At 41.6% G+C, this 144,179-nt stretch overlaps 4 protein-coding genes and 1 long non-coding RNA gene across 16 annotated transcripts in view; 2 read left to right on the top strand and 3 right to left on the bottom strand.

The window, feature by feature from the left end:
- The window catches only part of rufy2 (RUN and FYVE domain containing 2), an 18,113-nt gene extending 7,337 nt beyond the window's left edge, over nt 1-10,776 (bottom strand). For 2 of the 8 annotated variants that reach the window (XM_046354298.1, XM_046354299.1), the window contains exons 1-6: nt 8,084-8,615; nt 5,625-5,798; nt 1,493-1,610; nt 1,059-1,160; nt 658-781; nt 307-371 (exon numbers count right to left, since the gene is read on the bottom strand). In XM_046354298.1, coding sequence (XP_046210254.1) covers nt 307-371; nt 658-781; nt 1,059-1,160; nt 1,493-1,610; nt 5,625-5,798; nt 8,084-8,354 — 854 coding nt within the window. In that variant the 5' untranslated portion in view covers nt 8,355-8,615. Of the gene's footprint in view, nt 1-306; nt 372-657; nt 782-1,058; nt 1,161-1,492; nt 1,611-5,624; nt 5,799-8,083; nt 8,618-9,070; nt 9,197-10,263 lie in introns of those variants that run through there. The other 6 variants (XM_046354300.1, XM_046354301.1, XM_046354302.1 and 3 more) reach the window with 6 other exon arrangements.
- Nucleotides 10,777-42,026: 31,250 nt separating this feature from the next.
- On the bottom strand, nt 42,027-89,191 carry tspan15 (tetraspanin 15). Its single transcript, XM_046354296.1, has 8 exons — nt 89,008-89,191; nt 71,706-71,891; nt 67,617-67,691; nt 55,081-55,176; nt 52,029-52,145; nt 48,310-48,360; nt 47,956-48,072; nt 42,027-43,412 (listed from the first exon to the last, which is right to left on the bottom strand). The coding sequence occupies exons 1-8, from the start codon at nt 89,089-89,091 to the stop codon at nt 43,239-43,241; spliced, it is 900 nt and encodes a 299-aa protein (XP_046210252.1). The 5' UTR covers nt 89,092-89,191; the 3' UTR covers nt 42,027-43,238.
- On the top strand, nt 89,026-91,469 carry LOC124038433. The gene is made up of 3 exons (XR_006839352.1): nt 89,026-89,260; nt 90,133-90,242; nt 91,306-91,469. It is a non-coding gene; the product is annotated as an uncharacterized LOC124038433 (long non-coding RNA).
- A 677-nt stretch (nt 91,470-92,146) lies between these two features.
- tacr2 (tachykinin receptor 2) lies at nt 92,147-96,477 on the top strand. Its single transcript, XM_046354295.1, has 5 exons — nt 92,147-93,249; nt 94,378-94,572; nt 94,768-94,918; nt 95,184-95,380; nt 95,580-96,477. The coding sequence occupies exons 1-5, from the start codon at nt 92,852-92,854 to the stop codon at nt 95,776-95,778; spliced, it is 1,140 nt and encodes a 379-aa protein (XP_046210251.1). The 5' UTR covers nt 92,147-92,851; the 3' UTR covers nt 95,779-96,477.
- A 1,077-nt stretch (nt 96,478-97,554) lies between these two features.
- Nucleotides 97,555-138,951, bottom strand: hk1 (hexokinase 1). 5 transcript variants are annotated; one of them, XM_046354289.1, is made up of 19 exons: nt 138,660-138,951; nt 126,291-126,453; nt 107,356-107,504; nt 107,080-107,199; nt 106,508-106,603; nt 106,038-106,137; nt 104,526-104,709; nt 104,218-104,373; nt 103,821-104,054; nt 103,204-103,508; nt 102,468-102,616; nt 102,118-102,237; nt 101,236-101,331; nt 100,833-100,932; nt 99,774-99,957; nt 99,486-99,641; nt 99,148-99,381; nt 98,728-98,869; nt 97,555-98,614 (listed from the first exon to the last, which is right to left on the bottom strand). In XM_046354289.1, the coding sequence occupies exons 1-18, from the start codon at nt 138,720-138,722 to the stop codon at nt 98,728-98,730; spliced, it is 2,751 nt and encodes a 916-aa protein (XP_046210245.1). In that variant the 5' UTR covers nt 138,723-138,951; the 3' UTR covers nt 97,555-98,614. The 5 variants fall into 5 exon arrangements, with proteins under 5 accessions (XP_046210245.1, XP_046210244.1, XP_046210247.1 ...); XM_046354288.1 differs by having other exon boundaries at nt 97,555-98,869; XM_046354291.1 differs by lacking the exons at nt 106,038-106,137; nt 106,508-106,603; nt 107,080-107,199; ... (1 more) ...; nt 126,291-126,453; nt 138,660-138,951 and adding an exon at nt 105,154-106,015 and having other exon boundaries at nt 97,555-98,869.
- Between the last annotated feature and the right edge of the window lie 5,228 nt (nt 138,952-144,179).

Below are 144,179 nucleotides of genomic sequence, written 5' to 3'. Positions count from 1 at the left end.
AATCTGTAAATTAGTCAACATTTATGTTCAAATGTTTCAAGCATACTATTATCCTTCTCAGCTTATCCAAGACAAATAAAGTATAGTAGTAGATGTTTTAATGGGTATATTCCATCTCATTAAAGCAGTGATTGAGATATATATATATATATATATATATATATATATACACACACACACACATTTTAACGTTGTGTCTTTAGATTTGGGGCAGGGTAGCCAGAAATTCTACATGGGGAAAAATGAAGTCCCCATTGAAAAATGTTGAATACCACTGCATTAAAGTAACAAGAGTATCTACTTTACCTTTCTCCACTTCTGTAGTCATCAATGTCATTTTTCAAGTACATTGAGAAGTCAATGACCCCAACCTAAGAAATGTTAAACACCATTATTTAGAAATGTCTGCATAGACTGTGACCAGTATATTCCTTCTCAAGTTGGGCTGAGATAATTAGACTATAAAATGTCCACAACTACAATCTGAGCTGATTAGAAGCACAGCTGAACAGTTTGCACTGTGACAGTTCTTCCAGATACTAGTCTGTTGGGATGAGACAAGTAAATCTCCATGAGGTGAAAGGAACGCCAATCCTCTGTCAGCAAGTAGGACCCTGAATAACAGTGTCCACTCACTTGCCTAATTTAAAGGCTCACCTGTGTATCCAGGTCCTCGCCCTTGACACACAGGTTGGCATCGATCACATTGAGTCCCACCAGAAGGCCAACGATGACAGCACCCTCCTCCTCTACCATCACAGCAGAGATGTCATAGAAATCACTGTGGGTACACACAAAGAAACATATTCCACATTAAATTGTGAAAACAAATATAATTACTGTTTATACTAACCGTATATCTTTATAGAAAATGGCATGAGACTTTGACACCTCCTTTACCCATCTGAAGGTATTAGCGTCTAGCCTGCTGAGAGGCAGATGGTGAACCACTACTGAGGAGCCTCCCCTGTCTGCCTGCCCAAGGTGTGTGATTGGAGGTGAAACAGTGTGTGAGAAAAACAGTGTGAGTGAATTGAGACTGGAGGTACTTCCAGTACCTCAGCAGGTCCTTTCTGGTGATCAGAAGGCGGAGGTAATCAGCCAGCCTCTTCTGCATCAGGGCCAGACGCAGCCAGGCCCGAGCTCTGCCCAGTGGAGTCCTACAACAACAGAGCACAAACTGCAACTATTAGTCCAACAATCCATAGTCATATTATATCCCTATTTACATTCCAAGTGAAGAGGGCTCAATTCAATCCGTAGGGCTGAAGATCAGCGTTGTAGCACAATTGACATTTAAATTCAGAGTTCCCGTGTCAGCAGCGACTGCATTCACATTAAATGCTGCATCTGTCATTTCAGCATTCACATTAAATGCTGCACCTGTCATTTCAATCGGAAATTACCTTTACATTTCAAACACGCTATAGTGCTGAACTTCGGTGAGGCAGATTGAATCAAGCCCTTAATCAAAATGTGTGTGTGTGTGTACTTTAGTCCTGGTAGGTCCCTGACGCTGGCTGCAATCTCTCCTGCCTCAGGACACAACTTCTCCACCATCTCCAGAGGACCCCACAGTGACTTGTTGTATCCAAGAAAGGACTTCTTCACTAGGGTTGCAAAAACAAACATTGATCCTTATGCCATGGGTAATGTTACACAACACTGTCGAGAAATTGTGTCTTTGCAACCTTAACTATCAAATAATGCATGGGAAAGGGGAGATTGCATATTTGTATATCCAGCAGGTCCCGCCAAGGGCTGGCATTGGGGATTATGCAGTTGTTAGCTGCGTGTGAGTATGTGATTATGTATGAATGAATGTATGTGTGTATGTGATTGTGTGTGTGTGTGTGTGTGTGTGTGTGATTATGTGTGTGTGTGATTATGTGTGTGTGTGTGTGATTATGCATATATGTGTGTTTGTGATTATGCGTGTATAGCTAGCTGTGTGTGATTATGTATGTTTGTGTGATTATGTATGTATGTGTGCAGCTAGCTGTGTGTGTGTGTGTGTGTGTGTGTGTGTGATTATGTGTGTGTGTGTGTGTGTGTGTGTGTAGCTAGCTGTGTGTGATTATGTGTGTGTGTGTGTGTGTGTGTGTGTGTGTGTGTGTAAGAAGCTGTGTGATTATGTGTGATTGTGTGTGTGTGTGTGTGTGTGTGTAGCTAGTTATTTTTGATTATGTGCGTGTGTGTGTGTAGCTAGCCCGTTGTGTGTGTGTGTGAGATGTGTGTGTAGCTAGCTATGTGTGATTATATAGATATGCATGTATTAGAGGTCGACCGATTGTGATTTTTCAACGCCGATACAGATTATTGGAGGACCAAAAAAGCCGATACCGATTAAATCGGCAGATTGTTTTTTTTACAATGCATTTGTAATAATGACAATTACAAGAATTCCGAATTAACACTTATTTTAACTTAATATAATACATCAATAAAATCAATTTAGCCTCAAGTAGATAATGAAACATGTTCAATTTGGTTTAAATAATGCAAAAACAAAGTGTTGGAGAAGATCGTAAAAGTGCAATTTGTGCTATGTAAGAAAGCTAACGTTTCAGTTCCTTGCTCAGAACATGAGAACATATGAAAGCTGGTGGTTCCTTTTAATATGGGTCTTCAATATTCCCAGGTAAGAAGTTTTAGGTTGTAGTTATTATAGGACTATTTCCCTCAATGCCATTTGTATTTCATTAACCTTTGACTATTGGATGTTCTTATAGGCACATTAGTATTGATAGTGTAACAGTATAGCCTCCGTCCCTCTCCTCGCTCCTCCCTGGACTTGAACCAGCAACACAAGGACAACAGCCACCACATCGAAGCAGCATTACCCATGCAGAGCAAGGGAAACAACCATCCCAAGGCTCAGAGTGAGTGAAGTTTGAAATGCTATTAGCGCACGCTAACTAGCCAGCCATTTCACTTCGGTCACACCAGCCTCATCTCGGGAGTTGATAGGTTTGAAGTCATAAACAGCACAATGCTTGACGCACAATGAAGAGCTGCTGGCAAAACGCACGAAAGTGATGTTTTAATGAATGTTTACGCGCCTGCTTCTGCCTACCACCGCTCAGTCAGATACTTAGATACTTGTATGCTTGTATGCTCAGTCAGATTATATGCAACACAGGACACGCTAGATAATATCTAGTAATAACATCAATCATGTGTAGTTAACTAGTGATTATGATTGATTGTTTTTATAAGATAAGTTTAATGCTAGCTAGCAACTTACCTTGGCTTACTGCATTTGCGTAAAAGACAGTCTCCTTGTGGAGTGCAAGGAGAGAGAGGCAGGTCGTTATTGCGTTGGACTATTTAACTGTAAGGTTGCAAGATTGGATCCCCGAGCTGACAATGTGAAAATCTGTCTTTCTGTCCCTGAACGAGGCAGTTAACCCACCGTTCCTAGGCCGTCATTGAAAATAAGAATGTGTTCTTAACTGACTTGCCTAGTTAAATAAAGATTAAATAAAGGTGCAAAATAATAAAAAGTCAAATCAGCGCCCAAAAATACAGATTTCCGATTGTTATGAACACTTGAAATCGGCCCTAATTAATCGGTCGATCTCTCTGTGTGTGTGTAGCTAGCTGTGTGTGATGGTGTGTAGCTAGCTATGTGTGATTATGTATGTATGTAAGCATGTATGTATGTACAGTGGGGCAAAACAAGTATTTAGTCAGCCACCAATTGTGCAAATTCTCCCACTTAAAAAGATGAGAGAGGCCTGTACATTTTCATCATAGGTACACTTCAACTATGACAGACAAAATTAGAAGAAAAAAAATCCAGAAAATCACATTGTAGGATTTTTAAAGAATTTATTTGCAAATTATGGTGGAAAATAAGTATTTGGTCAATAACAAAAGTTTCTCAATACTTTGTTATATACCCTTTGTTGGCAATGACAGAGGTCAAACATTTTCTGTAAGTCTTCACAAGGTTTTCACACACTGTTGCTGGTATTTTGGCCCATTCTTCCATGCAGATCTCCTCTAGAGCAGTGATGTTTTGGGGCTGTTGCTGGGCAACACGGACTTTCAACTCCCTCCAAAGATTTTCTATGGGGTTGAGATCTGGAGACTGGCTAGGCGAATTCAGGACCTTGAAATGCTTCTTACGAAGCCACTCCTTCGTTGCCCGGGTGGTGTGTTTGGGATCATTGTCATGCTGAAAGACCCAGCCACGTTTCATCTTCAATGCCCTTGCTGATGGAAGGGGGTTTTCACTCAAAATCTCACGATACATGGCCCCATTCATTCTTTCTTTTACACTGATCAGTCATCCTGGTACCTTTGCAGAAAAACAGCCTCAAAGCATGATGTTTCCACCCCCATGCTTCACAGTAGGTATGGTGTTCTTTGGATGCAACTCGCATTCTTTGTCCTCCAAACACAACGAGTTGAGTTTTTACCAAAAAGTTATATTTTGGTTTCATCTGACCATATGACATTCTCCCAATCTTCTTCTGGATCATCCAAATGCTCTCTAGCAAACTTCAGACGGGCCTGGACATGTACTGGCTAAAGCAGGGGGACACGTCTGGCACTGCAGGATTTGAGTCCCTGGCGGCGTAGTGTGTTACTGGTAGGCTTTGTTACTTTGGTCCCAACTAATAATAATAATAATAATAATATATGCCATTTAGCAGACGCTTTTATCCAAAGCGACTTACAGTCATGTGTGCATACATTCTACGTATGGGTGGTCCCGGGAATCGAACCCACTACCCTGGCGTTACAAGCGCCATGCTCTACCAACTGAGCTACAGAAGGACCATAACCACAACTCTCTTCAGGGTCCCCCCGTGTGGTTTTGGGATTTTTGCTCACCGTTCTTGTGATCATTTTGACCCCATGGGGTGAGATCTTGCATGGAGCCCCAGATCGAGGGAGATTATCAGTGATCTTGTATGTCTTCCATTTCCTAATAATTGCCCCACAGTTGATTTCTTCAAACCAAGCTGCTTATCTATTGCAGATTCAGTCTTCCCAGCCTGGTACAGGTCTCTATATTTTGTTTCTGGTTTCCTTTGACAGCTCTTTGGTCTTGGCCATAGTGGAGTTTGGAGTGTGACTGTTTGAGGTTGTGGACAGGTGTCTTTTTATACTGATAACAAGTTCAAACAGGTGCCATTAATACAGGTAACGAGTGGAGAACAGAGGAGCCTCTTAAAGAAGAAGTTACAGGTCTGCGAGAGCCAGAAATCCTGCTTGTTGGTAGGTGACCAAATACTTATTTTCCACCATAATTTGCAAATAAATTCATTTAAAAATCCTACAATGTGATTTTCTGGATTTTTTTCAAATTTTGTCTGTCATAGTTGAAGTGTACCTATGATGAAAATGTACAGGCCTCTCATCTTTTTAAGTGGAAGAACTTGCACAATTGGTAGCTGACTAAATACTTTTTTGCCCCACTGTGTGTGAGTGTGTGTGTGTGTGTGTGTGGCTAGCTGTGTGTGCAATTGTGTGTAGCTAGCTGTATGTATTGATTATATAACAAACATAAATTATTATGCAATGAAAACATGTCCATAAGCTGATACTGTCACCATTATGAATAGGATTCAACTAGTTCTGCACTATCGTAACAATGAGTGAGTGAATACCTTTGAGGCCATGTTTGAGGCAGTGCTCCATGACAACAAAGAACTGCTGGAGTGGAGGGTAGTCGGAGTCCAGGGTGCGTCCAAAACTGAGGGCCGACTCGATCAGGCCTTTGATGCTGAGCTTGGCCATGTTCAGCAGGTTAGTTCTCTCCATCGACATAGGGTCCCGCAGAGCTAGAGAGGGAAGGAAACAGACCCACAATAGGGAGCGGTCAATTCAAACTACCTATAGTATGTCAACAAAGAGCCATGCGATTATGTTTTTCATAGTAGTGCACACATACATACAGCAAATATTGACATCTATAGTGCCCATCTTACAGTATTTCAACAAATAGTCATGGATACATCTCACATTTCATAATTGCCTACAACATGTGTTGTACAGACATGATACTGTATGTAGGCACAAAATTGGATTTAATCTTGGCCAATAAATAATATTTTCTGATCGATCAAACCAGAAGAAAAACATTGATCAGAAACAGTTTTGCACTGGCCTCTAGCTGGAAATATATGCAGGGTCCACAGAGATCCTATTAAATTACTTCTTACATTTCTAATATGAGTTCTAATATTTAATTCACTAGGCAAGTCAGATAAGAACAAATTCTTATTTACAATGACGGCCTACCCCGGCCAAACCCGGACGACGCTGGGCCAATTGCACCGCCCTACAGGACTCCCAATCACGGCCGGATGTGATACAGCCTGGATTCGAACCAGGACGCCTCTTGCACTGAGATGCAGTGCCTTAGACCGCTGCGCCATGCTTTGGGCAGTATCTTCTGCGTTTTTGAAAGGCCAGCAAGATATGGCAGCAGGCCTACAGTTTCAGAGTCTAGGTCTCAGTGATGAACTAGTGCTCTATAACAGGGGTATGCAGTACCCCCCCCCCCCCCGGTGTTTTTATGAATATTGCTCGCAACAATAGAATACTTGTATTTTTATTAACATACCAGCAGTAGAATATATTTCTAATGAAGTCAGCTTTATTTTTCAACTCCTAATATTGAGCAAATTATACTCACTGGAGTATCTGACAGCACTCGCAAACAGGCTACCATTACGACAAATGCCGCTGGCTGCTGGTAAGCTTTCTGGAATTGGACATAACATTTTTGCCAACACATGGCTAACCTTTGTTTAACCAGTTACTCTTAGCGAAACTGTGTTTGGAGTTAGCCTATTAGCTAGAAAGGTCTGTTAGAATTTACACTTCCTGTTCCAATTATAATGTGGGGTGGTCAAAATAATAAAAAACTATCTACCAAATCTATTTACTTTAAAATATTGAGTACTTCTCCTTTCCATTATCATTAACATGATAAGACATGTTAATTAATTGTTTTGCTAACATATGATGAGTCCTTGGGTCGCAGGTTTGCCTGGGAGGGGGTCCCTGGGCAAGATAAGATTAAAGACCCCTGCACAATAACCTATCCTCAATCAAATCAGCACTCTCCCCATGTTGACAGAGCGAGCCACTGACAATAGGATAACATTTATGCAAATATTCAGACACATGGTAGAGCATGGTGCTTGCAACGCCTGTGTATGTCGCTCTGGATAAGAGCTCTGCTAAATGATCAAAATGTAAATTGGGCAAATGATGGCATTGAGTATGTTGCTATTCTGTTTCAGATCATAGTCAGTATGCTGTCATTCTGTCGCAACACTTCATGTGTGAGAGATCTATCCTTGCATTACAGGCCCAGTAATTCCAACTTCATACGAGATGCAGCGTGCCTGCATCACCCATAGTAACCGCAGCAAGCATCACATCTGGATCACGCTATGAGCCCGACCAGAGAGCACGAGACCTTGAAAATAAGTCCTTTCAATGTCTTTTGCTCATAGGGCGGTGTGTGGTTTCGAACCAGCTATTGGTCTGTAGAAAAACCACATTATCACCAGAAGGTTATCACAATTTAACAATATTTCGGTCCGCTATCACACACTATTGTGCCAGAACCCCCCACTAGCATCCCATTGAACTGTCCCTTATTGTGTACCGGAGTCCTAACTAGTTAGCTTCGCAGTCGTTAACATATCTACAAGAAAGCAGCGTTTTGGTGCATTACCGGCACCTACAGTAGTGTACAGGAGCAGCTCAGTCTCCCGCCTGTGTACAGCGTCCTTGCGTAAACATTTGCCAATATAAGTATAAAGAGGGGTTCCTGCAGATAAAGGAATGCCCACATGCAGGAACGCCCCGGAATGCGTGCCGCAATTACACCATTCTCCAAATAGTCAATGAATGAATATGACTTGATTCTGATGCACAAGCGGAAAAATATATGCATGCTGCTAAATTGATTGTATGTTGCACTAAATCAACAATGACCGACATATGTATTTGATACTGTAACATGGGAGCAGGCACACGATGACATGACAGCTTTGTTGATTTATGCAAAAATCAAGAACAACATGATGAACACATTACTCCAAATTACCTGGGACACTCCATTCGTTTACAAAAGATGTGGGTTCCGCTACCTTTGCCAGAACGTGACTGCTGCTTCCTGAAAAGGTCTCCGATGCTTTCCTGGCTAGGGCAAATATGGGCGCCTGCCATCTCCCATCCCCTGCCATCATGGTCGTGGTGCTAGCTTTTTCACCGGCCGATTTTTCTTCCTGTAACCTAAGGATTCCAAATACCTGAGACTTCTCCTTGTTGCTTTCTGCTTCAGCTAATGCAAGGTCTTGCTCTGCAGGTGTCGCCATCGTCGAAATATCATATGATTATGGACAATTCACCTGGCGACCATTGTTGCACAAATGTTTGGGATAACATTGCTAAATTATCCAATGCCAACACTTTAATGTACAACACATTTCGTCTACATTCTACGAGTGAAGTCCGCTTTCACAGTCATCAATAACAAATTATCCCTTATTCGGCGTAGTGTAGAGATTTGTTTACACCCTACTGAAGCTGAATCCCTCAAGTCCGTAGGGTGGTGTCAAAAACGCTCACAAAACAAAAGCACTACGTAATGGAGAGCCATACTTGGGATTCTGCTACCCTCTACTGCTGGCTGGAAGAACTCCAGTTGATTATACATATACATGTTTCAATTCTTTAAACTGAGTAAAATGTTAAATATGATTAATTAAATGTTAGTCAAATATATATTTTACTAGCCTAGCTCTGTACAGTGTTTACAGAAAATGGAAGTGATGATCAGCCATGTATATTTCTTGTCAACAAGTTAACAGAAATGTATAATCTTACTCATGAATTTAAAAATTAAGTCAGTAGATAAACGTGATGCATGTCCCTGTGAAGTTAAATCATCTGAAATTGATAGTTTAAATAATTCAATATAGTCTTTCAGTAGGATTCCAGTGTCTCTAAAATAAATTGTGTTGTAGCCAATTGTGTTGTGTTGTAGCCAATGTGATTGAGAAGAAAATATAGGTTATCTGCTTTTGTTTACCTTGACTGTTTGAAAGTCGCTCCATGCTCTCACTAGGAGTGATGCCCCAGCGATGTAAACTCTGAGGGGAATACATAGTGAAGATCACATCAGCCCAAGAAGATCCTGGACACACCAATATTTGTTCTGCGTTAAGAAAGGAGAGTAGTCAATGTGCTACACAATAGGAATGCCAACAGCAATTACCAATCATACAAAACCAACATTGCTAGGGTTATGAATTTGTGGATATTTTAAATGTGAAATTTACAGAATTAAAGGGGGGAAATCTCATTTATGTGCATGAGGGCCAACTGAAGGGAATACAGACAGTCAGTTTGCCATAAACCAACATATATAATAATGTGCACTTTATTGTCCTTAGTTTTGAACCTGGATCATAACACAGCAACTCATGAACCCATGGAGATTATAATTTGGTTTGTGTTATAAAGCAATACGATTATAACTGTTGTTCTTCGATACTGAACATTGTTCGACAGAACAGCCTTCTTATATTTTCAGAAGCAGGACTATGTGGAGTCCATTGACAGTGTCAGTCATGTTTCTGCTGTTCTCCTGCAGATTAGCCAGTCAGTGCTAACCTATCATATGACTAATTTCCTGCTGCACCCTCCCCTTCTGTGTCAATCCAACATGGCCTGAGATCCTGTATGTACTCTGCACTGTAACATCCTCCCTTCTGTGTCAGTCCAACATGGCCTGAGATCCTGTATGTACTCTGCACTGTAACATCCTCCCTTCTGTGTCAGTCCAACATGGCCTGAGATCCTGTATGTACTCTGCACTGTAACATCCTCCCTTCTGTGTCAGTCCAACATGGCCTGAGATCCTGTATGTACTCTGCACTGTAACATCCTCCCTTCTGTGTCAGTCCAACATGGCCTGAGATCCTGTATGTACTCTGCACTGTAACATCCTCCCTTCTGTGTCAGTCCAACATGGGCTGAGATCCTGTATGTACTCTGCACTGTAACATCCTCCCTTCTGTGTCAGTCCAACATGGCCTGAGATCCTGTATGTACTCTGCACTGTAACATCCTCCCTTCTGTGTTCTCTTGTAGAATGTACACTGGACATATACTAATTGACATTATACACGGTACTAAACTAACCGCTGCTGTCTGACTCTGCCAAATGGACCCCTGGATTCTACAGCATTACTAGAGTGACATAAAATTGTGACAACTTACCTCAGGCAGAGCAGCAACACACTATTTGTATTGGTTCAGCTGGGCTCAGACTGAATCGGTAACTCCAAACCTTCCCTGGCTGGGACGGAGGCCTGTTGGCTGTGCTGCGTTGGACCTTGGTACCGAGGGAGTCTAATCCCTCTGCAGTTACAGGCAGAGGAGTGGGGATGTCTCTCAGAGGAACCACTTGGAGCACATAATACACATACGGGTAGCAGAGTAGAGGGGTCGATGAGGGCGGGGGAGGAGTCTCCCACTGAGAAGGGGAAGACATAGTTTTGCTGAGGCGGACGAACACATTTACACAGACCAGCCAACCCCTGCCCTCTTGCAGTAATGCCGCGTTCAAAACAACAGGGAATTCAGAACTCGGAAATCTCCGACTTCAGTGCTTTCAAAATAACCGCGAACTCGAGAAAAAAAACGAGCGCCGACTGGGAAAAATCGTTTTGAACCGTCATCCAGCTCGAAATTCTAACTCGAAATAATCAGGCATCTTTCTAAAGCCCCAATTTTCGAACTGAAGATCACCGACGTCATGATTCGACCTCTTTTAACCCCCCTCCAGAGTTCCCATTAGTCTTGAAAGTATAAATTACAAAAACATTCAGGAAGTGGTTTAGTGAGCGACACCTCTGTTAGAATGCATTACTATTTAAATGCATGGAACATACACATATTAAGATGATAGTCACAAAAGAGATCACCCAATATGTATCAGTGACAAATTCTGTAAATATTAATATGGATATTAATTTCAAATAATTTAGTCATATATTTGTATTATGTAGAAGCACATTGTTTTATGACATACAACAAAGAACTGCCCTTTTACGTTCAAATGGTTATCCAACTGTCTGGAAAATACATCCCGTTCTGTGTTTGCAAACATTGCCACACGAGGGCGTTGCGCTCAAATGGATGGCAGAATAAGAGACAAAAAAATACTCTATTTACATGTTTCGTATGAGTGCATTTCACATTACTTTTGGATTATAATTCGATTTTAAGGCTCGTATGAATGTCCTGCTTAATATGTTTGTGTCATCATCGCAAATCAACTGCATTACACCATAATAAATTGAATGGGCGCTGATGGCGATGGCGTTCTTACTGCCCCCAAGAGTCGCTTGCATCTGTGTGTGACGACAGTGTGTCGTGTACTGGAAAAGGGGCTATGGTCCGATCAGTAAAAAGTTAATATATACTTTCCATTATGCTGTTCTATATTCTACCCAGGAGGTAGCAGTAGCTCCCAAGGTAAGAGTCATGGTACCAGCTCCTGCCTTCAGATTGAGAATCGGTCAAATTTGTGTTGATATAAGCAATGAGGGATCATAATGGCAATGTTTGACCAGGGATGGTGGAAAGAAAACAAAATAATTTGTGGTTCCTATTCAGTCAGCTGCCAGACAATAACATGATCACACATTCCAACTAATGCACCCTTCATAAACCAGTGTTTAAACATTTTATTTAATGCAATGTAAGTGCCCTTTTGTTTAAATAACTTTGACTCAATGTAATATCTGTCTAAAGTCACAGGTTCTAGGCCCATTTCAAATGGAATGTTCTAGGCAGATTAAAAAAACTAAAATTAAATTAATGTTAAAGGTTTGCAATAGGGATACAGTAAGAGTACACACAATGGCTTCAAATCAGCTACTCTGCTCACAGTTGTTGACCAAAACAGTAACAAACTGTCCTGATGAAAGACAAAACAATTAGCCACTGAACTTACATATTAAGTTAAAACGAATTTTAAAAATACACAATAGATAAATAATCACCTTAAGGGAGTGCACCAATCACACTGCTTGAACCCAAAAGAAAATCAACTAGGAACCAAAAGGAGATTATTGCAGTGGCCTTACAGAACAATACACATACTGAATATTGGTCGACTCAAATACTGATGGAAATTCACGAGACAAGACATTGAATTGGGTTTAGAATATTTGAGGGAATGGCAATTAGGATTCAGGAGGGGAATGGGAATGGACTGGATGAAGCAGAGGGCAGCAGATGAAAGATCCAGGTAGTGGACTGGGCAGGGGCGCAGCCATGGATGGGCCTGTGAGGGAATAGGCCCTCCCACTTGGGAGCCAGGCCCAGCTAATCAAAATGAGTTTTTCCCCTTAATTACAGACAGAAATATTCCTCCGTTTCATCAGCTGTTCAGGTGGCTGATCTCGGATAATCCCGCAGGTGAAGACGCCATATGTGGAGGTCCTGGGCTGGGACAGTAACACGTTGTATGCGGTTGTGAGGCCAGTTGGACATACTTCCAAGTTCTCTAAAACGATATTGGAGGTGGCTTATGGTAGAGAAATTAACATTAAATTCTCTGGCAACAGCTATGGTTGATATTCCTTCAGTCAGCATGCCAATTGCATGCACCCTCAACTTGGAGAAATCTGTGGCATTGTGACAAAACTGCACATTTTAGAGTGGCTTTTTATTGTCTCCAGCACAAGGAGCAACTGTGTAGTGATCATCCTGCAATGTTCAGTAATAGGGATGTAAACACATTTGTGCACAACATTTGAGAGAAATAAGATTTGTACATATGGAACATTTCTGTGATCTTTTATTTCAGTTAATGAAACATGGGCCCAACACTTTACATGTTGTGTTTATATTATTGTTCAGTATAGTTGAGGTAGTACATTTGTCATGTACTAATGACAGTGACAATTTCATTTTTTTCAAAAATTGAAGAACCAGGCTTAGCTGGGGAACCAATCCTCTTTTGACTGGTTCAAATAAAATCTAACTTTATTTGCCACATGCGCCGAATACAACAAGTGTAGACTTTACCGTGAAATGCTTTACTTACAAGCGCTTAACCAACATTGCAGTTCAAGAAGAAGAAAATATTTACCAAGTAGGCTAAAATAAAAAGTAACACAATAAGAATAACAATAACGAGGCTAAATACAGGGGGCACCGGTACCGAGGCAGTGTGCAGGGGTACAGGCTAGTTGAGGTAATCTGTACATGTAGGTGGGGGTGAAGTGACTATGCATATGTAACATGCATAGGGTTGTCAATGTAAATTGTCCAGTGGCGATTTTTGTGAATTGTTCAGCAGTCTAACGGCTTGGGGGTAGAAGCTGTTGAGGAGCCTTTTGGTCCTTGACTTGGCACTCCGGGACCGCTTACCGTGCGGTAGCGGAGAATACAGTCTATAACTTGGGTGACTGGGGTCTCTGACAATTGTATGGGCTTTCCTCTGACACCGCCTATTATATAGGTCCTGGATTGCAGGAAGCTTGGCCCCAGTTATGCACTGGGCCGTTCGCACTACCCTCTGTAGCGCCTTACGGTCAGATGCCGAGCAGTTGCCATACCAGGCAGTGATGCAATCGGTCAGGATACTCTCGATGGTGCAGTTGTAGAACCTTTTGAGGATCTGGGGGCCCATGCCAAATATTTTCAGTCTCCTGAGGGGGAAAAGGCTTTGTCGTGCCCTCTTCACGACTGTCTTGGTATGTTTGGACCATGATGGTTCTTTGGGGATGTTGACACCAAGGAACTTTAAACTCTCGACCCGCTCCACTACAGCCAAGTTGATGTTAATAGGGACCTGTTTGGCCCGCCTTTTCCTGTAGTCCACGATCAGCTCCTTTGTCTTGCTCACATTGATGGAGAGGTTGTTGTCCTGGCACCACACTGCCTGACCTCCTTCCTATAGGCCGTCTCATCGTTGTCAGTGATCAGGCCTACCACTGTTGTGTTGTCAGCAAACTTAATGATGGTGTTGGAGCCGTGTTTGGCCACACAGTCGTGGGTGAACAGGGAATACAAGAGTGGACTAAGTGCACACCCCTGAGGGGCCCCAGTGTTAAGGATCAGCATGGCGGACGTGTTGTCGCCTACCCTTACCACCTGGGGACAGCATTCTCACATAGGTGTTCCTTCTGTCCAGATGAGAAAGGTAAGTGTGGAGTGCGATTGCGATTGCATCATCTGGGGATCTATTGGGGCGGTATGCGATTTGGAGTGGATCTACGGTGTCCAGGGGATGCTGTTGAAATGAGCCATGACCAGCCTTTCAATGCACTTCATGGCTACCGACGATAATCATTTAGGCATGTTACCTTCGCTTCCTTGGCCACAGGGACTATGGTGGTCTGCTTGAAATGTGTAAGTATTGCAGACTCTGTCAGGGAGAAAATGCCAGTGAAGACACTTGACAGTTGGTCCGCGCATGCTTTGAGTACACGTCCTGGAAATCCCTCTCGCCCAGCGGCTTTGTGAATGTTGACCTGTTTAAAGGTTTTGTTCACATAGGCTACCGAGAGAGTTATCACACAGTCATCCAGAACAGCTGGTGCTCTCGTTCATGCTTCAGTGTTGCTTGCCTCGAAGCGAGCATAAAAGGCATTTAGCTCGTCTGGTAGGCTCGCGTCTCTGGGAAGCTCGCATCTGGGTTTCCATTTGTAGTCCGTAATAATTTTCAAGCACTGCCACATCCTACGAACCTCAGAGGCGGTCTAGTAGGACTCAATCTTAATCCTGTATTGACGCTTTGCTTGTTTTATGGTTCATCTGAGGGCATAGCGGGATATCTTATAAGCGTCCGGGTTAGTCTCCCGCTCCATGAAAGCGGCAGATCTAGCCTTTAGCTCAATGCAGATGTTGCCTGTAATCCATGGTTTCTGGTTAGGATATGTACAGTTGAAGTCAAAAGTTTACATACACTTAGGTTGGAGTCGTTAAAACTCGTATTTCAACCACTCCACAAATGTCTTGTTAACAAACTATAGTTTTGGCAAGTCGGTTAGGACATCTACTTTGTGCATGACACAAGTAATTTTTCCAACAATTGTTTACAGACAGATTATTTCACTTATCATTCACTGTATCACAATTCTAGTGGGTCAGAAGTTTACATACACTAAGTTGACTGTGCCTTTAAACAGCTTGGAAAATTCCAGAAAATTATGTCATGGCTGTAGAAGCTTCTGATAGGCTAATTGACATCATTTGAGTCAATTGAAGGTGTACCTGGGGATGTATTTCAAGGCCTACCTTCAAACTCAGTGCCTCTTTGCTTGACAATATGGGTAAATCAAAAGAAATCTGCCAAGACCCAAGAAAAAAAATTGTAGACCTTCACAAGTCTGGTTCATCCTTGGGAGCAATTTCCAAACGCCTGAAGGTACCACTTTCATGTGTACAAACAATAGTACGCAAGTATAAACACCATGGGACCACGCAGCCGTCATACCACTCAGGAAAGAGACGAGTTCAATCTCCTAGAGATGAATGTACTTTGGTGCGAAAAGTGCAAATCAATCCCAGAACAACAGCAAAGGACCTTGTGAAGATGCTGGAGGAAACAGGTACAAAAGTATCTATATCCACAGTACAACGAGTCCTATATTAACATAACCTGAAAGACCACTCAGCAAGGAAGAAGCCACTGCTCCAAAACCGCCATACAAAAAGCCAGACTATGGTTTGCAACTACACATGGGGACAAATATCATACTCTTTGGAGAAATGTCCTCTGGTCTGATGAAACAAAAATGGAACTGTTTGGCCATAATGACCATCGCTATGTTTAGAGGAAAAAGGGTGAGGCTTGCAAGCCGAAGAACACCATCCCAACCGTGAAGCACGGGGGTGACAGCATCATGTTGTGGGGATGCTTTGTTGCAGGAGGGACTGGTGCACTTCACAAAATAGATGGCATCATGAGGAAGAAAATATTATGTGAGTATATTTATGCAACATCTCAAGATATCAGTCAGGGAGTTAAAGCTTGGTCTGGTCGCAAATGGGTCTTCCAAATGGACAATGACCCCAAGCATACTTCCAAATTTGTGGCAAAATGGTTTAAGGACAACAAAGTCGAGAGATTGGAGTGGCCATCACGAAGCCCTGACCTCATTCCTACAGAATATTTGTGGGCAGAACTGAAAAAAAGTGTGCGAGCAAGGAGGCCTACAAACCTGACTCAGTTACACCAGCTGTGTCAGGAGGAATGGGCCAAAATTCACCCAATCTATTGTGGGAAGCTTGCAGAAGGCTTCCCGAAATGTTTGACCCAAGTTAAACAATTTAAAGGCAATGCTACAAAATACTAATTGAGTTTATGTAAATTCCTGACCCACTGGGAATGTGATGAAATAAATAAAAGCTAAACATTTCACATTCTTAAAATAAAGTGGTGATCCTAACTAATTTTTACCAGGATTAAATGTCAGGAATTGGGAAAAATTGAGTTGAAATGTATTTGGCTAAGGTGTATGTAAACTTCCGACTTCAACTGTACGTACAGTCACTGTGGGGACGACGTCGTCGAGGTACTTATTGACTGAGGTGGTGTATTCCTCAATGCCATTGGATGAATCCTGGAACATATTCCAGTCTGTGCTAGCAAAACAGTCCTGGAGTGTAGCATCCGCGTCATTTGATCACTTACGTATTGAGCGAAGCACTGGTACTTCCTGCTTCAGCTTTTGCTTGTAAGAAGGAATCAGGAGGATAGAATTGTGGTCAGATTTGCCAAATGGAGGGCGGGGGAGAGCTTTGTATGCATCTGTGTGTGGAGTAAAGGTGGTCTAGGATATTTTTTTCCCCTGGTTGCACATGTGACATGCTGGTAAAAAAAAATGTAAAACTGATTTAAGTTTGCCTGCATTAAAGTCCCCAGACACTAGGAGCATCACTTCTGTGTGAGCATTTTTTTCTTTGCTTATGGCTTTATAGAGTTGGTTGAGAGCAGTCTTAGTGACAGCTTTGCGGTGGTAAATAGAGACGGCTACGAATAATACAGATGAGAACTCTTGGTAGATAGTGTGGTCGACAGCTTATCAAAAGGTACCCTACCTCAGGCGAGGTTGGGTAGGATTCAGTGTGTGTAGGAGATGGTGTCCGTGAAATGAGGCAGGGACTGAAAGACTGCTTTTGTTAATTCAGGTTTTGAGAGATGAGCATGTTGATGTCAAAGTGGATGTAGGAATGATAGGTTTCAGAGGACCAGCATCTGAAGAGTTGTCTGGTGTGGTCTGGGATGCAGTGTCAAGATGCCATGGATGCTGTGCCGATGGGGAAGGAGCGTCCGGATAATTTGTCAGCAGGATAGCCGTACAGGGATATTTTAGTCTCAGATTGGGAATGGACCATTGGCGAGGCAACCATAGTCGGCGATGAATAGTGGATCAGATGGAGAGGCATGTTAAGTAGGTCAGTGGTTTGTTAAAGGCTGAGGGTAGCCAGAACAGGTGTGATTCTGCTAAACTGATCAGTTTGTGTTTCTTTATCGAGGATGATAATGTCTGACATGCTGAGACAAGGGATGTCAAGTGCATTCGGAAAGTATTCAGACTCCTTGACTTTTTCCATATTTTGGTACATTACAGCCTTATTCTAAAATGGATAAAATAAAAATCCTCAACCTACACAAAATACCTCAATATCTGACAAAGCGGAAATAGGTTTATAAATTTTAGCAAATTTATTACAAATAAACTGAAAAACCTTATTCACATTAGTCAGACCCTTTGCTATAAGACTTGAAATTGGGCCCAGGTGCATCCTGTTTCCATTGATCATCCTTCAGATGTTCTACAACTTGATTGGAGGACACCTGTGATAAATTCAATTGATTGGACATGATTTGGAAAGGCACATCAGTCTATATAAAAGTGGCCTCCATCATTCTTCAATGGAAGACATTTGGAACCACCAAGACTCTTCCTAGAGCTAGCCACTCGGCCAAAATGACCTATCGGGGGAGAAGGGCCTTGGTCAGGAAGGTGACCAAGAACCCCATGGTCACTCGGACAGTGTGCCAGAGTTCCTCTGTGGAAATGGGAGAATCTTCCAGAAGGACAACCATCTCTGCAGCACTCCATCAATCAGGCCTTTATGGTAAAATGGCCAGACAGAAGACAATCCTTAGTAAAAGGAACATGACACCCCACTTGGAGTTTTCCAAAAGGCACCTGAAGGACTCTCAGACCATGAGAAACCTGATTCTCTGGTCTGATGAAACCAGGTTAGAATTCTTTGGCCTGAATGCCAAGCGTCACATCTGGAGGAAACTTGGCACCATCCCTTGGCACCATGGTGAAGTGTGGTGGCAGCATCATGCTGTGGGGATGTTTGTCAGAGGCAGGGACTGGGAGACTCAGGATCGAGGATTGAGGGAAAGGTGAACGGAGCAAAATACAGAGAGATCCTTCATGAAAACTTGCTCCAGAGCGCCCAGGACCTCAGACTGGAGTGAAGGTTCACCTTCCAACAGGACAACAACCCTAAGCACACAGCCAACACAATGCAGGAGGGGTTTCTCGACAAGTCTCTGATTGTCCTTGAGTGGCGCAGCCAGAGCTTGGACTTGAACATCTCTGGAGAGACCTGAAAATAGCTGTGCAGCGACACTCCCCATCCAACCTGACAGAGCTTGAGATGATTTGCAGAGAAGAATGGGAGGAACACCCCAAATACAGGTGTGCCAAGCTTGTAGCGTCATACCCAAAAAGACTCAAGGCTGTAATCGCTGCCAAAGGTCCTTCAAAGTACTGAGTAAAAGTTTGAATGCTTATGTAAATGTGATATTTCCAGGGGGGTTTTGTGATAAATTTGCAGTAAAAAAACAACTGTTTTTGCATGGGGTATTGTGTGTAGATTGAGGGGGGGGGACTATTTAATCCATGGCTGTAACGTAACAAGATGTGGAAAAAGTCAAGGGGTCTGAACATGGTCCAAATGTTGGAAGATAAAGATTTCAACTCCAAACATAGCAGGAAGCAAAATTATGTCAATCCCAGTGTGGAGAGACTGCACTGGAGATATAACCTGGTCTCAGCATCTGGATGCAGGCAGACAGGAGTGTGGCCAGTAGTTGAAGACTAACAGAGGCAATTGGTTCACTAATCTAGGAGAGGGTCTCAGCTGGTAAGACTGGTAAGGCTGAACCCCTGCAAGAGCAGTTGGCTGAGCTAACGGGGATATGAGAGTTCATTGCTGGAAGGGATGGAAGATGAGACCATGTAGGTGTGGCAGTCACGGGACCAGCGGAACCGGAGGTGAAGAGAGAAGTAGTCACTGGCAGACAGAGGGCGTGAGCCGCCGCCGCTTGAGTGTCGAAGGCAAACGTAGTAACCGGGTTGTTGGAGCACGGGGACGCCGGCCGAAGGAAGGGGGGCAGAGTGGACCAGCAAGCAGAGGCAGTTCAGGGGATGCAACAGGTACCACTGGTGTCGAATAAAACTAGATTCAGGCAGGGTGGGTTGGACAACTTCAGTCTGAGGCTAGGTGAAAAGCCAGGTCCCGAGCTGGTTTGGGGGCCTGGGTCAAAGTCTTTGAGGCCTTATCTGAGACTTGGAGGCTGAGTTGTTGGTGTTGGAATGAATATGTGGCAGTGAAGGCACCAGGGGATATTGTCACAGTAGCCCTCAGGTGCATGGTGCCACCATGCAGTAGGTAACATGGGTGGGTGGGGAGGGTCCGGGGGGGGGGCAGCGATAGTCAACCGACCGGAGAGAGGGAAAAGTAGTTTAGAAGAAGGGGCACAAAGGAGAGGGTAAAATAACGAGAGAACAATAATGGCTGGACGGATGCCATGCAATGACATGAAGATGGCATTTCTAGAGTGAGAACGCCGGTCTGCAGGATGATAGGATGTGGCCAATATATGACGAATTTGCAACAACCTGATACTATGTGGCCTGCGATCACAGACTGTGGAACACATCACCTGGACAAGCTTAAGTTAATGGCATAATGAAGAGTGGCAAGCAGCTTTTATCAACTACTCAACGTGAATGGAAATGAGTACGGAATGTAATAAATGAAATACTGTAAGGGCGATGGTTGAATAACAGGGATTCGGAAGTGATGGTTGGCGGCATGGATAATCGGGAAATGTGCTTCAGACTGCAAGCTGAGAATGGGCTGCAGAGCTGGCCGGCTTGGCCGAGAGGGAATGTTGTGAAAGCAGGTAGCTTGCTGGTCCGAAATATGAGAGGAACAAGGGATGTAAAGAAGCTGAAAACAGCAATTGAAAATAAAACGGCAATTGATTTCAACAGCAAGGTTAAGAGACAAATAGAGTAGAGGTTACTGAACGAGATCTGACGGGTGCGAGATGCAACAACATATTAAACTTGCTCAGGTGGAATGTTAGTTTGATCAGGTTTAAGTAGGGTGGCAGTGGTGATAAAGGAGAGTGAGGACAGGTGTGGAGGCTGATTAGCAATGAGTTGTAGCTGATGCTTGTTGATGAGCTGCGTTCAAGGCTACTAGTTATTAAAGTGTTGCGAACAGGCGTGGAGGTTGAGCTTGTTTGGGATGCTCTGGATCGACGTGTACGACAGTGTGATCCAGTTCCCACCAATATCCAACAACTTCGCACAGCCATTGAAGAGGAGTGGGACAACATTCCAAAAAATACAAAAATATAAAAAATAAAAAGTAATACAAAAAAACACCCTTCCAACTAACCCTACACTCATTAAAAACCCACTACCCCATTTCAATACTTTGACCCTATGTGCTCCAGCACCATGCTAATAGCCAGTCACCACTCAACACACAAACTATTCTGAAGTCAAATCTTGCATGCCCAAATACTTTTCTGCAGCTGCCACCACAACATCTATTTTCTGTGATTTACGTTCCATTTCTGTGGTACAGTTGATAACAATTGTTATGAATGCTAAGAAGCCAACCTTACTGAAGCAAATATCACTCGTTGGCCTATCCCTTTGTGCTGGCACAGATCTACTACTCACAGGGATCACCCTTCACCCATCCTCTTCTACTTTCTTCACTGCTTCAGCATACAGTGGTTCCTCCACTAAAAGTTTTGTGATTATCCTGCGGTACTTAGAGGTCATTTGTGGTTTAGTACTGTACCCTGCGTCGCCACTTCATTGCTCCAGACCAGCGCACGGGGGAGTTAGAGCACTGATTCTGCTTTTGGGTCCTACTGTGTCTCTAACTGACAATGAATGAGTGACATAAACAAACATAGAAACTGATAATTGTGCACGACTTCAGTATTACTTACTAAAACTGTTGTTACACTAAGGTTTTTATTATTTTATTTTGTTAGGATTATTTTGCTCTACTGTAGTCGTGTAGCCCACTCCCAACCGGTCACGTTGTACAGTGCCTGAGTGGCTCAACGGTTAATATCCATGTCGACCTTGACTAGGAGACCCATGAGATGACTGTAGGTTTTTGGTTTCCCTCCCTCTAAAAACATAAATAAATAATTATAAATGACAAACTGTCATAATTTACAAATTAGTAGCAACGTCTCAACCCATGTTCAAGAATGGCCTTTTTCTCGCTCATTTTATGTTATTTGAAAACAAAATAATCTCCAAAATATTGTTATTTTTTAAACAAAGTGATGATTATTATTATTATTAATTTAGAATATAAAATATATAAAAGCCCCTTGGATATTCTCACAGATATATTATTAACCCTGTTATTAGCAGGATAATATATATTGGTCATACTGGTCATGGTTCCCGAGTGGCGCACAATGGGATTGCCTTGCAGTTCTCCAGCTGTATCCACTGAATGAGTGCGAGGTTCAAGGCGAGGGCAGGGGGCACGGGATGGGCCGCAGAACCCACAGAAGACACACAGAACACCGACCTAGCCCATGGGGAAGGGAGGAGGAGGAGGAAGAGAGAGAAGGGAGAGGGGGAGTGGACCCCCACCCCGCCACACTGGGTAGCACAGAGCAACACTTTAAGGGGCATTGCACTAATAATGGCGCTGACTAGGGAAACGTTCCCGCTGTTCTTAGTGCCAGTCTGCACGTTCAAACTAAAACAATGTAACTAATAATGGCATCTATATCACATTTGGCCGTGATTGGGAGTCCCATAGGGCAGCTCACAATTGGCCCAGCATCTTCCGGGGTAGGCCGTCATTGTAAATAAGAATTTGTTCTTAACTGACTTCGATATACTGTAGGCAACATGAGTCTCACTAGTGTTGAGTAATGTGCTGTTAAAAGTGGTGTCGGTCTTATTTATTTAAAGAGCATATTGAAGTTAGAAGCAATAGGATTTGAAGCAAGAGCCTACAATTATTTTAGCACCGTTTCGCGCTGCTCTGAGACATGGGGACTGGTCTTGATAAATCAATGAGATTGTTATTTCTACTGAATCTCATATGACATGGGCCCATATGACATGGGATTCTTTAGCTAAATAGCAAGTACTGTAGCCTACACCCAACAGTCACGTTGTACAGTGCCATATTTTCCATTCCATCCTAACGAAACCCAGAGGGTTTTTTGTTTTTCTTGGAATAGAAACACCATAATATTAATAAAATTAATTAAGTATAATTTCTTCAAATCAGTCCCATATACTATGTTCTTACAAATAAAGGTTTTAAATTATCTACTACAGCAACTATTGAAGGCTATCAAATGCTTCTCAAAGATGCCATCTGGTGGTTAAACTATCACATGTTTAATGGTACCAGTCGTTGGCACTTATTAAATAACATGCCATAGAATTCTGTGGCACCACGCAAGCTGTGCTGCAGTATGCTGCAACTTTTAAAGGACGAACCACGACACCTTCTGCACTACTCTTGCTCTAGCCACCTCAACCTGCCCTTCTTGCACCGGACACTTCTGATCCCCAGCAACATGGGCACTCCTACAGTTGACACACACAACTTTATCCACTGAAACTACACAATCCTTTATCCAATGCCCTCCTGCACACTTTCCACATCTTGTAATCTCCCTCCTACAAACTGCTGCAACATGACTATAAACGGTGCAACTAAAACAGCGCAGTGGATTTGGCACAAAATCTCTAACAGGATAATTGATATATCCTAACATGACTTTGTCGGGTAAACTCTGACTCAAAACTCAAAAGGACTGACATTGATTGCTCTGTTTCACCATGCTCACCACCGTTCTGCGTCGCAACAAACACCGGGAATCTTCAACTTCAATTGCTCCTCCTCCACACTTAATGCTACCCCAGAAATCCTTCCTTTCAATGGTGCCCTGTTCCTAAGAGCAAAGTAAGAAATAGAACTCGAACCAAGTTGCGTGACACGGGGCGCCCGCTCCCTCTGATCATAAGAAACACAAACAAATATCCACTACAAATATCCACTACAATATCCACTACATTAAATAGTCCACTACATTTTTTTTCTTCAAAAATGTTACTCCTACTCGCCCTCATTCACCTCTATTTCACCTCCAGAACTCACTCTGTTTGCACTTGACACCAATCCCCTTCGACAACCCATCTCCATTTAATCGCCATCTTCCTCAAATTCAAATCCAACCTCTGCTTTCCTCATTCTCTTCAACCTCTTCTTCCTTTCCCCCCTCCATTGCTCCTCAGAAATCCACCTTTCTGTTTCCCTGCACCAAAAGGTAGGCAGGGAGCCTCCATTTGAGGACAGAGGTAATACAGTCACCTTGATAAGGGAATTTTAAAAAGTATTTGAATTGCACTCAGCTTTCCTATTATGCCTTGTCATCCTTTGACAAAATATAATACAAAATATGAGAGCAATTCAGACTGTTCAACCGTTGCCATGAAATGGCCCAGACTACTGGTAATAACACACTGCTAATAGTAATATTATTAATCACCACCATGCCCACAGAAACAAAACACTCAAAGTCTTTCTCCAGCAATACCATTGACAGTCATATATGCTATTGTTTTTATAGGCTTCAGGGTGACTCAAACAAAAGTATGCCATTGGTGAGACCCAGCTCAGTTGGTAGAGCATGGCGCTTGTAACGCCAGGGTAGTGGGTTCGATTCCCGGGACCACCCATACGTAGAATGTATGCACACATGACTGTAAGTCGCTTTGGATAAAAGCGTCCGCTAAATGGCATATATTATTATTTTATATTAATACATATAAGGAGCGAGATAATCTCTGTTAACTACCTGTTTGAGTATGTCAACGTAACCCACGGTCTCTTATTTTCCACCTACATCTCTGGTTGCAGCTTTACCCAGGGGTATGGGAGACTATATATTTACCTTTGCTATAAATGAGCTGTCACAGAAAATGTGTGGACAGGGCCAATCCAGTAATCTATTAGCACCTAAAAGGCCTCTGGGTGGTATTCTATTGCTGAAACCCATTGGAACACATTGCTAGCAAACATCTATTCTGTTGGCCAGTTAGTGTACTGTACAGTACAGTACAGTACAGTTTATTAGGATCCCCATTAGCTACCCCATTAGCTACTTCCTGGGTTCCACATAAAACGTACAAATACATGACAAAGTATAGAACAGCAATAGAACAACCTAAGATACTAATTTAAATAAAAAGTAAAATAGGAAATACATCAAAAGACAACAAAAATATTATTTACTATTTACACACTTCATATATACATGTTCATATTGTTATATACAGTACAGTTAAATTAGATCTTTAGAAAGAGGAGTGGCACTCTGATACAATATGTTTTTTTAATCTGTTTTTTTTTATAGCTAAATTTGCTTTTTTGCCTGAGTAACCTCTGGTGGCAGAGCATTCCATGATGACATGGCTCTATACATAACTAAGTGATGAATTACATATGTTTTTGGTTTGGGTACCGTGAAGCACATAGTGACGTGTCTGATGGGGTATGTACTGTATATCTGTTTGAAGTGTATGCAAATAGATTGTACAAGTGGTTAGGCATTTTCAACACACAAATGTTTCTTAAAAATACTAAAAGAGAAGCAGTCAATTTCTCCTCAACCATGAAAGTCTATCATGTACGATGTTGTTAGTTCTGTGTGTGTAGTTAAGGGCAAGGCGTGCTGCTTTGTTTTGATCCAGCTGCAGCTTTGCTAGGTCTTTCTTTGCTGCACCTGACCATATTACCAGACAGCAATCAAGATGGGACAAGATCAAAGCCTGAACAACTAGGACAGTTGATCTTTGTGTCAACATACATATATATATACACCTCTTCTCATCTTCGCAAAAACTGTCATTATGACCATGATAACTGATCATTCAATGCTACACCTAGGAGTTCAGCTTCTTCAACCTGTTCAGTGGTCACACCCTTTATGCACATATATTACTGCATATATATTATTATTATTTTTTTTTTTAGTTAACTAGGCAAGTGTCACGCCCTGGTCGTAGTATTTTGTGTTTTTCTTCATGTATTTGGTCAGGCCAGGGTGTGACATGGGTTTTTGTATGTGGTGTGTAGATAGTGGGATTGTAGCTTAGTGGGGTGTTCTAGGTTAGTCTATGGCTGTCTGAAGTGGTTCTCAATCAGAGGCAGGTGTTTATCGTTGTCTCTGATTGGGAACCATATTTAGGCAGCCATATTCTTTGGTTGTATTGTGGGTGATTGTCCTGAGTGTCTTGATGTCCTTGTGCTGTGTTAGTTGACACAAGTATAGGCTGTTTTTGCGTTTTTATTGTTTTTGTTGTTTGTGTTTATTCGTGTTTGCGTTTTGTTTAAATAAACATGGATCGCAATCGACACGCTGCAGTTTGGTCCGACTCTCCTTCACCATATGAAAACCGTGACAGCAAGTCAGTTAAGAACTAATTCTTATTTTTAATGATGGCCTAGGAACAGTGGGTTAACTGCCTTGTTCAGGGGCAGCACGACAGATTTTTACCTTGTCAGTGTAATGGGGCGGCAGGGTAGCCTAGTGGTTAGAGCGTTGTACTAGTAACCGGAAGGTTGTGAGTTCAAACCCCCGAGCTGACAAGGTACAAATCTGTCATTCTGCGCCTGAACAGGCAGTTAACCCACTGTTCCCAGGCCATCATTGAAAATAAGAATTTGTTCTTGACTTACTTGCCTGGTTAAATAAAGGTAAAATAAAAAATAAATCAAATGGATGTGAAATGGCTAGCTTAGTTAGCGGTGTGCGCTAAATAGCGTTTCAATTGGTGACGTCACTTGCTCTGAAACCTCGAAGTAGTAGTTCCCCTTGCTCTGCAAGGGCCGTGGCTTTTGTGGAGTGATGGGTAACGATGCTTCGTCGATGACTGTTGTTGATGTGTGCAGAGGGTCCCTGGTTCCCGCGAGGGGACGGTCTAAAGTTATACTGTTACATCAGCTCAGGGATTCGATCTTGCAACTTTTTGGTTACTAGTCCAATGCTCTAACCACTGCCGTTGAGGTTTAGGTGTAAGAGAATGCATTTAACCAAAACAATGCTTTTGGTTTTAGATGAATTAAGACCAGTTTTTTGTTACTTACCCATTCTGACACTGACTGTAACTCCTTGCTAAGAGTCTCAGGGATCTCACTGGCTGTAGGTACTCATGTGTAGAGTCTGCAATCATCAGCATACATAGAGTAGTCATTTTAGCTTCTTGTAAGACAAGTGACAAATCATTCGTAAAAATGAAGAGTAATGGCCCAAGGCAACTGCCCTGAGGTATACCGCACTATACATGTCTGATGTTATTGAAGCTTCCATTGAAGAATACTCTCTGAGTTCTATTGGATAAGTAACGCTCCAACCATGTGATGGCAGGTGATGCAAAGGCATAACAAGTTGGATTTTAAATTATACATTTTCCATCTTGTTGATAAGTGAAGTGGCATCACAGGCATGAGTAAGTCTTGAAGATGCTAACTTCTGTATGTCAATAACTATGTCTATGTATGGCACTGCTCATACAAGAAAACAGAAGAAGACTGGTGGTTGGTATTTAGCATGAGGTCTCAATTGGTTTAGTCATTTCATTTCTGAGCACGCTCCATTCTCTCTAAATATGCAAAGGTCACAGATGTAATTGGTCTTTAGATAGATAGACACATTTGGTGTTTATATTCAACATTGGTAATGCAGTGTTAAATCTGACATTTATCTTCTTTCAGGCATGATTATCTGTGTCAGACATCAAAACATTCCATATTTGTGGTGCTGATGCATTATATGAAAATGTTTAGATATTTGTAATCGAAATCAGTAGTATAACGCTACCCATAGATCACTTAATAAGATCATTAGTCAAACAAATACTCAATACAAATTCTGCTAATGTTTAACATTATATCCGCTAAGATGGCATCAGACAGATGTCAACTTGCCTTATGTATTTCAACCTGCAAGGATAGGTTTAATCATGGAAAAGTTGGCAGTACCCCTGCAGGCTAGTGGTCCATTATTAAGAATGCCTTAACATTTAATTAAGGCAATGTCCAACTATTTATAGATCACCATTATGTAAAAATGACTAATTTTTCTTCATCCCATCTCTTTTACAGATTACTGTTTTAAATGTCGACCACTTCGGTGCTAAAAAAGTAAACACAGGCTCTCATTAATTAATTACCATTTAAAAAAATTGTATTGTTGTACATAAAAGACTGTAAAAACACTAGCATATCAGCTCCAAGTGATTTTAATTTTGGAAATCTGTTCAAAAGTATTCCCACCCATAAGTATTCCCACCCATAACAGGTATATCTCACTGGTCACCCCCAAAACCAATTCTTCCTTTGGCTGCCTCTCCTTCCAGTTCTCTGCTGCCAATGACTGGAACGAACTGCAAAAATCACGAAAGCTGGAGACTCTTATCTCCTTCACTAGCTTTAAGGACCAGCTTTCAGTGCAGCTCACAGATCACTGCACCTGTACATAGACCATCTGTAAATAGCCCATCTAATCTACCTCATCCCCATACTGTATTTATTTATTTTTCTTGCTCCTTTGCACCCCAGTATCTCTACTTGCAGATTAATCTTCTGCACATTTAACCATTCCAGTGTTTAATTGCTATATTGTAATTCCTTCGCCACCATGGGCTATTTATTGCCTTACCTCCCTTATCCTACCTCATTTGCACATGCTGTATATATACTTTTCTACTGTATTATTGATTGATGTTTGTTTATTCCATGTGTAACTCTGTGTTGTTGTACAGTGGGGAGAACAAGTATTTGATACACTGCCGATTTTGCAGGTTTTCCTACTTACAAAGCATGTAGAGGTCTGTCATTTTTTAAATACACTTCAACTGTGAGAGACAGAATCTAAAACAAAAATCACATTGTATGATTTTTAAGTAATTAATTTGCATTTTATTGCATGACATAAGTATTTGATCACCTACCAACCAGTAAGAATTCTGGCTCTCACAGACCTGTTAGTTTTTTCTTTAAGAACCCCTCCTGTTCTCCACTCATTACCTGTATTAACTGCACCTGTTTGAACTTGTTACCTGTATAAGAGACACCTGTCCACACACAATCAACAGACTCCAACCTCTCCACAATGGCCTAGACCAGAGAGCTGTGTAAGGACATCAGGGTTAAAATTGTAGACCTGCACAAGGCTGGGATGGGCTACAGGACAACAGGCAAGCAGCTTGGTGAGAAGGCAACAACTGTTGGCGCAATTATTAGAAAATGGAAGAAGTTCAAGATGTCGGGCAATCACCCTCGGTCTGGGGTGGAAGATCTCATCTCGTGGGGCATCAATGATCATGAGGAATGTGAGGGATCAGCCCAGAACTACACGGCATGACCTGGTCAATGACCTGAAGAAGGCTGGGACCACAGTCTCAAAGAAAACCATGAGTAACACACTACCCCGTCATGGATTAAAATCCTGCAGCGCACGCAAGGTCTCCCTGCTCAAGCCAGCGCATGTCCAGGCCCGTCTGAAGTTTGCCAATAACCACTTGGATGATCCACAGGAGGAATGGAAGAAGATCGTGTGGTCTGATGAGACAAAAATAGAGCTTTTTGGTCTAAACTCCACTCGCCGTGTTTGGAGGAAGAAGAAATATGAGTACAACCCCAAGAACACCATACCAACTGTGAAGCATGGAGGTGGAAACATCATTCTTTGGGGATGCTTTTCTGCAAAGGGGACAGGACGACTGCGCCGTATTGAGGGGAGGATGGATGGGGCCATGTATCGTGAGATCTTGGCCAACAACCTCCTTCCCTCAGTAAGAGCATTGAAGATGGGTCGTGGCTGGATCTTCCAGCATGACAACGACCCGAAACACACAGCCAGGGCAACTAAGGAGTGGCTCCGTAAGAAGCATCTCAAGGTCCTGGAGTGGCCTAGCCAGTCTCCAGACCTGAACCCAATAGAAAATCTTTGGAGGGAGCTGAAAGTCCGTATTGCCCAGTGACAGCCCCGAAACCTAAAGGATCTGGAGAAGGTCTGTATGGGGGAGTGGGCCAAAATTCCCACTGCAGTGTGTGCAAACCTGGTCAAGAACTACAGGAAACGTATGATCTCTGTAATTGCAAACAAAGGTTTCTCTACCAAATATTAAGTTCTGCTTTTCTGATGTATCAAATACTTATGTCATGTAATAAAATGCAAATGAATTACTTAAAAATCATACAATGTGATTTTCTGGATTTTTGTTTTAGATTCCGTCTCTCACAGTTGAAGTGTACCTATGATAAAATTGACAGACCTCTACATGCTTTGTAAGTAGGAAAATCTGCAAAATCGGCAGTGTATCAAATCTCCCCACTGTATGTGTCGAACTGCTTTACTTTATCTTGGCAAGGTTGCAGTTGCAAATGAGAACTTGTTCTCAACTAGCCTACCTGGTTAAATAAAGGTGAAATAAAAATAGAGATATAGGCTATGTGATCGTATACAAATGTAAGCAAATTTAGAAATTATTATGTTTTAGTCCCATATTATATCTGTTTGGGATTCTTGTGGTCAATTTGCAGTCCAAAGATTGTATGTATTATGTTCTGGCCCCTGACCATCTGCTCAATAAAAAAATTGGTTGATCACTGGTCTAGACCCCCTGGAAGTCCTTAGGGTTAGGGTTGGGAGAGAACATTAGTTTGTCTTCAGGCTAGTGCAACAGACTAATCACACTAACAGAAAAAAATATAATGAAACGCTAACTGGTCCTACCACTCAAGGTTGTACATAAACAGTGCAAACACTGAAGTGTGTCCTTTTCCTGTTATCAGAGGAAAACATGAAAGCATGCCCATTCAGCTGATTGCATTCGCTCCTCCTCATTCTCTTACATAAATATTTTTGTTCTCCAGACCGGCAGAGAATTAGTATAGCAAAGAGGGTACTGGTGGGATTTTGTAAACTGCTGCTTTTTAATGAAAATGTAAGTAATTATATATATCAAATTTAATTTATTTATATAGCCCTTCGTACATCAGCTGATATCTCAAAGTGCTGTACAGAAACCCAGCCTAAAACCCCAAACAGCAAGCAATGCAGGTGTAGAAGCACGGTGGTTCAGAAAAACTCCCTAGAAAGGCCAAAACCTAGGAAGAAACCTAGAGAGGAACCAGGCTATGTGGGGTGGCCAGTCCTCTTCTGGCTGTGCCAGGTGGAGATTATAACAGAACATGGCCAAGATGTTCAAATGTTCATAAATGACCAGCATGGTCGAATAATAATAAGGCAGAACAGTTGAAACTGGAGTAGCAGCACGGCCAGGTGGACTGGGGACAGCAAGGGGTCATCATGTCAGGTAGTCCTGGGGCATGGTCCTAGGGCTCAGGTCCTCCGAGAGAGAGAAAGAAAGAGAGAATTAGAGAATGCACACTTAGATTCACACAGGACACCGAATAGGACAGGAGAAGTACTCCAGATATAACAAACTGAACCTACCCCCCCGACACAAACTACTGCAGCATAAATACTGGAGACTGAGACCTGAGTGGTTTATACATGACATGGTCCAAAATCAATGAGACACCAGATCACTGTATTAAACATGAATCAAATAAACAATTTCTCAGTATATTAACAAATACTTTATTGTCAGATAACATTTTTCATGCATTTCATTCACATACATTGATACATTTTAAAAAGGAAAGCTCATCAAGTTAGTTGTAAAACCATTTCATGATGGATGGAAGTTTGTGGTTACTACTGAAGTCCTGTTTTCAAGGTCATTCTCGTCTCGATTGTTGTCTGTTGCTGTTTTATTAAACAGCAAAATGCACACCCATGATTCTAATCTTACCACACGTGTCATGCCTCTTAATCTCCCAGTTCAAACAGTATGGTGCAACGACAACTAATTGTGAAGCAAACAGAAGTGCGTCACTCGGTTCTTGGCGTCCCAGGGTGACATTGGAACAGAGAGTGGAGTGACTCAAAACAGCAAAAACAGCAAGCTAGAATGAGGGCAGTGAGTGAATCCACATTACATTTTACGTTAGTCATTTATGTTTACATTCATCTTAAGGTAGCTGGGAAAGACAACCACATTTCACAGTCGTAGTCAAACGTTTCCTTAATAGAGCAGCTATCTTCAAAGTCTGTGCAGGGCAAGTACAGATGCTATTAACTATATGATTAATCCCAAATGCTGTTAATTAATGCGATTAATCACATCCTCTAGGCCAGTCGCATCGGACATAGCACTCTTGGAGAGAACCAGAGTTATTAAACCTGCAGGTAGGAGAGAGACATATCTCCTCAGTCCCCTCATGTCAGAAGATATGAAAGAGGCCCTTTGAGTGAGCTGCATCAGGAGGACCATTAGGTTGAAACGGGTGTTGACTAATATATTCTGCTGCATGTTGAGAGATGTTCGTTATGGAAATAGACACACTAGGAGAAGGGGATCCAGTTGACAGGCCTTGGTAATTACACTGAACAAAAATGTAACATTTTCAAAGATTTTACTGAGTTACAGTTCATATAAGGTTCATATAAGTTCCTATATTTTAGCTCAAACAACTACCTCTTTCCCTACTGTATTTAATTAATTAATTAATTTTGCTCCTTTGCACCCCATTATTTTTATTTCTACTTTGCACATTCTTCCATTGCAAATCTACCATTCCAGTGTTTTACTTGCTATATTGTATTTACTTTGCCACAATGGCCTTTTTTGCCTTTACCTCCCTTATCTCACCTCATTTGCTCACATCGTATATAGACTTGTTTATACTGTATTATTGACTGTATGTTTGTTTTACTCCATGTGTAACTCTGTGTCGTTGTATGTGTCGAACTGCTTTGTTTTATCTTGGCCAGGTCGCAATTGTAAATGAGAACTTGTTCTCAACTTGCCTACCTGGTTAAATAAAGGTGAAATAAAAAATAAATAAGGAAATCAGTCAATTGAAATAAATGCATTAGGCTCTAATCTATGGATTTCACATGACTGGGAATACAAATATGCATTTATTGACATATACCAAAATAAAAATGTCTCATGCACCGCGACATATCAGTTGATCAGGCTGTTGATTGTGGCCTGTAGAATGTTGTCCCACTCCTCTTCAATGGCTGTGCAAAGTTGCTGGATATTGGTGGGAACTGGAAGACGCTGTCATACACGCCGATCCAGAGCATCCCAAGCATACTCATTAGACATGTTGTCCATTGAGTATGTTTGGGATGCTCTGGATCGGTGTGTATGACAGAGTCTTCCAGTTCCCACCAATATCCAGCAACTTTGCATACTCAATGGACAACATGTCTAATGAGTATGCAGGCCACTGAGGTACAGGGACATTTTCATCTTCCAGGAATTGTGTACAGATTCTTGTTTCAGGCTGAAACATGAGGTGATGGCGGCAGATTAATAGAACGACAATGGGCCTCTGGATCTCGTCATGGTATCTCTGTACATTGAAATTGCTATCGATGAAAAGCAATTATGTTCGTTGTCCATAGCTTATGCCTGCCCATACCATAACCCCACCACCACCATGGAGCACTCTGTTCACAACGTTGACATCAGCAAACTGCTCGCCCAGACGACACCATACACGTGGTCTGAAGTTGTGAGGCCACACGTACTGATACATTCTCTAAAACGACGTTGGAGGTGGCTTATGGTAGATAAATTAACATTCAACTGTCTGGCAACAGCTCTGGTGGACATTCCTGCAGTCATCGTGTGAATTGTACGTTCCTTCAAAACTTGAGACATCTGTGACATTGTGTTGTGTGACAAAACTGCACATTTTAGAGTGACCTTTTATTGTCCCCAACACAAGGTGCACCTATGTAATGACCATGCTGTTTACTCAGCTTCATGATATGCCACGCCTGTCAGGTGGATAGATTATCCACATCATAGCACTGAGACGGAACTTGTGAAGGTGGTAAATGACATTTTAATGGCATCGGACTGAGGCTCTGCATCTGTCCTCGTGCTCCTAGACCTTAGTGCTGCTTTTGATACCATCGATCACCACATTCTTTTGGAGAGATTGGAAACCCAAATTGGTCTACACGGACATGTTCTGGCCTGGTTTAGATCTTATCTGTCGGAAAGATATCAGTTTGTCTCTGTGAATGGTTTGTCCTCTGACAAATCAACTGTAAATTTCGGTGTTCCTCAAGGTTCTGTTTTAGGACCACTATTGTTTTCACTATACATTTTACCTACATTTTACATTTTATTCGAAAACATAATGTTAACTTTCACTGCTATGCGGATGACACACAGCTGTACATTTCAATGAAACATGGTGAAGCCCCAAAATTGCCCTCGCTATATGCATGTGTTTCAGACATAAGGAAGTGGATGGCTGCAAACTTTCTACTATTAAACTCGGACAAAACAGAGATGCTTGTTCTAGGTCCCAAGAAACAAAGAGATCTTCTGTTGAATCTGACAATTAATTTTAATGGTTGTACAGTCGTCTCAAATAAAACTGTGAAGGACCTCGGCGTTACACTGGACCCTGATCTCTCTTTTGAAGAACATATCAAGACCATTTCTAGGACAGCTTTTTTCCATCTACGTAATATTGCAAAAATCAGAAACTTTCTGTCCAAAAATTATGCAGAAAAATTAATCCATGCTTTTGTCACTTCTAGGTTAGACTACTGCAATGCTCTACTTTCCGGCTACCCAGATAAAGCACTAAATAAACTTCAGTTAGTGCTAAATACGGCTGCTAGAATCCTGACTAGAACCAATTTTTTTAATCATATTACTCCTGTGCTAGCCTCTCTACACTGGCTTCCTGTCAAAGCAAGGGCTGATTTTAAGGTTTTACTGCTAACCTACAAAGCATTACATGGGCTTGCTCCTACCTATCTCTCTGATTTGGTCCTGCCGTACATACCTACACGTACGCTACGGTCACAAGACGCAGGCCTCCTAATTGTCCCTAGAATTTCTAAGCAAACAGCTGGAGGCAGGGCTTTCTCCTATAGAGCTCCATTTTTATGGACCGGTCTGCCTACCCATGTCAGAGACGCAAACTCGGTCTCAACCTTTAAGTCTTTACTGAAGACTCATCTCATCAGTGGGTCATATGATTGAGTGTAGTCTGGCCCAGGAGTGGGAAGGTGAACGGAAAGGCTCTGGAGCAACGAACCGCCCTTGCTGTCTCTGCCTGGCCGGTTCCCCTCTTTCCACTGGGATTCTCTGCCTCTAACCCTATTACAGGGGCTCAGAGTCACTGGCTTACTGGGGCTTTGCTGCTCCAGTTTCAACTGTTCTGCCTTGTTATTATTCGACCATGCTGGTCATTTATGAACATTTGAACATCTTGGCCATGTTCTGTTATAATCTCCACCCGGCACAGCCAGAAGAGGACTGGCCACCCCACATAGCCTGGTTCCTCTCTAGGTTTCTTCCTAGGTTTTGGCCTTTCTAGGGAGTTTTTCCTAGCCACCGTGCTTCTACACCTGCATTGCTTGCTGTTTGGGGTTTTAGGCTGGGTTTCTGTACAGCACTTTGAGATATCAGCTGATGTACGAAGGGCTATATAAATAAATTTGATTTGATTTGATTTGATTATTTTGGCAAAGGAGAAATGCTCACTAACAGGGATGTAAACATTTGTGTGCACAACATTTTAGAGAAATAAGCTTTTTGTGCGTGTAGAAAATTTGGAAGATCTTTTATTTCAGCTCATGAAACATGGGACCAACACTGTACACGTTCCGTATATATTTTGGTTCAGTGTTAAATGCCACAGAATATAGGACACAGGTTGGTAACCTTTTCAGAAGCATGGACTCACCCCGCCAGACAGAGTGCTCCATGGTGGTGGTGGGGTTATGGTATGGGCAGGGATAAGCGACCAGGTAGAACACTTTAAATGGAGGGCAGACAGATCAAAAATCTATTTGAAAATTGAAATGGCAGATTCAATGTGCACTTTCTCTTAATAACATATGTATCTTCTACAACAATCACATTTGGTAGCACTGTACTATTTTGGGCCTTGGACATACACAGACAAACTGAAGCAACCGAAGAAATCTGAAAAGGATCTCTTCGGAACCAGTGCTTAATGTCCTTGGATGTAAATTAACTGCTCTATGGAAATCAATTGTTAAGTTGCTTGAGTGTATGAGTGAGTAAACCAATCAGTTTTTCATCTATACATAGGCCAACTAATGCATCCTTTGTTGCTTTGCAGTAGCCATATCAACACCGCCACAGATTAGATGAAGATACCTCTTTTAGAATACATACACCATCAGACAAACATGACAAATGTGATGACTCCACCCAAACCCAACTGAGGGAAAAACACTGGCAGCTGCAACACCAGAAGCACCATAGTGTTATCATGAAATATGGTCCACTTCTGAGATAGGAAATATCACTTATTCATTTATATATATAATTTACATTATTTTTCAAAACTTGTCAGTAGTATGACACACACTGAATACTAATGTTAATATGTTAGACATCATCCTAAATGCTTTATGTCCTCTGAACACCCATCAGTGGTGGTGGGGATGAGGATCCTCTTGACAGTTATGATGAAGCAGAGTGGAATAGTGTTGGCTGAAATATATAGCCCAGTCCACTACTTACTAAGGGGGGGGTTGTGTTGGTTGCGTTAGCTTGTGTGTGTGGGGGGGGGGGGACAAGTGGAGCCCATTCCCCACTTTAAGAACCACTAAACTCTCCACTGGGCACATTTGAGTTGTCAACTAACCTTGATTAAATGTGAAATCAACAACAATTCACCATTTCATTGAATTTAGGTGAACAAAATTGGGTGAAAAACATAGGTGTTTCCCTTACGCTGAAGACTTTTTAAAAAATCTATCAGTTTACCACGTTGAATCAACATCATCAAATATATTTGTTTGTTAAAATGGCATGGAAACAACATTGATTTAACCAGTTTTTGCCCAGTGGGTCTCTATTAGTAATCTGGATGACACAGAGGCTGTATATGTATGAGTAAGTGTGTCATCCTTGCAGGATACCTCCTTGATTGGGGTGTAAACAACAACAACATATATTGTTTTTTGTGTCACAACAAAGGTTGGTTCTGTCCTGGGGGCACAGAGCACTATTTCTGAAATGAGCATCCAATTCCCAAGGAGTATCTCTTAAATGTGACAGCACAAAGATAGCTGAAGGGCCCAATTATTCCTCTGGATAGGTTTTTAGCTGTAGGCCAATTTCAGTGGCCAAAACTTAGCTGATTAGAATATAACCTCCTCAGATGCCCATTGTATAAAATCTAAAAGCTGAGGAATAATTTTTTGTATGTGAGAAATGTTGAATGTTTTGCTCTTAAAATTGCAGTGTTGATGGCAGGGCCAACGAATGAAAGGGTATAACACATTTGTACAAAGATTGCATTTCAGTTAAGGTTAGCATAAGTGTATCAAATCCCTTTTCGTAAATTACTTAACATACAGTGCTTTCGGAAAGTATTGTGACCTCTTGACTTTTTCCACATGTTCTTACATTACAGCCTTATTCTAAAATGGATTGTTTTTTTCCCCCTCATCAAGCTACACACAATACCTCATAATGACAAAGCAAGAGTTTTTTTTTAGAAATGTTTTCTAATTTATTACAAATAAAAACTGAAATATAACATTTACATAGGTATTCAGATCATTTACTCAGTACTTTGTTGAAGCACCTTTGGCAGGGATTACAGAATCAACTCCATTTGAGTGTGACACTACAAGCTTGGCACACCTGTATTTGGGGAGTTGATCCCATTCTTATCCGTAGATCCTCTCAAGCTATGTCAGGTCGGATGGGGAGCGTTGTGCACAGCTATTTTCAGGTCTCTCCAGATATGTTTGATTGGGTTCAAGTCTGGGATCTGGCTGGGCCACTCAAGGACATTCAGAGACTTGCCCGAAGCCACTCCTGCGTTGTCTTGGCTGTGTGCTTAGGGTCATTGTCCTGTTGGAAGGTAAACCTTCACCCCAGTCTGAGGTCCTGAACGCTCTGGAGCAGGTTTTCATCAGGGATCTCTCTGTACTTTGCTCCAATCCTGACTAGTCTCCCAGTCCCTGCTGCTGAAAAACATCCCCTCAGCATGATGCTGCCACCACCATGCTTCAACGTAGGGATGGTGCCAGGTTTCCTCCAGACATTACACTTGGCATTCAGGCCAAAGAGCTCAATCTTGGTTTCATCAGACCAGAGAATTTGGTTTCTCATGGTCTGAGAGTCATTAGGTGCCTTTTGGCAAACCCCAAGCGGGCTGTCATGTGCCATTTACTGAGGAGCGGCTTCCGTCTCGCCACTCTACCATAAAGGCCTGATTGGTGGAGTGCTGTAGAGATGGTTGTCCTTCTGGAAGGTTTTCCCATCTCCACAGAGGAACTCTAGAGCTCTGTCAGAGTGACCATCTGGTTCTTGGTCACCTCCCTGACCAAGGCCCTTCTCCGCTGATTGCCCAGTGTGGCCGGCTCTAGGAAGAGCCTTGGTGGTTCCAAACTTCTTCCATTGAAGAATGGAGGTCACTGTGTTCTTGGGGACCTTCAATACTGCAGAAATGTTTTGGTACCCTTCCCCAGATCTGTGCCTCGACACAATACTGTCTCGGAGCTCTACGGATAATTCCTTCGACCTCATGCTTTGGTTTTTGCTCTGACATGAACTGTCAACTGTGGGATATGATTCCATGTGTTATTTCATAGTTTTGATGTCTTCACTATTATTCTAGAATGTAGAAAATAGTAAAAATGAAGAAAACCCTTGAATGAGTAGGTGTGTCTAAACGTTTGACTGGTACTCTATACAAATAAGGTATATCTGGTTCATTTTCATCTTATTTGCTAAAAACAAATAAAAATGTTTCATTTCGTCATGATGGGGTATTGTGTGTAGATTGCTGAGGAAAATGTTTTACTTAAAAAGTTGTAGAATAAGTAACATAACAAAATATGGAAAAAGTCAAGGGGTCTGAATACTTTCTGAAGGCATTGTAAATATCAAGTGAAATGATACTGTTGTTAAGGAGTCAAGTGCTGAATAGTGCCTATAAAAGTAATTTGCAGGTATCATTCATGCATCATGTAGATGTTCTTATTTATACTTAGTGCTCCAGTGGGAAAATAGCCTTAACGGTACATAGCATTTTACCCCCAATGTTAAATGTAAGTGAAGGGTTAAAGCAAAGTGAAAAGGCAAGTGAGAGAGAGTGAGGGAACTGGAAATTCAAAACAAGCAGACGTGCTTTGATTTAGTGAGAGAGGGACACTGCAAGAATGTCAACACCTATAAAAAGGACAATGCTAACATGACGTCAGCTCAGTCCACAGGGTATACAGTGGGGAGAACAAGTATTTGATAACCTGCAAAATCAGCAGTGTTTCCTACTTACAAAGCATGTAGAGGTCTGTAAATTTTTCATCATTGATACACTTCAACTGTGAGAGACAGAATCTGAAACAAAAATCCAGAAAATCACATGATTTTAAAATAATTCATTTGCATTTTATTGCATGACATAAGTATTTGATCACCTACCAACCAGTAAGAATTCCGGCTCTCACAGACCTGTTAGTTTTCTTTAAGAAGCCCTCCTGTTCTCCACTCATTACCTGTATTAACTGCACCTGTTTGAACTCGTTACCTGTATAAAAGACACCTGTCCACACATTCAATCAAACAGACTCCAACCTCTCCACAATGTCCAAGACCAGAGAGCTGTGTAAGGACATCAGGAATCAAATTGTAGACCTGCACAAGGCTGGGATGGGCTACATGACAATAGGGAAGCAGCTTGGTGAGAAGGCAACAACGTTTGGAGCAATTATTAGAAAATTGAAGAACTTCAAGATGACGGTCAATCCCCCTCAGTCTGGGGCTCCATGCAAGATCTCACCTCATGGGGCATCAATGATCATGAGGAAGTTGAGGAATAAGCCCAGAACTACACGGCAGGACCTGGTCAATGACCTGAAGAGAGCTGGGAACACAGTCTCAAAGAAAACCATTAGTAACACACTACGCCGTCATGGATTAAAATCCTGCAGCTCACACAAGGTCCCCCTGCTCAAGCCAGCACATGTCCAAGCTCGTCTGAAGTTTGCCAATGACCATCTGGATGATCCAGAGGAGGAATGAGAGAAGGTTGTGTGGTCTGATGAGACAAAAATAGAGCTTTTTGGTCTAAACTCCACTCGCCGTGTTTGGAGGAAGAAGGATGAGTACAACCCCAAGAACACCATCCCAACCGTGAAGCATGGAGGTGGAAACATCATTTTTGGGGATGCTTTTCTCCAAAGGGACAGGACGACTGCACCGTATTGAGGGGTGGATGGATGGGGCCATGTATCGCGAGATCTTGGGAGGAGTGGGCCAAAATCCCTGCTGCAGTGTGTGCAAACCTGGTCAAGAACTACAGGAAATGTATGATCTCTATAATTGCAAAAAAAGGTTTCTGGTTTCAAATACTTATGTCATGCAATAAAATGCAAATGAATTTCTTAAAAATCATACAGTGATATTCTGGATTTTTGTTTTAGATTCCGTCTCTCAGTTGAAGTGTACTACCTATGATAAAAATGACAGACCTCTACATGCTTTGTAAGTAGGAACACCTGCAAAATTGGCAGTGTATCAAATACTTGTTCTCCCCACTGTATATACTATAAGACTCCAGCTTCAGAGATTTTTGCAATTTGTTCCAGTCATTGGCAGCAGAGAACTGAAAGGAAAGGAGGTCAAAGGAAGTGTTGGCTTTGGGGATGACCAGTGCAATATAACTGCTGGAGCGAGTGCTATGGGTGGGTGTTGCTATGGTGACCAGTGAGCTGAGATAAGGCGGGGCTTTACCTAGCAGACTTATAGATGCCCTGGAGCCAGTGGGTTTAGCAACGGATATGTAGTGAGGGCTAGCAAACGAGAGCATAAAGGTCGCAGTGGGTAGTATATGGGGCTTTGGTGGTAAAATGGATAGCACTGTGATAACTGAATGTAGTCTGAGTAGAGTGTTGGGGGCTATTTTGTAAATGACATCGCCGAAGTCAAGGATCGGTAGGATAGACAGTTTTATGAAGGTATGTTTTGCGGCATGAGTGAAGGAGGCTTTGTTGCGAAATAGAAAGCCGATTCTTGTTTTAATTTTTGATTGGAGATGCTTAATGTGAGTCTGGAAGGAGAGTTTACAGTCTTACCAGACACCTAGGTATTTGTAGTTGTCCACATATTCTGGATCAGAACTGTCCAGAGTAGTGATGCTAGTCGGGCGGGAGGGTGCAGAAAACATTCGGTTGAAGAACACGCACTTAGTTATACTAGCATTTAAAAGCAGTTGGAAGCCACAGCAGAAGGGTTGTAATTCCGTTGAAGCTCGTTTGGAGGTTTGTTAGCAGTGTCCAAAGAAGGGCCAGATGTATACAGAATGGTGTCATCTGCGTAGAGGTGGATCAGAGAATCACCAGAAGCAAGAGCGACAGTTTTATTTTTGTTTCATCAGACCAGAGGACGTTTCTTCATAAAAGTATGATGTTTGTCCCCATGTACAGTTACAAACCATAGTCTGGCTTTTGGATGGTGGTTTTAGAGCAGTGGCTTCTTCCTTGCGGAGCCGGCCTTTCAGGTTATGTCTTGTCTATGTCTTGTTTTACTGTGGATATAGATACTTTTGTACCTGTTTCCTCCAGCATCTTCACAAGGGCCTTTGCTGTTGTTCTGGGATTGATTTACACTTTTCGCACCAAAGTACATTCATCTCTAGGAGACAGAACGAGTCTCCATACTGAGCGGTATGACGGCTGTGGTCCCATGGTGATCATACTTACGTACTATTGTTTGTACAGATGAATGTGGCACCTTCAGGCGTTTGGAAATTGCTCCCAAGGATGAACCAGACTTGTGGAGGTCTACATTTTTTCCTGGGGTCTGATTTATTTTGATTTTCCCATGATATGAAGCAAAGATTTTGAAGGTAGGCCTTGAAATACATCCACAGGTACACCTTCAATTGACTCAAATGATGTCAATAAGCCTATCAGAAGCTTCTAAAGCCATGACATAATTTTCTGGAATTTTCCAAGTGGTTTAATTTCACAGTCAACTTAGTGTACGTAAACTTCTAACCCACTGGAATTGTGAATTATAAGTGAAATAATCTTTCTGTAAACAATTGCTGGAAAAATTACTTGTATCATGCACAAAGTCCTAACTGACTTGACAAAACTATAATTTGTAACAATAAATTTGTGGAGTGGTTGAAAAACGAGTTAATGACTCCAACTTAAGTGTATGTAAACTTCCGACATCAACTGTATAGATTTCTGGCGAAAAATTTCAGTATTTTCTCTTAAGGAAAACCAAAGGCATCATGGAAAAAATATGTTGGCTAGTAGACTAATATGGGTTTTGTATTAGAAATGTGTTTGAAAAGGTTGAAGAACGTAAAGTATGTTCATGATGACTAATGGGTTTGTAATGGGACAGAGAGAAAACTGAAGAATAACAATTACACAAATGGAGTATTTTGGGTGAACTAGGCTCCATGAAAGAATAAAATATTTACATCGTCACAGCCGGACACCCTCTGCATGCACATAAAAACCAGCAGGACAGGAAGAGCAACTATACTACAAAGGCTGCATAACATGACTGCAAACATGATTTATTAATTCACCAGATCACTCACTATATAAAATGTTCAAAAGTATTAGTGAGCTCACACACATAAAAAAACAGCTTAAAAGTACAAATAGTTTCATTTTGAAAAAGAAGACCAAAAGATTGACAAAAAGACAGCACCTTAAAAGTTGGTCAAATAAATAACCAGTAGATTTGACTTGAATTAATTTGATGTATTTTGAGCTGAAATGAGTTTGAAGATACGATTTTAAAAAAAGTTTGCCTTTCTATTGTGTGTGTGTGGATTTAAATATCTTTCTGTCTCAGGAGAACAACAATTTAGTTCATTGCCATGGACACAGGCTGCTGATGGAACTTCTGGTCGGAATAAGTATGTTAGCCGTTAAAGCTAGGCATGCAATCCCATACGATAACATTCTTTTAACAGTGATAACAATAATTGGCAGGAAGACCATTCACAGAATGCTGTTCTGGGAAGAGTATGAGTAATCATGAGAGCATAAGCACACATCCATCTTGAACACAGCTTATTGGACATATTGGAGGTAAATATCACTGACTGAGCAAAGTCATACATGTAGATTTCAAACCATTACACAGTACAACATCCTAATAACATGTGGGCAACTGACCATGTGCATGTTATACATGATTAACAACTTTGGTATTCCTAGCTCCTCAAATCAAGCCACATTGAGTGACTGACTAAACTTACCAAATTACATTTGTACTCACAAAACCATTAATGTGTTGAACCCATGACATTGCCAATGATTCTGAAAATAAATAATTGGATTAAGGTAAAATAACCTCCATAAACTTCCCCATAGAAAATATATCCCTTTGAAAAGCTAGAAATATACTTTACAGGACTGGCTAGAGCTACAATCTCCATAAATTAACATTCAAAAGCGTTCAATGTTTTGCTATGAATTAATAAAAAATAAATTTCACCAATGAGAAAAAAAGGCTATTCATAAAAGGCCATACACATTTCATACCTTTCCATCCTACTAAAACCTTCATAATTGAACCCCCGAAAAAAAATTTATCCCTGAATTAAACCAATTAAAAAGCATCTGAACAGCGTCGTAAAATCGGAGCTGATAGCTCCAGTATGTTGGAAGGCTGAGGCAGGCAGTGCATGGCTGTATTCTCTCTCTGAGCTCGCACAGGCACAGCAGTGTTTTAGGCTTATTAGATAAAAAGGAGGCACGCTCAGTCGATCTCTGGCATGCAAATGCAACATTTGGCCATTCTACCCTGCTTCTTGGTTGCCCTGAAGCCACTCCTGTCCACTGTGTCCAACAGTCCATCCTGGTAGTGACCAAACTCAGCGATGGCATCCTCCACCCGCGTGATGTAGAGCCAGCTAACGATCACGCCGAAGAACTGCAAACACAAGGAGATTCAGTGTTATGGATGGGACATATGGTCTTAAACTATGGGCTTGGTGGCAACTAGTTCAATGTATTGTAAGCAGATCGCATATTGGGGCACTTTGTATCTGCAGTCCATTACTGACCACTGCCTTTTAATAAATAATGTCACATCATTACATTCTGTCTTTGATATAAAACACTTTTCCAAAACATTTAAAAGAAAAGTCTGAAGCATGCCTTCTCAACCAACAGCACAAACCTGAAACAGACAAGAACTGCAATTGAATAAACAGGAAGCCGTAACTTTTGCTGATTCTAAAGCTCAAGCTATGTGCTCTTACCGTCAACAGCCCTAAATGTAAAAGTATCCATGTGGGTATATGGCATGTTAAAAGTATCCATGTGGGTATATGGCATGTTAAAAGTATCCATGTGGGTATATGGCATGTTAAAAGTATCCTTGTGGGTATATGGCATGTTAAAAGTATCCTTGTGGGTATATGGCATGTTAAAAGTATCCTTGTGGGTATATGGCATGTTAAAAGTATCCTTGTGGGTATATGGCATGTTAAAAGTATCCATGTGGGTATATGGCATGTTAAAAGTATCCTTGTGGGTATATGGCATGTTAAAAGTATCCATGTGGGTATATGGCATGTTAAAAGTATCCTTGTGGGTATATGGCATGTTAAAAGTATCCTTGTGGGTATATGGCATGTTAAAAGTATCCTTGTGGGTATATGGCATGTTAAAAGTATCCTTGTGGGTATATGGCATGTTAAAAGTATCCATGTGGGTATATGGCATGTTAAAAGTATCCATGTGGGTATATGGCATGTTAAAAGTATCCTTGTGGGTATATGGCATGTTAAAAGTATCCATGTGGGTATATGGCATGTTAAAAGTATCCTTGTGGGTATATGGCATGTTAAAAGTATCCTTGTGGGTATATGGCATGTTAAAAGTATCCATGTGGGTATATGGCATGTTAAAAGTATCCATGTGGGTATATGGCATGTTAAAAGTATCCATGTGGGTATATGGCATGTTAAAAGTATCCTTGTGGGTATATGGCATGTTAAAAGTATCCATGTGGGTATATGGCATGTTAAAAGTATCCATGTGGGTATATGGCATGTTAAAAGTATCCATGTGGGTATATGGCATGTTAAAAGTATCCTTGTGGGTATATGGCATGTTAAAAGTATCCTTGTGGGTATATGGCATGTTAAAAGTATCCTTGTGGGTATATGGCATGTTAAAAGTATCCATGTGGGTATATGGCATGTTAAAAGTATCCATGTGGGTATATGGCATCTTAAAAGTATTCAAGTGCTGTAGACGGCAAGTCAAGTCAGCTATGAAGTGACATTTTAGTTCCATAACTCGTTGACTGAGTGGTCTGAAACTCAGACATAACAGTCTACTCCAAAGTCACTGAACTGATGGCTAATCAAATCTAAGACTTAAATCAAATCAAAGAACTACTGACCACTTCTTCTACCTTGTCTCGATGGCCTGTTTCAAATGAAAGTCGGCCTCATTTTGTTAGACAGAGTCAGGAGTTATACAAGCTACGTGGGAGGTTTCTTCAAATAACTAGATAACACATCGAATGATTAATCTAAACAACAAATAAGCATTAATACCCTCAAATCAATAACCCATGGGAGAACCTTTGTGACCCATGTCCTTTCTACAACTCACTTTTGCCTTCACATAGCTTCAGGTGAGAGATCAATACAGAGGGATCAAGAAATCAATAGAGGGAGTAGACAATGGTCTAAATTATATATATAAAATGCCAGTCAGACGACAATCCTTTTGTTCTACTTTAGCCACATACTATGAAACACAGAAGCACAAAATCTGTCGAAGTCAATACCCTCCAAGTTGTGTTCCCTCCAATGCTCCATATTATTGGACAAATTGGGCACCAAACAGTACATCGAGTGTACAAAAAAATTAGGAACACCTGCTCTTTCCATGACAGACTGACCGACCAAGTGAATCCAAGTAAAAGCCATGATCCCTCGAGGTCACCTGTTAAATCCACTTCAAATCAGAGGAGACCGGTTAAAGAAGGATTTTTAAGCTTTGAGACAAATGAGACTTGGATTGTGTATATGTACCATTCAGAGGTTGAATGGGAAAGACAAAATATTTAAGTGCCTTTGAACGGGGTATAGTAGTCGGTGCCAGGCGCACCGGTTTGAGTGTCAAGAACTGCAAAGCTGCTGGGTTTTTCATGCTCAACAGTTTCCCATGTGTATCAAGAATGGTCCACCAACCAAAGGACATCCAGCCATCTTGACACAACTGTCGGAAGCATTGGAGTTAACATGGGCAAGCATCCCTATGGAACGCTTTCGACACCTTGTAGAGCCCATGCCTGGACGAATTGAGGCTGTTCTGAGGGCAAAAGGGAGTGCAACTCAATATTAGGAAGGTGTTCCTCATGTTTTGTACACAGTATATATAGAATAAATAAAGAATAAAAGCAAAGAGAAGATAATTAAAAGGAAAGTCCTACTTTCTGAATATATAATTGTAAAACATCTAATTTGGCAAGGTATGTAATCAGTAGTCAATAGGTGGACAAATTATTGAAGGGTAGGTGATTCGTCTGTGTCTGTCAAATTATTATGGGAGAAAAATCTATTGACTTGGTAATTTTGTGTGGTGTGACTATGTCAAAATAGCCTAGAATTGCAATCATTTGATTGAAAGGAGTCTTGAAAAGTCTTCAAAATCTTGCTCGATAAACTTATGTTATTTGTATTCATTGTTTTCAGAGAAACAGATTGCATTTGGACACATAGTTAACATGTGACATCATTGGCCCTTCACAGTAGACTTCAGTCTTATAAGCATAACTTTTTTTCTATAAGATACAAGTGGTAATAATGTTTATAATTGAACATAGCTAATTAACAGGAAATTATATGGAGCATGTAATGAACCAAGGCTCCTGGGACCATTATGGAACACGTTCACCAACTGCAAAAAAAAAAAAAAAAAACTTTCCGGATTTATAGTACCTAATTAATCCCAGTTATGGTAGAGGAGCATGGACGTTACAAACAACAAAGTCCTTTAGGTTACTTTACTCAAGGTCACACTTCAACAAAGAGGCTTCAACAGTGAACCTACATGGACAACACAATACATTTCCTCAATGTGTTCAGCCCAAGTCCGTTATTGAGAGGGTTCTTGCTCATGTCCTCCAACCTCACTTACTCCAAAATGGCCTCATGATTAGTTATCAGCTGTAAGTAATGCACTAATCTAGACTCACTGCTGTGCAAATACTGCTCTGTCTTGGCCCATCTATAGCAGAACCAGGTAAACAACATATATCAAAGTGCTGTCTCCATAGGGAAAGTCTGCGAATGGGGTGATGTGTCACATAAACCAAAATGCCTCATCTTTGCAGTGGAGAAGAATTTATAACTGGGAGGCCCATAAAGCATGCCAAACACACTCATATTCTGAATGGACCTACAGTACCAGTCAAAAGTTTGGACACACCTACTAATTCAAGGGTTTATATTTATTTATCATAATTCCATATGTGTCATTTCATAGTTTTGAGGTCTTCACTATTATTCTTCAATGTAGAAAACAGTAAAAATAAAGAAAAACCCTGGAATGAGTAGGTGTGTCCAAACTTTTGACTCGTACTGTAGGTCCAGGATTCAATCCAGTCGCTCTTTGGGCAGCTATGCACCTTTTAAGGGCAATGTTTTCCGCGTTTGTGGAGACCCCATTCATGGGGACATGGGCCTAGACATTTCATGGTGCTCTTGTGTACCTGTAGGTTTGTGTTGCATATAAACAACATAAACCCTTCTAAAAGATAAAGAGTAGTTAGGCAGCAGATGGGGACTTGGCTCACAGTAACGCAATTTACAATAACATTACTCATACCCTAAAAATTGATTTTGATTTTCCTACTGCAGATTGATAGTGGATTAAAGTTCCAGTTGACATATTGTGGTGATGATTAAACTTTCATTTGTGCCAAATATCTCCAAAAAAGCTCATAAGATCTGAGAAACTACTCACAGAATTTGAAGGTGTAAATTCAATTTTGCATATCTGTCCTGTTTTCCCGCTGTGCTTGATAAGATGGACATAGCATTTGAAACCAATGGAAAGTGTCCAATGTGTCAATCAATGATTAGTTTTGAGAGGCAGACATTATAAAGTGATAAGCAAATATTTGTAGGGGCTTCCACTGCAAGCTGTGACTGGGAAGCTGCATCACCCTCTCTAGCTAAAATATGAGACCATTTTAGAAGCTACATTTAAAAAAAATATGATTTAACAAGGGGGGAAAAAGGAAATAGCTCACAATATAACTGCATATTTTCTACCCCCCCCCCCCGAAAAGCAGTTTTTTAAACAATCATGTGGAAACCAGTACCTGTCTCCTGCTACAGCCATTAACCAAAGAGCTGTGCCCATAATATTTCTGTGTGAATCATTACTTGTGTATTGTTGGTGGACATCGGATGTCAGTCTGAAATGGCATGGTGGTTAACTCTTACCTGGGGGAATAAGATGCCAAGCAGCAAGCCAGCCATTATCTTATAGTTATCCATGAACCAGATGAAGACAGCATCAGTACAACCTCTGATGTAGATGACGTTCTGCAAGTCCAGCCTCTAAGCAAGAGGGATATACATTTAAAATGGCAGGCCTTTGTGCAAATCTGTATGACTGATGTGTGTGATATGATCTTTCATACATATGTGATAACAAATGTAAAAAATGAATGAGAAAATGAATGCACTGTCCCTCTGTATGACATCAGTAAACATCAATTTCCCATTTAGACTTTCACAATTCGAAATTGAGACCGTGAGACACACAGAGACAAGATTTTGTTCAGATAGTCTTACCTCTTTGTCAAGGACCTTATATCCACATAGTGTGTTGGTAACTTCATTAGGCTGAAAAGTAAGAACATAATACTAAGTAAAAGTGATAACAGATTTGAGCACATCACTAGCAAGTTACACAAGCATATTTGAAGTTAGGATACATCCCTTGAGGATTATTCAAATAATGAATCATAAATGAGGAATCTTCTCTACAATGTCCACCTGCTTTTCTACAATAGAAAAACAAAATAGCTTGTTTTGAAAGTACATGCATTTCTGTAGGCATGAAAAGTTGTGGAAAAGTTAATAAAATGTATAAACGTGGGAACCCTGTGATTGGTATCGTCTAAACTGGTTGTGGAAATATTAGATCTCATGTCAAAAAGGTTGGGCAACCCTGGTCTAGTTGAACTATTTTAGAGGTTTGGCCCTTGGCTAGTGATTGTGATGAGTGAGAGAGATCAAATCGGTCCCAACATTAGGGAATGAATATGTAGGCTAATATCCAGCCTAAGATCATGTTCAAAAGAGCAACCAATAAATATGTTAAAATGTGAAACATTAGCTAAGACTTCAATTAAAATATTACTAAGTAATGTGACCAAATGCTCCAAGTCTTATTGGAACAAGTTGACAAACATTGCTAAAATCCTAGCTTTGCCCCCCAGGATGTGCATTACTTATTAAGGAGCAAACAGTAGACAGTGATAACTGAGGGAAAACACACAACATGAATGACCCACACCAGGGAAATCTACTCGCTTCAGCTTGGGTGGTTCACAGCAGAGATGGAGTACTTTGTGGAAAACTGGTAAAAAGCTCTACAACTTATAAACCAAACAGACACCTAACTCTCTTTTCATAGACAAAATGATGCTGTAAGAAGCTGTCCATTCTATTTTACTTGAATTAATTCCACTTGAATGATAGAAGGTATACATTATTCAGTGTACTTTGACATAAATATCCCTGAGCAACTGTGCATGTTCAGAAAACAAAATGAGAAGTCTTTCAATCTTTTTGTTCAATAATGAGTTACCATAGGGGAGAACATGTGATATGGCCGTAAGACCATGGGCATTTTGACATGCATAAAAAAACGGAACCTCAGGAAAGTTGCAGAGTAGAGGCACTTTAAATATCAATAGAACTAAATTGTTTTAAACAAAAAGAGCTAAGACAGACATGTTCCAGATTGTTCTTCACTTCAGAGACTGGAATTTTAATTCGGAACAAACGATGCATTTTTTTGTTTCACCCTTTTATATGAAGCCTTGTGAGGTGTCAATATCTGGAGTTTAGAGATAAGATAATACATTCAGCCATGGGGATCCCTGAAGGTTATCTGCTTCTATATCTCAAATCCCAGCAACTATATGTTGAAAATCATGAGCTTGAAAGACAACATGCATCTCTCATTTTGACTTGCTATTTTTACCAATCAGGTTAAAACGTAATCTTTGAGACAGACAAAAGTTTTGCATGCCCATAATAAGATTAATAAATAGACAAAGATACTTTTTTACCTTGCCATTTAAAATCAGGATAGTATAATAGGATTCAGAGCCAGATCCTCCTACAGTGGCATGACAGCACGAGACCCCATCCCCAGCTGCCTGGAGGATGTTATCTTTGTACTTTTTAAGAACACAAAGTGGTTGTCAGTTCTGCTGAGTGACATCCTGTCTGACCAGCTGTGCTCTCAGAGAAAGGGGATCACATTCACAGAAAGAACTCACAAAGCATGGGGTCCCTGTCTCCCCTCTCGGAGGGCTGGAGCCCTTGGACCTTGCCTGAATAAAACCTGAGCTGATGATTCCTTGCCGTTCCTGTCCCAAGTCCACCTGTTTGAGTTGATGATCCTGTGCTGCTATTCCGACTGCAGCTGTGGACGCCTGATCTGACTTCCCCGGGCACGCTACATCATCCCGGAAGAGCATCCCAGAGTCACCTCTTCACCGTTGAAGTTGAGACTGGTGTTTTGTGGGCACTATTTAATGAAGCTGCCAGTTGAGGACTTGTGAGGCTTCTGTTTCTCAAACTAGACACGAATGTACTCGTCCTCTTGCTCAGTAGTGCACCGGGGCCTCCCACTCTTCTTTATATTCTGGTTATGGCCAGTTTGCTCTGTTCTGTGAAGGGAGTAGTACACAGCATTGTACAAGATGTTCAGTTTCTTGGCAATTTCTCAGAACAAGAATAGACTGACGAAGTTTCAGAAGAATGTTCTTTGTTTCTGGCCATTTTGAGCCTGTAATCAAACCCACAAATGCTGATGCTCCAGATACTCAAGTAGTCTAAAGAAGGCCGGTTTTATTGCTTCTTTAAATCAGCACAACAGTTTTCAGTTGTGCTAACATAATTGCAATAGGGTTTTCTAATTATCAATTAGCCTTTTAAAATGATACACTTGGATTAGCTAACACAACGTGCCATTGGAACACAGGAGTGATGGTTGTTGATAATAGGCCTCTGTACACCTACATAGATATTCCATTAAAAATCAGAAGTTTCAAGTTACAATAGTTATTTACAACATTAACAATGTCTACACTGTATTTCAGATCAATTTGATGTTATTTTAAAATGGGGAAAAAAGGCTTTTCTTTCAAAAACAATCATAGTCATAGTGTCAGTGTGGAGCACAGATATGAAAAAAAAACATTTTAAACACCATGCAACTTATTATTTGACTTAAGAACATTGATACTCCTGAACGTATTTAGGCTTGCCATAAGAGGTTGAATAATTATTGATTCAAGACATTTGAACATTTGAAAATGTCTAAAAACATAATTCAATTTTGACATTATGGGGCATTGTCTGTAGGCTAGTGACAAATCTATATGTATTCCATTTCAAATTCAGGCTGTAACATCAAAATCTTCAAATACCTATGTTATTGGTGTTTCTACTCCTACTGGTGTCACAATGTTATATAATTTGTTATTAAAAACTATTTTTAAAAAGGTAATTCAGTTACCATATTAATTGATTTAGAATGGGAAGAAAAAATGTTTTGTTCATTTTCCCCATAATGCGATGCCCAAATGCGACCGTAATTCAAGAACGACCCTACTGTTATATTTAGAGATCAGAACAACACGGAGGGGAACAAATATGGCATAGGAGGCATCTAGAGATGAACAAATCTGAGCTGTACTGATTAATAGTTTTCAACAAGTATGAAAACGTGTTAGGGGACATGAAGAGTGGTCTCTAATCAACCATTCTCTGCTGAAACACCACAATGCTAAACAGTTAAATTATGAGTGCAAATAACCCGAATTGGTTGTACATTTCCATGTTTCTTGCCAGACAAAAGTTTGAATGTGTGATCTTCCCAACCCGAGATTTGTTTAGTACAAAGACACTAAGAAAAAGACAAAAGTGGCATTTGGAGACAATGGTAGCCTCAAGGTTAGAGTCTCGGACCAATAAGAGGAAGGTTGTCAGTTTGAATCACAGGGCTGACACGTAAAAGCAGACTGGAGTGAACTGCAGCCATAGGGTTGCTGGCATCATTATTCCATATGCTTCCTACTGTCATTTTGAAAGAAACTGCTTCAGGGTCCCTGCTCTGCTGAGCTGACCCTGTGCTGCTCCCAGACTGTCATATGTGTGTGAGGTGTTGGGTTGGGTACTGTGACACCAAACAATGCGTTCAAATTGATTTAAATAAATATATATTATATTCTCATTTGCATCATGAGCTCTAATGGAAGAGCAGCACAGACCTTGTTTTCGAGGCAGCAGGTGTAAGGAACGCCACATGCCAGTGGTCCAGGAGCTGTACAGTTATGGTACATGTTCACTTCCCAGTCTTTGTACTCCTGCCCTCCACAACACTTGAACTGTAAAGAACAGACAACGATAAAGCACAGACAGACAAACATAGTTGTATTAATAAATCAAAAACAGTTCTAGAATGATATTCAACATTATGAAAAACCTTGGTTCCTCTTTAAAAACACACAACTTTAAAGGCTTACTTAAGCTGTCATAAACCCTTTATGCCTACAGAGATACACATTGTTTTAAGCAATTCATCCTATACAAGCTTTTTAACAAGTCCTTAAATCAGGCACACAATGTGGCATAACCCCTTTGTCAACCTCTAGCATACCATTTGCTTACATGATTTGTGAAGCATAGACTATGAATGCCTTATAAAGGGTTCATAAAGTTCATAAAATTGTGGATCGTTTGAGCTTCAAATACATTTTCTAACTCTTCTGTTCTGGTACAGAAATGTTGTTTACATGTTGAGCTTTTGTATTAGCATAAAACACAATTTAGGTTTAAAGGAAGTATTTTGCAAGGCTATAATTCAAAGGAGCTGAGCTATACACTGTGAACCTGCTTTGTCTTCAAAGCAAAGATCTGAAAAGGCTCTTAAAATGCCGAGAGCCATTGCTAGTATTTACTCCAATTACCTGGATAGGATTCTCTGAAAGTTTTAAGTACACTATTTCAGGAGCTATAGCATTATGGTTGTAAAAAATAATTTGGTAATTTAGAATCCTGTAAAGTTTCAGTAATAGGATAAATTAACACGATTTTTTAAAATTAAAAGTAATTTTTTGGGATAAATCAGGTATCTTTACCCATTAAATGTATTCCTGAAGAAAACTCACAAAACATTGATGTGATGATATATACACTGAACAAAAATATAAAACCACAACAATTTCAAAGATTTTACTGAGTTACAGTTCATTTATGGAAATCAGTGAATTTAAATAAATTCATTAGGCCCTAATCTATGGATTTCATGACTGGGCAGGGGCACAGCCATGGGTGGGCATAGGCCCACCCACTTGAGAGCCAGGTCCACCCACTGGGGAGCCAGGCCCAACCAATCAGAATATTTTCTTCCCCACAAAAGGGTTTAATTAAATACAGAAATACTCCTATTTCTCCAGCAGTCTGGGTGTCTGGTCTCAGACGATCCCGCAGGTGAAGAAGCCAGATGTTGAGGTCCAGGGCTGGCATGGTTACATGTGGTCTGTGGTTGTGAGGCTGGTTGGACATACTGACAAATTCTCTAAAACGACGTTGGAGGCGGCTTATGGTAGAGAAATTAACATAGAATTCTATGACATTCCTGTAGTCAGCATGTGAATTGTACACTCCCTCAAATGTGAATTGTACACTCCCTCAAAACTTGAGACATCTGTGGCATTGTGTTTGACAAAACTGCACATTTTAGAGTGGCCTTTTATTGTACCATGCACAAGGTACACCTGTGTAATGATCATGTGGTTTAATCAGCTTCTTGATATGCCACACCTGTCAGGTGGATGGATTATCTCGGCAAAGTACAAATGCTCACTAACCGGGATTTAAACACATTTCTGCCCAAAAATTGAGAGAAATAAGCTTTTTGTGCGGATGGAACATTTCTGAGATCTTTTATTTCAGCTCATGAAACATGGGACACTTTACATGTTGCATTAATATTTTTGTTCAGTATATAACTACTGAGTTGCAGTGGCACTGACATTATTGAGTTACAAGAACATGAGGGAGAGAGATCTTGTGTGTGCTTAGGGAGATTAGCAAGTAACCTTTCCTCCAGCAGCTCATACAAGCACTTTCTACCAATTCATGGTTCACCACAGAGACCAAGTAGTCCAGTTCAGATTTATCAGAGTAAGAACTAACCAAGCCAAAGCAACACTAGGCCTACTCTAGAGATCATCAAACAAATACTGGCCTGTGTTAAATGTCAGTTTTAAAAACACACAAAACCTAGAAGCCAAATATACAAGCCAGAAATCAGAGGCTTGAGATGTGTGCATCCATTTGAGTGCTATTAAAATATTTGTTATATTATATATTTGTTGTGAAATTGATAGGTTAGATTACTCGTTGGTTAGTACTGCATTGTCGGAACTTGAAGCACAAGCATTTCGCTACACTCGCATTAACATCTGCTAACCATGTGTATGTGACAAATAAAATTTGATGAGTAAAACACACAATTAAGTCTACATAAATGGCTAGAAAGCAACAAATTTGAAGTCCAGACCTAATCCCAGTTGAGATGTTGTGGCAGGACTTGAAACAAGCAGTTCATGCTTGAAAATCCACAAATGTCGCTGAGTTAAAGTAGTTCTTCATGCAAGAGTGAGCCAAAATTCCTCCACAACGATGTGAGAGACTGATCAACAACTACAGGAAGCATTTGGTTGCAGTTATTGCCGCTAAAGGTGACACAACCAGTTAGAGTGTAAGGGGGCAATTACTTTCACACACAGGGGCATTGGGTGTTGCCCAACTTTTTTTATAAAGTAAGTATGTAATTGTTGTGTTATTTGTTCACTCAGGTTCTCTTTATCTAATATTAGGTTTTGGTTAAGATATGATAACATTTAGTATTAAAAAAAATGTAAAAGTAAAAAATAATTAGATGGGGGGCAAATACTTTTTCACAGTATCCGGATTACTTTATATCATCAGTAGTCCTCCTGTGTAACAACTTATGGAAAAGCAGTATTGCTGGAGAAAATGGGTTCTCTGTAACAGATTTTGTCAAGTTTAGGGGTGAGAATGAGAACTCCAATGCTGCATTGACAGCATCCATCTCTCCCCCAGCCGGTAGGAACCTTCTAATTACAACAAACCACTTTTCCCTTTGTGACATAACCCCTCCCATTATGTCAAAGTGAATAATCACAAATTACATTTGTTCAAGAGCAATGAAAAACAAAGAATCGCAGACACAAAACCTGGCAAACAGTTAAAAAAGAATATCCATTATTTTTTTTCAAACTGAAATCTTACCTTTCTTTGAACAAAGTCCATGATGTTTTTGAAATCCAGATCATCATAGTAATTCACTATTCCTTTACGAATGTTTTTGTTTAAGAGGTCCACAGTCTATGGTGGTGGAAAAGAAAAAGAGGGTGAAATATATTAAGACTGTAGGATTGATAGTGTAGGGAGCTTTAAAACAATTGAGTACATTTTTGTTTATACATTTAATAAGGAATTCAATGCACCAACACTTGAAACTCTCCCTATATTGCTCCTGTCAATAAAAACTACTTTATTGTCCTAAATCCTGGCATAAGCAAATTCCTCAAGACACAAATAGCCATGTAACCTCTTTTTGACAGGATCATGTTCAGACTTGAAACATATCTGTATTGGACTAGGATTAGGATTAATTACAATTTCAAAATGGCATTTTTCTTGCTAACATATGATGGAAGGTCCCCGAGTCGCTGGTTTGCCTGGGAGGGGTCCCTGGGCAAGAAACGTTTGAAAATCCCTGCACAACCTAACAAATGGATTAACTTCACTAGGGTAGGGGGCAGAATTCGGAATTTCGGATGAAAAGCGTGCCCAAATTAAACTACCTGCTACTCAGGCCCAGAAGATAGGATATGCATATAATTAGTAGATTTGGATAGAAAACACTAAAGTTTCCAAAATTGTTAAATGTCTGAGGATAACAGAAATTATATGGTGGGCAAAAACCTGAGGAAAATCCAACCAGGAAGTACTATTACTTTAAAAGGCTGTTTTTCCATTGAAAGCCTATCCACCATACAAGACTTAGGACCCAGTTCACGGTCTCTATGGCTTCCTCTACGCGTGGCCAGTCTTTAGGCATTGTTTCAGGCTTTTACTCTGAAAAATGAGGGAGATACAGCGTTCTGGCCTTACAACGGCAGTCAATCACCCAAGCTAACGTTGGCTAGCTACTTCCAGACACAAATGAGACCACTGACCATTTTACTCGCCCTAGCAGAGCTGGTTAGGCAGTTTTCATGTTAACCAGAGCGTTGGTGACTAACTGTGCTGCTGGAAACAATTTAATTACGCTTTTTTGCAGACGTTTACTGACACCGGCCATATTCAATGAGTGTTGAGGGCTTGTAAACTCATTATTCTGTGTTCTGGTACACTCAGACGAGAGTGCTCTGAAATCGGAGTAGATAGCCAGAACGAATTTACGAAAGCACCCGAATGTCCATTGAGAACGCACACCGACGATACCATTTAGTTAAGCTAAGAATGACGGGAATAATCAAGTCAATAAACGTTGGGTAGTTAACCTATAGTAAATATACTGGCAAGTTTGATGTATAACTACTAACGTTAGGGAGATAGCATATCATTACAGCAGTATGTACCGGTATGTTAGCTGTGGTTCGTATGGACACCGTAGCTAACAAATTGTCAGCAAACATAACGTGTAAGGTAACTTATTTGAAAAGTCATTATTACATTGAGTAGCAAGCTACCACAAGGACACGCTCTATCGACACTGCGGCTTGAGCAGGCTTTTGGTGCACAGTCAATAGCGCGCTGGACTACGGGCAAGAAGGTTGAGTGTTCGAAACCTGCTCCCTGCTTGTTTCATTTGAAGTCGTACACAATTATCAGTTTATTATTTGGTTTATATTGCCCATTGTCAGTTAGAGACACATTAGTACACTGGGACCCAAAGCATAATCAGTGTTGTAACTACTCCTTGGTCGTTAGGGCAAATCTGGTCTGTGATAGTTTTTTTTTCCACACCTATTAGACTATTCTTTAGTAAAGGTTGAATAGTCTATTGTTCAGCTATTAGCCCCCCTCCCCAACTTGAAACAAATTGTTGTTACTCCCATCTCGTTCCTCGCCCTCTTCCACGCATCATTCTCGATTGTGGGCGTGCTGGCAGGATATGGCAGCACTTTCGGTTGTGCCTCAAGAATTCTGCATAGCAAGTTTGTATGAAGGTGTGGTTATTCACAGGCAAATTGTTATATGCTATGGAGGTACATTTTTTTGTTTGTTGCCGAGAGCAAAACTTTATTTTCAATCCAAAATAAAATAGTTCTGAAAGCGAAATCATTTTTTGCAATCAAATATTTTGTAATGGAGCACAAAACTTTATGGATTTTATTCCTCAAAAATATTTTGAGAACAAAAAAATGTATTTGAAAACAAAACTCGCATTCAACCACCCTCCATTTTGGCCATTTTTTGAGTGTCAGTTTGGCTACAACAAATACCGTTCAGCCTTTCCTTCCGACACAAAGGAAGTCATAGCGGACAACTATGAAGGACTGTGTGATGATGGCATCTCAGGTAAGCAGCACTGGCCGTTCTTCCGTCCAACTTCTATATAGGTAGTAGTTACCTCCAGTGTCAGTTCATAACATTCTACCATCCATCCAGTAGAATGATAAATCATGCAATTATTATTCTAAAGCTAACCAAAAGCATTTAGCTATGAACGCCTGTTCTTGCCATTTCCAGGGGAATTCATCTAACTTTCTTTCATGGCAACTCTTAAGTAGGCCATGTCCTATTTGTTTCATAGTCAATATATAATCATATTTCATGACAGTGTAACAGTTAGCTTTTTTTACAGAAGGATGAAAGAACATAATATGGTCTGTCAGGGAATGCTATTCTGATATGTCAGATGAAGGGTTAGGCCAGAATGTCAGGGCCATTAACTTTTGGGACAGGGGGGGGCAGTATTGAGTAGCTTGGATAAAAAGGTGCCCAGAGTAAACTGCCTGCTACTGAGGCCTAAAAGCTAGAATATGCATATAATGCTAGAATATGCATATAATTAGTAGATTTGGATAGAAAACTCTGACATTTCTAAAACTGTTTGAATTATGTCTGAGTATAACAGAACTCATATGGCAGGCAAAAACCTGAGAAACATTGAAACATTGAAGATATGATAAAAACATCCTAAAGATTGATTCTATACTTTGTTTGACATGTTTCTACGAACTGTAATATGGCTTTCTGTCTGAACTGTCGCCTAGACCTGCCGGGGCCTCCTGAGTTTGGATTTGTGTACTAAACGCGCATACAAAAAGGAGATATTTGGACATATATGATGGACTTTATCGAACAAAACAAACATTTGTGGAACTGGGATTCCTGGGAGTGCATTCTGATGAAGATCATCAAAGGTAAGTGAGTATTTCTAATGCCATTTCTGACTTCTGTTGACTCCACAACATGGCGGGTATCTGCATGGCTTGTTTTTGTGTCTGAGCGCCATAATCAGATTATTGCATGGTTTGCTTTTTCCGTAATGTTTTTTGGAAATGTGACACAGCGGTTGCATTAAGAAGAAGTGGATCTAAAATTCCAAGCATAACACTTGTATATTTTAGCAATGTTTATTAGGAGTATTTCTGTAAATTGATGTGGCTCTCTGCAAAATCACCAGATGTTTTGGAACTACTGAACATAACACGCCAATGTAAACTGAGATTTTTGGATATAAATATCAACTTTATCGAACAAAACATACATGTATTGTGTAACATGAAGTCCTATGAGTGTCATGTGATGAAGATCAAAGGTTAGTGATTAATTTTATCTCCATTTCTGCTTTTTGTGACTGCCAGTCCCGTACCTGACTAGAATATACAGTTGAAGTCGGAAGTTTACATACACCTTAGTCAAATACATTTAAACTCAGTTATTCACATTCCTGACATTTAATCCAAGTATTAATTCCCTGTTTTAAATTAGGATCACCACAATATTTTAAGAGTGTGAAATGTCAGAATAATAGTTGAGAGAATGATTTATTTCAGCTTTTATTTCTTTCATCAAATTCCCAGTGGGTCAGACGTTTATATACACTCAATTAGTATTTGGTAGCATTGCCTTTAAATTGTCTTACTTGGGTCAAATGTTTTGGGTAGCCTTCCACAAGCTTCCCACTATAAGTTGGGTGAATTTTGGCCCATTCCTCCTGACAGAGCTGGTGTAACTGAGTTGGGTCTGTAGGCCTCCTTGCTCGCAAACACATTTTCAGTTCTGCCCACACATTTCCTATAGGATTGAGGTCAGGCTTTTCTGATGGTCACTCAAATACCTTGACTTTGTTGTCCATAGAACATTTTGCCACATTTTTGGAAGTATGCTTGGGGTCCTTGTCCATTTCGAAGACCCATTTGCGACCATGCTTTATCTTCCTGACTGATGTCTAGAGATGCTGCTTCTATATATCCATGTAATTTTCCTACCTCATGATGACATCTATTGTGTGAAGTGCACCAGTCTCTCCTGCAGCAAAGCACCATCCACAACATGATGCTGCCACCCCCATGCTTCATGGATGGGATGATGTTCTTCGGCTTGCAAGCCTCCCCCTTTTTCCTCCAAATGTAATGATGGTCATTATGGCCTAACAGTTCTATTTTTGTTCCATCAGACCAGAGGACTCCCAAAAGTACGATATTTGTCCCCATGTGCAGTTGCAAACCATAGTCTGGCTTTTTTTATGGCGGTTTTTGAGCAGTGGCTTTTTCCTTCCTGAGTGGACTTTCAGGTTATGTTGATATAGGACTGGTTTTACTGTGGATATATATACTTTTGTACCCGTTTCCTCCGGCATCTTCACAAGGTCCTTTGCTGTTGTTCTGGGATTGATTTGCCCTTCCTCTCTTTGGCTGGAACAATGGCTGTGTTTTTTCTGTGGCTAGGTGCTGACCTAACATAATCGTTTGGTGTGCTTTTGTTGTAAATCCTTTTTGAAATCAGACACTGTGGCTGGATTTACACCAAGTTTATCTTTAAAATTGTGTAAAGTACTTGTATGTTTGAGGAATTTTAATTATGGGATTTCTGTTGTTTTGAATTTGGCGCCCTGCAATTTCACTGGCTGTTGGCGAGGTGGGACGCTACCGTCCCACATATCCCAGAGAGGCAAGGATGCCTCATGCGGGCTTTAGAATGGTCAGAGGAAGTCTCCAAGCAATGGGCCATCGTGTACAATGGCAAAGAGTTAGGGAGTCTTTGCAGCGTGTAGCTGGTACACGTATCATTGCCAGAATGATCCAGCTTCGTTGCATTGCTCGGCAAAAATACTCTGCTCCAGTCTCTCGTCCACATTGATACAAAGCATACATTGATAAAGTACTAAGATGTAGAATGTCTCCATCAAATCTAAGAAGTTATTTAATATAATAATAATATAATAATATTAACCTGTTGGTGTTAGGGGGCAGTATTTTCATTTTTGGAAAAAACGTTCCCGTTTTCAAACGCATATGCATATAATTGACAGCTATTGATAGAAAGCACTCTAACATTTCCAAAACTGTAAAGATATTGTCTGTGAGTATAACAGAACTGATGTTGCAAGCAAAAGCCTGAGAAAAATCCAATCCGGAAGTGCCCCAGGTTTTGAAAGTGCTGCGTTCCAATGACTCCCTATATGGCTGTGAATGTACCATCAACGAGCTTACGCTTTCTACATATTCCCCAAGGCGTCTACAGCATGGTGACATAGTTTTACGCATTTCTGTTGAAGACTAGCCATATGGAGGCACATTGCGTAAGTGGTCACATGGTGGCTCCGAGAGAGTTTCTCGCGTAAAGTGCAGAGGTAGCCATTACTCCAATCGGTCCTAGAGAAAAAGGAATTGTCCCGACGGATATATTATTGAATAGATATTAGAAAAACACTTTGGAGGGTGGATTGTAAACAATGTTTGCCATGTTTCTGTCGATATTATGGAGCTAATTTTAAACAAATTCGGTGTGGTGGTGACCGCAATTTCCGGGCGATTTCTCAGCCAAACGTGAAGAACAAATGGAGCGGTTTCGCCTACAAAAATAATATTTTGGGAAAAAATGAACTTTGGCTATCTACCTGGGAGTCTCGTGAGTGAAAACATCCGAAGTTCAAAGGTAAACGATTTAATTTGATTGCTTTTCTGATTTCTGCGACAAGGTTGCTTGCTGCTAGCAAGGCATAATGCTATGCTAGGCTATTATAAACTTACACAAATGCTTGTCTAGCATTGGCTGTAAAGCATATTTTGAAAATCTGAGATGACAGGGTGATTAACAAAAGGCTAAGCTGTGTTCCAATATATTTCACTTGGGATTTTCATGAATAGGAATATTTTCTAAGAAGATTTATGTCCGTTGCGTTATGTTAATTAGTGTAAGATGAAAACGGTCCCGTTCACAGGATGGGGTGTCACTAGAGGTTAAAAACTTTTTTATTCTTACTTATTTGTAGACAAAATTTTCAATGATGAATGAAATTGGAGTTGTTCTTCATCAACTGGTAATACATAAATAATGAAGCAGGTTAATAGGTTAAACATTTAACTTTTTTTTTCAAGATACAACATTGTCATCTTTGGAAGTATAGATGGATTTTCAAGGAAGGTAAGTATATTATTTTGTATGCATATTGCATATTTCCCATCACCTAATGAACAACCACAATACCAGTCTGGTGTTAAGCTTTCTGTGCTGTATTAACGTATCCTGAAAATGACATCTGCTGCTTTAGATTGAACGGTCATATCGCAGTCATTGTTTTCATGCTACAAAAAATAAGATATTTTCTTGACTTTCAGAGTGCGAGCTGATCAAAGTATCGGAAATAAAGATATTGCCAGATGTATGTTCATTGTATGTTCACTGTCCGAGGAAGGCCATGGAAGCTTTATTGCTGGAAAAAGTGTCCATAACCAGAGGTAATGAAACTGTTGTGTTCTTTTTCTCTCTTCCTGACTTGTTGTACATAGAAGCTGTCTCACATGCATTTATTTAAAACCCTTAAGATGTCAGCTGCTAATTTTCAGATTTACTAACACTCAGCTATTTTTCACTGGACTATCAAGCCCCTGTTGCTGCCAAGTCATGATTTCCCTGGGGGTTAGCCTTGCAATAACCAAGTGGTGAGACACATAGCCCTCTATATTTAAACGTTTCAGGTACACTCAGATTGGTGTCTGCGTCACAGAGTCAGTAACCACTCACAACTTGCATTTCTATAACCTCGGACCCACCTCAGTGTTCACTATTCATTGAGTAAGACCACAGAGATCAGGTTCTCCCCCCAAAAACCTTTTATTTCTCTCTGTTAGAGTGGACGGCTTATGAAGAGATGTTTTGAGTGCTGCGACATGTCTGTACTACAACTTGCTGCACAGTTTGGAGGAAGAAGGCTACCTTGACCTGTCAAATTCTATCCACCTATTTTATGTGGGATATATGTTCCTAACTTGTCTGCAGGCAGATCTGCAGCATTTCACAGAGAGTTGGAATAATCACCCTTTAAGTACAGAGGCGAACCTGACACCTCACCAGCTGTAGCCTTAGCACTACACAACTGATTCAAATGATCAAGTCATCATCAAGCTTCAAGTGGCATTTATATATTCATTTCTGATCTGGTAATGTAAAAGTCTAATAAATATATTATCTTCTATTGTTTGTCCTCATGTCACAGTTTTTCAGCCTAAAGTACTCTGTAGCCACTTAGGGGGAGGGGGTCCACACTGTCTCTTTTTAATAACTATTTTCTCAATAACAGTCTCTCTCCTTCACTTCGTCCCTCTCCCCCTTCTCCATAAATCGTCTAAGTTATATCAGCTGTGTTCTTGAATCCCTCCCGTATCTGAACTGGCTGACACAGAGGGCACAGCATCATTGAGGGGTCACTTGGTCAGGTCAACAGGAAGTATTATTAAAAGAGATGCTTTACATTGAAATACAGAGAGAGATGTAGTAGTCCCAGAGTTAATGATCCAAGGTCAGTTTTGCATTTCACCTCCTTATGATTATGATGACAGACAGTGTTCGAATAAAAAAAATCAAAGCTTAATCATGCTTGAAGTCAATACAACAACTATGATAGCTGAGGTTCATAGGTTCTGAACTAATATTCATACCAAAAGTGTTAGGGTCCATACACAGATCGGCTACATACTGTAGCTAGCTACACATCCATAGGCATACAGTTATATTTATCCTCCACTACACAATAAGCAAATAAATAGTTAGCTAGCTATGTTACTTCAGCTGCATTGCATGACAAATATAAGCAAGGCAAGCTTACATAATTGTTCAATCTGCAGTAAGTGCTTTAGCTAGCTAGATGCTTTACAGCCTGGTTCTCAGGCGTCCCTAAAACAAACACCACAAATTACAATTTCATACTTAGGTCATAACATGAGCTAGATAGCTGGCTAATGTTAGCTAGTCAGCCAACTTGCTAAATAGCCATTTTCGTAAATTAACTTTATAACAAAAAATATGCAATCGTTTGTCTCTACATTAACCAACATATTCCTCTCAAGTGTACATTTTTTGCTTAACTCGTTATGACGTTATAATTACTTACATTTGGTTCCACCGTAATGTTTTGTCAGCCATCTTTGCTGAAGAAAGTCACCAGCGACGGATGGCTCCCGTCAAACTCGTCATTGGAACAACGCAATTTGATTGGTCATATAAAAACCTTGGGACCCAAAAGCATAATGAGTGCTCTAACTCCCCCTTGCGGTGGTCTGGAACAAATGAAGCCGTGATGCTAGGTACCTCTAAGTCCCGCAGTGTAAGCTCACAACTTTTAAAGGAGGTACCACTGTAAGCTTTCAACAAGCTTTTTGAAGTGAACATAGGTTTTATGGGTAGCCAAGCCCTACAGAAACAATGTTTGTAGAAGATGTCCTTAAAAAGGGGTCATATTTTGCAGTCAAATAAATATATAAACATAGATATATATTAAAACAACTTTTGAAGTTAATATAATGCTATTGTTAAGTGAGAAAACCACTCTGAAAAAGAGCACAGCTCCTCCTGATGTAAGCATTAAAGAGATTTTAAATTCACTGTCTAGTGATATGAAGAACCATTTCAAAGTAGAGGTGTAGGCAAGAGAAAAATATTCTGTCAATGATGAAAAAGATGGAATATGTCAGATATACAAAAAGCTTGGGGGAAAATACAGAGAATGCATAATTCCTTGACAAAGACACGATGGTCTTTAACTGTATTAGTCAAAGTAAGGAAACAGGATGAGAAATTATTTCTGGAGAATCATGACAGGACATTGGAGATAAAGACAGTTTGAAAGCTCTTGGTGAACAGATCAAAACCTTGGAAGAAGAAATTCAACAATTACAGGCAAGGCAAACAAAAACAGACATGGCCCTAACAAGTGGACCCCTTTGTTCCCTCAATCTACCCCCACTCTGAATTGCACAAGGCAGATCAGGTTTCAAGTATCTAGTCAGCACTGCCTAGCTATGAGTCAACAGATACTGACAGCAGTGACGAACGATGTCTTAGTCCAACCAGAACACAGGCTGTAAAAGGTAGCAAAGACAAACCTCTAGTGACAGTAATCACACACAAATCAGCATCTCCAAAACAGTTCGATGAATGGTCAAAAATGTTGAAAAATCCACGAGAAATGGGTATGGGAACACATGCGACCATTTGAAGCGTTATAAGAAACTCCACAATCTACATCCTTATGATGGGTTACAGTTATTAGCTCTTGTTTTGAACAACTGTGAACATTGTGTCCTTGAAGACAAAGGTTTATAGCTGTGGGTGGCAAAGAGCAAAATGGGGCTGATGGATGCAGAGCCATACATGTTCTGGTCACTGGCAACGAGAACGTCGGAAAAGAAAACGTGTCCTTATGAGGAATGGCCAGGAGAAGCAGGGTCCCCAAAGACAATGCTGGTGCTAGCAAAGAAGCCATGGCCGCTACTAAAGTAGTGGAGGCTGCTAACAGCATCATAAAACGTGGCACAATATGTAATCGAGCTACTCTGACGCTTCCTCCAGATACCACATTACTTGAACAACTGTTGTGAGTTCGTTTTGGATCAGCTCTTTGATGGGTTTATTAAGAGTCATCTGTTGGAAAACCCTGAGTTTATCTTATACACAGACAGTTCAAGCATTGTGGAGGGGGGTGTGAGGAATGCAAGCTGGGCAGTTACTACAATGGACAATGTGAAAGTGACAGGCATGTTACCTGCAGGAATATTAGCACAGCTGGTGGAATTGGTGGCTTTGACAGAAGTGTGTAAACAGGCTGAAGGAAAAACAGCTAACACACACACTGTATGCGTTTGGAGTTACCCATGATTTAAAAAAAAAATCATAGAAAAACAGGATTCATGATATCACTGGGAGCTCCTGTGAAGAATGGACTAGAGGTGATGGCTCTACTGAATGCTCTCCAGTTACCTGGACAAGTTGCAAATCTGAAAATTAAAGCACATGGAAAACTCTTTACAGATGAGAGTAAAGGTAATGATTTTGCTGACAGAGCTGCTAAAGCGGCTGCCAAGAGAACACCTCTGTCTCCTAAACTGAGATACACATTGGATACATTGCAACACATTAGAGATATGCAAGGCAGTGCACCAAAAGATGAAGTCTGGGAAAGGATGGCTGCAGGATGCAAACTCAATCAAGAAGGTGTGTGGAAATACAACCTGAGATGTGTAGCGCCAAATGCACTCTTACCCTACTTGGTGACAGATCGACTCTTTGGAGACACATTGGTGTGGACAAGATAGTTTATGGTTTTGTGAGCAAATAGTGGAATCATGGTGTGCAGAAAGAGGCTGAGGCTGTTATGGCGAATTGCAATATTTGTATGGGACACAACACCAAGGGACGAGTGAAAGTACAGACACGACAAGCACCTACCCCACCAGGACCCTCTCCAGCTTGATTACATCACAATGCCAAAATGTAAAGGACATGAAGATATGCTGGTCGTTTCTCAAGATGGGTTGAAGCCTACCCTACTAAGAAAGGAACTGCACAACACACCGTTAAAATTCTGATTTGGAGAAATCATTCACAGATGGGGATTTCCGGAACAATTAGATTCCGACCAAGGCACTCATTTCACAGGAAAAGTGTGTCAGGAGGTAGCTCGTCTTCTGAACATATAAGGGCAGTATAGTTGCCAGTCTCATTCTCATTCTCAATCGAGTAGGCAGGTAGAACACACAAATCGAGTTTGGAAAGAGAATTTCAAATCAAGAAGGGATAGCATGGCCAGATGCATTGCCTACGCTATTATGTAGTATACGAGCAACACATAATGAAACCACAGGGATGAGTCTGTTTGAGGTCGTCACAGGTCGACCCATGTCACTACCAGGCACGTTAGAGTTGAGAAAAGCAGACGTTCACTTCATGAGTGACACAATGCTTAACTATTGCATACAACTCTAATGCAGTAGGTAGGGGAAGCAGAAAGACAAGTAAAAGAGGCGTGGGGAATAAGTCCGGAGGGGGGACATGACATAGTACCAGGACAGTGGGTGATGGTAAAAAAAGATGTAACAGACATTAGGGCCAAAATGGAAAGGTCCTTATCAAGTTTTGCTCATAACAGCAGTAAAAGTCCAAGGAGAAAATCAGGATGGATACATGTCACTCATTTGCAAGGTTGTCCATTTTGATGACAAAGGATCCTGGAGAATGAAGAACTGATTGATTAGCCATCGGGGGCCAATCTCAGGTAAAGAAGCATAGTAAGATGATTAGAACCTGATAAGCTTCTGTGTTGTACACCACAGTTGTCATATTAGGGATATCTAGGTGAAATGTCCAACATTTTCCTGAAAAAAATGGAAAAAAAGAATTTTATATATATAATTATTTCTTTAAAAATATATATATATATTTATTTTTAAATGGTCTAGGGGGGAGTATAAGAATATTTTGAAGATAAATACACAACGCAGAGACAAAGTATGCGAGACAGGACGTGAAGTCAATAAAATACTAACGATCAATGGGAAGTGTTTTTTCTGTAATAATTTCTGTAATAGTGGACTGATGAGCAATGGGTCAGAGACATGGGAGGAATTTGTCTATACAGTGAGCCTGAAATAAGATACTTGTTATTTGGCCATTTGCCCAGTTTTATTGCAAGGACTTCTAATTGGCTAACCACAAGCTAGGGCTGTGTTATAAACTACATCCTGTCCCTTTGTTCACTGGAGGAGAGGATCACTGAGGACAGGGAAGGAACAACCATCTACCCCTCAGCATAACATCTATGATTTATCCTCTTCTTCCTCCCCCTGTTTTGCTTTGGGGTCTGTGTTAAAGAATAACAACTGCTAACACTGGAAATACAATTTAAAGTTTGGTATGAATAGTCCTCCTACATCTTTCCCTCTTTGCAAGTTTGTCAATTTTATCCGGCCAAAAATCTTTTCACAAATTTCAAAACATAACGGGAATGGAATATCAGACACAAGACATTGGAAATTCCTATATGGAAACCACAAGGGTCAATCTGAAATACCCAGAGAATGGTGAAAAGAGCAGTTAATATCCTTGCCTGATAACACAATTGATTTTGTCCCACTATGTTGACTTATTGTAACGTACACTGTTTCATAAACTTGTTAGCTTTCTACTTGCACAAGCCAAGGTAAATGTATCCAATAAGAGGTGGCATGAGTCCCTTTTGTGTATATAAAGATTGGCTTTCTCTCAATGATTATGAGTTTAATAATGGCTAAGTAATAGGTTTACGGTACCTGATGCCTGAAGACCAGAGCCAGGATGCCACCGAGGAGCTCCAGAATGAGACAGACTGTCAGGGTGTAGAGAAACTGAAAAACAAAAATCACATTTACAAGGTTATTACACAGAATCTTTTTATTTATTTAAAAAACATTTAATGGATCTGTCTGGTTAGCTTTCCTTTGATCATAGCTTGTGAACAACAAAACCACCGGTTTGCTGTAGCATCTTAAATGCTGCTGCTCTTTGCCATTTTGATAGCAGCTCAGCTAAGGCAAAAAAAATGTTGATAATGAATAGGGGACACTTGTGGTGCCCTCATACACAAAAAACAAACATATTGATCATTGCATGATGAAATGAAATGGGCACTGTTCTAAGATGTTACCAATTGTATGCCTAATGTCTTTGAATATCAGGCGCAATTTAAAAATGCCTGTATTGTAGTTTCTGCACACAGTACCATAAAAATAAAAATAAACATTCCCCAGTGGTCTAGGGCACTTGCATCGCAGCACTAGCTGTGCCACCAGAGACTCTGGGTTCGTGCCCAGGCTCTGTCGCAGCCGGCCACGACTGGGAGGTCCATGGGGCGAAGACAATTGGCCTAGCATCGTCCGGGTTAGGGAGGGTTTGGCCGGTAGTGATATACTCGTCTCATCGCTCACCAGCGACTCCTGTGGTCAGGCCGGGCGCAGTGCACGCTAACCAAGGTTGCCAGGTGCAGTGTTTCCTCCGACACATTGGTGCGGCTGGCTTTTGCGCTGTGTTAAGAAGCTGGGTTGTGGGATGTGGGTTGTGGGTTGTGTTTCGGAGGTCGCATGACTTTCGACCTTCGTCTCTCTCGAGCCCATATGGGAGTTGTAGTGATGAGACAAGATGGTAACTACTAATAATTGGATACTACGAAATTGGGGAGAAAAGAAAACGTATTCCCAAGTGAAATAAAAATCACAGAATTTGTTTAGGCAAAAAAAAAGTTATTGCTTTTAGAAGACAAAAATCTCTCATTCGTTCAGAAGGAATCAAACTCAAGCCAATACATCTACGTAAAAGTAGATGCAAACATCTCAAAATGTGATTAATATTATTCCAGTCATTAATTCATCAGAGCAATGTCTCATATCTAAAATGTCCGAAGGCCTGCTAAAGTCTGATTACATATTTCAAATGTTGTCAATGCGGGTGGCTAAACTGTGCCAAATTAATACATCAATGAAACTTATGTAGATAGTGAACTTTCATTAGTAATTGTGTCTTAAATGACCATGTTGGACCTTGCAGACAAATCAAGCTGAAACCCAACCAACTGATGCTATGCTAAAAAGGATATTGACATCATCCCATCAGTAGAGCATGCCTGTTTTCATTTTATTTTTAAATGCCTTCCTCACCATCTTAAATAAGCATGCCCCATTCAAGCAATTTTACAACCAGGCACAGATATAGCCCTTGGTTCTCTCCAGACATGACTGCCCTTAACCAACACAAAAACATCCTATGGCGTTCTGCATTATCATCGAACAGCCCCCGTGATATGCAACTTTTCAGGGAAGCTAGAAATCAATATACACAGGCAGTTAGAAAAGCCAAGGCTAGCTTTTTCAAGCAGAAATTTGCTTCCTGCAACACTAACTCAAAAAAGTTCTAGGACACTGTAAAGTCCATGGAGAATAATAACACCTCCTCCCAGCTGCCCACTGCACTGAGGATAGGAAACACCGTCACCACCGATAAATCCACTAGAATTGAGAATTTTAATGAGCATTTTTCTACGTCTGGCCATGCTCTCCACCTGGCTACCCCGAACCCGGTCAACAGCACTGCACCCCCCACAGCAACTCGCCCAAGCCTTCCCCATTTCTCCTTCTGCTGATGTTCCGAAAGAGCTGCTAAATCTGGACCCCTAAAAAATCAGCCGGGCTAGACAATCTGGACCCTTTCTTTCTAAAATTATCTGCCGAAATTGTTGCAACCCCTATTTACTAGCCTGTTCAACCTCTCTTGTCATCTGAGATTCCCAAAGATTGGAATACAGCTGCGGTCATCCCTCTCTTCAAAGGGGGGGGACACTCATGGCCCAAACTGCTACAGACCTATATCTATCCTACCCTGCCTTTCTAAGGTCTTCGAAAGCCAAGTCAACAAACAGATTACCGACCATTTCGAATCCCACCATACCTTCTCCGCTATGCAATCTGGTTTCAGAGCTGGTCATGGGTGCACCTCAGCCACGCTCAAGGTCCTAAGCGATATCTTAACCGCCATCGATAAGAAACAATACTGTGCAGCCGTATTCATTGATCTGGCCAAGGGTTTCGACTCTTTCAATCACCACATCCTCATCGGCAGACTGATAGCCTTCGTTTCTCAAATGATTGTCTCGCCTGGTTCACCAACTATTTCTCTGATAGAGTTCAGTGTGTCAAAATCGGAGGGCCTGTTGTCCAGGCCTCTGGCAGTCTATGGGGGTGCCTCAGGTTTCAATTCTTGGACAGTCTCTCTTCTCTGTATACATCAATGATGTCACTCTTGATGCTGGTGAGTCACTGATCCACCTCTACGCAGACAACACCATTCTGTATACTTCTGGCCCTTCTTTGGACACTGTTAACAACCCTCCAGACGAGCTTCAATGCCATACAACTCTCCTTCCGTGGCCTCCAATTGCTCTTAAATACAAGTAAATCTAAATGCATGCGCTTCAACCGATCGCTGCCTGCACCTGCCCGCCTGTACAACATCACTACTCTGGACGGTTCTGACTTACAATATGGTTCTGACTTACAATACTTACAATACAATACTTACAATACAACTACAAATACCTAGGTGTCTGGTTAGACTAAACTCTCCTGCCAGACTCACATCAAACATCTCCAATCCAAAGTTAAATCTAGAATTGGCTTCCTATTTCGCAACAAAGCATCCTTCACTCATGCTGCCGAACATACCCTTGTAAAACTGACCATCCTACCGATCCTCGACTTCGGCGATGTCATTTACAAAATAGCCTCCAATATCCTACTCAATAAATTGGATGCAGTCTATCACAGTGCCATCCGTTTTGTCACCAAAGCCCCATATACTACCCACCACTGCGACCTGTATGCTCTCGTTGGCTAGCCCTCGCTTCATACTCGTCATCAAACCCACTGGCTCCAGGTCATCTATAAGACCCTGCTAGGTCCCCCCTTATCTCAGCTCTCTGGTCACCATAGCAGCACCCACCTGTAGCATGCGCTCCAGCAAGTCTATCTCTCTGGTCACCCCCAAAACCAATTCTTCCTTTGGCAGCCTCTCCTTCCAGTTGTCTGCTGCCAATGACTGGAACGAACTACAAAATCTCTGAAACTGGAAAAACTTTTCTCCCTCACTAGCTTTAAGCACCAGCTGTCAGAGCAGCTCACAGATTACTGCACCTGTACATAGCCCAAACAACTACCTCTCCCCCTACTGTATTTATTTATTTATTTTGCTCCTTTGCACCATTATTTCTCTCTACTTTGCACATTCTTCCACTGCAAATCTACCATTCCAGTGTTTTACTTGCTATATTGTATTTACTTCTCCACCATGGCCTTTTTTGCCTTTACCTCCCTTATCTCACCTTATTTGCTCACATTGTATATAGACTTGTTTTTCTACTGTATGTTTGTTTTACTCCATGTGTAACTGTTGTTGTATGTGTCGAACTGCTTTGCTTTATCTTGGCCAGGTCGCAATTGTAAATGAGAACTTTGCCTACCTGGTTAAATAAAGGTGAAATAAAATAAAAATATATATTTCAGGTAAAATGTATGGTTTTAGCGCTCATACTTTGCATATTGACATAAGAGCTACATTGTCTCATGGCCTTAGCACTGAAGACCTGAAATTATAATCGTGAAATATGTTTCAAGGACTATACACAGTCCATGTCCTAGAATTTAGTGGTACAATGGTACCAATGATTTAGTCCCAAAATGGTAAAGCCCAAGGTAAATCAAGTGCACATTAAATACATTAAAATATTTGAGATATGCATTTGACCCAGGTCTGGTGAGTGGTGAACCTCAAGCCTATATCAGTGTTGTATTTAATTGTGTGGGCCTAGTACTCACCACTTTGAGGAGCATCAGGTTGTCCCTGAGGGAGGCCAACACGCCGATGAAGGAGACAATGAACATCACCACCCCCAGGACGATCAGGATGATCGCGGGGGCCAGGAACACCCCCTCCAGGGTTTTGTAGCGCTGCAGCTCGACCTCCGCATAGATACCGATGGCTAGGATGAACCCCCCAATCAGCTACCAGAAATAGAGACAGACATGGAGATGAGAATTAAGTATAGGGGCTAAGAGTGGTTACCTATACTGAGTGGTTACTTGTAAAATGCAATGTCAAATCAGGAAACTTAGAAAAAGCTCTATGTAAATAGTTTCATGTTAATTCAATGCTCATAGATTAATTAATCTATTTTCTGTAAATAGTGGACCACACAGAAATCCAATTAATTATGATCACAAACTTTAATCCCACTGGGCAAAGACATCAGTTCAATGTCTAGTTTTGATTTACATAGATTGAGTTGTCAACTAACATGATTTAAAAATGTGAAATCAACAACCATTTGAAGCATTGGATTTAGGTTTAAAGTTGGGGGGGGGGACAAATTCCCCAAAACCCTTTATGTTGATGACTTTTTGCAAATATAAAATCCGTTTTTCACATTCATTCAGCATCACATTTATTTTTTTGTCGTTGAAATGACATGTAAACAAGATTGATTCAACAGGCTTGTACCTTGTGGGATGGCACCCTGCTGAGGGTAATTCACCATTAAAATGTAAACAACATCTGTGCTAGATACACTGCTAGATTAAAATCAAATGTTATTGGTCGCGTACACATTTGCAGATGTTAATCGCAGCTGCAGTGAAATGCTCATTTTTCTAGCTCCAACAGTGCAGTATATCTAACAATACAAAACACCACAATAAAAGAATGACAGTGCATTGGAAAGTATTCAGACCCCTTCACATTTTCCATATTTTGTTACGTTACAGCCTTATTCTAAAATGGATTAAATAAAAAAATCCTCAAACACGCTTTCCCATAATGACAAAGCAAAATGTTTTTTTTAAACATATTTGCAAATATATAAAAAAATAAAACAGAAATACCTAATTTACATAAGTATTCAGACCATTTGCTATGAGACTCAAAATTGAGCTCAGGCACATCCTGTTTCCATTGATCATCCTTGAGATGTTTCACCTTTGGTAAATGCAATTCATTGGACATGATTTGGAAAGGCACACACCTGTCTATATGAAAAGGTCCACAGTTGACAGTGCATGTCAGAGCAAAAACCAAGCCATGAGTTCAAAGGAATTGTCCGTAGAGCTCCGAGACAGAATTGTGTCGAGGCACAGATCTGGGGAAGGGTACCAAAACATTTCTTGAAGGTTCCCAAGAACAGGGAGGTGACCAAGAACCCAATGGTCACTGACAGAGCTCCAGAATTCCGTGGAGATGGGAGAAACTTCCAGAAGGACATCCATCTCTGCAGCACTCCAATAATTAGGCCTTTATGATAGAGTGGACAGACGGAAGCCACTCCTTAATGAAAAAGGCACATGACAGCCTGCTTGGAGTTCGCCAAAAGGCACCTAAAGGACTCTGACAATGAGAAAACAAGATGCTCTGGTCTGATGAAACCAAGATTTAACTATTTGGCCTGAATGCCAAGTGTCACGTCTGGAGGAAACCGGACACTTTCCCTATGGTGAAGCATGGTGTTGGCAGCATCATGCTGTTGGTATGTTTTTCAGCGGCAGGGACTGGGAGACTAGTCAGGATCGAGAGAAAAATAATAATTTACGGAGCAAAATAGAGATCCTTGATGAAAACCTGGTCAGAACCTCAGACAGTGGCGAAGGTTAACCTTCTAACAGGACAACAGCAAAGACAACGCAGGAGTGGCTTGGGGACAAGTCTCTGAATGTCCTTGAGTGGCTCAGCCAGAGCCCGGACTTGAACCTGACATCTCTGGAGATACCTAAAAATAGCTGTGCAGCAACTCTCCCCATCCCACCTGACAGAGATTGAGAGGTTCTGCAGAGAAGAATGGGAGAAACTCTCCAAATACAGGTGTGCCAAGCCTGTAGCGTCATACCCAAGAAGACTTGATGCTGTGATTGTTGAGTAAAGGGTCTGAATACTTATACAAATTGTTTCTTTTTGTTGTTGCAAAAATGTCTAAACTTGTTTACGCTTTGTCATTACCAAATTAAATGTTATTAGTCAATGCAGTTAAAAAAAATACATATAAGTAAAAGTAACAAGTAATTAAAGAGCAGCAGTATACAGGGGGGGGGGTGTACTGGTACAGAGTCAATGTGCGGGGGCCCTGAGGAACTTGAAGCTTTTCACAAACTCTACTGCGGCCCCGTAGATGTGAATGGGGGCATGCTCTCTCTGCTGTCTCCTGAAATCCATGAACAGCTCCATTGTTTTGTGATGTTGAATGAGAGGTTATTTTCCTGGCACCACTCAGCCAGGGCCCTCACCTCCAGTGTCGTCGTTGTTGGCAATCATGCCTACAATGGTTGTGTCGTCAGGCAAACTTGATCATTGCCCATTTATTCAGAGTTCTTAGAATACACAGTACAATGCAAAGATTCATTCTAATTTGCTGGATTAAGTAGGGCCGGGATGATACCAGTACCGCAGTACTTGTTAGTATTGTGGCAAGGAAACAACACGAAGCAGATTTAACTTCCTTAGGAAAACAGCCCGAATGTTTCAAACAAACATCATGTTGTCATCCAGTCACATGTATTTATTTCCCAAGCTATAGCACACAATATTCTACACACAGCAGGATTGTAAAGGAGCAAAAGATTTATGGCCTGCTTTGAGTTTCCATTTTTGCCCTCGAAAAAAATATTGCGATTCTGGTTTTGTCACAGCCCTACTAATTGGCAGTACATTGCCATTTCAAATAGTTGATTAGTTTGCTAAGCATTAGCAATCCATTGTTTACTCTAAGTATCAAAGTAATTACAGCATTGAGAAGGGCTCGCTCTTTAAAAAAGTAAAGACAATTAAAATCACTTATAACATGAATGCAAACGCAGAAACTCAAACTGCCCTCTTCAGCTTACTTCACAGACCTTGGTTGAAAAGTTAATTTTGAGGTAACGATAATGGGAGTAGTTAGCCCTCCAGCACTAATGAACTAGTAAGTAATGCTGATTTATTACAAAAGTACACATTCTCTGCTGTTCATTACATCCTATACCAGTGACAACTAAATCAGTGTCTCTAGGTCTATGAATGCCTGTCTCCCCCCAGGTGTGCCACAGGTAGCTGATTGGACAGCTTTCCCCGCTTCAGGGCCAATTTGATTTTCTCTTCAAACACCAATGCAGAGATTTCTGGCTTTGGGAGTAGTTCAAGGAAACCTATTGTGCACACCTCTGACAGAGGTTTTTATTGCAAAAAGAATTGGCTCTGAGATTGTGACAGACTGCTCTGATGTCACAGGTGGATATGTAATTAAAAGAGACACCAAGCAGCTATGAGGCAGCACTGTGTTCTGAACTGTGACTGATATGGTAGGCCTACACAGGAAATTACAAGGCTTTTTGATCACTTGATATCAGTCCAAATGGAGGGAGCGGTGGTTGCTAGGCAAACTCATCTACAAAAAAACAGTCAAGTCCAAAAATATTGGCACCCTTGATAAAGATGAGCTATATGCTCATTTAAAAAAAAATAAGTTCTGTTAAACATATCTTTCTCTGAGAAATTGTATTAGTATAACAAGTTATTTAAAACATTTTTCTAAAAGATGGGTTAAAATCATTATCTCCTCTGTTTTTAATACCTCACCTTCCGAGGATAATGGCACTGAGCCTTTTTCTAAATTGTTTTATGAGATTGGAGAAGACATTGGGAGGGGTCTTTGACCATTTTTCCATAACATAATTTTTTCCACAGTGTTTCAATGGGGTTTAATTCAAGATTACCATTGCAACATTTAGATTTTATGGTTAATTCATATTTTGATGTGTGGTTGGGATTGTTGTCTTGCTGGAAGATCCACTTGTGACAAAGTTTCAGCTTCCTGGCAGAGGCAACCAGGTTTTTGGCTAAAACATCCTGGTACTCTGTACTCTGTCAAGTTTATGATGCGTTGATCTTGACAAGGTCCCCCAGGACCAGCGGAAGCAAAATAGCCCCATATCAAAGATACCTTTACAGTATGTATGGGGTTATTTTCTGCGTAGGCATCCTTATACCAAACCCACCACTGGTGTGCATTGCCAAAGAGCTCTTTTCAGGTCATCTAACCATAGCACCGGGTTCTCATCCAAGTGCCAATACCATTTAGCAAACTGCAGGTGTTTAAATATATGTTGGATTAAATTAAAATACAGCTCTTTGAAAAGTCAGGTTGCTAGCAAACAAGATGCTGGGAGTTTAAATTCCATGTGAAGTTGAGTCCCAAGTAATCAAAATACAGCAGCATACTGTCATTTTACAGCAATAAACAAACTTAAAATACAGTAACTTGTTGTATATTTACTGTATTTTCACTGCAATCAGGTTTTGGTAGTGCATCTTAAAATTACAGGTAATTCAGCAGTAAAAATACAGTAACTTATTGTTGTATACTGCAACCAGTGGCCGGTACTGTACCGTTAAATTACATGTGGATCAGACAAGCATGTCAAATCCTTAAATTAAAAACCTGCATAAAAAGGAATTCACCTTTTCGCTTATTTAATACAGTATTCTGGGTCACATGTAAAATACAGATGACTATATTCAAATTAATTTAAAAAAAGACTATATTCAAGTACAGTAGTTCAGCAGATACTGTCTGTTTTATAAAAACAATACCACGTAGTCCATAAACAAATACCTATCTGGTATTGCTGATTGGATCCAGACATTGCAAGGATCTGGCCAGCACATTGACATGACTCTTTGGTAGTAGTAGTGCACATTCAGACTGATTTTGTGGTCTGACTCTATTTCACAATTCTTTTCTATGGCAAATTATTTGATATCTGCATCAACTTATTGGAAGCAGAAAACAATGACAGTGTATATCTCTTTTTTAAATTTATAAAGCTGGATTGCAGCATGTTTCTATAAAAATAAAATAAAATATAAAGTCTATACAAATGCAGTACAACCCTACCTGCCACTATTCATGCACACACTCCGGTGCCTTGTGAATAAACCAATACCTTAGAGCCAGCGGACGGTCATACCTGACAGAAATCCAACAGATAATTTTTTCACCAATGTGGGAGGTACATGCAGCCTTTTGTTTATGTTCACAATGATGGCTTCTAACATGTGACTGCCTGTTCTCTGGTGGATGTTCTTTTGTCAAGGAGCAGCGAGAATCATAACACCGCTGTTTCTGGCCTTAACAAGCACACAATGCCCTGCTGTACAAGAACATTATGAGCTTGTAGGGAGACACTTCACTTACAGTTGAAATCAGAAGTTTACATACATTTAAACTAAGTTTCACAATTCCTGACATTTAATCCTAGTAAAAAAATACCTGTTTTAGGTCAGTTAGGATCACCACTTTATTTTAAGAATGTGAAATGTCAGAATAATAGTAGAGAGAATGATTTATTAAAGCTTTTATTTCTTTCATCACATTCCCAGTGGGTCAGAAGTTTACATACAATCAATTAGTATTTAGTAGCAAAGCCTTTAAATTGTTTAACTTGGGTCAAATGTTTCAGGTAGCCTTCCACAAGCTTCCCACAATAAGTTGGGTGAATTTTGACCCAGTTCTCCTGACAGAGCTGGTGTAACTGAGTCAGGTTTGTAGGCCTCCTTGTTCGCACACGCTTTTTCAGCTCTGCCCACAAACTTTCTATAGGATGAGGTCAGGGCTTTGTGATGGCCACTCCAATACCTTGACTGTGGTCCTTAAGCCATTTTCTACAACTTTGGAAGTATGCTTGGGGGTCATTGTCCATTTGGAAGACCAAGCTTTACTCCTGACTGATGTCTTGAGATGTTGCTTCAATATATCCACATTTTTTCTGCCTCACGATGCCATCGATTTTGTGAAGTGCACCAGTCCCTCCTGCAGTAAAGCACCCCCACAACATGATGCTGCCACCCCTGTGCTCCACGGTTGGGATGGTGTTCTTTGGCTTGCGAGCATCCCCCTTTTTTCTCCAAACATAACGTTGGTCATTATGTCCAAACAGTTCTATTTTTGTATCATCAGACCAGAGGACATTTCTTAAAAAAGTACCATCTTTGTCCCCATGTGCAGTTGCAAACCATAGTCTGGCTTTTTTTAATGGCGGTTTTGGAGCAGCGGCTTCTTTCTTGCTGAGCGGCCTTTCAGGATATGTCGATATAGGACTCGTTTTACTATGGATAGATACTTTTGTACCGGTTTCCTTCAGCATCTTCACAAGGTCCTTTGCTGTTGTTCTGGGATTGATTTGCACTTTTCGCACCAGAGTATGTTCATCTCTAGGAGACAGAATGAGTCTCCTTCATTAGCGGTATGACAAAGAGTATGCAAAGAGGCACTGAGTTCGAAGGTAGGCCTTGAAATACATCCACCGGTACACCTCCAATTGACTAAAAATGTAAATTAGCCTATCAGAAGCTTCTAAAGCCATAACATTTTCTGGAATTTTCCAAGCTGTTTAAAGGCACAGTCAACTTAGTGTGTGTAAACTTCAGACCACTGGAATTGTGATAGATTATTTCACTTAATTCACTGTGTCTGTAAACAATTGTTGGAGAAATTACCTGTGTCATGCACAAAGTAGAAACTTGCCAAAATTATAGTTTCTTAACAAGAAATTTGTGGAGTGGTTGAAAAACGTGTTTTAATGACTCCAACCTAAGTGTATGTAAACTTTCAACTTCAACTGTAAGTCTGAGACCAGTAAACTTCTAAGTTTGTTGGTAGATCTATAGGAATGCAAATGCATAAACAGTGAGATGTTAAAATTTAATGTGTGAAATATGCTTTGAAACTATTTTCCAAACACTCAAAAGCACAACAATGGGTGAATCCATCACTGAATACAGTCCCTCAGAGTAATAATTCCGTTAAACAAAGCACAACCATTTGATTTGTTGAAAATATAATTTGTGTACAATAAAACAAAAACAAATATTTCCAACCAACTTGCTTAACTTTGGCAACAAACTCCACTTTCTTTCAATCAAGAAATACACTTTATGTTCTACTGATTAGAAAATAGCAAAACATACACTTGAGACAAAGTGACAATGGTTCCCAGAGAACCAAATGCACTCAGATAATAGGCTAACATATCAAAAGCTGTTGCAGTCGACAAATACAGGAATACCCCCCTGGCTTGCAGTCTCAGCAAGTTTCAGTTCCATAGAGACAGTGAATAAAAACAACAGTAAAATTAAAAATTAAAAAACAGGTTGAAAACAGTGGGCCTACCATACCTTTGTTTACACCCTGATAGTGCTACATTTAATTGACAGTAAATAGTGGAGGGAGAAAAATAGGACATTTAAAATAAGTATATTATTCTAATAAAATGTGGGCACTTACAACCCTGAGTCCTGTTCCTCAATATGTTGTTTTAGTCAGCACCTGTGGTAAATCATTGGCTCCCACAATTTCCTGTTGTTGGAAACATTAATCCAGGTTAAATCTCCATCCTCCACAACAAAGATTTGATGGTCGCCCTAATTATGATGATTGACAGGTAAGCTAACCATCCTGTAGGCCTACTATACCCAGGTACATTTCAAAAAGGTTTTTAACAGGGGCAGAGCATGTACTAAACAGAAATTAGCTAGTTCCGAGTCTATCAAAATACTGGTGACGCTACACTTGAAGGGTAGGCTACCTACTACATAACACATTTGACCCACACATTCATAAGCGGTACATGCTTATGTTAACAGCGGCAAAAACAGGCAAAAATCCACTTGTGGTTGTTGACTTCTGTTAACATCTCATTATGAATTTGTTATGTAGGTAATCCTTTACCAAAATATTTGCCAAACCCCTGTGGTCCTCATGTTTCCCTCTGATCAACAGTATAACAAGAAAGTCGCAAACTAAATATGCTCCCAACCAACGTTTCGGCACGCAGTGCCTTCTTCAGGGTTGACCCTGAAGCACCTCTAAACATCTTTAGGTATGCAAAGCTGTCAAGGCAAAGGGTGACGACTATGAAGTATCTCAAATCTAAAATTAATTTTGATTTGTTTAAAACTTTCTTGGTTACTACATGACACCATACATGTTATTTCATAGTTAATGTCTTCACTATTATTATACGATGGTAAAAATAAAACCCTGGAATGAAGTGGTGTACCAGTGAAAAGTTTGGACTGGGCCTTCAGAAAGTATTCAAACCCCTTGACTTTTTCCACATTTTGTTAGGTTACAGCTTTATTTTAAAATGTATAGATTTTTCCCCCTCTCATCATAATACCCCATAAATGACAAAGCAAAATCAGGTTTATAAGAATTTTATGCTAATTTATTATTACAATAAATGGCAGTGATTACAACCTTGAGTCTTCTTGGGTATAACGCTACAAGCTTGGCACACCTGTTTTTGGAGAGTCTCCCATTATTCTCTGCAGATCCTCTCAAGCCCTGTCAGGATGTCTGGGGAGTGTTGTTGCACAGCTATTTTCAGATTTTCCAGAGATGTTCAATCAGGTTCAAGTTCAGGCTCTGGCTGGGACACACAAGGATATTCAGAGACTTGTACATTTACATTTAAGTCATTTAGCAGACGCTCTTATCCAGAGCGACTTACAAATTGGTGATTCACCTTATGACATCCAGTGGAACAGTCACTTTACAATAGTGCATCTAAATCTTACAGGGGGGGGGTGAGAGGGATTACTTATCCTATCCTAGGTATTCCTTAAAGAGGTGGGGTTTCAGGTGTCTCCGGAAGGTGGTGATTGACTCCGCTGTCCTGGCGTCGTGAGGGAGTTTGTTCCACCATTGGGGGGCCAGAGCAGCAAAAAGTTTTGACTGGGCTGAGCGGGAGCTGTACTTCCTCAGTGGTAGGGAGGCGAGCAGGCCAGAGGTGGATGAACGCAGTGCCCTTGTTTGGGTGTAGGGCCTGATCAGAGCCTGGAGGTACTGAGGTGCCGTTCCCCTCACAGCTCCGTAGGCAAGCACCATGGTCTTGTAGCGGATGCGAGCTTCAACTGGAAGCCAGTGGAGAGAACGGAGGAGCGGGGTGACCTGAGAGAACTTGGGAAGGTTGAACACCAGACGGGCTGCGGCGTTCTGGATGAGTTGAAGGGGTTTAATGGCACAGGCAGGGAGCCCAGCCAACAGCGAGTTGCAGTAATCCAGACGGGAGATGACAAGTGCCTGGATTAGGACCTGCGCCGCTTCCTGTGTGAGGCAGGGTCGTACTCTGCGGATGTTGTAGAGCATGAACCTACAGGAACGGGCCACCGCCTTGATGTTGGTTGAGAACGACAGGGTGTTGTCCAGGATCACGCCAAGGTTCTTAGCGCTTTGGGAGGAGGACACAATGGAGTTGTCAACCGTGATGGCGAGATCATGGAACGGGCAGTCCTTCCCGGGAGGAAGAGCAGCTCCGTCTTGCCGAGGTTCAGCTTGAGGTGGTGATCCGTCATCCACACTGATATGTCTGCCAGACATGCAGAGATGCGATTCGCCACCTGGTCATCAGAAGGGGGAAAGGAGAAGATTAATTGTGTGTCGTCTGCATAGCAATGATAGGAGAGACCATGTGAGGTTATGACAGAGCCAAGTGACTTGGTGTATAGCGAGAATAGGAGAGGGCCTAGAACAGAGCCCTGGGGGACACCAGTGGTGAGAGCGCGTGGTGAGGAGACAGATTCTCGCCACGCCACCTGGTAGGAGCGACCTGTCAGGTAGGACGCAATCCAAGCGTGGGCCGCGCCGGAGATGCCCAACTCGGAGAGGGGAGGAGGATCTGATGGTTCACAGTATCGAAGGCAGCCGATAGATCTAGAAGGATGAGAGCAGAGGAGAGAGAGTTAGCTTTAGCAGTGCGGAGCGCCTCCGTGATACAGAGGAGAGCAGTCTCAGTTGAATGACTAGTCTTGAAACCTGACTGATTTGCATCAAGAAGGTCATTCAGAGAGAGATAGCGGGAGAGCTGGCCAAGGACGGCACGTTCAAGAGTTTTTGGAGAGAAAAGAAAGAAGGGATACTGGTCTGTAATTGTTGACATCGGAGGGATCGAGTGTAGGTTTTTTCAGAAGGGGTGCAACTCTCGCTCTCTTGAAGACGGAAGGGACGTAGCCAGCGGTCAGGGATGAGTTGATGAGCGAGGTGAGGTAAGGGAGAAGGTCTCCGGAAATGGTCTGGAGAAGATAGGAGGGGATAGGGTCAAGCGGGCAGGTTGTTGGGCGGCCGGCCGTCACAAGATGCGAGATTTCATCTGGAGAGAGAGGGGAGAAAGAGGTCAGAGCACAGGGTAGGGCAGTGTGAGCAGAACCAGCGGTGTCGTTTGACTTAGCAAACGAGGATCGGATGTCGTCGACCTTCTTTTCAAAATGGATGACGAAGTCATCTGCAGAGAGGGAAGAGGGGGGGGAGGGGGAGGAGGATTCAGGAGGGAGGAGAAGGTGGCAAAGAGCTTCCTAGGGTTAGAGGCAGATGCTTGGAATTTAGAGTGGTAGAAAGTGGCTTTAGCAGCAGAGACAGAGGAGGAAAATGTAGAGAGGAGGAAGTGAAAGGATGCCAGGTCCGCAGGGAGGCGAGTTTTCCTCCATTTCCGCTCGGCTGCCCGGAGCCCTGTTCTGTGAGCTTGCAATGAGTCATCGAGCCACGGAGCGGGAGGGGAGGACCGAGCCAGCCTGGAGGATAGGGGACATAGAGAGTCAAAGGATGCAGAGAGGGAGGAGAGGAGGGTTGAGGAGGCAGATTCAGGAGATAGGTTGGAGAAGGTTTGAGCAGAGGGAAGAGATGATAGGATGGAAGAGATGATAGGATGGAAGAGGAGAGAGTAGCGGGGGAGAGAGAGCGAAGGTTGGGACGGCGCGATACCATCCGAGTAGGGGCAGTGTGGGAGGTGTTGGATGAGAGCGAGAGGGAAAAGGATACAAGGTAGTGGTCGGAGACTTGGAGGGGAGTTGCAATGAGGTTAGTGGAAGAACAGCATCTAGTAAAGATGAGGTCGAGCGTATTGCCTGCCTTGTGAGTAGGGGGGGAAGGTGAGAGGGTGAGGTCAAAAGAGGAGAGGAAAGAAGGAGGCAGAGAGGAATGAGTCAAAGGTAGACGTGGGGAGGTTAAAGTCGCCCAGAACTGTGAGAGGTGAGCCGTCCTCAGGAAAGGAGCTTATCAAGGCATCAAGCTCATTGATGAACTCTCCGAGGGAACCTGGAGGGCGATAAATGATAAGGATGTTAAGCTTGAAAGGGCTGGTAACTGTGACAGCATGGAATTCAAAGGAGGCGATAGACAGATGGGTAAGGGGAGAAAGAGAGACTGACCACTTGGGAGAGATGAAGATCCCGGCGCCACCACCCCGCTGACCAGAAGCTCTCGGGGTGTGCGAGAACACGTGGGCGGACGGAGAGCAGTAGGAGTAGCAGTGTTGTCTGTGGTGATCCATGTTTCCGTCAGTGCCAAAAAGTCGAGGGACTGGAGGGAGGCATAGGCTGAGATGAACTCTGCCTTGTTGGCCGCAGATCGGCAGTTCCAGAGGCTACCGGAGACCTGGAACTCCACGTGGGTCGTGCGCGCTGGGACCACCAGATTAGGGTGGCCGCGGCCATGCGGTGTGGAGCGTTTGTATGGTCTGTGCAGAGAGGAGAGAACAGGGATAGACAGACACATAGTTGACAGGCTACAGAAGAGGCTACGCTAATGCAAAGGAGATTGGAATGACAAGTGGACTACACATCTCGAATGTTCAGAAAGTTAAGCTTACGTAGCAAGAATCTTATTGACTAAAATGATTAAAATGATACAGTACTGCTGAAGTAGGCTAGCTGGCAGTGGGTGCGTTGTTGACACTACACTAATCAAGTCGTTCCGTTGAGTGTAATAGTTTCGACAGTGCTGCTATTCAGGGGCTAGCTGGCTAGCTAGCAGTGTTGTTTACGTTACGTTGCGTTAAAAGAACGACAATAGCTGGCTAGCTAACCTAGAAAATCGCTCTAGACTACACAATTATCTTTGATACAAAGATGGCTATGTAGCTAGCTATGTAGCTAGCTACGATCAAACAAATCAAACCGTTGTACTGTAATGAAATGAAATGAAAATGTGATACTACCTGTGAATGCGACCGGGTTATGAGTCTATTCGGTAGACGTTGGCTAGCTGTTGGCTAGCTGTCGGCTAGCTGTTGGCTAGCTGTTGGCTAGCTGTTGGCTAGCCAGCAGAGTCTCCTACGTTAAGGACGACAAATAGTTGGCTAGCTAACCTCGGTAAATTAAGATAATCACTCTAAGACTACACACTCTAAACTACACAATTATCTTGGATACGAAGACAGCTATGTAGCTAGCTAACACTACACTAATCAAGTCGTTCAGTTGAGTGTAATAGTTCTACAGTGCAGCTAATCGGTGGACGTTAGCTAGCTGGCTAGTGAAGACTACGTTAGGACGGCGAAATATGATAATTACGCAATTATCTTTGATACAAAGACGGCTATGTAGCTAGCTAAGAAGAAATTGCTAAGATTAGACAAAACAAACCGTTGTGCTATAATGAAATGTAATGAAATGTAATGAAAAAGTTATACTACCTGCGGAGCGAAATGCGGATGCGACCGCTCGCTCCAACCCGGAAGCAGTAACTTGTCCCAAAGCAACTCCTGCGTTGTCCTGGATGTGTGCCTAGGGTCGTCGTCCTGTTGGAAGGTGAACCTTCATCCCGGTCTGAGGTCCTGAGCAGGTTTTCATCAAGGATCTCTCTGTTCATCTTTCCCCTCGATCCGGACTAGTTTCCCAGTCCCTGCCGCTGAAAACCATCCCCACAGCATGATGCTGCCACCACCATGCTTCCCTGTAGGGATGGTGCCAGGTTTCCTCCAGATGTGATGCTTGGCATTCAGGTCAAAGACATCAAACTTGGTTTCATCAGAATTTGGTTTCTCATGGTCTGAGAGTCTTTAGGTGCTTTTTGGCAAACTCCAAGCGGCTATCATGTGCCCTTTACTGAGGAGTGGCTTCCGTCTGGTCACTCTACCATAAAGGCCTGATTGGTGGAGTGCTGCAGAGATGAGAGAACCTTCCAGGAGGACAACCATCTCCAAGGAACTCTGGAGCTCTGTCAGAGTGACCACCAGTTTCTCGTCACCTCCCTAACAAAAAGGCCCTTCTCCTCCGATTGCTCAGTTTGGCCAGGCGGCCAGCTCTAGAAAGAGTCTTGGTGGTTCCAAACTTCAGGTGCTTCTACACCTGCATTGCTTGCTGTTTGGGGTTTTAGGCTGGGTTTCTGTACAGCACTTTGAGATATCAGCTGATGTACGAAGGGCTATATAAATACATTTGATTTGATTTATTACATTTAAGAATGATGGAGGCCACAGTGCTCTTAGGGACCTTTAATGCTGCAGACATTTTTTGGTACCCTTCTCCAGATCTGTGCCGACACAATCCTGTCTCAGAGCTCAACGGACAATTCCATTGACCTCATGGCTTTTTACTCTGGCATGCATTGCGGGACCTTAGACAGTTGTGTGCCTTACCAAATCATGTCCAATAAATTGAATTTACCACAGGTAGACTACAATCAAGTAGTAGAAAGAGCTCAAGTTTGATCAGTGGAAACAGGATGCACCTGAGCTTAATTTCAAGTCTCATAGCAAAGGGTCTACATACTTATCTAAATAAGGTATCCATTTATGTTTACAAAATGTGCAAAAAGTATGATTTTCATTATGGGTATTGTGTTGCTGAGAATTTCTCTTCAATTTAATCAATTTTAGAATAATGCTGTAACGTAACAAAATTTGGGAAAATGGGTCTGAATACTTTCCAAAGACAAAACCCTCCCCTAACTCGGACACTGGGCCAATTGTGCGCCACCACATGGGTCTCCCGGTCACGGCCGGCTGTGACACAGCCCGGGGTCTGTAGTGACGTCTCAAGCACTGCGATGCAGTACCTTAGACCGCTGTGCCACTCGGGAGGCCCATCGAAACATGCTTGACTACAACAATTTCAAACCTTGCTTATGCTTGTATGCAATCACATTTGTCTCTTACAGTATGTGTGGGAATATTGGAAAGAGATTTCTTAATTAAAAATCACTTGGAGTTGATTTCCTGTTGCTTCTACAGTCATGTCCAACAAATAATAACTTGTTTTTTTTGCTCAAAACTTTTAAATCACCCGCGGGCCAAATTCAGCCCGAGGACCGACAGTTGGGGAACCCTGTCATAATGATACTAGCGTAACCCCGGATCTCTGATATTATGAATATCACAGTGGCATTCACAAAATCTCTAAGAACCAAATCACATGTTTGTCAGAGCCCGCCCCCTGGTCATTCTCGAGGATGCTGAACTTCCGCACAATGTGGCGAGTAGGGGAATGTGGTGCGGTATCTCACTCATAATATCAGAGAACCGGGGTTACGCAAGTAACCTTTATTTATTTCAATTATTTGTTTTGATATCTCACAGCAGGAATTGGCCAATTCCTGTATCACACATGCTCTCTGAAGCCAGGTAGTCTCAACGCATCAACCCTCAGAGGCCTCAACAGAGTACAGTATGTACCAAAGAATGCGCAGTGAAGTCTAGACGGTAGAATGTTAGCACAGTGTTAGACGGAGAAGCTAATCATTCAACAATGTGAACATAGCTAGCGTTTGCTTCGTGGGTTAGTAGCCTAGCTAGTTAGCACAATGTTAGGGCTAACTTTCTTTGGCTATGTTCGTCTTGGGACGAACAAAAGTGTGGCTCCCGACTGATAAGTAGTGAAGCTAGGATGGTCGGTCTAGTCAACGTGGCATGCTAGTAAGTTGACATAAACAAGAGAGTGAGCTAGTAATTCTACCCTTCCAGGTAGAAAAGATAGTCAGTAGGATAGCTAGACAGGTTAACTTAAACTTGCAGCTAAGCTAAAAAAGGCTTAGTAGCTAGCTGTGTGAAGCTAGCTACCACAGGAGACAAAAGGGAAGAAACCACTAATTAGCCAAAGCAAAAACGTTCCTTTCGGTAAAGTCACCCAACAAGACGTAAGCTGAAAAACCTGCGCTCGGTGGCATAACCTTGTGGAACACCTGTGAACAGTTGAACCAGAAAACAAATCAAGTCATGCTGAGGAGAGCTGAGAATGACAGGCGAGTGACTCTTTAGTATGAGGGGAGAGGCTCACCTCATTAGCCACTCGACCGGTCTGCCTCTGACAGACGTGTGTGATTGGTTCTTCGAGCATCTTCCAGATTCTGTGAATCGCACCGAGATGTCGAAACAAATAATTGAAACAGAACTTCTACGCTATAACTCTCCAGCAAACATGTCCACAATGTGGGGTAAATGCGGGCTAAAACATTGGCTCCAAATAGGCTGCCCACATAGAGCAAAGGCACATTGGCCCATCGGCTCCACATTGGCCGAATGTTGACAGCCCATATCTGGTGAGGGAAGCCCTCACTTTGCCTGAAATAAGCCCATCTTTTCCCAGCAAACCTACTCACATTGGCACGATGTGGGCCCAATGCGGGTTAAAACATTGGCCTCATGTTGGCTGCCCACATTGGGCCGATGCACTCTTGCTCAGCGGCTCTACATTGGTGGCCCCAAGGGCAGCTCTCACGTCACCTGAAATAAGCCTACCCCTTTGGATCGGCTGCCTGTTACAATTGTATCAAAGACAAAGTTGTTGCCATCTAGTGATTTGCAGTTCTTGAACGATTTGTTTGTTTTGAACAACTGCTTTTACTGACTTGAGAGTCATGGTTAGTTTTTTTCTGAGTGACCCATTAATTTTATTATTTTGTTTGACCTGCTGGTAGCAATGAATACTACAGCAGAATTAATATGCGCCCCTCCGGTGACGTGCTCCAACCAACCAATGTCAGTCATACACTGTATATGTGCTCAGGCAAATTGGATCATGCTGTAGGCAGCATAGAGAAGAGAGAAAAAACATGTTTCGAACTGATAATTGATCACATGGAGCAAGAATGAATGCAATACATTGATTATTGAATGTTATGGACACAGCTTTGCAGAACCAAAACATACACAGCCTCTAATCAATAAACTCAAATTCCAGAACAAATCATTTGTGGTGCTGCAGTTCGCAAACAATATTGTGCTTCACCCTCATGGCAAGTGGACACTTCTGATGGCATCTGATGAGTTTACACTTGCAGGGCAAGGGAGGAGGAATTCATTTTAAAATGAACTGGCCTTATTTGGACATTAGTCACTAGAGGATTGTGTTTTCAGCCACTGATAGTTTGTGGGTGCTTTACATCTGCTACAGTCAATGACTGCATGTCTACTTATTAACTATATAAATTATTAATATACACCTACTGTATGATAGCAAGCGGACATCACAAATTGAATTATGGGGCATTTCAGGCCCTGAAGTGAAAATAATTGTACACTCCAAACTCCATTAAAAACGAGGGCTGAGGGGCTTACATCGCAAACTTCCCTTGCTTGGCTAATCATTTGGACCAACGACAAATATGGCCGCAGGGATTCCCATAAGGGCATAAGGAGAGGGTAAGTGGCTTAGGGTGTGTCTTATGAGTTTGATAGCAGCCCTTGTCAGTTTAAGGAACACCTGTTCTTTCCAAATGGTTTTGTACAGTGTGTATGTTTTACCTGAGAAACTGTCACATACACTTATCTAAAGTAGTTTTACAGACTATCATTGGGTGTACAAAATAAGTTGACGTCACAACAGAACAGTTAATTAAACAGTAACAGTTGCACAAAAATAACTTGTGAACTATAAAGTTATATCCACGCCCCTGCCCACAATGGGGTCGTATTTGTTGGGTCCTCTCATACGTCGTTTAATTATCCAGACATGACATTTATTAGCACTTATACTGTCAGATGCCCTTCCAAGCCACACACTGTAACATGTGAATTCCATCGGACTCAGGAGTGAGCCACCAGCAAAAACGTAACCACTGTAGCAAATACGTACCCATGCCTATCAAACCACCACCAGCCCCAAATCCACCATCTATAGGCTACAAGATCTGGCAGCTGTCGATTCAATAGAACGGATCAAAAATCCTAATAGGCTACACTATTTAAGCATTACCCTTTTGTCACAAACACCAGAAAGGGATAATTACCGGAATGCGCGAGTCTGTTCATCCGCGGTGTGTTATTTGCATCGAGTCTGCCTTGCTTATCTATTTGGCGACACGGGGATATTAAAGCATAGGCTACTCACCCAGAAGATAGTGGCATACACAATGACGGTAAACTTCAGAAAAACGTAGGAGAACCTCTCGCAATATCTAACATCATTGGACATGTTTGATCCTGAACGATGGACTTCCTGTTTCTCGTCCCCCACACTTTGAACTCTGTACCGCTTCGCCTTGTGCTGTCTGATCAGTTATTTGACTGAATAGATAGACGCCCCAATTAGGACACCGCGAGGAATGAATGGCGCACTTATGCCACTGTGGCTTCTGATTTTGGTAGGCTTGCTTACTTCATAAGTTACATTTTTAGCGTTTCCTGATTGTTCCTCTATTTCAGTAAGGCAATCAATTCAGTTTTATTTTGGTTTCACTGTTGGAAGAAATTCAATGCATAAATCAAATGCACATATACAGGCATAATGAGTTATAGCCTACGTATTTATTTGGACAGTGAAGCTAAAACTTTACATTTGTCTCCATACTCCAGCGTTTTGGATTGATAAATTGTTTTATATGAGGCGACAGTACAGAATGTCAGCTTTTTTTTATTTGAGTGTATTTTCATACATGTTTTACCATTTAGAAATGAAAGCATCCACATTAAAACAAGGTACATTCAAAAAGCAATCATAGGCTACACCATGAACAAATATATATATATTTCTGACATTACAGACCAAACATATTTACTGGTAATATTTTATAATGAATTTATATGGACATGTAGGGTACACTGTATACAACACCTGATTTTGATATAGGCCTATACCAATGTTATTCTTGCTTCCCTTGTTTTCTTGTTTACCCTATATTTTGAGGAATAGACAATCATTGATGTGGTTATTTGTAAGATTGTCTATAGGGTACTCTCAAATGTGGTAGGGTAGGCCATGTCAAATTTAGCAACATTAGATTCTCTTATGAATTTTGAAACCAAAACATAAAACTTCACACACAAAGGTACTGCCTTTAAAAAAAATATTATGTCAGCAGAGTTACTTTTCAAAGATAAAAAAATTATTTCACAATGTGGCTAAACAATATCTAAGGAATGTTTATTGATTTTAGCCCAGGTACTCTGAAAGATGTCTTTACTGAACCAATGGAACATTTCAACAATTCTAACATTCTGTTTTGCCCGTCTGCAGATTCATTACAAATCTATTTGGATTAATTTGGCTTGCTGGTATTTGTCTCAGGTGGGGAGAGTACCTGGATTGTACCCAGACAGTGGATTTAATATTGTTGATTTTAGACAGTAAGTTGAAAGAAGCTTTCATTCAACCTTTTCTTGCCACATACTGTATGATGTTGTTTTCTTGTGGTAGGCCACTTGAAATAGAATGGCACATATCTGGTATGTTGAGCCTGAATCATTGGGGAGTGGTTGTCAGTGTGATGGACTATGAACCTTTCTACATCTCTCTCTCTCTCTCTCTCTCTTTCTCTTTCTCTTTCTCTCTCTCTCTCTCTCTCTCTCTCTCTCTCTCTTCTCTCTCTCTCTCTCTCTCTCTCTCTCTCTCTCTCTCTCTCTCTCTCTCTCTCTCTCTCTCTCTCTCTCTCTCTCTCTCTCATTTATATATATATATATATATATATAATCATTCCCCTAAAGCTGCACCACATCCTTTTTGTATTCGATATCTTAATGAGTAAAAGAAATACAGCTGTATTGTAGACATTGCTCTGCATGCAGATATCATGTTCAGCTTTTGAAAACAACTGGGCCATAGTACTAATTCTCAGACTTTTATATTCCAATATCAATCAATGCTACACTAATGCAATAAATCACTAAGTGTCCAATTTTCAATGGACAAGTTGGTATATCAATAGTGCAATATTAGCCCATGGGCGTGTTGATATTTGGTCACATGGCATCATTGTGGTTAAACCCTCGACCCCTATCAGCTATATGGAGCCATTTTCCTGAAAGAGCCCATTGTAGACTGATGCAATTTCTCCATCCTCTATATAAAACACCTAAGCAATAAGGCCCAAGGGAGTGTGTTATATGACCAATATAAATTATAAACTGGGTCATTCGAGACCTGAATACTGATTGGCTGACAGACGTGGTATACTGTATCAGACCATACACCACAGGTATGACAAAACATGTATTTTTACTTCTCCAATTACATTGGTAGCCACTTTATGATAGCAACAAGGCACCGCTGGTGGTTTGTGGTATATTGCCAATTTACCACAGCTAAGGGCAGTTCTTATGCATGATGCAACTCCCTTGGTCGTCGTATATTGGACATATACCACACCCCCTCGGGCCTTATTGATTAACTAACTCACTAACTCATATCCAGGGTTGTCACAGGAAGGATAAGATCATCAAGGATGTCAGCCACCTGAGCCACGGCCTGTTCACCCACCTAGAAGGCAGAGACAGTACAGGTGCATCAAAGATGGGACCATAAGACTGAAAAACAACTTCTATCTCCAGCCCATCAGACTGTTAAACAATCATCAGTACCCTGCCCTGGTCAATTTAATAATGTTTACATACTGTTTCACCCACTTTATATGTAGATGCTGTATTCTAGTCATGGCTCATCCTATATAATACAGATTTTTTTTAAACAAATGGTGTATTTACATGTTTTATTTCTAGGTAATGCAGCACTGTTGGAGATAGCAACACAAGCATTTCACTGCATCTGTGATAACATGTGCAATTCTATGTTGAGACGAATACATTTTGATTTGTAAATTTCATCTGTTAGAGTTACTAGTTGCCTATCCAAAATTGTAATCAGTAAGGAAACTTTGGATTACCCAAACTCAGTAAGGTAACCGGATTACTTTCACTTACTTTTGGATGACTATCCCCTAAAGAGGAATTATTATTTTTTATTTTTTAACCTTTATTTAACTAGGCAAGTCCGATAAGAACAAATTCTTATTTACAATGAAGGCCTACCCCGGCCAAACGCTGCTGGGCCAATTGCGCTATGGGACTCTCAATCACGGCCAGTTGTGATACATCCTGGAATTGAACCGCGGTCTGTAGTGACATCTCTAGTAGTGAGATGCAGTGCCCCGCTGACATACCCGCTGACACACTCGGAGCCCAGAAGAAGACACAAAGGAGTGTGGTCAGACTCACTCTGGTGGAACAAACTTAAACTTGTGCCTTTTTTTAATGGTGAATTGAATATCATTGAGAAAATAGAAAGGTGTCATTAATGTATTTTTTTCAGCAAACATCATTTCTAAATTTCTAAGTAATCCAAGAATGAATCATCTAGTTTTTCTAAACTATTAGTAATCTGTTTACAATGTTTGTTTTTTCTGGCAATGTAGTGGGATTAGTTACCGTTTTTTGTAATCATATTACATGTAACTGATAACATGTAATCAGTTACTCCACAAACCTGCTCCTATGTGTGTGCCTGCTTTGCTTCATTGTGTTCTGCAGGTTTCTGGAAGTCTGCTGCATGCGGCCATATTTGCTATTTGTTATTGACACCACTTCTAAAATCAGATGTTATTGTTGAAAGTGCGCACCTGTACTTTCGCCGATGTTATATCATACTGAAATCTCAAACCCTACACTTTAGTAGGCTCTTGCGCACATTTCAAAACCGTAGCACTCCAACCACTGCTAGCAGCTCAGTTTTACGCACGCGCCACTGGCAAGGCTCCAGAGGTTGGATGGAGCCCACTTCAGCCGGGGCTACCTTTACTCAGAAGATAGCTGGAGAGGGTCCTCTGATTTAACAAAATCTTAATGGTTCTGAAATGGGTCGTTTTTGTTCAAGGAGAGGACAATGTGCTCGAGGATGACATCTGAACTAATGATTAATTGTCCAATGCTGTTTCCAAAATTATTTTGTGCAATTTGAGGTAGAGATGGATACAACTTCGAAACCGCTCAACCTCTCAACAACCATATATTTTCAGGATTATGGAAACGAGACGATCATCAATCGTTTTGAACAGCCGGATTGGCAAGTGGCACTGTGGGCAATTGCTTATTCACTGATAGTGATTGTGTCTGTCACAGGAAATGTCACTGTAATTTGGATAATTTTGGCGCACAAAAGAATGAGGACAGTGACTAACTATTTTATAGTAAATCTTGCATTCTCAGACGTTTCGATGGCTACTTTTAACACTGTCTTCAATTTTGTTTATGCTATACACAACGACTGGTACTTCGGGTTGGGATACTGTAGGTTTCAGAACTTCTATCCCATCACAGCCATGTTTTCAAGCATTTACTCTATGGCAGCTATTGCGGTTGACAGGTAAGAACATACAACTAGCCTTCTTCCTTTTATGTGATATAGCCTGCATACTCTAGTCTGTAGAGAACACACAATTGTTCAGGGTCATCAAAAGTAAATATGTTCACTCAAACCATGGGAAATTTCTTTAACGTTCCAAAGACATAATCATATCAACCTCTACAATGGCTGCATCAGTCACATACATGTGTAATGACGCTACTTGTCATTGAAGTAGACAATAATCCAATAATTATCACATACGCTAATTTGTATTATATTTCTGAGTTATATTCACATTTATTTTAAAATATAGTTTACTGGGCAGTGTACATCCTAATGGTGCAATACATTGTGTAATTCTTATATTATTGAATTCGCTTACAACATATTTTTTCATGTATCCCTTCAAAATGTTTTTGTCTGGGTGTGTGACAGACATGCACTGTGAAGTCTGTCAGTTTCTGTGCGGGTAAAAGAGCGCGCTAGTTTTCCTAAATCCACCTACTCTGTTGATATAAGGACAATTCGTATATTATTCTGTATATCCCTATGGAGCTATAGAATAGAGCCCGTAGCCTACTGTTTATCTGTAAAGCTGAAGCGTTACGGGTTCCGCGATAGTAATGTAAAGGTAATTTACGATTGAGCCAACATATGCAGCGTTTACGGTGAATGCAGTCTCCGCTAAAGCGTGAACATTGCCTCTTCAATTTCAATCACGCTGTAAAGCTGAACTTCTGCGATGCGGATTTAATAGAGCCCTATTTACATTCCCATTTAATCTCTGAACCTTTTCTACATCTCTCTCTCTCGGCGTGTGTGTTTCGATGATATGCATGCTATTCAATGAGATATTCCATTTGAACAACTGGATAACTCTGCCTGCTGCACCGCATCATTTTTGTATCCAATTCGATATATCTTAATGAGTAAAAAAAAATCCACTGTGTTGTAGACATTGCTGTTTTCAAAGCTCTGATGAACAAAAGTTACTCATATATTACAGAATGATTATCGGCAAAGTGATGAGTGAGCATCACCATGGTTTTCAGAACATTTCAGGTCTTCAGCACTCTAAGCAGCCTATGACATGTACTGTTATACATCTCTGTCTGTATCTGATTTTTGCTTGTTTCTCTTCCACAGATACATGGCCATAATTTACCCTTTGAAACCAAGGCTGTCCTCCACATCCACCAAGATTGTGATTGGTCTCATCTGGGCGGTGGCATTCTCCCTGGCTTTCCCCCAGTGCTACTACTCTGTCACCCAGCATTATCCACCACGGACCATCTGCATGGTCAACTGGCCTGATGACTATGGTGGGAAACACCATCTCACGTGAGACACCCACAGTACCTTTTCCAGTAGTGTGTCTTTCTAGATGTAGTTGCTATAATGACAACATAGATCAAAGTGTCTTCTTTTTTTCATGGTTAGAAATGAATGTTATGTCATGTTTGAAGCCCAAGCGCACATTATCACATAATTCTGTCTGGAATACTTGAGCCTGAACAATGTCCTACTGTCTCACAGATACCAGATAGCTATGATCATACTGATCTACCTGCTCCCCCTGCTGGTGATGTTGATCACCTACAGCCTTATTGGTCAGACACTGTGGGGCAGTGAGATACCAGGGGAGGCCTCAGATCACTACCAGAATCAGATCCAGGCCAAACGCAAGGTCAGCTATGTCATATTAATGCAAAGCTTTGACTGAACAGTTTATAAGAACCTGCTTTTTTTTATGTGTATCTCTATTTACTGAAAGCATTTTATCCAGTGTTCCACCAGTATGGCCATTGCAAATACATACCAAAAACAAATGCTTCATATGCTTGAGCTGCACTAAAGCAAGTGCTTAGACCCAGGTCTGGTGCATCTAGTTGCCATGGCATCAGAGATGCTCGGCTGTCTCAGTGAGTTGTGATGTTTTGTGCTCCATGTAGGTGGTGAAGATGATGATAGTGGTGGTGATGACCTTCGCCCTGTGCTGGCTGCCCTACCACATCTACTTCATCCTGGGCAGCTTCAACAAGGAAATCTACATGCAAACGTACATCCAGCAGGTATACCTGGCCATCTTCTGGCTGGCCATGAGCTCCACCATATACAACCCCATCATCTACTGCTGCCTCAACCAAAGGTAAACCCAGATGGACATCACTAAACTCATATTGTGTCAGTTGCATGATATTATTGATTCAACAACCTACAACCCACCTTTTTAGGTTGAACTTTATTAATGAAGCAATAAAGCAATAGTTAATTTCGGAATGTTTATCAATGTAAGCTGGCTAACTTGGTGATCTTGCTGATATTCCCTTTGGCATCTCTTTTTCTAGATTCCGCTCGGGGTTCCGTCATGCTTTCAGCTGGTTACCCTTCATAAAGGTGTCGGAGGAAGACAAGATGGAATTGCAGCACACACAGACCTTCAGGATGACACGCAGCTATCGCACTGAGAACACCAAGGGCACTGTGGTCCGCCATAACTCCACCCAACATGATGACCATACCACAGTCAAGCTCATGAAATGCTAAGGACACGAGAACATGCTCAAGCTCATGATGACAGTTGCTAGGAGAAGTCAAGTGAAACAAATCATGTTATGATTGTGTACAGTCACTCAGTCACGCCAAATACCTCACAGATGACTGTTAATCCAGGAGGAGAATGGGTTCCAGGAGAATGGGAAGGAGAACTCCCATGGCATTAGCACCAGGCCTTATATGTTGCTGTTTTTAGGTAGTGATATTAGTTGTGTTGTTTTAGCATATGTTGTGTGTTACCTGGCTTTGTAGACCAGATTGTGAAACATGCAAGTGAACCCACTTGTAAATATTTGCTGAAATATAAAGTAACTGATAAGAGACTGATAAATTAACACACTTTATTAATAGTACACAAATTCTATGTGATATTTAAACTACACAGATTATTTTTCAGCTCACCTCTGAAATATGTTACCACTGTAGTCCTAGTTCTCCAGTAGAATATATTGCAATCTTTTCTACAGTAATAGAACTGTTACCAAAATCCATACACAACGGAACTTGACTTGTAAGAGGCAACCTTTTAATAGTTTTGTGGCAAGGGGATTAAAAGAGTTAAAAAGAGTACCATTCAAAAGTTGACACACCTACTCATTCAAGGGGTTTCCTTTATTTTGACTATTTTCTACATTGTAGAATAATAGTGAAGACATCAAAACTATGAAATAACACACATGGAATCATGTAGTAATCAAAAAAGTGGTCAAATATATATATTTTATATTTGAGATTCTTCAAAGTAGTCACCCTTTGCCTTGATGACAGCTTTGAACACTTGGCATTCTCTCAACCCTAGAATGAGTAGGTGTGTCCAAACCTTTGACTAGTACTGTATATGGGATAGCTGTAGTGTCCCATAGTGCACATGTTGGCAGCTATGGTGTAAAATGTTGAAAATAATCTTTAACAAGTGTTTGCCAGTGCAAGATGGTCCAATTAAAATAGTATTGGAGTACAGTAGCCGTATACATTATTCAATGGTTCTCTGAAATCAGAAAAAAGACTATCAACACATTGTTTAGAACACGAAAACAGTCAAAAACAAATCATGTGAATTTAAAAAGGATAATGTAATACGTGGTAACTGTTGCCTTTGTTAAATATCACAGTGCATATTTAATTTTTGTTTTGTGCCCTAGACTACTCTTTTTCATGTTGTGACTTGTGATGTGCTCAAAAAATGTAATTGTCAAAGTTATCTCACTACATTTTTTGCTACCTATGGTGTCACATGATGTAGGTCATGCTTATTGTAATATTGTTGTATTTTGTAAAGTTGATATTGATATAGTGTAGCATAGAAAAGTCACTCCACTGAGGAATTGATACATTTAAAGTATTGTAAAACGTTACGCTGTGCATTATTGTAATATGCTGGTGCTGGCTACTTTGGAAATTCATTACGGCTATGTTGATAACAGTGTAGACAACTCAGGTCGGATGACTTTCCATCTCAAGATAATTGCATAATGCCAGTGTATTTCATAAATTACTTTATGAGGGCAATAACTGTTAAAGTTATTTCTTCATAAAACATTGCGTTCATGTGCAGAATGTTATTTTAACATTACCATAACTGAAATGAAAAACATATGTAGCTTTGCATGACTGTGCAGACATACAGTATTGTAGGTGAAATGATTTCACAATATAACATACAATCTTGTTGCTAACATTGCATCTTTGTCCAGGGGCTTAACTGTTTAATTTATACTATATTATTAATGTACTGTACTATCATTGGAACATTTCATGAACAAAACCTCAGAATGGAAGTGGACCTTTATTGAAAAGCTATTTACAATAGGTCTTTATCTGATGACTAACAATGTTATATTTGGTTGCACATCAAAATAAATGTAATTGAATCCCAATGCATCCTTTTTACCAGTTTTGTGCATCTCTGATTGTACAAAATAATTGTATTCTAGATTTCTAACACTAAATAAGATAAGCATTTATTATATAATCGTATAGCAATGTTATTTCTTACAGTAAGGTTGAACATTCAACTGCCGTATACAAACATATGCTCACACACATCTTGCTCCATTCATTCTGTTATAAATGTCTTCTTTTGTACATTGTGCACTGCTGGAATTCAAGTCATTATCTTATTCACAAAAGCCAGTTATATTGATACAGTTGCTTTAGATATCTGATTTTCAGCAGGCTCTGATTGAATCTGGCCCTTAACATGACTCAGCCTGAGGTTTCACAAAGACTGCCAAAGCAATGCATTGAGGAAGCATCCTACAGCGTGGCTGCATTTACTTTTGAATGAGCTTGTGAGCAGCCTACCCTTGAGCAATGAAAAGATACTCAAAGGTCAAGGAACAATGGTTCATTCATAACAACCCTAGAAATTCTATCAAGCAAATACAAAAAGGGTGACATTTGATATCTTTGAAACACTTAAAGAAGAATGCCAAGTTAAAAATAAAAACCAGATTTCACAAGATAACTTCTTAACCTTGCAATGATTCTCCCTTACAACTCATTATGTCAAAACATCCACCCAATACAAAAATCAAATAAATAACATTTACATTTATATACCTGAGCAAGGTATACAGGTACAACATTCAAAGCAGAAATATTTCCTATTATACATATACCCAAATGCCCAAAGCAGTGTTATAACATCACAAATAAAATGAAATCAAACAAAGAGCCCAGTTCCTTGCATACAGAATAGCAGATCAACACAAAGACCAAACGGCTGGTAATAGCAGGTGAAGAAGTGAAATTGTTTAAAGCATGTAAATGTTCTGTCATTGGTGCCCTTGAGATCTGCCCAGCACAGACGAACAATAGTTGGTTTCTGAAGCAGTGGTTAAGTGGAAAATACTGTAAGTGTTATTGCTAGAGTGGTATGCTACTATAATGAGAGAAAGAAGAGGAGGAGGAGTGGAGAGGGGGTTAAGCCAAACATACTCAGCTCTTCTGCTCACGCATGCGACAGCCCACAGCAGTGATGAGGGCTGCACCCTTGCCACTCCCGTCCTCAGAGAGAAGGAAGTTGACGTTGCACTTAGGGGCCAACTCTTTCACTGTCTGGTGCATGATCCCTGAGAAGCTGTGAAGGGATAGAAAAAGACATGGATAGTTTCACTTACACACTTGACTTTGTTCATACTATTGTTACACTGAAAATGTAAATCAATGAAGCCATTCAGATGTAGTACTTGATCAAAGAGAATAGAAAGAAGATATTTTACAACTGCAATAAACTACACAACCTTTCCTGGCACATACTCAACATTCATCATAACGTCATTGTCAACTTGAAACACACAGTTAATGACTGTGATACATGTAATTTCAACCAACTGCAATCACATCATTACTACTCACTGTGGATGTAGCTTGTAGAGTGTTCCGTCCACCCCAACGGTGATGTCCATTTGGTTCAGCCCACGGTTCTCTCGGATTTTGTCGACAACGGCAGCCATTCCGGCTCCACAGAGCTGAGCCGCCCGGCGGGACACTGTACCACACACCTCCTTGACGATGATACTGTCATCACATGTGCTGTCCAGACCCAGCTGCTGCAGGATAGACCTCACCTGCAGTAGCGCCAACCGGTCACTGAGGGAAAGAGGACATTTTGTTGAGACCATTGCACAACAAAAGGAAGTTATGATGACTCAGTCAGTTACCATTTCAATCGCAGATTCAAAATCTCTACCAACCTTTCAATCTGGGAGAGGAACTTAGTTTCGAAAATGCCTCTGGTCTTCAGAGTCTCTGATATCTGCCCTCTGAAGAGAAAGCCACGCTTCGTCAAGTCGATCAGGATATTTCGCACAATCTCTCCGAGATACATACCGCTGCACATCTTCTCATACCTGAGATGAAAAAGAACCACGATCATTTAGGTATATCTAGATCTCTAATAACGACACTATTCCATATCAAATATCAATAAAAGTTAGCCGAAGTGAAGTAATTTTGATTGGGCGGGAGAGCAGCCCAATCACCTCTGTTTTCCAAGGTTGAGTGAAAAGTCATCCACAGCTCTGTCATATTCTGTCCTGATATCATCCAGGCACCCATTATCCCCGAAGGCGCCCCACTCCATGTTGACACACATCCTCCCCACATCCCCCTCCACCACCTCAATGTTCCTCATCTCCTCCATGTAACAGGCGTTGCTGCCAGTTCCTGAAACCAGAAACCATACCATATTCAACAATCATACCTTTGACAGGTATCAAACAATGATAATAATAATATTATGTAGTTGTCTAGATCAGTTCTTTTCAAAGTGGGGTCCACGGAGGTACTGCAGGCCAAATCTCAAAATCTCAAAAATAAAATATCTATTTTTTTTGTACATTCATATTTTTACATGAATACTACATGAACAACAGATTGTTGTTTCACCGTCATTGTAAAGCCCTAGTTATTTTGTTGCTCTGACAAAGTAATTTCTGAAGATTATTTATTTAATGTGATTAGTAATTAATTTACGTCTATCCCTCATTTTAAGGTCAACCCTATTACGTGAACTGAACTCTCGTTTAAATATGGTGAAACTATTCCTTTAAAAAAAATTTGGGAAAGATTTTATGGTTTTGTGGAAAAAACCTGAGCGGGTCTAGCATAATAAGTCAACCCTGCTACTCCAAAAAATGATGAAGACCTATAGGCTACAAGAGTTCCCTGCGGAGGCCCATCGGAGGCTTGACCACTTTGGCCAATCAGAACGTAAAAAAAAAAAAATCAAATTCACCATTTGTCATGATGTTTATAACATTTTACTGACCTCCTCTTGTGAAGTGGAACCCAGAACAACGTGACTGACCACTTGGTGTTGCGGAGAACACCCAAACCAGAGTGGGTGTTGCTGTAACCCTGCTTGGGATATTTAACCTATATTTTGAGTATTGGTTGAGATGGAGTGCCCGTTCTCGTTTGGTATGTCAGGGTGTGCAATTGGAAATGTAAATTGGGCCAAGTTGGAGGTAATAATGAATTAGGTGTAGTTTATTAAGATGCATGAATACACCACATCAAAAGCTACACAGATGACCAACCTGCGATCAGGCCGACTTCACAGGTAGGCTCTTCATATGCACATGTCATCATGGTCCCCACTGTGTCATTAACTACTGCCACCACGTCCAAGTCAAACTCCTGGAGAAACGACCAATAGAAACACATGTACAGGATGTCTCTGGGAAGCAATGCTTGCGGAAATGAGAACTTAATTTTTTATAGCAATACCCCTTAAAAATGTTGTATCACAACCTTCTATATCATGGCAAAAACTAACAAAAAGAGCAGCCTAAAGTTACTTTTGGTTGTCAATAGATGCCCATTAGATATCAGCTTTTATATTTTGTGTGATCCTGTAGAACGGGCACTAATACCAAGTTTGTCCTGCTCTGGACCCATGGTCAGGAAAATCTTTGGGCCCTGGTTATAGTGTCCACTTACCTCTCTCCTTTTAATCCCCTCTCTGAGAAGCCCGACAACATCCTCCCCTTCACAGTCAGTGGCTTTGAAGCCTTTGGTCCAGGTTACCAGGATGCCCTGAACAAAGACAGAAAGATGTTCTTGTCACGTTCTGACCTTTATTTCCTTTGTTTTGTCATTATTTAGTATGGTCGGGGCGTGAGTTGGGGTGGGCAGTCTATGTTTGTTTTTCTATGATTTGGATATTTCTATGTTTCGGCCTAGTATGGTTCTCAATCAGAGGCATGTGTCATTAGTTGTCTCTGATTGAGAATCATACTTAGGTAGCCTGGGTTTCACTGTGTGTTTGTGGGTGATTGTTCCTGTCTCTGTGTTTGCACCAGATAGGACTGTTTTGGGTTTTCAAGTTTCTTGTTTTTGTTAGTTTGTTCATGTGAAGTGCTTTATTAAACATGAATCAAAATAACCACGCTGCGCTTTGGTCCGCCTCTCCTTCAAATCAAGAAAACCGTTACAGTTCTATTAGTGACGTACACACGCACACACTTACGTACACACACACATATAATGGAATGGATGCCGACAGAATTATGGGTAATGTAGTCATCCAACAGTTTCTAAATTGGCCGACAACTGCATACATCGTAATTATGCATTGTGACACTATGGTATATCAGGAATAATAACTCTCCAAAACACACACATAAAAAAATGTAACAGGATGACAAGCTTCTTGTAAGCCTAAAAGGAAGCGCAGAATTGAAGATGGAGATCCCGGCTCAATTTTGTGGCTGTATTTTAATATAGATATATAGACTATATAATGTAGATATAGTGAGCAATATGTCTGAGATGAAAAAGTTGATAGATGGCTGATTACTGTAAAAGAAGGAGTCAGCTCACCACATCCAAGCTGGTCTGTCTGCAGGGGAAGGAGAAGGTGAAACCCAGAGGCAGGCGAGTGTTCTTCATACCCATGTAGTCCAGGAAGTCAGATATGCACTGGACAATGTGGTCAAACAGCTGTGGGAAATGGAGGGTATTTTTTAACAAGCACAAGCAAATTTGCTTAAGTTACACAGGTCGCAAAGGTTGGCTGTAAGAATATGCTTAACGTATGTCCTGTTATATCTATAATAGGAGCTATTGCATTTACAGTAACTTCCTTTTCAAATGTGTGGGACAACTGACATTGTTTTGGTACAGAATGAGATATATGTCCATACTCACAGGAAACTCCCAAACTTACTCACCTCCTCTCCAGTCCCCTGCATCACCTCCATAGGAATGGCATATATTTTGTTATGCATCTCTACTGTCCGCCGCTTGCCACTGCGAATCTTCACCAACAGCACTCTAAAGTTTGTTCCTCCTAAATCCAAAGCCAAGAAATCACCATTTTCTGGAAAACACAACAAAATGAACAATACTGTCTTTAGTAAAAAGAGATAATAACGGTTTGATTTTCCATATATTTTTTATGAGACATAATAACACATTATAAAGGGTTCCTAAAATGCTTATGAAAAGTCTTACAACACATTGTACTTGTTGCCACTGTCATAGCCATTTGAAATGAGTGACAAACAGTGTGTCGAGTTGAATCTCTCATTGACATTGGATGTTTTGACTTGCATGGAGGTGTGGGAGTGCTGTGAAGTAATTGTGTTAGACTTAGAAATACTTTGACCTTAATCAGGGCACTGCAAGAAGTGCTAAGCCAAAAAAATACACAATATCATATGTTTACATAGAAGCCTGGATTATACAGTAGCGTGTTAAAGCATTAACGAGTGATGAGGAGCTTTTAAGTTATTGATATGGTTAAATACAGCAGGGGAAGCAGAAGAGGGTTAAATTCCCATTTATGTCAAATGGAATTAATGGAATGAATCTCAAAATGTTTTGTCACAGAGCTAAACCACTCTGGTCAACTGGTAGAATCACAGTCTGGGAAACTAATTTAAATCCAAGTTGAACTTCTCTCACCTGATCCATCTGGTTTGCTGAGTACATATGTGGGCCACATCTTGATGGTGGCGCTGTCATGGGTCTTTTTCCCCAGGCCGTTCTGGATCTCTGTCCTCATCCTCTTCTTCACCTCCAGCAGCTGGTCACTGGTCAGTCTGAACTCAGCCAGGGTCTCTGTGATCTGACGACGCTGGTCAGCCAGCCGGTAGGCCACAGCGGTCACCATGGCAGCGCCCTTGGAGCTCCCACTCTCTGAGAGCAGGAAGCGGACATCTGACTCAGGAACTAGGCGGCGGACTGTTTTGTGTAGACGCCGGGCATATCTGAGGAGATGGGGAGGGTGATTCTCAGTCAGACAAAAATGACCTGACCTTGGATTCTTGGATTCTCACGTGTAACTCAACCTTTTATGTATCTCATCACAACTCAGGCTCTTGGCCCTAGTACCTAAAATATATCTTTGACATCTGTATTCTGTATCAATGTCTCTTTTTCAAAGTCTATTGTAGTATTCCCTAAGCCATTTGACAGAATTGCATAGCTTCAACGCAAGATACACAATTAAGATGCACAATAAGAGCTGGGTACAGTCTACCTTGTACCCAGGGGGCCCTCTACTGGTATAGGCTACTCACTGCGGGTGCATCTTGTAGAGAGAGCCGTCGATGCCCACAGTGGTGCGTAGGCGAGGGTTCCCTTTGTTGTCCTTTAGCCTGGAGAGGATGCCGCCCAGCGTGGCAGCGAGGAGGTTGGCTGATCTGTGGGAGACTATGGTGCATACGTGCTGCACAGCAACGCAGTCATCTGCGGATGGTTCCACACCCAGGCGAAGTAGGATATCCTTGGCTTTAGTGAGGCCTTCTTTACTCCTGGACAGTGACAGGTTCGGACGAAGAGATGAGCTTAGTGGTGACAAATGACATTACAAAGGTGTACAATAATGGTGTGCAGTCTCAAAGCAGTGCTCAGTTTGCAAATGGCTACATGACACAAGTCACAACCCTAAAGAAAAGAAAACTAATTGACACCTACTTTTCAATGGAAGAAACGTGTTTGGTTTCAAATTTCCCTTTAGTAAGAAGTTCAGGCGTTATCCGACCCTCAAACAAAAATCCCTCTTTGGCCATCTTGACCAGGATGAGTCGCACAAGTTCGCCCATGTACATCCCACTGACCATCTTCTCAAACCTGGAGAGAAAAATATACAATATGTTGCTAAACACTGAGGGAAAATGTGACATGTACGATGACTACTACTATCAATGCACTTAACTGATATTGTATGTCTTAAAGAAATTTGGGAAGGTCTGATTTATAGTGTATTAATATGTGGGACATACAGCTGTTTCCCTGGGTTTAGAGAGCCCCTGTCAATTTCTCTGTCGAACTCTGTGCGAATGTCCTCCAGCATTCCATCGTCCCCAAAGGCTCCCCACTCTGTGTTGATACACATTCTGCCCTCGTCTCCCTCCACCAGGTCAATGTGCCTTAGCTCCTCCATGTAACAAGCATTAGTACCTGTGCCTGAGGAGACACCAACAAACAACACGTGAGTAATGCAAAAGTAAAAGTGTACCCAATGAGCTTCAGCTCGGCTTGAACAAAAATAGGGTAAAAGGGTGATTAGCAGGGGCACATTGAAACCAAACACAGCACTATCTGTTCTGACAAAATGATTGAACATATTGGAATAAATATAATTAAACACCCACACCGGTAGAAATCCACTTTTTCAAGCTGAAAAACAATGTCCAGAGCTTACCCATGATGGTGCATAACGATTGAAGTCAGTAAGTCATAGTTTTAGTCAAATTATGATATATTTTGGCTTGAAGTGACAAATCCGAACTGCCCACTTTGTGTGAATCCGTGTGAATGTGGTGTCATTTCCTATGATAATATAATAAAAAGTATTTTCCGCCTACGTTTAGTTTCAGGGTTGATTTTCATTTGAATATTACCACCCACCAGCATGGCAATGTTTATTAATCTGAAACAAATCCAAAGTTATTCCTCTTCGTGACTCACATGAGTCAAACAGTCTTGTGTCCACTTGATCACCTGAGCCATGGAGAAAAAATGTAAGGGTGCATGTAATTTGTTAGTTACATGAAATTTGTTAGTTACATGTCATTTGCAGCGTGCATGATCATGAGCAAAGTCATTATAGCCTATCATTTCACTTCCCATGTGAGAACCATGAGCAGGGGCTGACTTGGCTTTGCTGTACCGCAGCCAAAGCCTGTCAGCAGCCTACCTACGAAAAGTTGCACCATGTCCCTTACAATGTAGAAAAATGCATATCAGTTATTTTTCTATATTTATGGATATTATCTGAGCTTCATCTTATTTTTCAAACTATTTCTATTGTCGATTCGCGGCCGCAATTTATGGAAGATGTCAAAACTTTGGAGATAATAATAGATGGCAAAGTCAAAGATAGACCAGTGGTTTCCATCTGTGGCGAAGTTTTCGCTAAATCAATGCTTATGGCAAATACAGCTCCAGAACAAGCCATCGTTCGAGCTGGCTAATATTTTGAATACAGTGTAGTTTAAAAAACAGCAACAACAGATCTAGCCTATCGAGCCTGCTAGATATGGTGAGCAAGCTAGCTAGCTAGATAAGGTTAGCATGCTAGGTGCCCTATTTGTTGATGTTTAACTCCACGTGGAAATTCCTACACCCAATTCGTAAATATTTATAAGTAGCCTCTGTCATTCTCCAGAGGTGGAACCTAAACGTGCATTTTCTCTCTAAGACAGGAAATTACATTGAAATAGTGACACCAACATCTTCTGGGGGAGGGGGGATCCTTTAATGGTCTGGTGGGAGGTAAATGGATTTTATACCTATGATGATACCAACTTCACAACGCTGGTCATCAAAGCCACAGGTCATCATGGTTCCAACTGTGTCATTGACCACTGCCATGATGTCTGCGTCATAGTCCTGAAAAGCACAGGGTTACAATTATATAACCATGGTGCAACAGATTTGCTTATGACTGAACTTCCCATTGGGCACAGACATCAGTTCAACATCTAGTTTTGATTTACATTTGGTTGAGTTGTGAACTAACGTGAAATCAACCAACAATGTCACCATGTCATTGAATTTAGGTTAAAAGTTGGGTGAAATAAAAATGACCTTACATTGATTACTTTTTACAAATCCAATCAGTTATCCACGTTCATTCAACGTCATCATATATAATTTTCTGGTTAAAATGATGTGGAAACAATGTTGATTCAAGTCGTTTTTCCCTAGTGGGTTCATTGTCATTGCATTAGGCAAGCGTGCTGAAAAACATCAAACCTACCCCACGTTTTTTGATGGCCTTGTTCAGAAGAGTCACAACGTCCATTCCCTCAACTCCACTGGCTTTAAAGCGTTTTGTCCAAGTGAGCAAATAACTCTACAAAAGACAAACAGGCAGATCACTGATAGTATGATATGATCTGTCTTCAAAACTGAAGCTAATACAACCGTCCGTGACAGGAGGGCCATAGGACGGCACACAATTGGTCCAGCGTCATCCGGGTTAGGGAAGGGTTTGGCCGGGGGGGCTTTACTTGGCTCATCGTGCCCTAGCGACTCCTTGTGGAGGGCCGGGTGCTTGCAGGCTGATACAGGTCGCCAATTGAATGGTGTTTCCCCCTACACATTGGTGCGGCTGGCTTCCGGGCTAAGCTGGTGGATGTTAAGGTGCGAGCTTGGGCGGGTCATGTTCAGGAGGACGCATGGCTCACCCTTCGTCTCTCCCGAGCTCGTTGGGAGTTACAGCGATGAGACAAGATCAAAATTGGGGAGAAAAATTAGGGTAAAATAAAAAAACTAAGCTAATAACAGAAGCTCAGCTGTACAGTACTATTGGCTTGTTCATTCTCTCACCTCATTCAGTTTGGTTTGTGCACAGGGGAAGGAGAAGGTGAAGCCGACAGAAAGCTTCTTATCCTTGATATTCTGCTTCTCCATGAAGTCACCCAGGCACTCTGCAACATGGTCAAACAGCTGCAAGGGAAAGAAAAATAATTAAGTTAGGGATGGTTATCTCGAAAGCAATCTGTGCAAAAGGAGAGACTGTAAATGCACACTTTGGATTTATTTCCCTGGCCACTAGACTTTTAGACATTTATATACGGTAAGAGTTTGGAAGGTACCCCGTACCCGAGTGCCACTGCCATGGATGATGTCCTCTGGAGTGTCATAGATCTGGCTCTCCATCTGAACCGTCTGCTTCTTCTCATGGGACACCTTCACTCGCAGGATGCGGAAGGCCGAGCCACCCAGATCCAGAGCAATGAAGTCCCCCTTCTCTGTAACAAGCATAAACAATATGCATGTGCTCACAGCAAGCAAATATGTGAACTGTGAACAGAGGCATCATGTCCACTGAAACAGAAGGGGAACCTACTGATCGAGGTACCTGGGTTATAGTACTACAGGCGGCAGTGAGTATGTTCACATGCACAGTAATAATTAAATATTAAATGCAATAGTCGTGTAAACATCGCTGCCAAAGGTGCTTCAACAAAGTACTGAGTAAAGGGTCTGAATACTTATGTAAATGTGATATCAGTTTTTTTTAAAGTTGGTTTTGCTTTGTCATTATGGGATATTGTATGTAGAATTATGAGGGGAAAGAACAATTTAATACATTTTAGAATAAAGCTGTAATGTAACAAAATGTGAAAAAAGTCAAGGGGTCTGAATATCGTCTGAAGGCACTGTATGTCCGAACTCAGAATGAAATGTGCTTCCCAAAAATAACATGGTTGATGTGGTAAAACGTTTATTTTGATTGCCAATTTGCCATCAGGTATGTGAGAATGCTGTTCATTGACTACAGCTCAGCTGTCAACACCATTGTCCCCTCCAAGCTCATCACCAAGCTTAGGACTCTGGGTCTGAACATCTCCCTCTGCAATTGGATCCTGGTGGTGAGGGTAGGCACCATCACCTTCACCATGCTGACCCTCAACACAGGGTCCTCGCAGGGGTGTGTGCTTAGTCCCCTCCTGTACTCCCTGTTCACCCACGACTGTGTGGCCATGCATGACTCCAACACCATCATCAAGTTTGTTGACGACTACACAGTGGTAGGCCTAATCACCAGTGATGACGAGTCAGCCTACAGGGAGGAGGTCAGTGTGGTAGTGTGGTGGAAGTGTGGTGCCTCAACGTCAGTAAGACCAAGGAGCTGATCGTGGACTACAGGAAACTATGCACATACATTTATACTTACTCTACACACTGTTGTGGAAATTCAGTACTGAGAGAGATTTTGTCATTTCTTCAAACAATCATCTTCATTTAATATTGATTCATTTTTGCACTAATGAGGCTTGTCGACCCCCCACCCTTGAATGTTGGACAGAGTAACCTAACCTTTACACAAATGCAGAATACTATATATAGCTGACACTAACAACACTCAGCTAACAATACTCAGTTATGGTTCTGGTTCTCCTTCTGTAGCTCAGTTGGTAGAGCATGGCGCTTGTAACGCCAGGGTAGTGGGTTCGATCCCCGGGACCACCCATACGTAGAATGTATGCACACATGACTGTAAGTCGCTTTGGATAAAAGCGTCTGCTAAATGGCATATATTATTATATTATTATATTATGGTTGGTTCAACCCCCCTCTTGCAGATTGGGGCATCATAAGCCACTCTGGGTTCATCCTGTCATTATCTGCACTTGGGTTGTTGTCTTAACCCCACCCTTGCTTAGTTTCCCAGATGCAAGGATGATTTTGAGACAATGATGGATTGTTCTACTCCTAAGCTATCTCTAGTAAAACACATTCTTGTCTCTGTAATGCAGTCTTTAACCCATTTGTCAACTCAAGCCATCTCCAGTGACCATACGCCCTGATTAGCTGCAGGGAACTAGAGTGGAGCCCATGAAAACAAAGACACTAACAGGACAGAAATATCCTCATATTTGTTAAGTATTAATTGCTAACTATTAACATTAAACAAATCAGTTAAATATGTAATTTTTCTATCACATTGCCCCATTTTCAGAATTCTCTCAACTTAAAAGTAAAATTACAAGGTTTAAAAAGACATTTATTCCATTTAGTGCCTAATGAACATAACCCAGGACAAGCATCATGATCCCACTATGTATAAGGCCTCACCTATGGACTCTATGTGCCATTAGCATAAACCTGCTATAGTTCCTGAGTGTTATCCTTAAACATTTCAATTTGGTAATGGATATAAATCAAATAGATTAAGCTCAGTTTCACTCTCAGGACCAGAGTTTACCCCTCCTTTTACCAAAGCATGCTGAGAATAGTCTCAACATAGTACACAACTTATTTGCCCATGTCATCATTAGCATAACAACAATCAAAACAATCAATCCATAATACATTAATTGCTCCACTCATATAGTTAGTTAGTTCCCAAATCATAATTCAAAACCCAGTTAATTATCCAACCAAAATGTTGAACGACATTGCTCAGTGATTCACATTGGTTCTATCACTCAAAATGAAAACCCTCAATTTAACATACATCAACACTGGCAGAATGTACATCCATATTAACATACAATATATTCATACAATTACAATTAACCCAATTAACTCTCTCATCGGGGTTATAATTACAGATCAGTATCTCAATGAATTCTTACCCTAAATAATGATACATTTAGCAGTGTAGACCTCCCCCATCAACCTGATACCCCAAATAACAATTTCAGATAAGTCTAAATCAATTACGGGCACAGTTGACCAACCCCCTCCTTTCTCCGGCACTCAATCTTCTGGCATTTCTTCATTTTCCTTCTTCAGGTAGCTTCACAGTTCAAAGTGTATGGACCATGATAAAATGTCTCACCTGAACCCCACCACAACTCCTATTATGGCTTGTTCATTTGCCAACCAGTATACCAGCAATATGAGAGAACTAGATGCTGTCCACCGGTTGCTGGCTCGGACTCAGGTCTCTCGATAGAAGTGGTGCAGGACAGGGCCGTAGTGAATGCCATTTCTACAGCCGGTTAGAGGGGGTTTTGAGGTCACACCCTGTTTGGTCAAATTATCCCTTTCGTGCATTTAGATACCATTTCCACCTTAACCTCGAAAGGACAAATCAGAACAACAATTCAGTTCAGTTCATTACTGATCCAGGAAATCCAGACAAACATTGACTATATGACAAATTATTACTTCTACAAATATTCTTAATGCAAAATTCTAAAATAAATGTTGAAGGAAATAACAACACATTCTGTTGAAACATCTTTTCCCAAATTATCATATACTCCCCTCATCACACTGTCAACCTCATCGCAGACATAGGATCAGGAAATTATCCCAAACATCCAGCAGACCCAATCTGGTGGGATTTATCAAAACAAAACAAAACAAACAAGGGAAAAATACACTCCTTTACACATCACTCAATATATACCTACATATCACTCAAGGTGTGTAAACTTCAATCAAAAAAAAGGTAATTTGACACATAATTCACCATATTGACTAATGTGTAAAAACAACCACTTTCTATTAGTTATAAAACTTCTCCATAATTATCAGCATTACAAATGACCTTCAAATCATCATCCAATGTCTCTCAGCTTTCCAGCGAGGATGATCAAATCACACTAGAAAGTCAGGACAGAAGTCAGACGTCATTCAAACCCTTCAAATAAGTGTTTCTTACTAAACTCAGCAAAAAAGAAACGTCCTCTCACTGTCAAGTGCATTTATTTTTTAGCAAACTTAGTATAACAAGATTCTACAACTGAGACATAAACTGAACAAGTTCCACAAACACGTGACTAATGGAATAGTGTGTCCCTGAACAAAGAGGGGTCAAAATCAAAAATAACAGTCAGAAACTGGTGTGTCCAGCAGCTGCATTAAGTACAGCAGTGCATCTCCTCCTCATGGACTGCACCAGATTTGCCAGTTCTTGCTGTGAGGTGTAACCCCACTCTTCACATACCAGCCCTTCGTATTGGCCGGGCTAGAGTGGGCATCGAGCCAGGTAAGCTTGGGCAGGCTCGGTGCTCAAGAGCTCCAGTGCGCCTGCACGGTCCGGTCTATCCAGAGCCACCTCCACACACCAGTCCTCCGGTAGCAGCTCCCCGCACCAGGCTTCCTGTGCGTGTCCTCAATCCTGTAGCACCAGTTCCAGCACCACGCACCAGGCCTTCTGTGCGCCTCGCCTGTTCAGCACAGCCAGAGCCTTCCTTCCCTCCTGCGCTGTCAGAGTCTCCCGCCTGTTCAGCACAGCCAGAACCTTCCTTCCCTCCTGCGCTGTCGGAGTCTCTCGCCTGTTCAGCACAGCCAGAGCCTTCCTTCCCTGCTGCGCTACTGGAGTCTCCTGTCTGTTCAGCGCTATCAGAGCATTCCTCCTCTACAGCGCTGCCGGAGCCTCCTGCCTGTTCGGAGCAGCCTGAGCTGCCAGTCTGCAGGGAGCTGTCAGCCTGCAAGGTGCTGTCAGCCTGCATGAAGCAGCCAGAGCTGTCAGTCTGTATGAAGCAGCCAGAGCTGTCAGTCTGTATGAAGCAGCCAAAGCTGTCAGTCTGCATAAAGCAGCCAGAGCTGCCAGTCTGCAAGGAGCTGCTAGTCTGCAAGGAGCTGCCAGTCTGCAAGGTGCTACCAGCCTGCATGGAGCAGTCAGAGCTGTCAGCCTGCATGGAGCAGTCAGAGCTGTCAGCCTGCATGGAGCAGTCAGAGCTGTCAGTCTGTATGAAGCAGCCAGAGCTGTCAGTCTGTATGAAGCAGCCAGAGCTGCCAGTCTGCAAGGAGCTGTCAGTCTGCATAGAGCAGCTTGATCCGCCAGTCAGCCATGATCTTCCAGATCTGCCAGTCAACCAGTCTCTTCCAGATCTGCCAGTCAACCAGTCTCTTCCAGATCTGCCAGTTAACCAGTCTCGTCCAGATCTGCTAATCAACCAGAATATTCCAGATCCGCCAGCCAGCCAGGATCTACCGGAGCCTACTACCTGCCTGAGCTTCATCTCAGTACTGGGCTTTCTCTCAGTACTGGGCTTCCCCTCAGTTCCGGGCTGCCCCTCAGTTCTGGGCTGCCCCTCAGTTCCGGGCTGCCCCTCAGTCTCGAGCTGCCCCTCAGTCCCGAGCTGCCCCTCAGTCCCGAGCTGCCCCTCAGTCCCGAGCCGCCCCTTAGCCCCGAGCTTCCTCAGTCCCGAGCTGCCCCTCAGTCCCGAGCTGCCCCTCAGTCCCGAGCTGCCCCTCAGTCCCGAGCTTCCCCTCAGTCACGAGCTGTCCCTCAGTCACGAGCTGTCCCTCAGTCACGAGCTGTCCCTCAGTCACGAGCTGTCCCTCAGTCCCGAGCTTCCCCTCAGTCACGAGCTGTCCCTCAGTCACGAGCTGTCCCTCAGTCCCGAGCTTCCCCTCAGTCACGAGCTGTCCCTCAGTCACGAGCTGCTCCTCAGTTCAGTGGGGTTCTGGATGAGGACTATTAGGCCATGGTCGGCAGCGAGGGTGGATTATCCCAGGACGCGACGGGGAGGAACTAGGACATTAATGGAGTGGGGTCTACGTCCCGAGCCGGAACCGCCACCATGGACAGACGCCCACCCGGACCCTCCCTATGGTTTTGAGGTGCGTCCGGAGTCCGCACCTTAGGGGGGGGGGGGGGGTTCTGTCACGCCTTGGTCATTGTATTTTGTGTTTTCGTTATATGTTTGGTCAGGCCAGGGTGTGACATGGGTTTATGTTGTTGTATTTCGTATTGGGGTTTTTGTATTATTGGGATTGCGGCTGATTAGGGGTGTTGTATGGGCGTGGCTGCCTGAGGCGCTTCTCAGTCAGAGTCAGGTGATTCTCGTTGTCTCTGATTGGGAACCGTATTTAGGTAGCCTGGTTTCGATTTGTATTTTGTGGGTGATTTTTCCTGTCTTTGTGTAGTTTCACCAGATAGGCTGTAATTAGGTTTCTCGTTCCGTTTGTTGTTTTTGTATTGAGTTATTTCATGTATCGTTTCGTTTTCATTCATTAAAGATCATGAGTAACAAACACGCTGCATTTCGGTCCGACTCTCTTTCGACAAACAAAGAACGCCGTTACATAATTTTAATGTACCCCAACGTTTATGTGCGCTTAATATAGCGTGTGCTACCCGTAGACATGGCAACATGTATCTCTCCACTGAGTTTAACAATTCACTCCCATATCGTATTATATGACTAGTCTCTCTTTTCAATAACCATGTCAAATTATTCCTGTTAACCTTTATTTAACTAGGCAGGTCAGTTAACAAATTCTTATTTATAATGACGGCCTACCGGGCCAAACCTCGTCAACGCTGGGCCATTGTGAGCCGCCCTATGGGACTCTCAATCACGACCGGATGTGATACAGCCTGGATTCGAACCAGGGACAACAGTGATCCCTCTTGCACTGAGATGCAGTGCTTTAAGCCGCTACACAACTTAGGAGCCCTAATACAGTGTTTCATTATGTGGAAACTACACCGTCTACAATCAACAAACCCATAACCCATTTCCGGCAATGTAAACATTGCAACCTGTTGCCTTAATATAGTAAAAATATAAACCTGTTGTTGAACAAATGTAGAACATTCAAAAAGTTGGTCCTCTTCTATCAGTTTAATAGTCTATACTTATTTCAATCTACTTTAATTACTGGACACTGCCACGTAATTAAAACAGATTACAATTTTAGAATACATTAACTTCCTGCTCAAATTCACTGGTGTTACCTAACTATAAAACCAAGCAACAATAATCAGAAACTGTCAAATATATATATATATATATATATATATATATATATATATATATATATATATATATATATATATATATATATATATATATATATATCTATTAATATTAAACAAATCAGGTAAATATGTAATTTTTCTATCACAACACCCACTCACATACAAGCTGCTACTACTCTGTTTATCTTATTTCCTGTTGCCTAGTAACTTTATCCCTATACATACTGCATCTACCTCCATCCCTCCAGTATCCCTGCACATTGTAAATATGGTATTGGAACTTACCCTGTATATAGTATGCTTACTTACTTATTGTGTTCTTCATATTTCTTCTTATTTTTTAATTTGTTTTCTAGTATTACATTGTTATTGGTTATTGCATTGTTGGGTTTTGAGTTTGCTAGAAAGGCATTTCACTGTACTTGTGCATGTGACATTAAAACTTGAAAACTAGGTAGCCGGATTTCAAATGTGTCCATGTAAACAGGATTATTAGGGAAATCGTTCTTCTTGTAAAGTATGTAAACGTTTTAATCAAACTATTATATTAATCTGACTATCCACAATAATCACAATATTGTGTGCATGAAACTGTCCTCAGTGACTCAAATCTCTGTGTTTGTCATGTCTGGGCTGACTACTGTTGGCATTGCCATGCAATAGTATATCAAAAGCTCCTGGCTCCTGCCAAAACTCCATTCTTCCCGGGAATTAAAGAGTTTCACACTGTCTTGAGAACATGTTGCAATTTAAGTAGTAGTAGTTTTATGGGAGTGACAACTTATTTTTTGTAAACCAAAGGAACTGAAAAGTAAAAAAATAAACAAGAGGGAAGGCAAACGATGAATCCTAAAGGCCTACTCCATATAATCTCTTACGTCATTCACTAGCTAACTGTTATGCAGGTGAATGAGGACCCAAAAGCGACTTAACGAAAACAGAGTCTTTATTTGAGTATTTGACAAAAGTGATACTCCTGGATATATCAAGGTGAAAACAAAACAGGAAAACTGAAATCCACTCGTCAGTAGAGAGGCCTGACTGGAGACTCGACCATAGACTGCAGGTTGCTTCGGGAAGGCACCGGCCGTAGCAGACCTAGACACCTGCTCGCACGCAGCATCTGAAGAAGGTAAAACACGACAGGGCGAGACAAGGACACAGAACAGCGAACATCATACAAGGATCCGACAAGGACAGAAGCGGAAAACAGAGGGAGAAATAGGGGCTCCAATCAAAGGGCAAAATAGGGGACAGGTGTGAAAAGAGTAAATGAGGTAGTTAGGAGAATGAGGAACAGCTGGGAGCAGGAACGGAACGATAGAGAGAGAGAGCGAGAGAGGGAGAGAGGGAGGGGAAGAGAGGGATAGAAAGAGGGAAAGAACCTAATAAGACCAGCAGAGGGAAACGAATAGAAGGGAAGCACAGAGACAAGACATGATAACCAATGACAAAACACGACAGTAACACATTCACAATGGGATTTATTTCACTTTTGATCTGATTTACAGTACCAGTAAAAAGTTTAGACACACCTACTCATTCCAAGGTTTTTCTTTATTTTTACTATTTTCTACATGTTAAATATATTTTATATCTAAGATTTTTCAAAGTTGCCACCCTTTGCCTTGATGACAGCTTTGCACACTCTGGGAATTCTCTCAACCAGCTTCATGAAGTAGTCACCTGGAATGCATTTCAATTAACAGGTGTGCCTGTTAAAAGTTCATTTGTGGAATTTCTTTCCTTAATGTATTTTTGATTTATTTCACCTTTATTTAACCAGGTAGGCTAGTTGAGAACAAGTTCTCATTTGCAACTGCGACCTGGCCAAGATAAAGCATAGCAGTGTGAACAGACAACACAGAGTTACACATGGAGTAAACAATTAACAAGTCAATAACACAGTAGAAAATACATATACATCTATATACATTGTGTGCAAAAGGCATGAGGAGGTAGGTAAATAATTACAATTTTGCAGATTAACACTGGGGTGATAAATGATCAGATGGTCATGTACAGGTAGAGATATTGGTGTGCAAAAAAGCAGAAAGTAAATAAATATAAACAGTATGGGGATGAGGTAGGTAAAATTGGGTGGGCTATTTACCGATAGACTATGTACAGCTGCAGCGATCGGTTAGCTGCTCAGATAGCAGATGTTTGAAGTTGGTGAGGGAGATAAAAGTCTCCAACTTCAGCGATTTTTGCAACTCGTTCCAGTCGCAGGCAGCAGAGAACTGGAATGAAAGGCGGCCAAATGAGGTGTTGGCTTTAGGGATGATCAGTGAGATACACCTGCTGGAGCGCGTGCTACGGGTGGGTGTTGCCATCGTGACCAGTGAACTGAGATAAGACGGAGCTTTACCTAGCATGGACTTGTAGATGACCTGGAGCCAGTGGGTCTGGCGACGAATATCTAGCGAGGGCCAGCCGACTAGAGCGTACAGGTCGCAGTGGTGGGTGGTATAAGGTGCTTTAGTAACAAAACGGATGGCACTGTGATAAACTGCATCCAGTTTGCTGAGTAGAGTGTTGGAAGCTATTTTGTAGATGACATCGCCGAAGTCGAGGATTGGTAGGATAGTCAGTTTTACTAGGGTAAGTTTTGCGGCGTGAGTGAAGGAGGCTTTGTTGCGGAATAGAAAGCCGACTCTAGATTTGATTTTAGATTAGAGATGTTTGATATGAGTCTGGAAGGAGAGTTTACAGTCTAGCCAGACACCTAGGTACTTATAGATGTCCACATATTCTAGGTCGGAACCATCCAGGGTGGTGATGCTAGTCGGGTGTGCGGGTGTAGGCAGCGAATGGTTGAAAAGCATGCATTTGGTTTTACTAAGAGCAGTTGGAGGCCACGGAAGGAGTGTTGTATGGCATTGAAGCTCGTTTGGAGGTTAGATAGCACAGTGTCCAAGGACGGGCCGGAAGTATACAGAATGGTGTCGTCTGCATAGGGAATCGCGGATCAGGGAATCGCCCGCAGCAAGAGCAACATCATTGATATATACAGAGAAAAGAGTCGGCCCGAGAATTGAACCCTGTGGCACCCCCATAGAGACTGTCAGAGGACTGGACAGCATGCCCTCCGATTTGACAAACTGAACTCTGTCTACGAAGTAGTTGGTGAACCAGGCAAGGCAGTCATCAGAAAAACCGAGGCTACTGAGTCTGCCGATAAGAATATGGTGATTGACAGAGTCGAAAGCCTTGGCAAGGTCGATGAAGACGGCTGCACAGTACTGTCTTTTATCGATGGCGGCAGCTTTCCAATCCTTGGGGATCTCAGACGATATGAAAGACAGGTTGAACAGGCTGGTAGTAGGGGTTGCGACAATGGTGGCGGATAGTTTCAGAAATAGAGGGTCCAGATTGTCAAGCCCAGCTGATTTGTACGGGTCCAGGTTTTGCAGCTCTTTCAGAACATCTGCTATCTGGATTTGGGTAAAGGAGAACCTGGAGAGGCTTGGGCGAGTAGCTGCGGGGGGGGGGAGCTGTTGGCCGAGGTTGGCGTAGCCAGGAGGACGGCATGGCCAGCCGTTGAGAAATGCTTGTTGAAGTTTTCGATAATCATGGATTTATCGGTAGTGACCGTGTTACCTAGCCTCAGTGCAGTGGGCAGCTGGGAGGAGGTGCTCTTGTTCTCCATGGACTTCACAGTGTCCCAGAAATTTTGGGAGTTAGAGCTACAGGATGCAAATTTCTGCCTGAAGAAGCTGGCCTTTGCTTTCCTGACTGACTGCGTGTATTGGTTCCTGACTTCCCTGAACAGTTGCATATCGCGGGGACTATTCAATGCTATTGCAGTCCGCCACAGGATGTGTTTGTGCTGGTCGAGGGCAGTCAGGTTTGGAGTGAACCAAGGGTCACTCCAAACAGCTATATCTGTTCTTAGTTCTGCATTTTTTGAACGGAGAATGCTTATCTAAAATGGTGAGGAAGTTACTTTTAAAGAATGACCAGGCATCCTCAACTGACGGGTTGAGGTCAATGTCCTTCCAGGATACCCGGGCCAGGTTGATTAGAAAGGCCTGCTCACAGAAGTGTTTTAGGGAGTGTTTGACAGTGATGAGGGGTGGTCGTTTGACTGCGGATCCGTAGCGGATACGGGCAATGAGGCAGTGATCGCTGAGATCCTGGTTGAAGACAGCGGAGGTGTATTTGGAGGGCCAGTTGTTCAGGATGACGTCTATGAGGGTGCCCTTGTTTACAGATTTAGGGTTGTACCTGGTGGGTTCCTTGATGATTTGTGTGAGATTGAGGGCATCTAGCTTAGATTGTAGGACTGCCGGGGTGTTAAGCATATCCCAGTTTAGGTCACCGAACAGAACAAACTCTGACGCTAGATGGGGGGCAATCAATTCACAAATGGTGTCCAGGGCATAGCTGGGAGTTGAGGGGGGTCGGTAGCAGGCGGCAACAGTGAGAGACGTATTTCTGGAGAGAGTCATTTTTAAAATGAGTAGTTCGAACTGTTTGGGTATGGACCTGGAAGTATGACATTACTTTGCAGGCTATCTCTGCAGTAGACTGCAACTCCTCCCCCTTTGGCAGTTCTATCTTGACGGAAAATGTTATAGTTGTGTATGGAAATCTCAGAATTTTTGGTGGCCTTCCTGAGCCAGGATTCAGACACGGCAAGGACATCAGGGTTAGCAGAGTGTGCTAAAGCAGTGAGTAAAACAAACTTAGGGTGGAAGCTTCTGATGTCGACATGCATGAAACCAAGGCTTTTTCATTCACAGAAGTCAACTAATGAGGGTGCCTGGGGACATGCAGGGCCTGGGTTTACCTCCACATCACCCGCGGAACAGAGGAGGAGTAGTATGAGGGTGCGGCTAAAGGCTATCAAAACTGGTCGTCTAGAGCGTTGGGGACAAAGAATAAAAGGAGCAAATTTCTGGGCATGGTAGAATATATTCAGGGCATAAAGCGCAGACAGGGGTATGGTGGGGTGCGGGTACAGCGGACGTAAGCCCAGGCACTGGGTGATGATAAGAGAGGTTGTATCTCTGGACATGCTGGTTGTAAATGGGTGAGGTCACCGCATGTGTGGGAGGTGGGACAAAGGAGGTATCAGGGGTATGAAGAGTGGAACTAGGGGCTCCATTGTAAACTAAAACAATGATAACTAACCTGAACAACAGTATACAAGGCATATTGACATTTGAGAGAGACATACAGCGAGGCATACAGTAATCACAGGTGTTGATTGGGAGAGCTAGCTAAACCAGTAGGTGAGCAACAACAGCTAATCAGCTAGCACAACAACAGCAGGTAAAATGACGTTGACTAGGCAGAGAGAGTCGGATTAACTACACACAGAGCATGAATGCGGCTAGGGCTGACAGATAAAACATAAACAAACAGAATGGAGTACCATGATTAATGGACAGTCCAGCAGGCATCAGCTATGTGTGGTCCTGTGTAGCTCAGTTGGTAGAGCATGGCGCTTGTAACGCCAGGGTAGTGGGTTCGATCCCCGGGACCACCCATACGTAGAATGTATGCACACATGACTGTAAGTCGCTTTGGATAAAAGCGTCTGCTAAATGGCATATATTATATTACTATGTAGCCAAGTGATCACAGTGTCCAGGGGGCAGCGGTGGATGGGACAGGGAAGCTAAAATTGTGAGTATTATCCAGGCTAAAAAAAACTGTCTGGCTGTGCAGAAGGTAAAAGCCGCTAGCAGTGGCTCACAAAGACTAAATAGCTTGTAGCTAGTTAGCTGGTTGGCTTTTCGAGGTTCTTGAATGTGTTCTAAAAATTCAAAATAATAGCGATTCCGTATCACATTGGGTGAGGCAGGTTACCGGAAGAAAAAGAGAGAGATTGAAAGTAAATATGGGTCCAGTGAGTGGATGGGCTGGCTGGGGACGCGGCGATTCAGACAGTTAGCAGGTCTGTGCTAACAGTTAGTAGGCCGAGGCTAAACAAGCTAGCAGTTCGCAGGCCGAATTAGCATGCAAGCAGATAGCAAGGGCTAGAAAGTTAGCCTTTGGGGGACGTCGCAATGGGGGTTGAGTCTGTTTATGCCTCTTCATGTGGTGACATCGATAGACCGGTTGTGGGTCCGGATATTGTAGCCCAGGAATATGCTTCGGTGGTAGCACAGGAGTTCTGGCCGGGCTAGCTTCAAGCTAAGTGGATGGAAACTCTAGCCAGGAGTAGTCATCCGGGATTGCGGTTAGCTAGTTAGCTAGTTGTGAAGATTCCGGTGGAAAAGGTCAGTTTGCGGTGGGAATCCGCGGATAAAAATAATAGGTCCGTTATGCTCTGGTTAGAGTTGCGTTGTTCGAACTGGCGACAGCTTTCCGAGCTAAAGGTTAGCTGATGACCGCTAGCAAGCGCTCTGAAGTAAATATAAATACTTTAGAAAAAAAAGCAGATCCACGCTACATTGGGTGAGGCGGGTTGCAGGAGAGTATTTAGATGTTGAGGTTTAGAAAAATGTTTTAAAAGATATGCGAAGAAAAATATGTTAAAAAAAACGAATATATACAATATACAAGAATATATATGTAAGGGCTATTTAACCAAGAAGGAGAGTGATAAGTGCTGCATCAGATTACCTTGCCCCCACAATCATCCGACCTCAACTCAATTGAGTTGGTTTGGGATGAGTTGGACCGCAGAGTGAAGGAAAAGCAGCCAACAAGGGCTCAGCATATGTGGGAACTCCTTCAAGACTGTTGGAAAAGCATTCCAGGTGAAGCTGGTTGAGAGAATGCCAAGAGTGTACAAAGCTGTCATTAAGGCAAAGGGCTGCTACTTTGCAGAATCTAAATGATATATAAAAACTCTTGTATAACACTTTTTTGGTTCCTACATGATTCTATATGTGTTATTTCATAGTTGTGACATCTTCACTATTATTCTACAATGTAGAAAACAGTACAAATAAAGAAGAACCCCTGAATGAGTAGGTATGTCCAAACTTTTGACTGGTACTGCACTTCAAAGTGATGGGCTGATGATTAAAAAATATATATATAAAATAAATAAAATATCTATATATCTTTTTTACATCTAATCCTGATACTAAAACACTGAGTGCAGGCGGATTAACAACATAATTTTGCCCTACTGCTATTGCCTGACAACAACACTGTATCATTGCTAGTTGACTGCTTGTGAATAATAACTCTCTGCCAAATTGGTCTTCTAATGGGAGAAAGTCAGAAACCTCAGTGTAGCGTAGCAATAGTATGTCGAGAGGTAGTCAAACACACAAGACTTTCTCCCCTGCTTGCTTGTTAGTAAATGCACACATTTTTAACCAGCACCTTGGTGGACACATTGATTGCTCTAGTTCACATTGCTCCTTCAAATCAAACTTAGAATTGAAGAACACATACAAAGCAGCATGCATTTGGATAATGAAGCAGTTTTACAATAGGAATGGAGGGTGTAGGGTGCACAGTCAATTCTCAAGGGCAATTATAATTTCAACATATCAGGAACACATGACAAACAAATCAAAATTGTTGAACCAATCAACAAAAAGATCACCTATGGCAGAATGACCGTAAGAAGAAAACATGACCTAATAAGGTTTTGTGTTAGAACCACTTTGTTAGGAGTACTGTAAGAACCACACATTATTTATTTTTTATTTTATTTAATGTTCTCATTTACAATTGCGACCAAACCAAGATAAAGCAAAGCAGTTCGACACATACAACAACACAGAGTTACACATGGAGTAAAACAAACATACAGTAAATAATACAGTCGAAAAATAAGTCTATATACGATGTGAGCAAATGAGGTGAGTTAAGGGAGGTAAAAAAAATGTAAAGGCCATGGTGGCGAAGTAAATACAATATAGCAAGTAAAACACTGGAATGGTAGATTTGCAGTGGAAGAATGTGCGAAGTAGAAATAATGGGGTGCAAAGGAGCTAAATGAAAAAATAAATAAATACAGTAGGGGAAGAGGTAGTTGTTTGTGCTAAATTATAGATGGGCTATCTACAGGTGCAGTAATCTTTGAGCTGCTCTGACAGCTGGTGTTTAAAGCTAATGAGGGAGATAAGTGTTTCCAGTTTCAGAGTTTTTATGTCATGTGTCAAACTCATTCCATGAAATCCTGAGTGTCTGCGGGTTTTCGTCAAATTTGTCTGTGATTGCGAATAGTTATTGAATTCCTAACCGTACCACATAGAGCATTGGCTACACAGCTGGAAATGGTTAACCTCTGAGACTATCGATCTCTACAGAATAAGAGGAAATCTTAGATACTAATTACTAGTCTGCAGCTAGAAGTGATGTCAACCTGGGATACGAAGACCGACAACCGCCGAAACCAATATTGTATGAGAACATTTCTGAATGGTACTCTGAAGTACCCATTCTAACCACGAAATACTTTGATCTTCAGGGAAGCAGAGAGAGAGACGCTTGGACACACTGAGTGTAAATATATATTGATTGCAGTTATTCCCAAATAAGTGGGCGTTAATGTGCAAAGGATTAGCATTTCAATTAATATAATTATCAACTGTGTAGTGATTCATTTTTTTGTCTTTCCTGCTATTCTCAGTCCACACCCACTTCCCTTTGTCCACCAAGCCATCATATCGGCTTAGCCCACTAGGGAACCTCCCCTATCATTTCCGTGTAACCATATCTACTGTGTTGTTTGTTTATGAATTTCTGTGATTATTTAGTTACTTAGTAAATAAATAATTAAGTCAATTGGTGTATGTGTCACGTTCTGACCTTAGTTCCTTTGTTTTTGTCTTTGTTTTAGTATGGTCAGGGCGTGAGTTGGGGTGGGCAGTCTGTTTGTTTTTCTATGTTGGTTTTTGAGTTTGGCCTAGTATGGTTCTCAATCAGAGGCAGCTGTCAATTGTTGTCCCTGATTGAGAATCATACTTAGGTAGCCTGGGTTTCACTTTTGGTTTGTGGGTGTTTGTTTCCGTGTGAGTGTTTGGGCCACACGCTACTGTTTCGGTTTGTTCACATCGTTTATTGTTTTGTTCCAGTGTTCAGTTTGTTTATTAAAAAGACATGAACACTTACCACTCTGCACCTTGGTCCTCCTCTCTATCTCCAGACGACATCCGTTACAGTATGGATGATTCATAGTAAAGGCTGGGTTTGTGCAGAAAACCAACAATTTACGACATTTGGAATGAGACTACCGTGAGGTAAAGGATTATTAATTAATTAGAAAACTAATTGATCAGATATTAAAATATCTGAAGCGTTATATTAGGAAAATTATAACTTTGTAATCTGAAGATTTTTATTGGTGCCCCGACTTCCTAGTTAATTTCATTTACATGATTAGTGTAAGATGTGTGTAGGGAAGTCAGACGCAGGAGAGGTAATAGCCAGAGCAGTTTAATTGTAAAACCAACGGCATAACGAAATAAACAAACATGGGTACAAAACCCAACGCGCACCAGTAACATGTGCACAATAAACAATAAACAATTCCACACATAAAGCTTGGGGGGGAACAGAGGGTTAAATACACAACAAAAAATGAGGGAAATTGAAACCAGGTGTGAAACTATGCGGTCACTCTCCATTTCCACTCAGCCTTGGCTTACAGGTCATTCTCCAACAGTCGATCAAGCACTTTGCGCACCAGGGACACATGCTCGGCGCGTGCAGCGGAGTATATCAGAATGTCATCAATATACACCACTACACCCTGCCCGTGCAGGTCCCTGTAAATATCGGCTACAAAGGCTTGGAAGACTGATGGAGCATTCATCAACCTGTATGGCATGACTAGGTACTCATAATGCCCTGAGGTCGTACCGAACGGCGTCTTCCACTTGTCTCCCTCCAGGATACGCACCAGGTTGTAAGCACTCCTGAGATCAAGTTTGGTGAAGAAATGCGCCCCATGTATTGACTCAATCGCTGTGGCTATGATAGGTAGTGGGTAACTGTACCTCACAGTTATCTGATTAAGACCTCGATAGTCAATACACGGGCGCAGACCTCCCTCCTCCTTCTTCACAAAAAATAAAGGAGGTGGAGGAAGTGGAGGACCGAATGTACCGGGAAGTGCAGCGTCTACCAGGAGATTTATCGCACAATCCCCCCGTCGATGGGGTGGTAATTGAGTCGCCTTCTTTTTTGGAGAAGGCGAGAGCCAAATCGGCATATTCGGGGGGAATGCGCACGGTGGAGACCTGGTCTGGACTTTTCACTGTAGTAGCACCTACAGAAACACCTAAACACCTCCCCGAGCACTCTCACGACCACTCCGTGAGAGCCCTTCGTAGCCATGAAACAGTGGGGTCATGACAAGCTAACCAGGGTAGGCCTAGGACCACGGGAAACACAGGAGAGTCAATGAGAAAGAGACTGATTCTCTCCATGTGACCCCCCTGCGTCACCATGCCCAAAGGAGCGGTGGCCTCCCTTATCAACTCTGACCCTAATGGTTGACTATCTAAGGTGTGAACTGGGAAGGCATAGCCACAAGAACAATGGGGATCCCTAAACTATGGGCAAATGATCTGTCAATAAAATTCCCAGCCGCGCCTGATGCGGAGAAAACTCAGGAAAAGTAACAAACAAAAACATGTGTGCAACAGAGGGCTCTGGGTGAGAATGGTGTCTTCTCACCTGTGGTGATGCCAGAGTGCCCTGCCTGCTGCCTCAACCCCCAGAGGAACCAACCCGGCACCGGCCAGCAGTGTGACCTCTGCGGCCACAGATGGTGCCCGAGACGGAACCTCCTCCGGTCTCCCTGAGCGGAGCACCTCCCAACTCCATGGGCATCGGAGCGGTGGTGCTGGGGGATGGAACCAACAGACCCCGATCTGGACGTCCGCGGGTAGCCAGCAGGTTATCCAGCCGAATGGACAGGTCCATCAACTGGTCGAAGGTAATGGTGGTGTCCCTGCAGGCCAACTCTCGACGGACATCCTCGTGTAAACTGCAGCAATAGTTGTTGATCAGGGCCCTGTCATTCCATCCTGCTCCAGAGGCCAGGGTCTGAAAGACCAAAGCAAACTCCTGTGCGCTCCTCGTCCCCTGCAGCAGGTGGAAAAGACATTCACCCGCCACTCTGCCCTCGGGCGGGTGGTGAAAGACCGCCCGGAAACAACGGGTGAACTCCTCAAAGTGGTCCAGCACCGCATCTCCTTCCACCCACATGGCGTTGGCCAACTCCAGGGCTTTCCCCGAGAGGCATGAGACGAGGGCGGACACCCTCTCACGGCCCGAAGGAGCCGGGTGGACGGTTGCCAGGTATAAATCCAACTGCAGCAGGAAACCCTGGCAGTGGGCAGCCGTCCCATCGTACTCCCCGGGGAGGGTAAGGCGAATCCCACTGGAACCGGGTGCAGGGGTGTGAGTAGTGGAGGCCCCTGTTGTGCTGGGGGAGGCGCTGGAGGAACTCCCTGTCTCTCCCCGTGGTCCATGGTTTGGACAATGTGGTCCAGGGCGGCGCCGAGATTGTGGATCATCACCTCTTGCTCCAGCACGTGCTCCTCGACCCCTATACCATGGGCACCTGCTCCTCCTGACTCCATATGGGTGGTGTGGAATTCTGTAAGGGGTGCGTAACTGGTGGCAGGGAAGTCAGATGCAGGAGAGCAGAACTAGGTAATAGCCGGAGCAGTTTAATTGTAAAACCAACGGCATAACGAAATAAACAAACATGGGTACAAATAAACAATAAACAATTCCACACAAAGACATGGGGGGAACAGAGGGTTTAATACACAACAATAAATGAGGGAAATTGAAACCAGGTGTGAAGGAAAACAAGACAAAACAAATGGAAAAAAAAAATGGATTGACGATGGCTAGAAGACCGGTGACGCCGACCACCGAACACCGCCCGAACAAGGAGAGGAAACGACTTCGGAGGAAGTCGTGACAATTAGTTTAATCACGTAATAATAATTGCAGAGAATTGATTTGATAAAATAAGTCTTCACTTTAATGATGCCAAAGACACGACAAAAATCATAACTATCTTTCCTTTGCGGTAACTCAAACTGTTGTGATTATCAGCTGATAAACTTTTATGAGGTGAGTTTGTCTGGGCAGTGTCTTAACATCATCCGAAAACCTATTCTGAGCTGGGAGTTTTTTCATTCTTAAAACAGGTTTTAACAGGATTCCTAGGACCTTTTCTGAGATTCTTTGTGGATATGGGTCCAGACCCTGTTATTTCTATTGTGACTCTAGCCAATGGGTGAAAAAACAGAAACCATGCCACTTGACCAACTGGTTTCTGCCTCACACCTGGATTTGTAACTGTACAAATCTTTAACATGTTATTACATCTTGTCCTTAAAAAAAGAAAGAACCAGGCATAGATTTCCCACAACTCGTCTTCCTCTGAGTATCTGGTTGGAGTGTCCATGCTCACCTGATCCATCAGGAATGGACCTGACGAAGGTGGGCAGCATCTTGACAGTTGCTGTGGGGTTCGTGTCCCGACCCAGCCCATTCCCCAGTTCCCTCCTGAATCGTTTCATGATGTCCATCAGCGTCTCGTCGGAGAAACGCATGGCATACAGGTACTTATCGATCTGAAAGACACCAACACATCATCATCATTGATCATTTACAACCAGTTTTTTCAAATTAATCCAGGGAGTAATTCATTCATAATTCATAACATTAAGATGATATGATCTACTTTCTCCTTAAGATGGAACACAATGGACTCTCAAAAGACACTAACAGTTGCAAAACATCTACTAGCTGTCCTTTGACATACTGGATCCAGTATCACGATGAAGGCCACACCTTTAAGCCTTAATCTTGGGAGAGTGAGCTGTTCTCTCTAAAGTCTTTCCACATCTGTTCATGGGAATGAACAGGCAGTTAACCCACTGCTCCTAGGCCATCATTGAAAATAAGACTTGTCTAGTTAAATAAAGGAAAAATAAAATAAATAAAAGAGTTGCTGAGGACAAGCAATTCATTTTTGTCCTCTCTAATGGACATTCATTTTTGGTCAATACATCCATACATAGCATTGTGTTTGGTCCCTTTGTACCTTTGAGAGGACATTCTGGGCTTTTCAATGATATCACGTGTGTCACCTTGATATTTTTTTTTATTTCTGATACTTCAAAATGGCTACTATCACAATTACCATCACAATTAGCACGTTATGATATTTGATATTCAAATTGTTTCTAATAGGTAAATATCTCAGAACAGTGTACTATTTATAAAGAGCTAAATAAGAGCCTGTTAATGGCCCAGTGCAGTCAAAACCATGATTTTCCTGTATTTTATATATATTTCCACACTATGAGGTTGAAATAATACTGTGAGAGCTGTTTGAAAAGACCTCCTGAAATTTCAGCCTGTTTTGGTGACATCACCATCACCAGGCAGTAAATGACTAATCGATCAGATATTAAAATATCTGAAGTCATATTATGAACCTTTTTGCTTTCTAAATCAAACATTTCCGAGGTACCCCGATTTCCTAGTTAATTAAGTTTACATGATTAGTTTAATCACGTAATAATAATTACACATAGGGAATTTATTTGATAAAATAACAGTCTTCACATTTAATGACAGTAAAGACACGACATATTGGTGCCCCGTGTGAATCATCTAAAATAGAATGAGGCATTTTCATTCAGCCTATATAAAATTGAAAAACAGAATGCATTTTACACTCAGATTATATTATACAGCAGGGGAGTTGTAGACAGGAAATATTGGTTGTGTGTGTGTTGCGATAGAAGTCCCGTTGTTTGCGTATCTGATGACGTCAGGGTGACTAATGAGTTGTAAAGTTAGTGATTACATTTCTAAGTGCTAGGACACGATCCAGCTACTTATAGAAATTTGAGAGATAGAGCGATTGGCCAAACGTAGTGCTATTTCTGCCTCCCGCATTTCAGAAGCGGGTAGGCTCTGTGATTATTCATTTCTTGAGCGGGGATACAGGGCTAGCCGATTGAAATTGAATAGATATTAGCTTAACTCACGATAATTATCTCTCTGTCTCTCGCATTTCTACGCGAGTAGACCAACGGTGCATTTCTTTGTTTACCGTGCGTTTCTGGTAAACATCACGAAATTCACGCAGAGAAATGGTTTGAACGTAATACGTTATAAGTCAAACCGTTTCATTGCTGAAAGGGATCCTATGTTATGCTTGAAATTGTACAAAGTAGGATTAGCTTGCACAAGATGCTAAGCTAACAAAGGGAAAGCAGCCATTTTGTTTTTCCTGTGTCACGTTGTAATTCCTCCGCCTTGCCCGACGGAAGTCTCTCCCTTTGTACTTCCATTTGATTTCAGCTTTCCGTGATCCGTGACCCCCTGGGGCTGAAGAATCGCCAGTACGTTTCTTTGAAAAATAATTATTTACGTTTAACAAGTAGTTTCTTATGATATCCAGCCTGTCTCAACTGATTGGATATCGATGTCTTATTCAATTTAACTAAAAGGTAAAATTGCCAGATTTACCTTTTTCCAATGGACACTTCAAATAATATCCAAATGGATAGGTTTCTACAAATGAGACTTTTTAAACTTTTCCACATTAAACTTGATACAGCAACGCTCTCAGGTTAATTAAAGTTTAATACCCAAATAGCCTATACAGGTTTGATTTATCATTAATATTGATTAAATCAGTAAAATATGCATTTGCAAAGCTCATTCAGGACTACCCAGTACTGAATGAAGTCTCGCTTCCAGTGGGAATCCCATGTGGCTTCGGCCTTAGGGACATGTGAACCTGGTGATGAATGTACCCTAACATTTCAAACGACTGTAATCCAGACCATCTCAATTGATTGGATATCATCGTCTCATTCAATTTAATAAGTTAAATTGTCGAAAATACCTTTTCAGGTTCTTCCAATTAAATTAGGCATTTTAAACTTTCCCATATTAACCTAGATGAACTAACTTCTCAGGATAATTCCATTTTAATTCCCAGTTGCCTATACAGGTATGATTAATCATTATCATTGATAAATCAAGTAAATTTGCTTTTGCAAATTCATTCACATGCAACTCTCACATTATGATACAGTACTGATGGTTCATTAACATCTATAAATAGATTCAAATTGTCTTTGCATCTTCCAAAATATTTCAAAACCCCAAATTCTCTCCTCTCAAATGTTCTAATAATGTGCAAGCTGGTTCCCACTCCCCCACTAAGTAGTGAAACCTCACCCATAAAAGGTTTGATCTCTGACCTAAGTAGTGATACCAACCCTAACTTTGTCATTAGCAGAAAAACAGTAGAAATCACGACAAATGCTCTCCAAAATCAGGCACAGGCCTTGTGAAGGTTATCTCCAGTCCCTGATGTCTTGCCATCCATAATTGGCTTCGGTCCAATACCGCAGTGTACAGCTGAAGCACGGGCAGGACACAGTAGACATAAAGGGACAGGTGGAGAGAACTGGAAAATTGATAAAAATACAGAAAAGGGAACAATTCTGCTAGCTATGGAACTACGTTTGAAAACTGAACAATTAAATGTAATTTCAAAAACTTATGACGACGATAAAGCACAAACTCTTCAAAAAAATTGTTTCCTACAGGAACAAAATCGTCTTCTACAGGAACAACTCCATTTAGCCAAAACTAAATACGACAATGTCCACACAAAACTAGATCAATCTGACGAGTTATCTACAAACAGGAGCGCTCAACTTGATAACATGCATGCAGTTTTGCTGAACATTACTCAAAGTAACACTGTTCTACTCCAAATGCTGCAGACCAAATATGATTAGTTAATGAACACAATGACTAAGTTGGAGGACAAATCAACAGAATTCATTGAAGTTGCTGAGCAAATTAATGATGAGAGAACTCAGGTGATGAAGATGGAAATATTGATTTCTAAGCAAGCGCAGGAAATCTCATCACTGAATCTCTCGCTCCTTACTCAAGACCTCTATCTGCAAAACATGACAGATAGGTTTGAGACCGAAAGGAGCCAGTGATACACTCACGTGCTTAAATTCAGTACTCTAAGCGCTCAAGTGGAATCCGCAATGCAGCAGAATACCACCCTTAATCTGGTGGAAATCCAGAACGATCAAGTGCTACAGCATGACTACCCAACCAAGCAACCGGAGCCCGGCACTCAAAGGAGTGAAGACGATAGAAGGTTTCAGACTTTGCCTCCCTCATGTGTCCCTCAGTCTTCTCTTGGCCATTCAGCATTGAGTAATATGGCGCCTCTTGGCCAATAAAACCAAAGCTTGGCTTCTTCTCTTGGCCTTTCGGCTCCAATTTCCCACAGGATGAAGCCAACCTTCTTCATCCACTTGGCGTGGAACACCTTGACAAACTTGTCAAGAATTTCCACACCTTTGACCCCGTTCCAGGTCAGCCAATCGATACTGAGAAATTCCTAGCTGACATAGGGGACACATTGGAGGGCTACCCGAACGCTACAGGTTCTGACCGAGTTTACCTGTTGAAGCAAACGTCGACGAGGTTCATTTGTGTAACAGCAACACATGCTTAACGACTATACTAAACTTTCCACAGCTTTGAAATGAGAATTCAGTGTGTTTGCGACTCGCAAACATAATAGCTCACAGGAAAACACTGTCAAACAAACTCGGAATGAACACCCACAAGCGTACTATCATAGGCTTTGTTCAGCTTACTTTGGACTACTCACTGAAACAGGAATGGAAGAGCTGTTACCATTCAAAGAAATGTTTCTGTCAAACATGTATCCCACCTTCATTACCTACTTGGGCCCTACAGCCAATGTTGGCTTGCCTATCTTACAACTCAGAGAACTTGCAAGCACAGCTTTTGAGGCATCAAAAGCTCGCAACGCTAAGAGCCCTGACCACACGGTTTCAGACCAGGAGCACTCACTCCAGTTAGAGGGTGCATTATCTGGTATTGGAGCACTGATAGATGATGCACAACAACGGTTTCTGCTACAAAACCACAAATCCAATAACCTCTGCGGTCTAAATAACTGTAAATTAAATCGCCATTGAAACGACTACCGATACAATTGACCTGTTCGCTTCATTCCTGCACCCTACCCACAAAACGTGTCAGAGCACAAGGGTAACAATCAAAACGTAGACCAATGTTCTCTGGAAGTTCCACTATGTGAAGAACTAAAGCGAGAAGAATTTGAGAAAATGGTCAAAGATAAGTCAGAAGTGCTAGACGGAGAATTGGACACAAGGTCCACAGGAATTAACTGATTGACCATTAAGGATGTTAAAAATTTAATTTCTCCTGCTCTCACTCAGGCTCAATCCATGGCCACCCTGATCAAGAAACAAGCCCAGAGGCTTTGTCTATACAATATGATGCAAAGGTTGCGAAGAAAAAGGTCAAAAGCTTCGTTAAAGCCACTCCACTTTGTGGGAAATATGTCCACTAAACGTGAATCTAAACGGCCATACCTGGAAACAGTCCTGGAGGACTGCTTACCTTGTCATGCACTAATTGATTCGGACGTGACGATATCGCTCATCTCTCAACCATTGTTCAATGATTTCAAAAGGGTTTTAAAGCCATCTAAACGTGGTTAATCTTAGAACTACCCATCCCGGATCCGGGAGAATTGTCATCAACGACACTAATTAGCATAGCGCAACGGTCAAAAAATATTACTAGAAAATATTAATATTCATGAAATCACATGTGAAATATAGCGAAACACATCTTAGCCTTTTGTTAATCACCCTGTCATCTCAGATTTTGAAATTATGCTTTACAGCCAAAGCAAGACAAGCGTTTGTGTAAATCTATTGATAGCCTAGCATAGCATTATGTCCAGCTAACAGCAGGAAGCTTGGTCACGAAAATCAGAAAATAAATCAAATTAATTGTTTACCTTTGATGATCTTCGGATGTTTTCACTCACGAGACTCCCAGTTAGAAAGCAAGTGTTCCTTTTGTTCCATAAAGATTATTTTTATGTCACGTTATGTTGAGAAATCCACCGGAATAGCGCTCATGACAACGCCGAAACATTTTCCGAATTATATCCATAATATTGACAGAGACATGGCAAACATTTTTTATAATCAATCCTCAAGGTGTTTTCAAATATCTATTCGATAATATATCAACCGGGACAATTGGCTTTTCAGTAGGAGCGAGAGGAAAAATGACTACCTCTGTCTTTTACGCAAGAATCACTCTGAGAGCCCTCAGCTGGCCACTTACGCAATGTAGTCATTTACGCTCATTCTTCAACATAAAGGTGTGAAACTACGTCTAAAGGCTGTAGACACCTTAGGGAATACGTAGAAAAAGGAATCTGGTGGATATCCCTTTCAATGGACAATAGGGATGCATAGGAACACAACGGTTTCAAAATAAGAGGCACTTCCTGATTGGATTTTCCTCAGGGTTTCGCCTGCAATATCTGTTCTGTTATACTCACAGACAATATTTTGACAGTTTTGGAAACTTTAGAGTGTTTTCCATCCTAAGCTGTCAATTATATGCATATTCTAGCATCTGGTCCTGTGAAATAGGCTGTTTACTTTGGGAACGTTATTTTTACAAAAATAAAAATAGTGCCCCCTTACAATCAGGAAGGGACTCTTATTTAGAAAGCTCTGCGTTCCTATGCTTCCCTATTGAGCAGTGAATGGGATATCAACCAGATTCCTTTTTCTATGGCTTCCCTGATGTATCTAGTGTCACAATACATAGTTTCAGGCTTTTATTTTGAAAAATGAGCCTGTACGACAACATTGTGTCAGTGGTCAGCTGGAGGCTCTCAGAGTGATTTGTGTGTAATAGACAAATGCGACCATTGTTTCTCTCTTTCCTACTAAGAAGCCACCTGTCCCGGTTGATATATTATTGAATAGATATTTGAAAAACACTTTGAGGATTGATTTAAAAAATAGTTTGCCATGTTTCTGTCAATATTATGGATCTAATTTGGAATATTTTTCGGCGTTGTCATGACCGCAGTTTCGGTGGATTTCTCAACCAAACGTGAAGTACAAACGGAGGTATTTCAGCTATAAAAATTATATTTATGGGACAAAATGAACATTTGCTTATTAACTGGGTGTCTCGTGAGTGAAAACATCCAAAGCTCATCAAAGGTAAACGATTTAATTTGATTGCTTTTTTAATTTTCGTGACCAAGCTGCCTGCTGATAGCTAGGCACAATGCTATGCTAGGCTATCGATAAACTTACACAAATGCTTGTCTTGCTTTGGCTGTAAAGCATAATTTCAAAATCTGAGATGACAGGGTGATTAACAAAAGGCTAAGCTGTGTTTTAATATATTTCACTTGTGATTTCATGAATATGAATATTTTCTAGTAATATTTTTTGTCCGTTGCATTATGCTAATTAGTGTCAGTTGATGACAATTCTCCCGGATCCGGGAGAGGGTGTTCCTTAAACAATATTTCTACTGTGGGAGTGGTCCGTGGATACTTAAGGCACAGTCAAGTTGAGTGTGTTTCATTTGATGATGAAGGACAGGAAACACACATAACTGTACCTCTGAATGCGTACATTTCTCAATTATGGGGTTTGCATCTAATTATTGTATAAAATTAACGAGTTAAGATTAAATTATTTGTGAAATGATGTAATGGGATGTTAACCTTTAAAATGAGAGAATTGTCTTCAATGTAAAGTTGAACTAGTCAGTGGCCACGCCCCAGTCAGGTCAGCCATTACATCAGGTGTCATAGAACTGCCCTTTTCTCTGAAATGTACAAAACCGCCCTTGACGAAATGTACATTTCAAGCCAAAGAGACCCACGGTAAGCCGGACATCTCGATTGGTTAAGACCACACAAACCAGAAGACTAGAAAACCATCCCACATGGAGCATTGGCTAGACGACACAATTTACTAGTCTGCAGCTAGAACCTTTCTGAATGGTACTCTGAAGTATCCATTCTACAACCACAAAAGACTTTGTGACTTCAATGAAAGTTAATCAGAGACTGATGAATCCTACTGTCACGTTCGTTGAAAGGAGTAGACCAAGAATAGAGTGAATAGAGTTCCACATATTTTAATAAACTGAAACTCACCAAAACAAAACAATAAAGCACAAAATGAAACGTGAAGCTAATGGTGTGCACTCAGGCAACTACATGTAGACAAGATGTAGACAAGTGTTTTAGTACTATATCTCTTGACACAATGATGAAAATAATCATGGCCTCTAAACCTTCAAGCTGCATACTGGACCCTATTCCAACTAAACTACTGAAAGAGCTGCTTCCTGTGCTTGGCCCTCCTATGTTGAACATAATAAACGGCTCTCTATCCACTGGATGTGTACCAAACTCACTAAAAGTGGCGGTAATAAAGCCTCTCTTGAAAAAGCCAAACCTTGACCCAGAAAATATAAAAAACTATCGGCCTATATCGAATCTTCCATTCCTCTCAAAAATTTTAGAGAAGGCTGTTGTGCAGCAACTCACTGCCTTCCTGAAGACAAACAATGTATACGAAATGCTTCAGTCTGGTTTTAGACCCCACGGCACTTGTGAAGGTGGTAAATTACATTTTAATGGCACCGGACCGAGGCTCTGCATCTGTCGTCTGCATCTGCATCGTGCTCCTAGACCTTAGTGCTGCTTTTGATACCATCGATCACCACATTCTTTTGGAGAGATTGGAAACCCAAATTGGTCTACACGGACATGTTCTGGCCTGGTTTAGATCTTATCTGTCGGAAAGATATCAGTTTGTCTCTGTGAATGGTTTGTCCTCTGACAAATCAACTGTAAATTTCAGTGTTCCTCAAGGTTCCGTTTTAGGACCACTATTGTTTTCACTATACATTTTACCTCTTGGGGATGTTATTCGAATACATAATGTTAATTTTCACTGCTATGCGGATGACACACAGCTGTACATTTCAATGAAACATGGTGAAGCCCCAAAATTGCCCTCGCTAGAAGCATGTGTTTCAGACATAAGGAAGTGGATGGCTGCAAACTTTCTACTATTAAACTCGGACAAAACAGAGATGCTTGTTCTAGGTCCCAAGAAACAAAGAGATCTTCTGTTGAATCTGACAATTAATCTTAATGGTTGTACAGTCGTCTCAAATAAAACTGTGAAGGACCTCGGCGTTACTCTGGACCCTGATCTCTCTTTTGAAGAACTTATCAAGACCATTTCGAGGACAGTTTTTTTCCATCTACGTAATATTACAAAAATCAGAAACTTTCTGTCCAAAAATTATGCAGAAAAATTAATCCATGCTTTTGTCACTTCTAGGTTAGACTACTGCAATGCTCTACTTTCCGGCTACCCGGATAAAGCGCTAAATAAACTTCAGTTAGTGCTAAATACGGCTGCTAGAATCCTGACTAGAACCAAAAAAAAATATCATATTACTCCAGTGCTAACCTCTCTACACTGGCTTCCTGTCAAAGCAAGGGCTGATTTCAAGGTTTTACTGCTAACCTACAAAGCATTACATGGGCTTGCTCCTACCTATCTCTCTGATTTGGTCCTGCCGTACATACCTACACGTACGCTACGGTCACAAGACGCAGGCCTCCTAATTGTCCCTAGAATTTCTAAGCAAACAGCTGGAGGCAGGGCTTTCTCCTATAGAGCTCCATTTTTATGGAACGGTCTGCCTACCCATGTCAGAGACGCAAACTCGGTCTCAACCTTTAAGTCTTTACTGAAGACTCATCTCTTCAGTGGGTCATATGATTGAGTGTAGTCTGGTCCAGGAGTGGGAAGGTGAACGGAAAGGCTCTGGAGCAATGAACCACCCTTGCTGTCTCTGCCTGGCCGGTTCCCCTCTTTCCACTGGGATTCTCTGCCTCTAACCCTATTACAGGGGCTGAGTCACTGGCTTACTGGGGCTCTCTCATGCCGTCCCTGCAAGGGGTGCGTCACCTGAGTGGGTTGATTCACTGTTGTGATCATCCTGTCTGGGTTGGCGCCCCCCCCCCCCGGGTTGTGCCGTGGCGGAGATCTTTGTGGGCTATACTCAGCCTTGTCTCAGGATGGTAAACTGGTGGTTGAAGATATCCCTCTAGTGGTGTGGGGGCTGTGCTTTGGCAAAGTGGGTGGGGTTATATCCTTCCTGTTTGGCCCTGTCTGGGGGTGTCCTCGGATGGGGCCACAGTGTCTCCTGTCCCCTCCTGTCTCAGCCTTCAGTATTTATGCTGCAGTAGTTTGTGTCGGGGGGCTAGGGTCAGTTTGTTATATCTGGAGTACTTCTCCTGTCCTATTCGGTGTCCTGTGTGAATCTAAGTGTGCATTCTCTAATTCTCTCCTTCTTTCTTTCTCTCTCTCAGAGGACCTGAGCCCTAGGACCATGCCCCAGGACTACCTGACATGATGACTCCTTGCTGTCCCCAGTCCACCTGGCCATGCTGCTGCTCCAGTTTCAACTGACCTGAGCCCTAGGACCATGCCCCAGGACTACCTGACATGATGACTCCTTGCTGTCCCCAGTCCACCTGGCCATGCTGTTGCTCCAGTTTCAACGGTTCTGCCTTACTAATATTCGACCATGCTGGTCATTTATGAACATTTGAACATCTTGGCCATGTTCTGTTATAATCTCCACCCGGCACAGTCTGAAGAGGACTGGCCACCCCACATATGCTCTCTCTAATTCTCTCTTTCTTTCTCTCTCTCGGAGGACCTGAGCCCTAGGACCGTGCCCCAGGACTACCTGACATGATGACTCCTTGCTGTCCCCGGTCCACCTGACTGTGCTGCTGCTCCAGTTTCAACTGTTCTGCCTTGTTATTATTCGACCATGCTGGTCATTTATGAACATTTGAACATCTTGGCCATGTTCTGTTATAATCTCCACCCGGCACAGCCAGAAGAGGACTGGCCACCCCACATAGCCTGGTTCCTCTCTAGGTTTCTTCCTAGGTTTTGGCCTTTCTAGGGAGTTTTTCCTAGCCACCGTGCTTCTACACCTGCATTGCTTGCTGTTTGGGGTTTTAGGCTGGGATTCTGTACAGCACTTTGATATATCAGCTGATGTACGAAGGGCTATATAAATACATTTGATTTGATTTGATTTTTGATTTGATCCCACAAATACCAATGGGGAAACGGCTACCTAAATATGATCCCCCAATCAGAGACAACGATAAACAGCTGCCTCTGATTGGGAACCATATCAGGCATACATATAGACATACATTTCATCTAGATGACCCACCCAAGTCACTATCACGCCCCAACCAACACAGAGAATAAACAGCTTCCTATGGACAGGGCGTGACACCTACAGGACATTCAAGGATTCCAACAATGACATAAGGGCGTAAATATATATACATTGCAACTATTCTCAAATGAGCGGCCGTTCATGTGCAAAGGACTACCATTTCAATTAATATAATTATAGACTGTGTGTAATGAATCGATATTGTCTTTTCCGTTCTTTCTCAGTCCCACTCCTTTCCTTTTGTCTACCAAGCTGTCATATCGGCTTAGTCCACTAGGACTTTTCTGTCATTGTTAGAAACCAATATCTACTGTTTTCTCTGTTATATATTTCTGTGATTATTTAGTTAGATAATAAATAAATAAACCAATTTGTATATCACTGATTCCTAATTTATGCTGGAGTTTGTGCAGATAACCAAGAATTTTAACGACATTTGGAATGAGACTAACAGGGTAATAATAATACATTGGTGAGAATGACTAATCGATCAGATATTACAATATCTGAAGAGTTATATTCTGAAAATTTTAGCTCTGTAAATCACATTTTCCGTGGTGCCCCAACTTCCTAGTTAATTAGGTTGACATTATTAGTTTAATCACGTAATAATAATGACATTGAGAATTGATTTGATAAAACAAGTCCTCACATCTAATAACAGTAAAGACACAAACATGTATATATATAAGCTCAGTGCATTCTGAAAGTTTTCAGACCCCTTGACTTTTTCCACATTTTCACACGTTACAGCCTTATTCTAAAACATAGTTTCCCCCTCATCAATCTACACACAATACCCCATAATGACAATGCAAAGAGGTTTTTAGATGTTTGCTAAATTATACAAATAAAATATTCAGACCCTTTACTCAGTGGTAAGCATTTCACTATAAGGTTGTATTTGTCACATGTGACTAATACAATTTAATTTGATTTTGATTTCATTAAATTTATCACAAGGATATAGGATTGCCAGCTACAGTATGTTCTTGCTAACTGTTATTTAGGCACATTTGCCACTAACACACCCTAGCTAGTAGTCCTGCAACAGCCAGGAAAGGAAGTATCGAGCATTTTCAACATGTGCATTCTCAAAGTTTGCATTCCTTTCTCTCTCAACAATGATAGAGCGAAATTATTACAGCAAGGGCCTCCAGGAAGCAGGTTGGAACAATATCATTTGAAGACTGAAACCTAACTCAGGAGGCGGGTATTGGTAGATGCTCCTGAACTGCCCCCTCACAAGGTTAGAGCTAAACACACCCTACACATTCAGTCGCAACAGACATGGAAAAACCCAGGGCCCACTACTCAGGGCAGGCTACATCCTGGTTTCAAGGGCATTGCAGTGTTACAAACAAGATGCCTGACCGGCACTGTAGATGCTGCTGCATGCTATCACAAGACATGGAAATGTAAGCCTGAGAGTGAATCTACCAGCTTCAAGACAGTCAATAAGCACAGGGCTTCAGATTGTGTCACTTGTTGTCACATGGCCCTGAGCTCTGTGCCTCAAAGCTGTCCTATTTTTGGAAGGTAGTTAACAACAGCTCTGCTCACTGTAGCCACATTCCTACAGGGCACTCACCTTTTTGACTTTGTCATCCTTCAACTCTGTGAAGTAGTAGGCCAGAAGCTGTGCTGCGATCATCCTGTCCACCGATGTGGTGAAAGAATAAATGGAGAGCTAAAAAAAGGGAAATCCCTGTAGTCCCCTCTCCCTGGTGAGGAGGTTTAAAAAAGATCCCAGTTTCAGTCCAAACAAAGCTAGAGAAATGGGTCATGTATGGGGCTCGCAACACTCTCCCCCAGGTTCCCAGGAAGTCAGACTACATGGAGTAATTTTTAGCTTGAATGCAGATACAGGCAGCAGGAGAGCTGGGATGGGGACTGGTTTAAGCCCTGCCTACTGCCTGTCCTCTGATTGGTTAAGCTGCTGAAGCCAGGGCCTCCTGCGCAGAACCCAGTTGACAGGATGACTGGCTGCCTGTTACACACACTCTCCTTCACTGGGGTGGTGGAGGAAATGAGGAAGTAGAGGAGGCAGAGAAGGAAGGGATAGAGAACTGGTCTTGATCCTTTTTTTACTGGGCAAAATAGGAAACAAACAAGCATGTTCATCACATTGCTGTGGTGATGGATCATCTGGGTTAAACTGTAGGCAGAGAGAGGGGTTACACATTCATCACGCTGCATTTTGCTACACTCACAATAACATCTGCTAAATATGTGTATGTGACCAATCAAATGTTATTTTATTTTATTTGTGATGGCTCATAGGGGTTAAAGAGTAGGCAGAGAGAGGGGTGACACGTTCATTGCATTGCTGTGGTAATGGCTCATAGGGGTTAAAGAGTAGGCAGAGAGAGGGGTTAGATTACAATGAATAATTATTGTCCTTGCTTTTTGGTTGGGCCTGGGTCACTCAAGTGTCCTTTCACCTCTAAAGGGCTTTTTCTAAGGGGGTCACTGCAGCTTGTCAGGGAGCTCATTTTACTGACTAATACTTATGTTGAATTCCTTTAATGTCGACTATGTTGCTGCGGTCTGTTAACTCACTACTGCCTACAATGGTCAGTTTTACAAGCTGCTTGAAGGAAATTTATCACAGCGTTGTAAAGGTTTAGTGCTGTTAGTGACAACAAAGATGAGGGGATTTGGACAGGCATTCTGTGAGAATCAATGGGGAGCATTAGGAGAACAGGTATTACCCCCAGGGATACAATCCAGAGGATATTTTTGTTTGTCTTCATTCTTGACTATTTGAAACATACTATGACTTTGCCCTCAATTGGAATTTGCCTTGGTGGCAATTTGCCAGTCGAGTGGACTGCATTATTTGTAGATTTGTCTCATTATTTTTCAATTATTTGGTGCCACAAACATTTAATCCTCAATCTACCCATTGTCACTAGAATAGTGCTTAGAGGTCCAGTTGTGTTGCAAAGTCACAGAAACGGACTATATGACCACTACAAATTGATAACATGTTTCTTTACAGTAATGTACTTTTAAACCAAAGTTTAGTTGGAATTTAGCTGCCTGTAAGTTACTGCCAAATTCACCACTACCCCTTTACAGTGTATGATATTCCATCAATACTAATAAAACAGGTTAATAATTCATAGTATACAATAGAGTCTGAGAGGGAGTGATTCTTATACATTGGATATGCATGCACAGACACAACCAATAAACACAGACTTTACAAACATAAAGCAATTTCCTGTCAGTGACAGATTCGGTTACAATCACCATGGGGACAACATAGAGTATAGGATGTTTACATGGTAGATAACAGAGGAAATGTTCCTCCAAAGAGCTGGGATAAGTAGGAATTCACACTGAGCAATATAATGTGATTTTGATCATGTGCACTGCATGAAACACATTTTATGAGTTGATCATTCAAATATTAGCTTTATTTTATTGCCAGATATAAATTGAACAGTTTTGGCATTGGTGGGGAGAAGATTACAATAATATGTGTTTGGGTGTATGCCCTGTTCTGTATGCCCTATGCTGTGGAATATTTTTGATTATAAACTGGGTGGTTCGAGCCCTGAATGCTGATTGGCTGAAAGCCATGGTATATCAGACCGTACACCATGGGTATGACAAAACATTTATTTTACGGTTCTGATTACATTCGTAACCAGTTTATAATAGCAAAAAAGCACCTCAGGGGTTTGTGATATATGGCTAAGGGCTGTGTCCAGGCAAAAGAACAGCCCTTAGCCGCGGTATATATTAACCATATATTACAAAACATCTTCAGCCCTGGGCATAAGTGACATAAGCGGTTACTTAGGACCCCTGGCCACTAGATGGCCTATGACCCCTAAGAAAACGCATAGCGGTTGTTTTGGCAGTGTCTTAGGTGGAACTGCGTTAGAGCTGTAAAATCCACAACTGCTCCTGGCATAAAACCTAAAGCGGACATTCCCATCGGCTGCATGGAGTAGCATTAAGAGAAATCCCATGCAGCCCTGTTACAAGTTTGAACACTGGAATGTGAGATATAATCTACACCTCGATTAGTCTGATAGAAATCCTCCTTATTTAGTTTAATGATTTTCAATTTGAACGTCATTATTTCTATATAGCCTACACTTTCTTGTTCTGAACTTCTAACGTGAGTGGGACAGGTGTGGCTTCGTGACAATGATCAAGAGCAGCTGCTAACCAATTTTGTCAGCACCAACGCAGTTACACCTGCGAAACCACCAAAACATCAATGCGGGTGTTGGCTATCGCTGGTCAACGTTTGATTTGATTGAATCTAGGCCTTAAAATAGTAGAACACACAAGGCGCAATTTCTAAATTTGGTTTTTCATCAGCGATTTTCCTTTTGTTATGTCAGTCAGTCTAAACTTGTAGTAATCATGGCTAATTTACCAACTGGGCATGAAGGTGACATACCAGGTGTTTTTGTTACCCTCATTCAGATATCATAATGGCATAAATCATGGCAAAATGTGTAGAATTTAAAGGAAGTTAGCTTGAACTCTTGTGTGGTGTTCGTTTCTGTGGGATCCATTTTCAATGATTACTAAAAGAAAAATGATAAATGATGAAAATGATGTCTCTGGAAAACTTCCACGTTATTTCCAGGATTACCCACTTCGACAACCGAGACACCAGACCAGTTCGGCGGCAGAGAGACAAGCTGGCTGCAATCAGGTCAGTGTGGGACAAGTCCCCTGTTTTACAACCCCGGGCCCAATGTTACTGTTGATGAGCAGTTTATGTAATTTAGGGGCCGCTGCCCCTTCAGGCAGAACATACCATCTAAACCCACAAAATATGAAATCAGATCTGGGCTGCCTGTGATGCTGCATCATCATAAACTCAGCAAAAAATAAATGATCTCTCACTGTCAACTGCATTTATTACTGCATTTATTTTCATTTATTTTCAGCAAACTTAACATGTGTAAATATTTGTATGAACATAACAAGATTCAATAACTGAGACATAAACTCAACAAGTTCCACAGACATGTGACTAACAGAAATGGAATCATGTGTTCCTGAACAAAGAGGGGGTCAAAATAAAAACTAACAGTCAGTGTGGCCACCATCTGCATTAAGTACTGCAGTGCATCTCCCACTCATGGACTGCACCAGATTTGCCAGTTCTTGCTGTGAGATGTTACTCCACTCTTCCACCAAGGCACCTGCAAGTTCCCAGACATTTCTGGGGGGAATGGCCCTAGCCCTCTTCTTGCAGGAAATTACGCACAGAACGAACAGTACGGCTGGTGACATTGTCATGCTGGAGGGTCATGTCAGGATGAGCCTGCAAGAAGGGTACCACATGAGGGAGGAGGATGTAATGCACAGCGGTGAGATTGCCCACCCTGTAACGCACAGCGGTGAGATTGCCTGCAGTGACAACAAGCTCAGTCTGATGATGCTGTGACACACCGCCCCAGACCATGACGGACTCTCCACCTCCAAATCAATCCCGCTCCAGAGTACAGGCCACGGTGTAACGCTAATTTCTTCGAAGATAAACGCGAATCCGATCATCACCCCTGGTGAGACAAAACCGCAACTTGTCAGTGAAGAGCACTTTTTGCCAGCCCTGTCTGGTCCAGCGATGGTGGGTTTGTGCCCATAGGCAACGTTGTTGCCGGTGATGTCTGGTGAGGACCTGCCTTACAACAGGCCTACATTTTTTTGCTGAGTTTATGTGAGTGAGATGTTTGTAACATTCCCTAACTAAGTGTATTCATCATTCTAGATTTCTGCCGGTAGCAACAAGAACAAGCGCAGCAATGTGTGTGGACCCAAGAAGAACAGGAAGACACAGTGCACATGCATCAAGTGCAAGAAATACATTTGCAACACACACACACAGTTAAACTCTGTCCCTCATTTTGTAAACAAAAATCACATTTAATTTTTAAAAACGAATAGCGTTTTTATTGATAAATATGATCTCGCAGAGGTAAAAGGCAAACATTAACCATGTATGCTGTCTTTATTGCTTGTAACTGATATAAATCAACATCTAAGTATGAAGTATTTTTACGTAAATTGTTATGGCTGTATTGTTTTAAAAACCCAATAATGTTGTGGATCCATCAGACCCGTGGACTTTGACACAACACAAGGGTTAAAACTGCAAAGATTTCTTTCCACCGTATGGCAAAATGGAGCCCAAAGCAATCTTCAAGCAATGTTGTGAATAAGCCTGTACATTAGTTTCATACAAATTATCCAGCTGGCAATATTTCCATCTATTACACAGCTAATGCCTTGTGTGCCTGTCCAAGAATCCAATTAATAAGCACCCGCTAATGTATTAGTCAATGACTTCAGTTGAATTTGCTTTATTCAACTAACCATAATGTATTTTCATTATAAGCATCTCCCTCCCCTTAAAGAGATAGTGATAAGTACAGTAGGATGTAGTAAAATATCTTTATCATCTCTGTCATTACATAAACACACACACAATAGGTCATACATTGGTTACTGACATGATACAAATAGGAAGTCCCTAGTGGACAATACCGATGTGACAGCTTGGTACACAAAGAGCGGGAAAGAGCGGGAAACTCAGTGGACCCACTGTAATAGAGTTCATAACGTTCATTGTAAATATGGATATTTAGCACCCTAACAACTGCTCATTGGGATTTTAGAAATGCAATGTACATATTTACAAGTGCATGCCTTTGTTGTCCCTCTCTGTGATCGCCGGTCCATCTGCTGGATAGATTGTCGACAGAAAGTCTCTGGTTTGTCCACCAGAGATCAAAGTCTTCCGTAGTTGTAGGTTGTTATAATGGATATGTCAGAGTACCATTCGGCCGGTCGACCGGTTGCGTTTACCAGACTAAAGTACTTATACAGCTGCAGCCTGAAAAATTGTTCTTTAGTTCTTCGATTTCTTAGCCATTTCAACGTGGGAATGATCGCAACGTTCTCTGGTCTTGTCCTTTGGTAGAGTTGCCAACCATTTCAACATGTAGCGATAGCTTTCATGTTTTCTGGTCTCTAGGAGTAGTTTGAACAACTTCACACACCAGCCTCATCCGGCAGGTTTTGGTCTAGAGGTATAGCTATTTCAACATGAGGACCCTGTCCCGGGGGT

Source organism: Oncorhynchus gorbuscha, linkage group LG06 (genome assembly GCF_021184085.1).
Source record: "Oncorhynchus gorbuscha isolate QuinsamMale2020 ecotype Even-year linkage group LG06, OgorEven_v1.0, whole genome shotgun sequence".
Taxonomy (NCBI): domain Eukaryota; kingdom Metazoa; phylum Chordata; class Actinopteri; order Salmoniformes; family Salmonidae; genus Oncorhynchus; species Oncorhynchus gorbuscha.
The sequence above is the reverse complement of the archived record's forward strand: the minus strand, read 5'-3'. Positions and strand labels throughout refer to the sequence as shown.

Coding starts and splice junctions, on each gene's coding strand:
- tspan15 (XM_046354296.1), bottom strand. CDS start 89,091: ATGTCCAATGATGTTAGATATTGCGAGAGGTTCTCCTACGTTTTTCTG. Junction 67,692..71,705: donor ACCTGATGCTCCTCAAAGTG/GTGAGTACTAGG, acceptor TTTGTTTTTCAG/TTTCTCTACACCCTGACAGT. Junction 48,073..48,309: donor ATAAGGTCCTTGACAAAGAG/GTAAGACTATCT, acceptor CCTCTTGCTTAG/AGGCTGGACTTGCAGAACGT.
- tacr2 (XM_046354295.1), top strand. CDS start 92,852: ATGGATACAACTTCGAAACCGCTCAACCTCTCAACAACCATATATTTT. Junction 93,250..94,377: donor GCAGCTATTGCGGTTGACAG/GTAAGAACATAC, acceptor TCTCTTCCACAG/ATACATGGCCATAATTTACC. Junction 95,381..95,579: donor TACTGCTGCCTCAACCAAAG/GTAAACCCAGAT, acceptor CTCTTTTTCTAG/ATTCCGCTCGGGGTTCCGTC.
- hk1 (XM_046354288.1), bottom strand. CDS start 138,722: ATGATCGCAGCACAGCTTCTGGCCTACTACTTCACAGAGTTGAAGGAT. Junction 99,642..99,773: donor CTCAACCTTGGAAAACAGAG/GTGATTGGGCTG, acceptor TTTTCATCTCAG/GTATGAGAAGATGTGCAGCG. Junction 98,870..99,147: donor CTCTACAAGCTACATCCACA/GTGAGTAGTAAT, acceptor ATCCCTTCACAG/CTTCTCAGGGATCATGCACC.